The sequence below is a fragment of the Schistocerca gregaria genome, chromosome 7 (assembly GCF_023897955.1).
Source record: "Schistocerca gregaria isolate iqSchGreg1 chromosome 7, iqSchGreg1.2, whole genome shotgun sequence".
In the NCBI taxonomy this organism is placed as follows: Eukaryota; Metazoa; Arthropoda; class Insecta; order Orthoptera; family Acrididae; genus Schistocerca; species Schistocerca gregaria.
In genome coordinates this window covers 36403495-36547673 of record NC_064926.1, presented here as the reverse complement: position 1 = coordinate 36547673, position 144179 = coordinate 36403495, and the positions used below count along the sequence as shown (strand labels likewise).

The 144179-nt window shown below is 41.8% G+C and overlaps 1 protein-coding gene across 1 annotated transcript; it reads left to right on the top strand.

Moving 5' to 3' along the window:
- The first annotated feature begins 70904 nt into the window (after nucleotides 1-70904).
- LOC126281783 (myogenesis-regulating glycosidase-like) lies at nucleotides 70905-113494 on the top strand. Its single transcript, XM_049980989.1, has 6 exons — nucleotides 70905-70995; nucleotides 95626-95757; nucleotides 101235-102205; nucleotides 105684-106118; nucleotides 110421-110577; nucleotides 113170-113494. Exons 1-6 carry the CDS (start codon nucleotides 70905-70907, stop codon nucleotides 113364-113366), a joined length of 1983 nt encoding a protein of 660 aa, XP_049836946.1. The 3' UTR covers nucleotides 113367-113494.
- Nucleotides 113495-144179: the final 30685 nt, after the last annotated feature.

Genomic DNA, 144179 nt, shown 5'->3' with positions numbered 1-144179 from the left:
TGCTGTGATATGCAAATGATTAGCCTTTCAGAGCATTCACACAAGATTGGCGCCGGTGGCGACACCTACAACGTGCTGACATGAGGAAAGTTTCCAACCGATTTCTCATACACAAACAGCAGTTGACCGGCGTTGCCTGGTGAAACGGTGTTGTGATGCCCTGTGTAAGAAGCAGAAATACGTACCCATCACGTTTATGACTTTGATAAAGATTGAATTGTAACCTATCGCGATTGCGGTTTATCGTATCGCGACATTGCTGCTCGCATTGCTCGAGATCCAATTACTGCTAGCAGAATATGGAATCGGTGGGTTCAGGAGGGTCATACGGAACGTCGTGCTGGATCCCAACGGCCTCGTATCATTAGCAGTCGAGACGACAGGCATCTTATCCGCATGGCTGTAACGGATCGTGGAGCCACGTCTCGATCTCTGAGTCAACGGATGGAGACGTTTGCAAGACAACAAACGACGACGTTGGCAGCAGCACGCACTATCAGCTCGGAGACCATGGATGCGGTTACCCTTGACAGACAGGAGCACATGCGATGGTGTACTCAACGACGAACCTGGGTGCACGACTGCAAAACCTCATTTTTTCGGATGAATCCAGGTTCTGTTTACAGCATCATGATGGTCGCATCCGTGTTTGACAACATCACAGTGAACGCACATTGGAAGCATGTATTCGTCATTGCCATACTGGCGTATCATCCGGCGTATTGGGATGGGGTGCAATCAGTTACACGTCTCGGTCACCTTTTCTTCGCATTGATGGCACTTTGAACAGTGGACGCTACATTTCAAATGTGTTACGACCCGTGGCTCCACCCTTCATTCGATCCGTGCGAAACCCTACATTTCAGCAGGATAATGAACGACCACATGTTGCAGGTCCTGTACGGGCCTTTCTGGATACAGAATAAGTTCGACTGCTCGCCTGGCCAGCAGTCTCCACATCTCTCACCAAGTGAAAACGTCTGGTCAATGGTGGCCGAACAACTGGCTCGTCACAATACGCCAGTCACTACTCTTGATGAACTTTGGTATCGTGTTGAAGCTGTATGGGGAGCTGTACCTGTGCATGCCATCCAAGCTCTGTTTGACTCAATGCCCAGGCGTGTCAAGGCCGTTATTACGGCCAGAGGTAGTTGTACTGGGAACTGATTTCTCAGGATCTATGCACCCAAATTGCGTGAAAACCTAATCACATGTCAGTTCTAGAATAATATATTTGTCCAATGAATACCCGTTTATCATCTGCATTTCTTCTTGGTGTAGCAATTTTAAAGGCCAGTAGTGTACTATCTTAAATATTACTCATCATTTTGAAAACGAATCACCGTTAACTCTAATTAGTGCTGCTGAGACGGCTGTGGTGAAGCCGTCGACTGCAACAATATGTTTCCGACTTGTCGTAGCGGCTGCTCGTCTGACGGATTGCTTACGGCTGCTCTACACTGACGGATGAATGTTGAGTAGCTGCCGTCTCGTCCGCGTCTGCTGTCCGCAACTGCTGCCGCAGGCTGGTGGCGCAGACTAGGAGCTGCCCACAGGTACAGCAGATGTACTCGAAGTTGACTGCGACCCAGCACCAACAGCGCACGCTGACTTGCTGGACTGCACCTGGACTAACTGAAACTAATGCCGAACAAGCGCGTAGTATCTCGCCTTCACAGACTTTTTGTAGACTCGATTTTCTCACGGCGGCTTGTAACTCGAATATCTTCTCCACTTGTCTTCTACCGAAGTCCAGGACACGTCGGTCTTCTCGCTGAGGAACCTCGTCCCGTTCATTTGTACCCTAAATCGATGACAAGTGCCGCTTCCTTGTTCTGCGATAGTGAACTAGCTCTGCCTTCTTTGATTCGCCGTTTGATGACAGTCAGCTCAGTCGAATAAAATTTTTGTTGGGAAACGCTCGAAATTGTAGCACGCATGTTATTTATGATGCCAGTTTCTCTGAAGAAACTGTCATGTTCGTGGATATGGGCAAAAATTAATTCAAATTTGCTAGCTATTTGAAGCCACATTTCTAAAGGTAGATGCAAACCCTTACCAGAAATCATGCCCAACAATCCACTTGGGGTATCACCAGGCACTGTCAATGATGTGTGTGTGTCCAGTGATCTGCCATACTGTCTGCACTGGTAAGCAGCGTATAAAGCAAGATATTAGAATCCTTCAACGCTTCAATTAGAAGCAAAGATCTAGGTCTTCGATCTCTCTCTCTCCTTCTATCATTGCCAACGCCTTAGACATATCTGTCAGGATGCTGCCAAATATCTCTGCAGCCACAAATCTTCCTTCTTCACCTTGATCAACTGACGATGCATTCGAAAGAGGGATATCGTGGGCATTTGCTCCCAACAGCAGTGTTATCGGACTCAATACCTCCACAGGCGATGTATGATGCTAAAAATGTCCTAGTTCTCTTATAAGGGAAAGCAAGTTCTCGGCAGTCTTGATGTCCAAAGACTTCCAGAGTAAGAAGTGACCCTCATTCTGCCAAAGGCCTTGTTAAAGACGGCGGAGGAGCGAACAGAGCTTCAGGGCACTCTCTTGTACTAACGGTGGGGAACTGCCCCCAGAGGTGGGAGAATCAGCAACGATGAACTGCGTGAGTATGCAGAACGCAATGGAAACCACTGCATTAAAGACACGTAACGTTTATCCACAGGACATGTGTCCCATAATTAAGAAAGTGTTATGATGATCTTTGCAATGGCAAAACATTCCGGAATAGTGGACTGCCAAGGGGGAGGTGACCGTGTAAAAATGATTCATTAATCAACCAAAACATAACGTTCTACAAGTCGGAGAAACTAGAAAATATGAAAAGGGAAATGCAAAGGCTCCTTGTAAATACAGTAGGGATCAGTGAAGTGAAAGGGAAAGAAGGCAAGGATTTCCGGTCAGATGAGTGTAGGGTAATATCAACAGCAGCAGAAAATGGTATTATGGGAGTAGGATTCTTTATGAATAGGAACGTAGTGTAAAGAGTGAGTTACTGCTACGGTCGCAGGATCGAATCCTGCCTCTGGCATGGATGTGTATGATGTCCTTAGGTTAGTTAGGTTTACCTAGTTCTAAGTTCTAGGGGACTGATGACCACAACAGTTGAGTCCCATAGTGCTCAGAGACATCTGAACCATTAAAGAGTGAGTTACTATGAAAACTTCAGTGTTATCGTTGTTCTTATCAGAATCGACAGCAAACCAACGCCGACAACAATAGTTCAGGTATACATGCCGACGTAACAAGCTGGAGATGAAGAGATAGAGAAAGTACACGAGCACATTGAAAGGGTAATACGGTACGTAAAGGCAGATGAGTATGTAACAGTCGTGAGGGACTGGAATGCAGCTGCAGGGGAAGAAGTCGAAGTAACGGTTAGAGGATAATATGGGCTTGGAACGAGGAATGAGAGAGGAGAATGACTAATTGAGTTGTGTAATAAATTTAAACTAGTAATATCGAACACGCTGTTCAAGAACCAAGAGAGGATGAGGTATACTTGAAAAAGGCTGGGTGATACGGGAAGGCTCCACTTATATTATATCATGGGCACACAGGGATTCCGAAATCAGGTCCTGGATTGTAAGGCGTACCTAGGTATAGACTCAGATCACAATGTAATAGTGATGAAGAGTAGGATGAAGTTTAAGACGCTAGTCAGAAAGAATCAAAACGCAAAGAAGTGGGATACGGAAGAACTAAGGAATGACGAGAAACGCTTGAAGTTCTCTAAGGCTACAGATACAACAACAACGAGTAGCGCAATAGGCAGTACACTTGAAGATGAACGAACACCTCAAAGAAGTTGGAAAGAAAAACATAGGTAAAAAAAGGTAACTGCAAAGAAACCATGGGTAGCAGAAGAAATACTTCAGTTGATCGATAAAAGGAGGAAGTACCAAAAAGTTCCGGCAAACTCAGGAATACAGAAATACAAGTCGCTGAGGAATGGAACAAATAGCAGGTACAGGAAAGCTAAACGAAATGAATGCATGAAAAATGTGAAGAAATCGAAAACGAAATGATTGTCGGAAGGACAGACTCAGCATACAGTTAAGTCAAAACAACCTTCGGTGACATTAAAAGGAAGTGTGGTAACTGTTACGATTCTCGTCGTCAGTTGTTTGATGACAGGTGGCCAATGCCAAATAGAAACATCTACTGCAGGTTTGGCAGTGAAATCGATAAGGAGCTGTCTCCATAGTCTGTATCTGCAATGACTGAAATAATTCGTAGTCGTTGGTAAAAAATAATATATATTGTACTTATCTTGTGTTAAGGCTTCTTCATATGCTGCATACATATAATTACAATATCTAGAGGCGCATTGCTTATGCCATACTTGACTAACGCCTTGTTAGAGGTTGCTCCCTATCAGCTGAAGGCTGATTCCTAGTTGACGTCCAGAGCAACAGTGGACGAGAGCTAGCTAGATACTCGTCACAAGCCGCGGAGCGGCGTTAGCGAAGCTAGTTGCGGTTCGAGGGTCCAGCGATATTGTAACACCTGCTTATCTGGTTTTGGCGTGTGTTTGCCCCAGCTAATTGACTGACAGATTTACTGAGAGTGCAAAACTGCCGCAATATCGGATAACGCACAGAAAGTAACAAGGCCCCGTGACTCCTGATTGAACAGTGGTGGCAGTGTTGACATTAATGGATTCAGAATTGATCACTTTTAATTAAAAAGGGGTAAACATTGATGTTATATTCAGCTATTGAACACCAGATGCAAATGTTGAACATAAAATTAATCAATAAAGTGACTTGGGATTTCAACTACTTGATTGAAAACAGTTGCAGTCGATTAGCACAAATTTATTTTAACTCAGACCTTCAATCATCACATTACATGACTCTCCTAAGAGGCAGTGGTAATAAACTGCGTTTGCGTGGAGTAAAGTGCGATAACTCAAAAGTAATTCCTATTGACTGACCCAGGCGTAATACGAAGAGCGAGAAGAATTCTACAATACACAGCCCATGAAACCCCCGTTGAAACTTTGGCTACGTGATCCAACAAATTAATCAGTGGCCAGAGCGGGCGCAATATCAACGAATACAGCGTGGCGGGGCGGCATCGTTGTGCAGACATCGGCCGACCTTCTGGTGCTGCAAGGCTGTGCTCGCCTATTCATTCCTAGCTATCTTGCTCAGTACATAGCTGAACCAAAAATTCCTATCTCCAAGCTCAATCGTTCCATTTGCTAAGTCCTAAACTGCAGAGATGATCACTCTTTCTGAGGCAAGCTGAGTAAAGAATACCATGTCTGCACTCTAGGCAAGCTGGGAACGGATGACCACTACGGGGACTTCTCCCAGTCTGCTTTTCGCCTCGGTTTCCCCTCCAGCAAAATCACTTACGCCAATTACAGCGAAAGTCGCGTTAATTATGCGTCGGTTCCCAGCGCCGACCAATGTGTGCTCTGGGAAGTGAACAAATTCCCACAAAATTTCCCTTCCTCTCAACATCTGCTATTTAGCTCCTCCCAAGCCACCTATCGAGGTTAGCTTCTGCACTTAACACCAGTTTTTCCGGAATTCTGACTCCCAGGAGAGTACGTCAAATTCCTAGGTCCTACGTTCCCATCAGACGCCGGTGTATATCATTCTGTCGCTCTTCACCTGATTTACTTCAGACTCTATGGACCATGAATTGAGCGTGAAGTTGCTATAGTCACAAACCCGCATATTTTGGCCTCTGTTGATCGCTCCACCGTAGGTTTGCGCAGCTTACTCGCATGTTTCACTGAAAACGGGATGACAGACATTTATCAACAGGCACCAGCATGGAGTCAACCACCCACTCACTGTCACTCATCTTAAGGCAGCTGGAGGCAACGCCCCATTACCGCTTTCTCAGAGCTTGAGCCACCCTATTCTGCCTATTGTCGCTTCCCTTCGCCGCTCCCCGGCCGAACACGGTCAACTCTGTATACTTCCCTGGGATAAACTAGCCTCCAGTAAATGGACGCGTTTCCGCAAGGTTTTCATGTCAGTCATTTTTGTTCAGCCCTACTGTTCGCTCAACGTGAGTTAGGTAATGTTTAATGACTTCATGTAAGGGGCCACGGTCGATATCTGCAACCACTAACAAGTATGGTATCGAACGTTGATGCCACAGTAACATGAAGAGTGCATCGGGAATTCCACTGTTAAATGCTGAGGAGAAAATGGATAGACGGAAAAAATATATTGAAAGCCTGTATGGGGGGAAATATTTGTCTGATGTGATAAAATAAGAAACAAGAGTCGATTTACAAGAGAAAGGTATTCCAGTGTCAGAATAAGATTTTTAAAGAGCTTTGGAGAACTTGAGAGCATATAAGGCAGAAGGGATAGATAACATTCCATCAGAATTTCTAAGATCATTGAGGCAAGTGGCAACAGAACGACTATTCATGTTGGTGTATAGAACGCATGAGTCTGGCGACATACCATCTGAATTTCAAAAAAAAATCATCTACACAATTCCGAAGACGCGACTAGTGCGAGAATTAACGGACAATCAGCTTAACAGCTCATGCATCCAAGTTGCTGACAGGAATAATATACAGAAAATTGTGAAATAAAGTTGGGGATGTGCTAGATGACGATGAGTTTGGCTTTACAAAAGGTAAAGGAACCAGAGAGGCTATTTTGACGCTGCGATTGATAATGGAAGCAAGACTAAAGAAAAACCAAGACACGTTAACAGGATTTGTCGACTTGCAAAAAGCGTTCGACAATGAAAAATAGTGCAAGCTGTTCGCAATTCTGAGTAAAATAGGGATAAGCGATAGGGAAAGACAGATAATGTACAATATGTACAAGAGCCAAAAGGGAACAATAAAAGAGGACGCCCAAGAACGAAGTGCTCGGATTCAAAAGGGTGTAAGACATAGATCAAGTGTTTCGCCCCTACTGTTCAATCTGTACATCGAAGGAGCAACGATGGAAAAAAAGAAACATTCAGGAGTGGAATTAAAATTCAAGGTGAAGAAATGTCAATGATATTATTCGCTGACGACACTGAAGAATTACTTTATCTGCTGACTAGAATGAACAGTCCAATGAGTACAGAATATGGATTCAGAGTAAATCGAAGAAAGACGAAAGTAATGACAAGCAGCAGAAATGAAAACGGCGAGAAACTTAACATCAGGATTAATGATCACAAAGTAGATGAAAACAAGGGATTTTGCTACATAGGCATAAAAATAACTAGTGACGGATGGAGCAAGGCAGCCATCAAAAACAGGCTAGCACTGATAAAAAGGGCATTCCTGGTCAAGGGAAGTCTACTACTATCAGTCATCGGCCTTAATTAGAGGAAGAAATTTTTGAGAATATATGTCTGAAGCACAGCATTGTATGTAGTGAAACACGGGCTGTGGGAAAACCAGAACAGAAGAGACTAGAAGCATTTGAGATGTGAAACTATAGATGAATGTTGAAAATTAGGTCAACCGATAAGGTAAGGAATGAGGAGATTCTGCAGAAAGTTGGAGAGAAAAGGAATATGTGGAAACACTGACAAGGAGATTGGGTAGAATGGTAGGACATTTGTGACGACATCGGGGAACGACTTCAGTGGCACTAGAGGGAACTGTAGACGGCAAAAACTGTAGAGGAGGACAAAGACTGGAGTACATCCAGCAAATAATTGAGGACGTAGGTTGCAAGTGCTACTCTGAGATTGGCACAGGAGAAAGTTTCGTGGCGGGTCGCATCAAACCAGTCATAAGGCTGATGACTCAAAAAAACACAGAGCAACCCGCATTCTGCACTTGTCCTGATTTTGCAGGAAAATCGACCCCTGCCCCGAAAGACGGGGCACACCCTGCGGGCTCTTACTTGTTATCAACACTGTGCAGCACCTCATGCCTGTTGCTAAGATGTAAGCAGGCAGCCGTGTAGTCGGTTCACACTTTCGCCTCCCCCCCCCCCCCCCCCCTAGATATACGAGTCCACCACTATCCACCACTACCAGAATGAAGAGAAACAGTTCAGATACTGGGCAACGCGAAATGCAGTTACAGTAAGATTTCCGAGGAATTCCGAAGTCGCCTAAGTCGTCGCTTCTTAGACTCAGCTTTCAGCTATTTGTAGACAGTAGCCGACTCTCATTGTGTCTCCACGCAGTAAGTACGGTCCCTCTCCATTTCTTGCAGTGTACATACTGCATAATATCATAAAAAGGTACAGTCAAAGCAACTAGGACTAACTGAAAAAATGGCTCTGAGCACTATGGGACTTAATATTTGAGGTCATCAGTCCAATAGAACTTAGAACTACTTAAACCTAACTAACCGAAGTGCTGTTTTCTTCTCCACCAGACATCACGGCGGCTAGAGTATCACCAACCAAACTGACAGCCTGCAGCCGCGGGTTGCTCGCTTCGCAGGCACACTGAAGCACTACACAACCGACAGGCAATGCTGATGAACGGCCACAACAAATCAACAACAATAACAACACAGCAAAGACACCAGCGGCCACCAGGAGCCACTACGGGCCCACATAAACATAAGGAAGAGGTCGCTGCAGATCCCGGAACTATTTTCACACGTGAAACCACCTGATGGAAAATAGTTCCGAGGCACTCACCCGCCGATGCGCTATAAAGGCCGGCGCTCGGCTGCACATCGGTTCTGGAACGCCAATGGCCTCCCCAAACAACAGGGCGAGTTCCGACAATTCCTCCTAGATGAGGGGGTTGATATTTGCCTTGTTGCTGAGACGCACCTCAAACCTGGTGGTTTTGTCCATGTAGCGAACTACTGCTGCTACAGGACAGACAGGCCCACCGCCTATGGCGGCACGGCGGTATACGTACGTAACTCCCTCAATCACCACCCCATTCCCCTCCCCCAACTTAACACTGTGGAAGCCACTGGCGTTGTTGTCCACACGGTGAGGGTTCCCATCACGTTCGTGGCTCTTTATAGACCACCTCGAGGCCTTCTTGAAACGCCAGACTACGAGGCATTGCTGTCGCTCGGCAATGACATCTTCGTTGGCGCTAACTTCACTGCCAAATATGATGCCTGGAACAGTAGACTAACAAACACTTCTGGTCGTCGACTTCTCCGGGTCGCTGAGCGGCACCATGCCCGCACCATCGGCCCGCATGACCCCACCATATACCCCACTGTAGGACGTCCCCCAGATGTCTTCGACATCGCAGTGGTGAAAGGTCTACCCCACCCCATCACTGCAGCCACCCGCAACGCTCTAGCCTCTGACCACCGGCCGGTCATCTATTCCATCGATCTCGTTGGAATCACGACCGCGCCGAGTGAAGGCCTGAACATCCGTGGTATTGACTGGCAGTCCTACCAGCGACGGGTCGAAGCAGCCCTACCCACAATCCCTGCTGCCGATCAAACTGACGCAGATCGCACCCTCATACAGCTCACCACCATAGCCCTAGATGCTGCAGCAGCAGCGACCCCTCACCGTCCACTCCCCCCCCCCCCTTACATCCTTGCTCCCATCACATAGAAAAACCGGACCATCCAAGAATGGCAGCTCACTCGGAAACCGGCAACCAAGCGCCTCATCAATGGATTACATTGCCAAATCAAGGCTGCGGTGCAAGACCGCCGCAATCAGGCATGGGAGAACAAAATCTCTGCCAGTGACCTGAGTGACCTGTCTCCTTGGCGGCTCACAGAAATCGTTCTGAGACGAGAGCAAAGGATTCCCCCCTCCAGGTCGGCAATGATTTTGTGTCCGAACCAGACGCCAAGGCTAATGCCTTGGCTGATGTCTTCACACACAACTTCACCCCGGTCAATGACCTCGTTGACGCCGACCACATCCGCCTGGTAACGGCACACCTCCCACAACTCCTTGCCGTTCAGGACCCTGAGGATGAAATCACCCCCATCAATGAAGAAGAGGTCGAACTGCAATTGCGGTACCTCAAATCCAAGAAAGCTGGCGGCCTCGATAAGCTGACGAATGCCCTCCTCAAGCAGCTACCTCCAGCTTCTATTCCCATCCTGACGGCCACCTTCAACAACATCCTCACAACCAGGCAATATCCCAGTGCCCGGAAACATCCTGAAGTGGTCGCCATCCCAAAGGCTGGGAAGGATCTTCGCTCCCCTGCCAGCTACCGCCCCATCAGCCTTTTGCCCACCATTTCCAAGGTGCTCGAGAGGCTGTACCTTAAACGACTGCTCATCCATATTGCCCGAGAACGAGTCCTCCCTGATGAGCAGTTTGGCTTCAGGCAGGGACATGCAACCACTCACCAACTCCTGTGCCTTTTAGAAGAGGCACTGGACGCCATAGAACGTAGGGAGTACTTCGGGGCCATACTCCTCGACGTGTCCAGAGCGTTTGACTCGGTCTGGCATGAAGGGCTGCTCTACAAATTATTTTCCCTCGGCCTTCCAGTGTCCCATGTACGGCTAATAGCCACATACCTGGAAGGTCACACATTCCACGTTAGGATCTCTGACAGGAAATCTACACGACGATGCATTAGGGTAGGAGTACCACAAGGTAGCGTACTTGGACCGCTACTCTACTCCCTCTTCACAGCCGATCTGTCCTCTGCGCCGAGGGTACATTTAGCTCTCTACACAGATGATACTGCACTCTTCCTCGTTCTCAGAGTGCAGCAGGTCTACAACAGCAGCTCCAGGTGGCTACAGATTCCCTAACCGATTGGGCTAGGACCTGGTGTCTGGCATTTAATCCCTCCAAGACCCAAGCCCTTATCATCTGCCGACGCCATATTCCCAATAGGCTCTCTCAGGTGACGGTCCTTGGTAACCCAGTCCCCTGGACTCGTACTGCGAAGTACTTGGGTGTTACCCTGGACCAATGCCTCACCTGGCGCCCCCACATCGATGACGTGCGTCGTAAGGCAATAGGGCGGCTATGCCTCCTCTACCCTCTCATCAATCCAACCTCTTCACTCCCTACACACCTTGCTGTTCGATTTCACACCTCCCTTGTTCGTCCCATCCTTGAATACTGCCCCCACCCACCTCCGCCGACTCCAAACAGTCCAGAATCGGGCTCTCCGGCGTGCCCTTCACCTCCCCTTTGACTTCCCAACCCAAGTGCTTCACAACCTGGCCGAGGTGCCGCTCCTTCGCACCTGCATCCTCTCCGCAGACAATTCATTCTACCAACAAACCTGTCACTCTGCTAATCCCTTAATCCTCTCTCTGGGTACCCGAGTTCACTGTCTAACCACCACTCGATGGCCTGACCTTCTATTCCGCCCCCCATGAATTCTCATGCTCAAGCCACCTCATCTCATGTCAACTACTCCTCCTCACATCATCGATCATCCCCAAACATGTCATGTCATTCACCCCCCCCCCCCCAAGCAGTCCACCCCCCCTCTCCCACTCTGCCCCAATGTTGGCCTAATCACGAAAAGCCCTTCCTCTTTCCACTTCTTCAGCTGTCACCCTCTGACTTCTTTCTCTCCCCCCCCCCCCCCCCCCAACCCACCACTTCAAGATTGTCTGCCACCATCACCAAGACGCCGCTATGAAGAAGAAGAGGCCAGAATAATGGCCTTTCGATTTCACTCACTCTAAATATTCCTCCTTCTCTCCTTTATTCTATAATTTAATTGTAATCGCCGGCTAGTCAAGGGGTCGTTCTTTTTCCCCCACTTTTCTACTGTCCCTTCCACTGTCCTGTCTTCTTTACAAAAAATGGCCAGTCAATGGGGCCGTTCGTTTTCCCATTTCTTCCACTATCTCTCTGACTATTCTTTCACCTAAAAAAACAGCACAAAAGTCAAGCAGACCATTATGACATCCCACATCAATCTTCATGCTGCCGCCCTGGCAGTCAGTCTCGGATCTTCTCGCTGATCTCTGGATTAGGATTGGTATATAGGAGAAGACTAGTAGGAAATTATTTTAATTGTTTTCTATATTATTCTTGTATGTAGTTGTGATTCGAAGACGGATCACAGTTTTGTGTTGGTGTTATACTTGAAGCATCTTTTTTTTTTATTAATTGAACAGTCCAATAAATTGTTTTCGGACTTTGATCGTTAGTTTCTGCTGCTTACGCCGACATATCACTAAGGACATCACCCACAACCATGCGGGAGGCAGGACCCGTACCTGCGACCGTCACAGTCGCGCGGTTCTAGGCTGAAGCGCCTAGAACCGCTTGGCCACAACGGCCGGCTGGAGTGACTGAGAAAGAAGAAACAGATCACATCAAGATACAGAATTATCCAACTGTCACTGCCAGAGATCTGATGCACACAAAACATAAAAAGAAGACAAAGAAAAATTAGCACTAAGATTTCCTCTACAGCGTCCTCACTATAGATTAAATGTTACAATTGCATAAAGAGTTTCATAATGCTTGTGTTTTTCGTTTAGATACACAACCACAAAGGGCCACATATCGGGGCAAAACTGTCTTTGTAAAGCTGTAAACTGTCGCTGTTGTGACCCAAAAACCTAAAAGCCAATTCACACTAACTATGAAACAAATATTATTGTGAAACATCAATGACATGTATTTCAGTTTTCATTATTTAGTTTTTTCGTTGGAGAGTTGTTTAAATACTGCTTCAAAGTTGGATATATGGTGAACTCTAAATCATTAAAGACGTTTGATCATTCTATTACCCTTCACAGCTGTTGCGAACGAGATAGAGTGCAAGTGTAGTATATCTTTCTCAAATGAAGTCTTTATGATCCTCTGTTAGATTAATATGAGTTATCTATACGTAGACAATAAAAACGCTTACAATTGGAGAGATGGGTCTTCATTTAAGAAAAAATCGTATACGTAATGGCATCGATATCTTTTAATCGACGCATAAGAAAGTGTTTAATAGTGCCGCTTCTGGACACTAGACTATAAAGATCACTTATCTCTAGATAAAATATCATTACATCTCACAGCGTGATTATCTGATACGAGTGCAACTGAAGAGATGAGTGGAAAAACGGGGTATCCCTCAAACGTAAAAGCTTAGAGATAAATGTTGCCACCTGTTGCTGGGTACGGGAACTTTCAAAATTGACACTGGCCTCACCCCTAAGTGATATATGGGGGTGATAACAATGTCAGTTTTCACAGTTCCCCTGCCCAGCAACAGACGGCAACACTTACCTTTAAGGTTTTACATTTGAGGGTTGTCTCGTTTTTCCGAGCATGTCTTCAATTGCTTCTTCTTTTAAAATTAAGTTTCGCAGGGAACTTTTTTAAAAATTTTTGCCACGATCACCCACAGATGACCAGTAAACTAAGATTAGTAGCGGTAGCTGTACATGGATGGCAAATTGGCGAGGAAAATGCGCAGAAAAACTGAATCTGTCTCTCTTTCCGAAGTGTTGTCAGAGTGTGTTTCAAAATGTTTTTATTGGCCATGTCTCCTGTTGAGTATAAGGCAAGTTCGAGCGATACAAAATACGGGTGGAGCTGTTGGAAGACGTGCTTATAAGACAAAAGATCTATAAGTTCCAAGAATTTTCTACAAGTGATCTACAACCAGGAACTGTAGATGTTCTATGCTACAAATATCGATGGCAAAGCTCGTTGTGGATGTATCAGTATTATTTCAGCAATGAATAAGAACGAATCATTTGTCGCTAAGACAGCAAAACGTAAGAGCCTGATTATACAGGCTCAAGCAAAGTCACAAAGAGGTAAGACAGCGCAGAGAAATGTAGCAGAAGATGAAAAAGACGACATATGGAATTAAAATACTCTTACTTTGCATCAGATAATCAGAGGAACAACTACAATTGCACAGGAAGAATGAACACACGTCGCATAATCGACGAGTAAAAGCAAGCAAGCGACGGTCTCGTGAATTAATACAGACAACATCCAGAAATTCTAACTGAAAATATTGGCAGGACATGACAATAGTTTGAGGGGAATACATTCAGGTGCGAGATTCCTTGATGGTGCTGTACTAGTGGCAAAGTCATATGGTCAGCATTACAAATCACTGGAACAGCGAACGCAGTACATAAGCAAGAGCTCTAGCGAAAATTTAAAACAGTAAATGTGACAGAATAAAAACAAATTTATAATAAACAAATTTTATACATGGGGTAACCGTAATATGTTATCAGAGCAGGATGTTGGCTATTTTTTCTCTGTGACGAACAGTCTCCCCGTAAACAGCTCACATAATTTGATGTTTTCTGCATGGTCATAAAGGCATGACTGACATCCCTATCATTTCACACTAACCATTTTGCGTCCAAGGGTCCACATTGCAACATCAGACGTGCAATCCTGGGGGGAGTAAACATTAGTAGTTTGTTCTTGCCATATGTACTTGGACGTACTATCCAACTTAATAACATACGAATTATAATAGCTATAATTATTTGTCTGCAAATGACAGAAATACTGATACAATGTTGTTGAGTATACCGTCTTCAGTCACCAATAGAAATATCGATACTTATACCTGTTATCCCTTATCATGTAAAAACATAGGAAGCCACTACCTTCACAAACAGGTCCCTCAAACTCGCGGCAAGGTCAGCCAGAAAGCTGCCAATGCATTCACTGCTAAGACCGTGAAAGACATTGAGCTGATATCATGAAAGCCTGCTTTCAGGTAATGAAATGAGCCAGTGACCACACACCCAGCGTTGCTGTTTCTACTGCTGTCAGGGCTGCAACATTGTCGGCACAGTGTGATAAGAGGGCGGTGGTGACCATTACAGCATGTCCAGGATTGGCCCAGAGCCGCTTCTGTTGGTCTATGGGATCAAAAGTAACGTCCTGTCAGAGCAGGACCAGGCTGAGATGCCATAAATAACGCCTACTTCAGCCATGCAGTAGGTGTCGTCGACGGCAGCCTATTCTGATAAGTACTAAAGCTACTTGTCATCCTGATGAGAGTCAGCTGGCCTCGACTGCTACTAAATGCTGCCTACACCAGCCACGGGTATGTAGACTGTGCCTAGTCATTATACTGCCAGGCGCTGACCTGGTGCTTTCCAGTTGGTGGCCGACTGGTTGCTGACTTCAGACGCCAGTCAAGGGGCTTCATTTCTCTAACCGCACCTGAGGGCACCTTGTTCCTGATCTACTATCATTTGCTATTGATGTTCGACGTTTCCTTCACTTTGTCTCTTGGCGAATCACTGGGGCTGTTGAGCCATGAGGCCACTGACGCAAGCAGCTTCGCCCACTGTACCCTCGTAAAGCTGGCACACCACCAATACTGAAATGACTGCAAATGACGGCTCTGCCAATGTACTGCCCTTGTGTACGCGATACTGCCGCCATCTTTATGTGTATATCGCTATCCCATGGCCTCTGTATATGTCCCTCATGAAAATGTCGTCTTGATCGACATGTATCGAACGCTGTCCCCATCACTGTCAGATACAAGGCTTGCTGAAAAGTAATGCCTCCGAATTATTATGTGGAAACTGTTACAACATTTTAAGTAAAACATTGTTAGAATTGTAGTGCGACACGGTGATGTGTACAGTAACTATCTCGGTGAGTGAGAAACAGCGTGCTTGTAACGTAGAAAATTGTTACGAGTTGTCATCTTGCATTGATAGCGTAGCTTGCAGTGGAGCCGAGAGGAGAGTAGATTTTGGTTCTCACGCTGGCATAGCTGACGCTGGCAACTGGGCCGAGCGAGCCGTTTACTTGCTTAACGCTGCGTGCAATACTTTACACATACTCTCTATCAGTCTCAAGGAGTATATAAAATAATCGGTCTTTTTCATACTTAGTGTACCTAATTCTATGGATAACACAATCATACTGTTAAAATTTCAAATCAATAACTGCAATATTTTCGGAGATGTAAATTTTTACCGAAAACACATAAAACCGTGCTGGCATTGTGAAACTGAAAGTACAATCAGCAAGATGGGTTCATATAATTTAATTTTCTGGAATTTTCTTTAGTTTCATTACCACAGATTTCTGATGTAATTAAAAGGACATTGGAAGATTTCACTCTGTTTTGGTGAGACTAAGAATTTGTGACTTGTTCCACAGTGAGTCTGATTTAGTAAAAGGCGGCCGGAAGGAGAGTTGAGTATTAAATTTATTAGTAGTTTATTTTGTGGAAAGCATCGTATTTTGGTTTCATTAAAATTTGTGTAGTTTCAGAATTACTAGATTTCCAGTCTAGTTTACGTGTTACAATCTGATTGGGTGACATCAGAAATACCGCGAGTGTAGAAGTGCTCGAGATGACCTGATTGGCTGCTCTAACATACTAGCTAATAGGAATTTAGCATTTGTCGCGCTTTTCAGTAAGCTTTGTGCCTCAGATCTACGAGTCAAGATAGTCGCTTTTAGAGCCGTCTTTTGGTAAACACCTATGTTAAACCGTGCTCAGCACATTTGTACGAAAATGAAGAAATTAGCGCACTTTTATCGGTTCTCGTGTAACGGATGAGAAGCGAGTACAGTGTTGAGTATGTTGTGAAAGTTTGAGCTTTGTGAGTGATATACTTTAGGTGATTTCGGGAGTGAACATTTCAAGTCCTACAGGAACTCCGCATGGCGTGTTTCGTGCAAATTACGAGATATTATGGGGAGCGCTTATGTGTAAAAAGACTACTGAACGACTGACTGTCTCAACTCACAAGTATTTGTGAGTCAGTTACAGTTTAGGACATTTAAAATATCGGGTCAGAGTAAATATCTTCTGGCTGTTTCTTGTGTGAACCTGTTACTGAGAGAGTGAGTAACATTGCATAATTGATGGCGGGATATTAAATATGAAGTTGATAGCAATTTGCCTTGTTTTAGAGACAATAACCCAGCTAAAAGGGAGTTTCAGACGTTTTTTCAAACGAGTCATGCAATAATCCCGAACACTCGATGGTTTAACTAACTTTCAGTAACTGCCCATGGACTTCAACTATGATGCCTGTTTTTACTCGAATTTTTCTCAACGCTGCTTTTGTCGGCTAAACCAGTATCTACCATCGCAGAGTGAAGGGGCTACATGAAGCCTATCTAGGCAGTTGCACACATTGTTTAAACGATAGTAGAGGGCAACCCGCACCGCCGCATGCTGTAATCGAGTTTCGAATTCGAAGAGTTCTTCCACACATGGTATTCGCTCTCTTTAATCATGACACTGCTAAGCAATCCACGAGCACTGCAACATGTCTTGGATTAACTGTAATCGAACACCCTCCATGGAGAACCGACTTGAACTCATCCAATTTTCATCTGTTTCAAAAACGAAAAGGACACCGTCGACGACTTCACTTTGGTAGTGATGAAGCGTTGCAAACAGAGGTGAGGTTGTGGCTCCGTCAATAAAGTCAAACACTCTACAGTAACGACATAACAAATTGGTCTCTCGACGGGAGGAATGCAATTGTTACCAGGGTAACTACGTTGCGAAATAAATATGTAGGCATGAAGAATAAATATATAAAATGTCAACAGCGTTTCTTTGGATTCAAAAAGTTTAAGAGGTTTCACATGTGAAAATTACGAGGCGTTACTTTTCAACACGGTCTCTACATGATATCCAACGCAACAAGATAGTCAATGAATCACAAGCTTATTTACAAAAAGCACCAATATACAAAATGCACGATACCAAATATACATGTAACAGGAATCTCATTGTAAGCACGTCATTCAAGTTTGGAGCTCCTCACCTCATTTAATATTGATCACGGGACGACACACTGGTAATCAAGATTTCAGTTTAAGGCAATATATCACAACAAGGAAATGAAGCAGTAACAGTAGAACAATGGTTAAAAAAATTGTGTGTGTTCGTCAATTCATCTGCATAACTGCTATGATGTTGTGAAGCATATGTGATGAACCTTGCCAAAGTGATATGTATACAGGGTTGACAAAAATAAGGAATCACTAAAAACACAACATATTACTATGCACGGCATTGAAACCAGTTCGTGGTCGTCTCACAGTGGATAAACACAGGTCCTACATGGTAATCACGGGAATGAGATACTAGTATACCTGCACGATAGTGGCAAATTCAATTAATGATGATGGAAGTGGATGCCGATCACACACACTTCTCTCCAAGATAGACAACAAAGCCTCAACAATATTGAGACCTGGTGACTGTGGTGGCCTGGAGAGACGCAATTCATACTAGTGCCTGAGCGAGTGTGTGAGTAGGGGCCTTCTTGTCTTATCATTGGGGAACAAATATTGTGCCATAAGATGGAGATGATCAGCCAAAGTGATCACGTAATCCTTGGCAATAATGCCACATTGTACAGTAACCACGGCGCCCATGGACTACTACCATCTGGCTGCCCAAATCGTCGCCGACCCCACCTCTAGTTTCATTCTTGGGATGTAAATTCAGTCAGAAGTTCGAAATAGGGCGAAACAAAATTTATCCGACCAAATGACTTTATGCCACTACTCCGTAGTCTATGTTTTATGGCTTCAGCATCACGTTTTCTTGTCATGAGCATTTGAATCAATGATTGGTTTAGGAATCCCAGATCGTCCTGCAGTGGATCTCTCTCCGGCTGAAACTTCCTGGCAGATTAAAACTGTGTGCCGGACCGAAACTCGAACTCGGGACCTTTCGCAGGCAAGTGCTCTACCACCTGAGCTACCCAAGCACGACTCACGACCCGTCCTCACAGTTTCAATTCTGCCAATACCTCGTCTCCTACCTTCCATCTTCACAGAAGCTCTTCTGCGAACCTTACAGAACTAGCACTCCTAGAAGAAAGGATATTGCAGAGATATGGCTTAGCCACAGTCTGGGGGATGTTTCCAGAATGAGATTGTCTCTCTCCAGCGGAGTGTGCGCTGATATGAAACTTCCTGGCACACAGTTTTAATCTGCGCACACTCTTCTGCTCTCTTCTTGCTGTTTTTGTACTGACAGGGTTCGCGAGAAGACATTCAGTTCTGCAGTGACTTTCAAAGCTTAGGTCATCTTATTTTTCGTCCTCTTCTATTAGCGTCATTCAAAATCGCTCAAGATGCGCATTCGTCCATTTTTTTTTTTGTTTACAACACGCTCCCCTACAATGTTTGTTATAGTACATGTATGTATTTTGTGTGTGTGTGTGTGTGTGTGTGTGTGTGTGTGTGTGTGTGTGTGTGAGTGTGTGTATGTGTGTGAGGAGAGTAGCGCAGTGTTTGTGTTTTATGATGATGGTAATGGATAATGGTGATGGTAATGATGAGGACAGAAGGGAGACAGTGAAACTTTGTGTCAGCACATAGTCTATTCCTCGCAAACAGCACCAAGGGAACCGTCAAGCTTACCGTCCGCATCCCACGGTCGGATCATCTTCAATAGTGTCACATGCTCTCGCTTCATAAGACACTATGGAGAGGTTTGGTATTTAAACTAGGGCACTGACGCAAAGCGTGATAATTAGGAACATTACGCCACTTCTTCACGTGTCCTTGCCGGCCGAATACCGACAGCGAAAATTTTATCTGCCACTGGGATTCTAACAGGCTTACACCTGCATCGAGCGCTTAGAAACAAGCGTCCGTTAGCGACTTCGGATATGGAGCTTGGTTTTTATGCACCTTGTGATTTACCTGATGACGTGACAGGCTTTCCCTGTATGCGGCATAAATTTACGATATAGAGCCTCACGAAACACCAAACACTTCAGCTATATTGGTTACGTAAGCACCCACCATACGAGTGCCAATAGTTTACCGACATTCAAATGCACTTAGTTTCAGCAAAATGCACTCGTAACCTCACAGAATACAGTTCTGATCAAGCCTGACATTTGCAACGTATTCAGGGCATTGCACAGGTGCCGCCCGTGGTCAAATACAACAGGTCACCCTACAGGCGTGGCTAGCATCAGCATTTATGTTCTCGTGGTGTTTCCATGTTTTCGCCCAACCCCTGTTGATGACGCAGCGTAAACGAAACGCCTAATGGTCGCTATAGGGGAATAAATTATTTATATCGCACAATGACTGCAAATGCAGAACACGTATGAATCAATCGAGTATTACACTTCCAACATCATCACAAATTACTCCAGCCAATACTGTAGCTCACACATCGTTGAGCGAAGATCTAGATATTCCATGAGAAACGAATGCCATTCACTACAGAAAGAGATCTATGTCACAGTTGAGAGCTACACATTTTCCAAATGGATTACGGGTTGCAAAGCAAATGTTGTTACTCCATAAGGTGAACGGAATGCTGATAGGCCTCTTTTTTCTTCAGCCCAGTTTTGACTCTGAGTTGGTCATGGGATTTTAAGATATTTCAGAGACATGAGGAGTATCTACAAGTAATCAGTACGGTAAAGAGATCCACTTTCCCTGAAGACCAAAACGAGCAGTCAATTGCAGCCAAATCAGTTCATACAAAATAGAAAGTAACACAGACGAAAAATGCTACTGTAGTATGAAAAAACCTTGGCCACAAACATTAAGAAGGACAAAGCAACCTCAACACACTTTGGTGTTACACCAACATTCCTACACTGAAGAGCCAAAGAAACCTGACTAATATCGTGTAGGGTCTCCGTGAGCGTGCACAAGTTTAGCTTCATGATGTGGCATGTAGTCGACTAATGTCTAAAGTAGTGCTGGAGGGAACTGACACCATGAATCGTGCAGGGCTGTCCGCAAATCTCTAAGAGTACGAGGGGGTGAAGATCTCTTCTGAACAGCCAATTTGCAAGGCTCCCAGTAATGTTCATGTCTGGAGAGTTTGGTGGCCAGCGGAAATGTTTAAACTCAAAGAGTGTTCCTGGAGCCCCTCTATAGCAATTCTGGGTGTGTGGCGTGTCGCAATGTCCTGCTGGAATTTCCCAAGTCGGTCGGAATGAACAACGGACATGAATGGATGCAGATGATCAGACGCTTACGTACGTGTCACCTTTCAGAATCGTATCTAGGCGTATCAGGGATCCCATAGCACTCCAGCTGCACACACCGCACATCATTACAGAGCCTCCATCAGCTTGAACAGTCCCCCGCTGCCAAGCAGGATCCATGGATTCATGAGGATGTCTCCATAACTGTACACTTCTGTCCGCTAGATACAATGTGAAACGAGATTCGTCCGGCTAGGCAACACGTTTCCAGTCATCAAAAGTCCAGTTTTGGTGTTGACGGGCCTAGGCGAGGCATAAAGCTATGTGATGTGCAGTCATCAAGGGTACATGGGCCGGCCTTCGGCTCCGGAAGCCCATACCAATGATATTTCTTGAATGGTTCGCACGCTGACACTTGTTGATGGCAAAGCATTGAAATCTGCAGCAATTAGAGGAAGGGCTGCTCTTCTATCATGTTGAACGATTCTTATCGCTGGTCTCACTCTTGCAGGATCTTTTATCGGCCACAGCACCGTCGGAGATTTAAAGTTTTACCAGATTTCTGATATTTACGGTACACTCGTGAAATGGTCGTATGCGAAAATCCCAACTTCATGGTTACCTTGGAGATGATGTGTCCCGTTGTTCGCCGGCCGGAGTGGCCGAGCGGTTCTAGGCGCTACAGTCTGGAACCGCGCCACCGCTACGGTCGCAGCTTCGAATCCTGCCTCGGGCATGGATGTGTGTATTGTCCTTAGGTTAGTTAGGTTTAAGTAGTTCTAAGTTATAGCGGACTGATAACCTCCGAAGTAAAGTCCCATAGCGCTCAGAGCCATCTGAACCACCTATTGTGCCGTCATTCGTGCGCCTACTTTAACAGACCGTTCAAACTCACTTAAATCTCGATAACCTGCCATCGTAGCAGCGGTAACCGATCTAACAAGTGCGCCAGACACTTGCTGTCTTATATGGGCGTTACCGACCGCAGCGGCGTATTCTGACTGTTTACATGTCTGTATTTGAATACGCATACCTATATCAGTTTCTTTAGCGCTTCAGGCTATAAAGAAACATCCTTGTACCATTGCTTGAAACGTAATATTATGAAACGATATGAAATGTGACACACAGGTACAATCGTCAACACAGAAGCCGTGCATTTGTATTCTGGTAAGGTGCTCTTCATCTCACCGAAAAGCACACGCAGGAAGCTGACGAGACGATTTCCTATTAAGCATCAGTCATTGAAATATACAGTATTGTTTCGAACTGATGATTTTCATATGAAAATAAAACAGATGTGCTCAGGTAACTTAAATGGAAATCTCTGGATCCAAAGAAACGTGGGTTTTGCATAAGCGTTGTGGATCAATTTATGAAATCAGTTTCATTGCGTCAATTGTGTGATTACTATTTTATTCCTCGAGCAGTTATCATGTAAATAAGAAATATCCCGAGGATTGTGCACAAAGCCTGTAAAGTATTTTTTGTATACCAGAATGATACATTTGGAATGATTTCCTTCGTAACATGGGGATAGAAATTTAAAATTGCGGGAAATTTTTAAAAGAAATGTAAGACAGCAGACAGAGCTCAGTTACTCTCAGCAAGCCCCCTGACACTACAATTCAAGGTGACGTCGTTCAATTATTGTACCACTCTTGGTGAAGGTACAGTGTACCCTCAAATTAAATATTTATATATCTAAACTCTCCATATTATTTATCAAAAATACATTAATACATTAATAAACACAGTACTTTACAAAATGCATTTTGCCTAAAATACTGTGCTGTGCAGACAGGGAGGTATAACTGACACAAACAAATACGTAGACTGTACTAATGTTCTACAGCTCTCAGCTACTGCAAGAGAGCAGTTACTGTGTAACTCATATTCCAAACCTAAGGTATGATTGTGCACTCTCAAGTTCAGTGTCCTACTGTCATTACCACGTCAAAATTATCTGTTCTCTTGTTACACAATAGTAAGAAGCCCATGTGGTGAAATTAACTTGCTGCAGTAACGAATGACAGTACATTTAGGACTAAATGAGACTATAGTACTTGCAGTAAAAGAAAGAACTTCGTAACCTCTGCCTACGTAATGGGCCTACTAGATAGTGATATAATTGACCCTGATCGTATATGCCTAATGAAATTTTACAGTGAATATGGCTCTGAATAAATGACCGACTAACTGAAAGTTGGTTTCATAGAAAATGACCGCAAGTAACCTCAGAATAATGTAATACAAAATTTGGAAAAAGACAAATAATTTACTTTTGATTGAATTGAATTTGCTTTAAGCAATTGAGTAACAGATTTTACTTTTAATATAACAACAATAAAATACATACCAAGCCATCAGAAGTTACTTGGTAAGCTAAATACAGAACAAATGAAATTGTGCGCTCTTAATTTGTGCTGTGTCTTTAATTATTAGTTTTGTCAGTGAAATTTTACGTTACTTAAGTGAATGAAGTTGACACCCAAATTACAAACTAGTTAAATCCCTGTTATTCAATACAAGAATACAAATTTAGACTGAAACTAGTCATTAGAAAACAAACAAAAATGGCAGAAAATTTTTATATTTTTACGACACTCGATGATTGCATGGAAAGGAATGGTGCCCGAAATCGTGTCTTTTGCGTTGCTTCTCTAGTGTTCTGTTAGCTATTATGTCCATCATAATTCCCATGCTTTTCGTATCTTGGTCAATTTCAGTGAACCATGTGGAATTGCATTTGTAGCTGTCTGGTATCATGCAGATTTGCGAAATATGTTATTATAGATTCAGAAAATACGTACATAAGGCTGTAGACAACTTTTCTTCATTCCATCAGTCAGGTTTTCCAGTTTCAAAGAGATATCTCTGTTTGATCTTAGTTTTTATTCTGCATTACTCTTACTTTTAAGTCAAGTCTGTTCCTTAGAATTCTTCTTTCAATTTTTTAGAGCGTTTCAAGATTGTCAGTTTCTGTTGCTTCAAGTGTTTCTGCTGCACGCAGTATTTCAGGCCCTGCAATTGTTTAGTAGTCTCTTAGTTTTCTGTTCCAGTTTTGTCGTATGAAATGTCCTTTTCATTTTAAGAATTCTATTTTCTATTTTTGTCTTTTCTTTTGTATTGCTTTATTATCGATTTTCCTAGGCATTTAAAACAGTTTGTTTTTGACATTATGCTGTTACGAATTATAAGATTTTGGAAACGTCACTGATTTTTGGTATGAACTGCATTTTATCAAATGACATTTTTGATCCTATTTCGTCTGTTTGTTTCTGTAGTTCTCTGATATTTGTTCTTTGACACTACCCACAGTATCAGCAATTAATGCCATATCGTATGCTAAAGCTCTACAATCTCTGGTGATTTTATTTGAGGTGCTTCTTGGTTGAACACCATTAGTATTGATGGATTTCTTCCAATCTCGCTTCACGCTCCCTAATGCTCAGTTGAAACTTAGAGATAGCAAACCATCTTCTTGTCTTACTGCTGGCTTTAATTCAAAAGGTTTTGACAATTCAGCCACAAATTGTACCTACAATGTTGTGTCTATTGAAGTTCCTTCATTTAATTCTGATTTTTTATTATAGAGTCCAAATTCCTTTATAATGATAACTGCTGCATTTCTATCGATGGAGTCACAGATCCTTTTAAAATCTGCGAAAGTCATTATATATTTCAAGTTTTTATTTCCCTCATTTCTATTATTTACTTAAGATTTAGTATGTGCTCTGAACAAGAAATTCCCTTCCTAAATTGTGCTTGATATTCTCCTAGTTGTCGATGGAGTATTCCTTCGGTCCTCTTCAAAGGTGCCATAATAAAATCTTATACATCACTGACAAGAGGGAGATTTCTCTAGAAATCGTTCAGATGTTATCTTTCCTTTTTAGGTAGTGTGTGTATTAATCCCAATGTCCCTTATAATACTAATGTGTTTGTTGACAGAATTTCATTAAAGATTTCTCCTAGACAAAGAATAATGATGTCACTAGAATGTCTCCATAATTTAGAATTATATTGTCTTCTGATGCTTTTTTTTATTTTTCAGCCGTTTTATGATTGCTCGTTTTCCTTTATTGTTGGTCGCGTTGAGTATGGTTATATTTTGATTGTTGTTATGTGTTTCAGTTGGAAGAATCGTTTGCTGGAGCTCTCCATGCTGCTCTGTCCTGTGGCGATCCCCTCCATTAGTAAAATTGTGCCACAAATTTGTCTCCTCAATTCTATTCAGTACCTCCTCTTTAGTTACGCAACTTACCACTCTAATCTTCAGCTTTCTTCCGTAGCAGCACATGTAAAAAGCCTCTATTCTCTCCTTGTCTAAACTGTTAATCTTCCATGTTCCATTTCCATACGTGGTTACACTACAGACAGATGCCTTCAGAGAATACATCTGACACTTAAATCTCTATTCGATGGTAACATTTTTTTCTTCTTCAGAAACGATTTTCATACACTTTATGTTTTATATCCTTTTTACTTTGGCCATCACCTTTTATCTTGCTGTACAAATAGAAAAACGTGTCTACTACTTTTAGAGTCTCATTTCGTATTCTAATTCTCCAACATCATCTGATTTAATTCGGCTGCATGCAATTAGCCTTGTTTTCCTCACATCGTCGTTCCAAGACGCTGTCCATTCCGTTCAGCTACACTTCTTATTTCTTTCTTGTCTCTTACAAAATTATACTGCCATCGGCAAACTCTAAATGTCTTATTTCTTGTCTCTGAACTTTAATTCTTACTCCAAGTTCTTCTTTGGTTCCCTTTATTGCTTACTCAATGTACAAACTGAATAACAATGGTGACAGACTACAAGCCCATCTCTTTCGCTTGTCAACTCCTGCTTTCCTTTCATGTCCCTCAGCTCTAATAACTGCCGTCTTGTTTCCGTTGTTGTAAATACCCTTTCGCTCAATGTATTTTACCCCTGCCACCTCCAGAATGTCAAAAGCTTTCTCTATGTCTACAATTTCTGTAAACGCAGTTTTGCCTTTCTTAACTTATCTTCGAAGGAAAGTCACTGGGTCAGTATTGCCTCACATCTTCTTACGTTTCTCCATAATTCAAACGGATCATTTCCGAGGCCGGTTTCTTTAGTAAAAAAAGTCTTGTGAGTATTTTGCAATCATGACTTCATAAACTGATAGTCCGGTAATATCCACACCTGTCAGCACTTTCTCTCTTTGTAACTGAAATTATTTCATTCATCTTGAAGTCTGAGCGTATTTCGTCGGTCTCGTCCAATTTGCACAGGGGTGAAATAGTTTTGTCATGGCAGGCTTTCCCAAGGCTACCATTAGTTCTGATAGAATATCATCTACTCCAAGGGCCTTGTTTAGACTTAGATCTTTCAGATCCCTGTCAAATTTTTCTTCCAGTGTCATATCTCCCTTCGCATCTATCCTACATTACATAAAATTCATTGGCATATGCACCTTCCTGTACATCTGACCCAGACTCTACAACCTCTAAACAATTATAAGCACCCAGTGGACTTCATATTGCTCTAATTCTATCACCGATGTTGTCATCCAAACATTCATTCACTTCAGTTCAGCATATATTTATTTCATCTGGTACTGCAGACAATTCAGATTCCACATTTTCACAAAAAATGGTTCAAATGGCTCTGAGCACTATGCGACTCAACTTCTGAGATCATAAGTCGCCTGGAACTTAGAACTAATTAAACCTAATTAACCCAAGGACATCACACACATCCATGCCCGATGCAGGATTCGATTCTGCGATCGTAGAGGTCGCTCGGTTCCAGACCACATTTTCACAAGATATTGGAACTGATATTTCTACAGTAATCTCCTTAAAATCTATGGGAACAACAATACTTCTTTCCATATCCTCACATCTATAACCCTGCTTGCTTCTTTAAGGCTTTTCTAATATTCTCGTATTCCTTACTGAAACACTCACTCATCAAATTCCTTCTGCCTCTTCTCTGCTTACTCCGGAGCAACTCTCCTATACAAAGCTCTATCTCTTTCTTCAGCCTTTATTGTCCCAAACATACACATATTGTCAGCCTGCACCCGAGCTGCTTCAGCTGCTAAAATTCGTAGAGTTTCTTCCAGGGTAGCCCCTTGCGCTGTTTACAACGATATGATTCACACTTTACCAACGAGCAAACAACAAATGCAATGAGAATAAAGAACTACAATGAGAACACCTAAACATCGTACTGGTCCAATACTGTAACTTAACTTATGCAGCTGAGTGGCTACGAGTGTAGCCACTGATTTATCTACAACAAGACACATTCCTTGCTCAAAACTGTTACCTGTTCTAAATCGCACAAACTACCAAACATTTCTTACAACTCTCAGACTAAAGTGTTGTGGAAACTCTGTTTGATGAGTACAACAAAATAGCAACAACAGGAAAACTAAATCAATATCACTAGAAGAACAAATGGTTCAAATGGCTCTAAGCACTATGGGACTTAACGTCTTAGGTGATCAGTCCCCTAGACTTAGAACTACTTCATCCTAATTAACCTAATGACATCACACTCATCCATTCACGAGGCAGGATTCGAACCTGCGACCGTAGCAGCAGCGCAGTTCCGGACTGAAGCTCCTAGAACCGCTCGGCCACATAGACCGGCACTAGAAGAACATCTGGATAATACTATCATGACATTTCTCAACAAACTCTACTTCATCTCCTGATTCGCTACAGGTAGTTAATACCATATACATTTGCGGAGAATGATCCACAACCGTTTCTCATGATACGACATACTACGCATGTTAACCACGTGAAAATTAAAATTTATATTTGTAATGTCATCTGTCCATCCTTGAGGGATGATGCTTGGTTCAGAGTCTGCAGCGTCTGCTGTGGCTAAAAAGTCCCACTCTAGAGTGGCAGTCCCTACTGCAGTTTGGACATGTGGAATCTGAGGGACTTCCAACAGAAGCCGCTCTGTCTCTTCGCTTTGTCCTCTTCCTGATTTGTCCCTGTGTGCTTTCGTCCTCTGAGAGCTTGACGCCGTTGCGCACAGTTACTTGCCACTTGACACGGTCATCTGCAATGTTTTCCCAGCGACTAGGATTGATTCTGGTCTTGGTCAGTTCTCTCTTGCAGACATCCTTCAAACGGAGATGCGGTCGTCCCACTGGCCTCACACCTTCCTGAAGTACAGGAGCTGTTTCGGTATCCGTTCAGGATCCATGCGCCTGACATGTCCCTACCATCTTAGACGTCGATGACTCAGGAGTGCAAAGATGCTGGTTGTGCTTGCACGATGGAAGACTTTGGTGTTGGGTACTCTATCTCTCCAAGAGATCTGAGGGATCTTCCGGAGACAGCGGAGATGGAAGCTGTTGAGTCCAGACTCATGCCTAGAAAGAGTTGCCCATGTCTCACAGCTATAGAGAAGGGTTCTTATAACACAAGCGTTGTAGACTTTATATTTAGTTTTGTGGTAAGCAGTCCGTTGTTCCATACTCTGTTTTTCAATCTAGCCATGACAGAGGATGCCTTTGCGATTCTGTTAGTAATTTCAGTGTTCATGGACAAGTTGCTACATATTGTGGATCTCAAGTAGATAAAGTCATCAACTACCTCGAGAGGATTGCCATCAATGCTGATGGATGGAAGGTTGGTAGTGCTCTGCGCCATGATATTAGTCTTTTGAAGGCTGATGATAGACAGGCATTTGATAATTTGTTGATTATATACTGCAGCTCATCATCTGTGTTCGCTACTAGAGCTGCATTGTCCGCATATAACAACTCATGGATAACAACTGTATTTTCTTTGGTCTTGGCCTTGAGGCGAGCAATGTTGAAAATATTTACATCAGACCTCGTATGTAGATACATTCCCTCCTCACAGTTTTCAAGGGCAAATCTGAGCAGAAGGGCAAAGAAAATCCCAAATAATGTAGGAGCTAACACACCCCTGTTTCACACTGCTATTAACAGAGAATGCTTCTGATGTTTTACCGTTGAAGCAGATTGTTGCTTGTGTTTTCTCATGAAAAGAGACAATTATCTGTAGTAGTTTATGTGGGCATCCAATCTTCTGCAACAGTTTAAAGAGCCCATTTCTGCTCACCAAATCAAACGCTTTAACAAGATCAATGAAAACAATATAAATTAGCCTCTGCTGCTCACGATATTTCTCTTGTAGCTGTCTTAAGGAGAAGATCATACCTACGGTTGCTCGGCCAGGCCTGAAGCCACACTGACATTCTGGGTAGATTCGGGAAGCTAAGATTTGTAATCACATTAGGACGACTCTTGCATAAGCTTTCCCGGCTACACTTAGTAATGAAATGCCTCGGTAATTGTTACAGTCATTTCTGTTCCCTATCTGTTTATATAGAGTAACTATCCTCTAATTCCGTATACTCAACGTGACGTAACCTTCTTCCCAGCTGGTTGTGATAAGTGAATATAAATGTTTGAGAGGGACAGACTCTGCAGGGATCCCGTCTTCACCTGGGGGCCTTTCCGTTCGCAAGAGAATCTGTGTCTCTACTAAGTTCTTCCATAGTAGGCATTGCATCTAGTTCTTCCATAACTGGCATTTGTTTGATGGCGTCACATGCATCCTTGCTAACTTCATTCTCGGCGGCATACAACTCGAGGTAGAGTTCAACCCTGCGTTCCATTTGTTTACCTTCATCAGTAATGAATTCACCCGTCTTGGACTTCAGAGGAGCTGTTTTTCTGACAGTTGGTCCAATTGCTTTCTTAATACCGTAGTAAATTGCCTTAGCATCCCCAGAGTCTGCCGCTTTCTGTATACCTGCACATAAATTCAGCCAGTAGTTATTTGCGCATCTCCTGGATGTTTGCTGAGCTGTTTATATTTACACATTCACATAACACTGTCTGAGCTTACAAGATGGCGATAGGGGCCACGAAAATGTATATTGTGCTTACGGGACACATCTACATGCTGCAAAGTTGGCTTATGCCATAACTGGAGACCAATAGTGTGGACTTCACCTGCCAACAAGATGGTGCTCCAACCTACTACTATCACGATGTTCACGAATTCTTAACCAGAACACTAAAAACGGATGGATTGCTTGTTATGGGGTTTAAGATAAGGAATTCATGTCATGGACTCCATGCTCTCTCGACCATCACCATGCATCTTTCTTGTGTGGAGTGAGATGAAAGATTCAGTTTTTACGGGTCCTCTACCAACGAACCTACGGGAAATGCGAACTTGCTTCAACAGTGCTTTTGAACAGAGGGATATGGAGCTGCTGAGCCGAATGTGGGAAGAACTTCATAATCGATTTGATATCTGCAGAATCAGTAGGGAGCACATATCGAGCACTTGTAATAGGTAACAAATAAAAGAAAAAACTTTTTGAGTTTTTGTATGTGTGAGTGAAGCCCTATGATTATGTGTCAAATAGTATCACTCCAGCAAATCTGTGAAATCACTTCAGTCATTTATAATAACCTTGTATACATTTTAACCTCTAGGAAAAGAACCAGTGACTTGCAAAGACATGTGCAATCGAACATAAACACAAAAAATACTGCAGTCACACACACTGTGAGTTGTCATTGAAGACGAGATTCCTGGTTCAGCTAGAGACATTGATCCCATATCTGAAACAAAAATGCAGAGATGCAGGGTAGATGGCCTCTATTGCACAGGGTTGTATCAGGACGGTGGCCACGACGCTCATAGTAATATCGTTATTAATCAGATATTCTGGTACTCCTCGGGTTGTATAACAGTGACAATGCTCAGGCGCGCACACACCAACAGGAGCAGGTTGTTTAGGGCGTGTGGTGTAGCACCACAGGGGACCACGGGTCATAAACGGAGCGAGAAATTAATTCATGCAGTGTACGCAGTTGGAAATGTGTTGCATTAGCACAGGAGTGATATCTTGAATAAATTTCACACCGTAGTCCACGATTAAGACGAAAAATATACAAATATCGTCCAGTGAAATCGAAGTGGTTGTTTTCTTTTTTAATCCGCTTCCAGCATGAGGAAACGTATGTGCTGTTTCAAAAGGAAACTGGGCAACGACAAGAAAGTGCAGTATTTGTATACATATTTGGTCGTCTCTGCTTGCGTTTTTGGGCTAAAAGCGAGTTCTGTATTATATAATTCACTTCCGTAGTTTATTTTAGTAATTCATCAGCATTTATAGATTACATTAGTTCTTAGATATTCTTGGAATAGCTATTAAGATAAATTAACAGTAGTCGTCGAAATAGTTCTGTACACAGGGTGGTCCAAATATCTTGCGAAATGAGCATCAAACGAAAAAACTACAAAGAACGAAACTCGTCTAGCTTGAAGGGGGAAACCAGATGGCGTTATGCTTGGCCCCCTAGATGGCGCTGCCATAGGTCAAACGGATATCAACTGCGTTTTTTTAAAAATATGAATCCCTATTTTACATTACATATTCGTGTAGTACGTAAAGAACTATGAATGTTTTACTTGGACCACTTTTTTCGCTTTCTGATAGATGGCGCTGTAATAGTCACAAACGTATAAGTACGTTGTATCACGTAACATTCCGCCAGTGCGGACGGTATTTGCTTCGTGATACATTACCCGTGTTAAAATGGACCGTTTACGAATTGCGGAAAATGTCGATATCGTGTTGACCTATGGCTATTGTGAACAAAATGCCCAACGGGCGTGTGCTATGTATGCTGCTCGGTATCCTGGACGACATCATCCAAGTGTCCGGACCGTTCGCTGTATAGTTATGTTATTTAAGGAAACAGGAAGTGTTCAGCCACATGTGAAACGTCGACCACGACCTGTAACAAGTGATGATGCCCAAGTAGGTGTTTTAGCTGCTGTCGCGGCTAATCATCACATCAGCAGCAGACAAATTGCGTGAGAATCGAGAATCTAGAAAACGTCGGTATTGAGAATGCTGCATCAGTATCGATTGCACCCGTACCATATTACTATGCACCAGGAATTGCGTGGAATTTGAACGTCGTGTACAGTTCTGCCACTGGGCACAAGAGAAATTAAGGGACGATGACAGATTTTTGCACGCGTTTTATTTAGCGACGAAGCGTCATTCACCAACAGCGGTAACGGAAACCGGCCTAATATGCACTATTGGGCAACGGAAAATCCACGATGGCGGCGACAAGTGGAACATCAGCGACCTTGGCGGGTTAATGTATGGTGCGGCATTATTGGAGGAAGGACAATTTGCCTCCATTTTATCGATGGCAATCTAAATGGAACAATGTATGCTGATTTCCTACGTAATGTTCTACAAGATGTTCCACTACATGACAGAATGGCAATGTACTTCCAACATGGTGGATGTCCGGCACATAGCTCGTGTGCGGTTGAAACGGTATTGAGTAGCATATTTCATGACAGGTGGATTGGTCGTCGAAGCACCTTACCATGGCCCGGACCTACACCGGATCTGACTCCCTGGATTTCTTTCTGCGGGGAAAGATGAAGGATATTTGCTATCGTTATCCACGAACAACGCCTGACAACATGCGTCAGCCCATTGTCAATGCATGTGCGAACATTACGGAAGGCGAACTACTCGAGAGGTATGTCGTTACACGTATTTCCAAATGCATTGAGGCTGACGAAATCATTTTGAGCATTTATTGCATTAATGTGGTATTTACAGGTAAACACCCTGTAACAGCATGCGTTGTCAGAAATGACAAGTTCGGAAAGGTACATGTATCAAATTGGAACAACCGAAATAAAATGTTCAAACGTACCTAGGTTCTGAAGTTTTGCTTAAAAATCCTACCTGTTACGAATATGTAATAAAAATTTGGGTTCCTACTTAAAAAAACGCAATTGACATCCGTTTGATCTATGGCAGCGCCATCCAGCGGGCCAACCATAGCGCCATCTGGATCCCCTTTCAAGCTACACAATTTTCGTTCTTTGTAGTTTTTTCGTTTGACGCTTGTTTCGTTATATATTTGGCCCTGTGACGATCAATGGACCATCCTGTATATACACTACTGGCCATTAAAATTGCTACACCATGAAGAAATGCTGATGATAAACGGGCATTCATTGGACAAATATATCACACTAGAACTGACATGTTATCAATTTTTTACGCAGTATGAGTGCATAGATCCTGCAAAATCAGTACCCAGAATAACCACATCTATCCATAATAACGGTCTTGATACGAATGGACATTGAGTCAAACAGAGCTCGGATGGTGTGTACAGGTACAGCTGCTCATGCAGCTTCAACACGAGATCATCAAGAGTAGTGACTGGTGTATTGCGACGAGCCAGTTGCTCGGCCACCTTTGACCAGACGTTTTCAATTGGTGAGAGATCTGGATGTGCTGGCCAGGGCATCAGTCGCACATTTTCTATATCCAGAAAGACCCGTACAGGACCCGCAACACGCGGTCGTGCATTATTCTGCAGTAATGTAGGGTTTCGCAGGGATCGAATGAAGGGTAGAGCCACGGGTCGTAACACACCTCAAATGTAACGTCCACTGTTCAAAGTGCCGTCAGCTCGGACAAGAGGTGACCGAAACGTGTAACAAACGGCACCCCATACCATCACGCCGGGTGATACGCCTTTATGGCTATGACGAATGCACGCTTCCAATGTGCGTTCACCGCGATGTCGCCAATCACGGATGCGACCATCATGATGCTGTAAACAAAACCTGGATTCATCCGAAAAAATGACGTTTTGCCATTCGTGCACCCATGTTCGTCGTTGAGTACACCATCGCAGGCACTCCTGTTTGTGATGCAGAGTCAAGGGTGACCGCAGCCATGGTCTCCGACCTGATAGTCCATGCTGCTGCAGACGTCGTCGAACTGTTCGTGCAGATGGTTATTTTCTTGCAAACGTCCCCATCTGTTGACTCGGGGATCGAAACGTGGGTGCGCAATCCGTTACAGCCATGCGGATAAGATGCCTGTCATCTCGACTGCTAGTGATACGAGGCCGTTGGGATCCAGCACAGCGTTCCGTATTACCCTCCTGAACGCACCTATTCCATATTCTTCAAACAGTCATTGGATATCGACGAACGCGAGCAGTAATGTCGCGTTACGATAAACCGCAATCATGATCGGCTACAATCCGACCTTTAGCAAAGTCGTAAACGTGATGGTATGCATTTCTCCCCCTTACACGAGGCATCACAAAATCGTTTCACCAGGCAACGCCGGTCAACTGCTGTTTGTGTATGAGAAATCGTTTGGAAACTTTCCTCACGTCAGCACGTTGTAGGTGTCGCCACCGGCGCCAACCTTTTGTGGATGCTCTGAAAAGCTAATCATTTGTACATCTCAATATCTTCTTCCTGTCGGTTAAATTTCGCGTCAGTAGCAATTCATCTTCGTGGTGTAGCACTTTTAATGGCCATTAGTGTAGATGTATGTCTAAACTGAACAATAATCTCTGCTATCCGGTGAGTCATTATATTGGTATATAACTTGCTTTTGTCATTTAGGTAAGTCGGACATTTTGCTATGTTTCAACTCCCACTTTAGTGTGGCTATAAAGCCGAGTACGCCATTGTGTGGAAGAATAGTAAATTACAGCTTAATGGCGGAAATTACTTTCAGAACGGTTGCTTATGTAGTCGCAATGCCGTGAGTCCGTGGTTATACGTTAGATCTCGTGTTTTCTTCTCCTCTCTGAGCAAGTCGAGTCCACTTTTGTAGCCAACTACAGACTCAGGTGACGAGCGAGCTGCGGCGTAGACTCGTGAGTCTACGGGCACACGGAGGCGACGGGTTCGGAGATGACGTTACAGGAGTCGCTGGCGGGTTTGGAGCAAGTATACGGAGCTCATTTCTGATCTCTAATGGTCACGCGCCGCCTGTCCGGGCAAGCAGTCTCGGCAGTGGTTCTGCCAAGGCACTGACCTAGCACCGGCGGCGAGGACGGAAGACAGCCTGGCACGTAGTACACAGAACTGCGTCTTCTTTTTTTTGGTCATGAGTCTTCTGACTGGTTTGAACGGACAGCCACGAATTTCTCTCCTGTGCCAACCTCTTCATCTCAGAGTGGTACCTACAACCTACGTCCTAAATTATTGGTGGATGTATTCCAATCGCTGTCTTACTCTACAGTTTTTGCCATCTACAGCTCCCTCTAGTACCATAGAGATCATTCCCTCATGTCTTAACAGATGTCCTATCATCCTGTCTCTTTTCCTTATCAGTGTATTCCACATATTCCTTTCCTCTCTCATTCTGCGCAAAACCTCCTCATTCCTTACCTAGTTTTCAACTTTCGTCTGTAGCACCACATCTCAAATCCTTCGATTCTCTTCTGTTCCACTTTTCCGACAGTCCATGTTTCACTGCCATACAATGCTGTACTCCAGACGTACGTTCTCAGAAATTTCTTTCTCAAATTAGCGTCGATATTTGATATAGCGGACTTCCCTTGGCCAGGAATACCCTTTTTACTATTGCTAGTCTGTTTTGATGCCCTCCTTGCTCCGTCCGTCATTGGTTATTTTACTGCCTAGGTAGCAAAATTCCTTAACTTCATCTACTTCGTGTCCATCAATCCTGATGTTAAATTTCTCACTGTTCTCATTTCTACAGTTTCTCATTACCATAGTGTTTCTTCGATTTACTCTCAATCCATACTCTGTACTCATTAGACTGTTCATTTCGTTCAGTAGTACATTTAATTCTTCTTGATTCAGGATAGCAATGTCATCAGCGAATTGTATTATTGATATCCTTTCACCTTGAATTTTAATTCCATACCTGATTATTTTATTTCCATCGTGCTTCCTCGATGTACAGATTGAACAGTAGGGGCGAAAGGCTGCATCCTCATCTTACAGCCTTTTTAATACGACCACTTCGTACTTGGTCGTCCACTCTCATTATTCCCTCTTGGCTGTTGCACATATTGCATCGTACATGAACACGTCTATCCCTACAACTTACCCCTACTTTCGAACATCTTGCACCATTTTATACTGTCGAACGTTTTTCTCCAGGTCGACAAATTTTATGAACGTGTATTGATTTTTCTTCAGTCTTACTTCCATTATTAACTGCAACGTCAGAATTGCCTCCTTCGAGCCTTTACCTTTCCTAAAGCCAAACTGATCCTCATCTAGTGCATCCTAGTCGTTCTTTTCCGTTCTTCTGTATGTTATTATTGTAAGCAACTTGGATGTGTGAGCTGGTAACCTGATTGTGCGATAATTCTCTCACTCGTCAGCTCTTGCCATCTTCGGAATTGTGTGGCTGATGCTTTTCCGAAAGTCAGATGATATGTCGCCAGACTCTACATTTTACACGTCAACGAGAATAGTCGTTTTGTAACCACTTTCTACACACCAAGGTGAATAGTCGTTTTGTTGCCACTTCCCCTAATGATTTTAGAAATTTTGATGGAATGTTATCTATCCCTTCTGCCTTATTTGGTCTTAAGTCCTCCAAAGCTCTTTTAAATTCTAATTCTGGATCCCCTGTCTCTCCTGAATCGACTCCTGTTTCTTCTTCTATCACATCAGACAAATATTCCCCCCTCATGAAGGCTTTCAATGTATTCTTTCCACCCATCCGTTCTGTCCTCTGCGTTTAACAGTGGAATTCCCGTTGCACTCTTAATGTTACCAACCTTGCTTTTAATGTCACCGAAAGTTGTTTTGACTTTCCTGTATGCTGAGTCTGTCCTTCCGACAATCATTTCTTTTTCAATGTCTTGCTATTTATTTCATTCCTCAGCGACTTGTATTTCCTTATTCCTGAGTTTCCCAGAACATTTTTGTATTTCATTGACCAACTGAAGTATTTCTTCTGTTACCCATAGTTTCTTTGCAGTTACCTTCTTTGTACCTATGTTTTCCTTCCCAACTTCTCTGATGGCCCTTTTTTTAGAGAGCCCCATTCCTCTTCAGCTGTACTGCCTGCTGACCTAGTCCTCACTGCTGTATCTATAGCGTTACAGAACTTCAACCGTATCTTGTGATTCCTTAGTACTTCCGTATCCCACTTCTTTGCGTACTGATTCTTCCTGACTAAAGTCTCAAATTTCAGCCTCCTCTTCATCACAACTACATTGTGATATGAGTCTATATCTGCTCCTGGGTACGCCTTACAATCCAGTATCTGATGTCGGAATCTCTGTCTGACCATGATATAATCAAACTGAGATCTTCCAGTACCACCCAACATTTTCCTAGTATACCTCCTCCTCCTGTGAGTATTCGCTATTACTATGTGGAACTTGGAACAGAACTCAATTAGTCTTTCTCCTCTCTTATTTCTTTTCCCAAGCCCATATTCTCCTGTAACCTTCTCTTCTACTCTTACCCCTACAACTGCATTCCAGCCTCCCATGACTATTAGATTATCGTCTCCCTTAAAACTGTATTAGCTTTTCAATATCCTCTTATACTTTCTCTATCTCATCATCTTCAGCTTGCGACGTCGACATGTATACTTTAACTATCGTAGTCGGTGTTAGTGTGCTGTCGATTCTGATAAAAACAATCCTATCACTGAACTGTTCGCACACTCTGTGCCCTACCTTCCTATTCATAACTAATCCTACTCCTGTTCTACCATTTTCTACTGCTCTTGATATTACCCTACACTCGTCTCACCAGAAATCCTGGCCTTCTTTCCACTTCACTGACCCCTACTACATCTAGATTCAGCCTTGGCATTTCCCTTTTCAGATTTTCTAGTTTCCCTACCTCATTCAAGCTTCTGACATTCGACCGTAGTATATAGTTACAATGCACATTTTCTCTCCACGCTATTGATTTCTTTGGCGCTTGCTGTAGTTTCATTTCCTGTTTAGTCCTTTCAAATTGCTGACTCTGTTGTTGTTGTTGTGGTCTTCAGTCCTGAGACTGGTTTGATGCAGCTCTTCATGCTACTCTATCCTGTGTAAGCTTCTTCATCTCCCACTGCCTATTGCAGCTTACATCCTTCTGAATCTGCTTAGTGTATTCATCTCTTGGTCTCCCTCTACGATTTTTACCCTCCACACGGCCCTCCAGGACTAAATTGATGATCCCATTTTTTTGCTGTTTGTATGAAGATGTTAATTTCTTTCAATGCGTCAGTGTCAGGTAATGGCAACTTTAACGTCCTAGTAAAAATCAAAAGAAGGTAAGCATTTTCACTCTTTTGTGGGGGGCATTATTTTACGTTAATAGTGGCATTGGTGGTCGTGGATTTTTTAAAAAAATCGGTAATTCATGTTTTCTGTTACATTCACAATATCGAAGAAGTTGATTCATGAGGATATTCTTGAAGCGTCGTTGCAACTACAAAAATGCGTGAGACGCGCTTCGCTCTATTGAGGTAAAGCATTGTCAGTGATCTGTAATTAATCTATTTACATTTTCGAACTTGAAGTACATAAACAAACAGAATACAGTGGTGTGCATAAAAGTGTGTTGTGAGAATTGCATAGTGCTGCAGAGTATCTAAAAATTAGACCAAAATTGTGTCTAACACAGAAAAACAACGTTGTGCTTGTAGACGGCATTTCCCGATGTAAGCGAGAAATCAGCCGAAAAATCTCAGTAAGCAGAAAGCAACCTATTCCGAACGAACTCTTTTTCGATCTAAAAAGTAAATAAAAATGTAAGTAACTTAATTACAGACCACTGATGATGCTTTACCTCAATAAAGCGAAATTCGTCTGGTGAAAAAGTCACACATTTTTGTAGTTGCAACGACGGATCAAAAATACCCTCATGAATTATAAAGCAACTATGGAGACTATGGCCAGACAAATGAAGAATATAAGAAGATGAAACTGGCATTTGTTTCCATTTCCACAGTGAAAGATTTCTTTGACTGCACGGTACTGAATATCTAAGCGAAATAGTTAAGTTCGGCTTCATTACCGTTCCGTAATACGATAGAAATATCAACATAACGTTTCAAATACATACTTTTTCATTAGTTGTTGGGATTTGTTCTAGAGTCTGTCTTCTAAATCATTTATAAATGTATCTGCCAGTGTGTCTAGAGGCTTTTCCTGCGAACTACTTGTAAATATGGTTCTCGGGCGAGGCGTCGGATGTCGTTGGAAAATTTCCACAATATTTCATTTTCGCTACTGACTGACTTCTTCCTGCAAAGCGAAAGCACTGCTGAGGCTGTGACCAAAATCTCCAGTTTATACAAGCCTGAAAACAAAGCGCGTAATCGAGAGGGTGTCAAATTCGGTGACCAATAGCGTTGGCATCCTGATCGGTAGCGAGAGTGACAGCTACATCTGTCGGACGATAAACGAACAGCTTGGATGGTTCTCATCCGTATATCTGGCGGCAGGGATGGGCGTTCGCCAGCCGCGTACACATGTATTCGCAGGCGGCTCCCGACAGATGGCTCTGTAGAGGCCGACGGCAGCATACACTATGACAGAAAGACTGCGCGTCCGTCGAAGCTGTTGGTTCATCATCCGACAGATGGCGTAGTAACTCTCTCTCTCTCTCTCTCGCTACCGATCAGGATATCCGCGCTCATGCCCACCTGCGCGATTTCTTCTTGTGTTGGCATCGGTCACAGTCTCAGCTTGCTCCTCCGATATATCCATATTCTACCTTCTAAGCAAGTATATGCCTTATCTGTCGTCTCCCTGTGCAATTTTAACCAACTCCCACTCCCCAACAATGAAATCTGTCCTAAAGTATTTACCTCTTTCTAACGCCAGTCACAAAATCCACTTGACACCATCCTTACATTTCTTCTCCCCCCTTCACCCACCTTGCCGACTTCTAGTCGCTACCTACGGTTCTACAGGGTACCTTAGTCATATTCATCATCGTACCTTCATCATGACAATTTTTTCATGTAGCACCTATCATCACTGTTTCACTTTCATAAGTGATATAAAATCAGTAATATAAAATCGTCAAACGAGTTTTAAAAATCAACATTATTTTCTACCTATGTGTATTTTACAAAATCCTCGTTTATTGTCACTTATTTTTATGTAAAAATCCTAAATATCGTAGAAATTTGTTTTACAAAATCATCTGTTGTTTTGTAATATATTTTAATAATCTTTTAAGCACAGTTTATGTAACCTTTGTCTAAAGAGCGGTTTTTATCCGCTGCTAACTTTCTACTCTTGTGGGTCGTTGAAATAATAATGAAAAAAAAAAACACCCTCTGCAGCGTGTTCGCTTGACATGGAGATGACGGTCAGTTGCACCCATGAAATGTTATAGAAATTCCACAACGACATGCGACGTCTCGCCCGAAACCTACATCTGATAGTGCTCCAGATAGCTAAGACATCAGGTTGTTAACGTGTTTTATCTTGAAATTTGAAATAAAATCTATTACCTCAAATATTTCACTAGCACTTAATTACTCATGTCTAACGAGGTTCTTCTTAATGATCTCAATGATTTCATTAATCGGAATATTTATAGACAGTTTTTTGATGAGTAATGAGGGTAAAGTAGCTTCTTGTCTTATTGAACATCTCTGACCATGGTAAGTAACTCGATGCTATTTGCAGTCTTGTAACCTCCCGCCGGAGGTCCGAGTACTCCCTCGGGCGTGTGTGTGTTTGTTGTTCTTAGCATACGTCAATTTAAGTTAGTTTAAGTAGTGTGTAAGTGTAGGAACCGCTGACTACAGCAGTTTGGTCCCTTAGGTATTCACGCATATTTGACATTTTGCAGTATTGTAAAATTGCTGAATGGTGTAAGGTCTCTTGAGTTTGTTATTTAGTATATTATCGAGGTCACAGTTTCGGCATCTGACGTAACTTGCAATTGACAGCATTGGTTTGTATGTTTTATGAATTGTAATTTGAGATCCAAGTTCCAGAATTCGTGGATTCATGGTCTTGTATTTGAATTTTCCTGCATTTGTGAAAAGGAACATACAATTATCTGTTTTTTCCTAATATCTTGCTCAAATTTATGAAGAGTATTTTTTCTCTTCTTTTCGGTAATTCCAAAGCCTTCGAAGAATTTTTGTATTTTATTAACCCTTAGTGCCGAAAGTTACATTAATGACGCATGACAAGAGTGGGCTTTTCCTGACGTTTTAGAAAGCAAGGAATGTCTACAACCTTGTTATGCTTGTTATGCTTGCAACCACTGATGTTATCATACTCTGTTCGCCGCCGCATACATGTGTGGGCATTACAGCTGAATGCCATAGATCCTCATATACCATATATTTAATGTTCAATAATTGTCAGCTTCCTCTCTACAGGTATCCGTATTTAGGTAATGACATGTTCGATGTGGCTCCCATTATTGGCTATGATGTGGCGCAGACGAATAGCGAAGTTCTGCATGACACGCTGAAGTGTACGAACATCGATGCTGTCGATGACCTCCTGAATAGCTTTTTTGAGCTTAGCAATGGTTTTGGCTTTATTGCTGTAAACCGTATCTTTAATATAGCTAAAAAAAAAAATAAGCCACATGTGTTCAGATCCGGAGAATATGGCGACCAATGGAGGCCCACGCAAGCGGCCTCTGGACAGCCCACAGCTGGAATGCGGTCCCCAGAGTGCTCCTCCAGGACATCAGACACTCTCCTGACACGACTGAGTGGAGATCCGTCTTGCATGAACCTCATCTCGTCGAAATCAGAGTTACTTTGGATAATGAAATCGCCTTCCAAAACCTTCACGTTCTATTCGGTAGCCACCGTGTCATCAAGAAATATCGCGCCGATTATTCTGCAACTAGACATTGCACACCACACAGTCAGCCTTTGAGGATAAGAGATTTCTCAATCGCGAAATGCTTGTTCTCTGTCCCCCAAATGTGCTACTTTTGCTTATTGCCAAACCACGCAAATGAAATTGGGCTTCGTCACTAAACCAAATAACAATGCTCCTACTATTTCCCATCATGCTCCGCCGCCAATCTTGTAGTTTGAACGTCCTAACGCAAACCGTTCTGCAGTTATGACGATTTTCTTTCACTCAGTTCAATGACTCCTCCTAAGCCACTGGACCGATTTCAACTAACCTTGGTACACACATCATTTACTATATGGAAACAAACGCTGTGGTGCTAAGAACCACCCACATATCAAAGGGGAGGGAGTGGTGATGGAAGAGCCATGTGGCACACGATACAAGAATACCCATATTTAGTCGTTCAGTATTTCGATTCTGAGAGCACTTATAGATTTGCAACAAAGTTTACATACTTGAAGCCTTTACGAAACTTTTTATCGCTGACGACCCCCAGAAAATGACGAAAGAAGAAAAGCATATCACTTACTACGACATCGTTGTTCATGCAGTAAAACTGCCACCTCACATATGACGTCTTATTTAACTACTTCTTTACTACTAACTGTATTCGTGATACATTTTGCACACAGTATACACGCATATGAATGAATATACCAGAAAACTACATAATTATACAGCAGATATGAAGCCATAAACACTGAAAGGGCGAAAAAGTACCGCATCATGAAGGATGTTTAAATTTATTAGTTAATTGCCAATAATTCTATTCGCAACACTTTTGGCAAAGATATAACAACAAATAAACAAAGCGCGTGCATCAGCATAAAACGACAGTACTACAAAAATAAACAAAAATATAACTAGAATGAGATTTTCACTCTGCAGCGGAGTGTGCGCTGATATGAAACTTCCTGGCAGACTAAAACTGTGTGCCCGACCGAGACTCGAACTCGGGACCTTTGCCGTCCGCGGGCAAGTGCTCTACCATCTGAACTACCGAAGCACGACTCATACCCGGTACTCACAGCTTTACTCCTGCCAGTACCTCGTCTCCTACCTTCCAAACTTTACAGAAGCTCTTCTGCGAAACTTGCAGAACTAGCACTCCTGAAAGAAAGGATACTGCGGAGACATGGCTTAGCCACAGCCTGGGGGATGTTTCCAGAATGAGATTTTCACTCTGCAGCGGAGTGTGCGCTGATATGAAACTTCTTGGCAGATTAAAACTGTGTGCCCGACCGAGACTCGAACTCGGGACCTTTGCCCGAGATTTCCTTTATTTTCTTATATTACGCAACGGCAGCCTAGAACTCATATATACTATGTTCATTCTATTCTCATTACAAATCGGAGCACATGTTTATTTTCCCTTCCAATAAAAAAAAGTGGTCTAGGGGTAAAAAAAAATAAATTGTAGAGCACTTGCCCGCGAAAGGCGAATACAGGATTATAAATACAAATGCAAGTCGGGGTAATGCACGAGTAGGTTTAATAATGAATAAAAAAATGGGAGTGCGGGTAAGCTACTACAAACAGCACAGCGAACGCATTGTTGTGGCCAAGATAGACACGAAGCCCACGCCTACGACAGTAGTACAAGTCTATATGCCAACCAGCTCTGCAGACGACGAAGAAATTGAAGAAATGTATGATGAAATAAAAGAAATTATTCAGATAGTGAAGAGAGACGAAAATTTAATAGTCATGGGTGACTGAAATGCGAGGGTAGGAAAAGGGAGAGAAGGAAACACAATGGGTGAATATGGATTGGGGGAGAGAAATGAAAGAGGAAGCCGTCTGGTAGAATTTTGCACAAGCTAATACTTGGTTCAAGAATCATGAAAGGCGGTTGTATACATGGAAGAATCCTGGCGATACTAAAAGGTGTCAGACAGATTATATAATGGTAAGACAGAGATTTAAGAAGCAGGTTTTAAATTGTAAGACATTTCTAGGGGCAGATGTGGACTCTGACCACAATCTGTTGGTAAGATAGATACTGCCTACAGGAAAATTAAAGAGGTCATTGGTGAAAAGAGAGCCACTTGTATGAATATCCAGAGCTCAGATGGAAACCAAGTTCTAAGCAAAGAATGGAAAGCAGAAAGGTGGAAGGGGTACATAGAGGGTCTATACAAGGGCAATGTACTTCAGGATAATATCATGGAAATGGAAGAGGATGTACACTCCTGGAAATTGAAATAAGAACACCGTGAATTCATTGTCCCAGGAAGGGGAAACTTTATTGACACATTCCTGGGGTCAGATACATCACATGATCACACTAACAGAACCACAGGCACATAGACACAGGCAACAGAGCATGCACAATGTCGGCACTAGTACAGTGTATATCCACCTTTCGCAGCAATGCAGGCTGCTATTCTCCCACGGAGACGATCGTAGAGATGCTGGATGTAGTCCTGTGGAACGGCTTGCCATGCCATTTCCACCTGGCGCCTCAGTTGGACCAGCGTTCGTGCTGGACATGCAGACCGCGTGAGACGACGCTTCATCCAGTCTCAAACATGCTCAATGGGGGACAGATCCGGAGATCTTGCTGGCCAGGGTAGTTGACTTACACCTTCTAGAGCACGTTGGGTGGCACGGGATACATGCGGACGTGCATTGTCCTGTTGGAACAGCAAGTTCCCTTGCCGGTCTAGGAATGGTAGAACGATGAGTTCGATGACGGTTTGGATGTACCGTGCACTATTCAGTGTCCCCTCGACGGTCACCAGAGGTGTACGGCCAGTGTAGGAAATCGCTCCCCACACCATGATGCCGGGTGTTGGCCCTGTGTGCCTCGGTCGTATGCAGTCCTGATTGTGGCGCTCACCTGCACGGCGCCAAACACGCATTCGACCATCATTGGCACCAAGGCAGAAGCGACTCTCATCGCTGAAGACGACACGTCTCCATTCGTCCCTCCATTCACGCCTGTCGCGACACCACTGGAGGCGGGCTGCACGATGTTGGGGCGTGAGCGGAAGACGGCCTAACGGTGTGCGGGACCGTAGCCCAGCTTCATGGAGACTGTTGCGAATGGTCCTCGCCGATACCCCAGGAGCAACAGTGTCCCTAATTTGCTGGGAAGTGGCGGTGCGGTCCCCTACGGCACTGCGTAGGATCCTACGGTCTTGGCGTGCATCTGTGCGTCGCTGCGGTCCGGTCCCAGGTCGACGGGCACGTACACCTTCCGCCGATCACTGGCGACAACATCGATGTACTGTGGAGACCTCACGCCCCACGTGTTGAGCAATTCGGCGGTAAGTCCACCCGGCCTCCCGCATGCCCACTATACGCTCTCGCTCAAAGTCCGTCAACTGCACATACGGTTCACGTCCACGCTGTCGCGGCATGCTACCAGTGATAAAGACTGCTATGGAGCTCCGTATGCCACGGCAAACTGGCTGACACTGACGGCAGCGGTGCACAAATGCTGCGCAGCTAGCGCCATTCGACGGCCAACACCGCGGTTCCTGGTGTGTCCGCTGTGCCGTGCGTGTGATCATTGCTTGTACAGCCCTCTCGCAGTGTCCGGAGCGAGTATGGTGGGTCTGACACACCGGTGTCAATGTGTTCTTTTTTCCATTTCCAGGAGTGTATTAGAACAGGGCAAACAATTATCTCCACAATACTATCAAATTAGGACTGGTACTCACAAGCAATGTTAGTCCAGTGATATTGCCTTTAATGTGTACGTGATTTAGTATTTAACCATTTCAACAACTTCTAAGAAGTTGGAGCTTGAGGATTTATATGTCAGCTCGCAATCACCGACTAGGCACAAATTTGTGTGTATGTGTGTGTGTGTGTGGGTGTTTCTCAACACATACCGATACTAGCAAAAATGCTTATTTCAGGCATGCTGTTGCCTATATGATAACTACTCTACATTCTCAAAACATGCACCTCTACCATATAAATGCTTGTGATAGCTTGTTTATCGTGATTGCTAATGCATATTCGAGCCACCTGGATATTTAAAGAAGATAAATGAGTGGAGGCGGTGCGAGGCATATTTTCTCAAAGAAATGGTTTATCTTTCATAATTAGAGTGGGTATTTGTGTAAAAAAATAAGCTACAATTACAGAAAAATGTTACGTACTTTGTTGCTAATTGTGAGAGAAACCACTGTTTTGAAAAATCATGCCTCGCACTAATGTAATTAATTACTGCCTTCACGTTTCTTATCTTTCGTAATTATAGTGGGTATTTGTGCCATAAAACCAGGTAAAATTACAGAAAGATGTTCAGTACCTTGCTGCTAATTGTGAGATAAGAAACTTGAAGGCAATCATTAATTACAGTACTACTGGCTAGCATCTTTAGTGGGATGGTACTCTGTCACATACAAACGCTTACAGGACTAACTTTCTTTTTAATTATTTGCCGAATTTGCTATTATATTGTACACATGCTATAATGCGAAAATATCTTACTTTAACATTTGCCAGAGTTTACAGAATATATGAACACACTGCAATGTTACGTTAATGTTTACAACTTTTTTGAAGTCTGCTGCTAACGGCCTTCTCACTGTAGCGTACGGAATTCTACGCGTAACTGCAATATTCTTAAAATAAATTTGTTAACAAATAGCTAGACCCTCACCCTGTCACTACATAGCACAGGCCGAGAACTGTTGAACAGTGCAGCTATGATGGAATAAAAGGAGAGAGAGGAGAAGTATTTCTTTTTTTCTTTTATAAATTTCGGACACTTTTGGACACAGCGCAGATTATGTCATATGCACAGCCTAATTTAAAATTGTTGTACTTCAATATTTGGAGAGCAGTGGCGTCCAAAATGTGAGATCAAGAGCATTGGGGGGACTCATGTAACTGAAAAAGTAATGTAACTAAATTGTTATTTATAACAAGTAGCCAGACAAAGCTGGTCCTCTCACTGCAGAGCACAGAGAACATTATCCGAAAGAAGTGGAGTCACCCCACTCCCACCACCCGTCCCATCTCGACACAGTGACTGGACAAGATCATGATGACATGATGATTCCCTCAAATTCTAACTGTAGCAGTTACAATTTAGCCTCACATTGGTCCACAGGCCGTTTGGATACTTAACGAGCACAGTGGAGAATAAGTCATATACAAGCTGTGATGTCAAAGTGTGTTACGTTAATAATCTGGGGCCGGACTGGTTACCCGTGCAGTCTATGGTACCTTGTCGTGGATCCCGCGGTTTCCTCCGTGGAAGGTTCGAGTCCTCCCTCGGGCGCACGCGCACGCGCGCTCGTGTGTGTGTGTGTGTGTATGTTTTGTCCTTTGCGTAAGTTAAAGTTAGATTAAGCAGTATGTAAGCCTAGGGACCGACGACCTCAGCAGTTTGGTCCAATAGAAAATTACCACAAATTTACAAAATAACTTGGGGAGCAACATTACAGGTTGTTCACATGCTTTCGAGCATACTGCTCTCAAATGATAAGCATGAAATTAATGATGGGTGGTGAAACGACATTACGTCTGCGTGTCACACATATGATGCGAACGTAATCGAATGTGATACACGTAGCCGCAAATGTGTCATCACCAGATCATTTGGGTACTTCTGAGAAAATTTATGTTCATCGCAAATAGATTGTTCACAAGGGTGAGTTAAAGGACGCCAAATGCAAACTAATTCTGCAACGAGTGGTGACACCGGGGTGTGACGGGGGGGGGGGGGAGGGGGAAGGGGGGTCAGGGTATGGGTTTCAGAGGGTTGGTGTTCTCAGAACAATTACATGGCCTTGGGGACGTGATGAAGTCAAAATTCCGGTAGTGTTGATGTCATTTTCCACCCGTGATTATGCCAGAATTCCCGGAATTCTGATGGTATGTTAGCACGTACCTGCCCTGTATGCCCCCCGATGTTCTGCAGTTGTATTCATGCGTGGATCACACAGCAGATGTGTCGTAATATCATAGTTCAAGAAATATGAAAAAAATGTTATTCAAATATTCAAGCATTTATATACATAAAAGTCTAACTTGTCCTTGATGGGACAGGCCTTATAGTAGGAACCATCCTCGACGTTTGCGTGAAGTAATGTAAGGAAACCACGGAAATCCTAAATCAGTATGGCCGGACGAAGGTAGGTACCTCCGTCCTCTACAATACTCTATTTACAACGCTGCAGTCTTATATGGTGTATTGCCAGCGTACAATGCTGTTTGCAAATAAGTTATTTACCAGCGTTAAAAACTAGTGCTTCACTGCTCATTCACTCCTCGCCACTAATCACTACACACAGTTCTGGTACACATTTTAGACGCACGTTATTTGATAACATTCTCAGTAGACACTAGGACCATAGGAACTATGTTTGCTTTCCATTTTGGGTACCGCAACCTTTCATCTCGTAGCGTTAGAAACTGAATCATCATCAATCTATAATGAGTGACATGTTGAGCGCAAGAAGAGGATAAAATGTCAGTATTACAAATTGCATACGTTTGGGAGTGCTCTTCAGAAAATAAGAACAGAGAAAACGTAGTGTGCAAGTGTTATATCAAATGATAGATATTTTAATATTCCTATCATTATTATAGTTATATATGTGTGTCTGTCACAGGTTCTATCACACCTCTAACTAGGTAATCCTTCACTGTATAGAATGCATTGTTTTTTAAAAGTGATTTCATTTTACTATTCTCTTTAATTTCATTAGGGAATTTATACCATGGTAGAAAATTATTTTTCGAGTTGAATGTTTTTCTGTTTTGGTTATTGTGGGCTTACTGTAGATCTTGCTCCGTGGTCATAAGGAGAGCTGTTTATGCAGTAATTATCGATGTTAATTTATACTTATAGCATAAGTCATCGATAAATGTACTCAAATGGTGTAGTTAATATCTCCAGCGCTCTGAACCTATTTTTACAAGGGGCATAATATTTTTCTCGGTCATTTCGGATTCAAAAATACGTAATTAGTTGAGGGACGTCTTGGAATATTCCCGCTTCATTCCCTGTAGTTCCATAAAGTTTAGACAGGTGGTCGCGCTATATGTAGCCTTCAAAATGGCGTCTGTAATGAAGATGCGTTTCAAGCAGAGAGCTGTCATTGACTTTCTTTTGGTGGAAAACCAGACCATAGCAGTTATTCATAGCCGCTTGCAGACTATACACGCAGACTTGGAAGGGAACAAAACCACGGTGAGTAGCTATGCGAGGCGTCTGCCATCATCGCAGCTAGGTCGCGTAAGCCTGTCCTATCTCCAGCGTATCCGCTGGGCGCACACACCTGTGACTCCTGTTGTGCGGGCACTTTCATTCAAAGTGATCGACACCTCTCTGCCTTACAGCCTCTCTGCAGTCTCTTTTGGTAGCGCTGATACACCCGTCCACTAGATGGGGTACTAAAAGATATGTGCCAATTGGGTTCCTTGCCGCCTAACAGAAGACCATAAATAACAAAGGAGGTCCATCTTTGTGGAGTTGCTTGCTCGTTACGAGGCTAATTGTGACAATTTGCTGTCGCACTGTGCACCAGACGATGAAACATGAGTTCATCACTTCGAACCGGAAACAAAACGGCAATCCATGTAGTGTCGCCACACTACCGGATCCTCACAAGCGCCTTCTAACGAAACTGCGTGTCTACAGAGTATCGCCTCAGTTGTGCGACTGGATTCATGATTTCCTCTCAGAAAGGTCACAGTTCGTAGTAATAGACGGAAAGTCATCGAGTAAAACAGAAGTAGTATCCGGCGTTCCCCAAGGAAGTGTTATAGGCTCTCTACTGCTCCTAATCTATATTAATGACAAAGGAGACAATCTGAGTAGCCGTCTTAGATTGTTTGCAGATGATAGTCTTATTGTCATTTACCGTCTTGTAAAGTCATCAGATGATCAAAACGACTTGCGAAATGATTTAGGTAAGATATCTGTATATATCTGTATGGTGGTGGTTCATAGGGTGGGTTCCTGTAGTCATGTCCTAGTTCATGAACCACGGGCAACGTATGAGTGGCAAGTAAGTGGTCCCAACAGTCGGGATACCAGTTACTTTGGAATAAGGTTGGGCATCTCGGACATATTCTGAGTCGTGGTCACCTTTGTGCTCATATGGCAAAGACTGCCAAATCCACCGGTTAGTCCCTCAACCGTTAGTGGTAAAACCCAATGGAACTCGGGGAAAATAAGGCTAGCAACCTGCTTCCCTGGTACTTTAAATATGGTGCTGCAACCATCAGAGCAAAATGCCTCGGACCTTTGGAGGTGACGGAGTCCCACCTCTAACTGACAAACCAGGGACTCCTAAGATACGACTTGGCAAACAAATGGTAATGAGATGGGGAGGTATTAATATCAATGGGGGCTACTCTGGGAAGAAGGTAGAGCTGGCAGAGGCTGCAAGTAAGATCGGGCTGGGCAGTGTTCTGCTCATGGGTGATTTTAATGCCAGGATTGGAAATCGAACAGAAGGGTATGAAAAGGTTATGGGTAAATTTGGAGAGGATATGGAGGCAAACGGGAACGGGAAACAACTCTTGGATTTCTGTGCCAGTATGGGATTAGTAATCACAAAATTCCCATTTTAAACATAAGAACATTCACCGGTATACTTGGGAAAGCAGGGGAACCAGATCTGTCATTGACTATATAATACCAGATCAGGAATTCAGGAAGGCTGTGAGGGACACACGTGTATTCAGGGGATTCTTTGATGACACTGATCATTATTTAATCTGCAGTTTTTGGGATTGTGAGGCCGAAAGTGCAGAAGATCAGGTCCATATGTAGGAGGATAAGAGTGGAGAAACTTCAGGATAAGGAAATCAGGCACAAGTACATAACAGCGATCTCAGAAAGGTACCAGTTAGTTGAATGTAGCCAATTACAGTCATTGGAAAAGGAATGGACAAGGTACGGGGACACAGTACTAGAAGTGGCTAAAGAATGTCTTGGAACAGTAGTGTGTAAAAGTAGGCTGAAGCAAACAGCTTGGTGGAATGACAAAGTCAAGGCAGCCCGTAAAAGGAAAAAGAAGGCGTACCAAAAAGGGCTACATACTAGAACTCAGGTAGACAGAGAAAGTTATGTTGAAGAAAGAAACAAAGCCAAACAGATAATTGCAGCATCCAAGAAGAAATCTTGGGAAGACCTTGGAAACAGGTTGGAGACTATGGGTCAAGCTGCTGGAGAACCATTCTGGAGTGTAATTAGCAGTCTTCGAAAGGGAGGTAAGAAGGAAACGACAAGTATTTGGGAAGGGTCAGGAAACTGCTGGTGAATCCTGTGGATGCCTTGGGCAGATGGAGGGAATATTTTGAAGAGTTGCTTCATGTAGGTGAAAATACAATCAGTAATGTTTCAGATCTCTAGGTAGAATGGGATAGGAATGCTGATGGAAGTAGGATCACATTTGAGGAAGTGGAGAAAATGGTTAATAGATTGCAGTGCAATAAAGCAGCTGGGGTGGATGAAATTAAGTCTGAACTCATCAAATACAGTGGAACGTCAGGTCTTAAATGGCTACACAGGATAATTGAAATGGCCTGGGTGTCGGGACAGGTTCCATCAGACTGGACAAAAGCAGTAATCACAACAATCTTTAAACATGGAAACAGAAAAGAATGTAAAAACTGCAGAGGTATCTCTTTAATCAGCGTTGTGGGTAAAATCTTCTCAGGTATTGTTGAAAGGACCAACTGGATGAAAATCAGTGTGGGTTTAGTCCTCTTAGAGGTTGCCAGGACCAGATCTTTAGCTTACGGCAAATAATGGAGAAGTGTTATGAGTGGAACAGTGAACTGTATCTACGCTTTATAGATCTAGAAATGGCATGTGACCGGGTTCCTAGGAGTAAGTTATTGTCTGTTCTACGAGATTATGGAAAAGGAGGCAAACTTTTGCAAGCAATTAAAGGTCTTAACATAGATAGTCAGGCAGCAGTTGGAGTTGACGGTAAATTGAGTTCATGGTTCAGAGTAGTTTCAGGAATAAGACAAGGCTGCAACCTGTCTCCACTGTTGTTCATATTATTTATGGATCATATGTTGAAAACAATAGACTGGCTCGGTGAGATTAAGATATGTGAACATAAAATAAGCAGTCTTGCATATGCGGATGACTTAGTTGTGATGAAAGATTCGATTGAAAGTTTGCAAAGTAACATTTCAGAGCTAGATCAGAAATGTAAGCACTATGGTATGAAGATCAGCATCTCGAAAACGAAAGTAATGTCAGTGGGAAAGACATATAAACGGGCTGAGTGCCCAATAGGAAGAACAAAGTTAGAACAGGTGGACGGTTTCAAGTACTTAGGATGCATATTCTTACAGGATGGCAACATAGTGAAAGAACTGGAAGCGAGGTGTAGCAAAGCTAATGCAGTGAGAGCTCAGCTACGATCTACTCTCTTCTGCAAGAAGGAAGTCAGTACCAAGACGAAGTTATCTGTGCGCCGTTCAATCTTTCGACCAACTTTGTTGTATGGGAGCGAAAGCTGGGTGGATTCAGGTTACCTTATCAACAAGGTTGAGGTTACGGATCTGAAAGTAGCTTGGATGATTGCAGGTACTAGTAGATGGGAACAATGGCAGGAAGGTGTCCACAATGAGGAAATCAAAGAAAAACTCGGAATGAACTCTACAGATGTAGCAGTCAGGGCGAACAGGCTTAGATGGTGGCGTCATGTTACACGCATGGGAGAAGCAAGGTTACCCAGAGCCTCATGGGTTCAGCAGCAGAGGGTAGGAGGAGTCGGGGCAGGCCAAGGAGAAGGTACCTGGATTCGGTTAAGAATGATTTTGAAGTAATAGGTTTAACATCAGATGAGGCACCAATGTTAGCACTGAATAGGGGATCATGGAGGAATTTTAGAAGGGGGCTATGCTGAACGCTGAAAGGCATACTCAGTCTTCAAAGATGATGATGATGATGATGATGATCTGTATGGTGCGAAAAGTGGGAGTTGGCCCTGAACAAAGGAAAGTGTGAAGTTATTCACATGAGTACTAAAAGAAACCAGCTAAATTTCGATTACGCGATAAGTCACACAAATCTGACGGCTGTAAATTCAACTACATACTTAGGGATTACAATTACAAATAACCTAAATTGTAACGATAACATAGATAATATTATGTGTAGAGCAAACCACAGACTGCGTCATTGGCAGAACACTTACGTGCAACAGGTCTACCGAAGAGACGGCTTACACTACGCTTGTCCGCGTTATTCTGCAGTATTGCTGTGCGATGTGGGATCCGGGATGAGCATCAGGTGGGACTGACGGGTAACATCGAAAAAGAACAAAGAAGGGCAGCTCGTTTTGTATTAACGCGAAATAGGGGAGATAGTGCCACAGACATTATATGTGAACTGGAGTGGCACTCATTAAAACAAAAGCGTTTTTCGTTGTGACGAGATCTTCTCATGAAATTTCAATCATCAGTTTTCTCGTCCGATTGCGGAAACATTCTGTTGGCACACACCTACATAGGGAGAAATGATCATCACGATAAAGTAAGAGAAATCAGAATGGAACGGTAAAGAGAAAGCATGAAGGTGGTTCATTGAAACCTCTGCCCGGCACTTTATTGTGAATAGCAGAGTAATCACGTAGATGTAGATGTACCTCTCCTCCGACGAATATGGTCAAAGCTGCACCCTCGGCCGGTAAAGTCATGGCGACAGACTCATGAGACTTGGAAGGAGTTATTCTGTTTCATATACAAACTCATAGTGTAACGATCAACTCTTAACGCATATTGTGCTACCCTCAGGATTGAAGAAATGATTTCAGAGTGTTCGTCACCACAAAAATACATATTAACTTCTTCTTCTTCTCCGCGACAAGGCAAGGCATTACGCAAGTCCGCACTGCCGAGCGGAGGACTGAAAACTTCGTTGGCCTCTCCTTCCTCATCCACCCTACAGCCCGGAGTTCACACCTTCCCACTTCCGTCTGTTTGGCCAAATGAAGGATGCACTCCAGGAGAAGGAGTACATGGATGGTGGGGAGGTCATTGATGCAGCAAGACGTTGGCTCCGACGACAACCAGTAGAATGGTGCCATGAGGGTGTACAAGCCCTCCCTGTAAGGTGGCCTAAGGCCGTCGCATTGAAAGGAGATAACGTTCATAAATTGGGGTTTGTAGTCAACAGAGTGGTAAATAATATGGTATAGTGCAGTCGCTTATTTAACAAACCTGTTTTCAGAAAAATAATGTGTTGCGTTGCTTACTGAACGCCCCTCGAACAATGAGCTCGATTACTACTCCTGGTTATTATTCTTTGAGGCATTTTCTATAATTTGAAAGCTGTATTCATGTGTTGTGTTGCTCCACAGAAATGAATTCCATAGATAAGAAATGATTGTGCATGAGAATAGAATGTGAGTATAAAACACTGGTTGTTACACACTAACGTCAGAAACTAAAATTTCAAATTATACTTTCAGAACATAGTGCTAGGTATGTACGCAAAAACAGCCAAGTTATCAACCGACATTCACACAAGCTCCGCATGACAACACCTTGTTCTTCCCACTACCTGCGGCCGATTTACACGAATGTTAAATGATGTTTGCTAACCTGATCCTGGTACGCATATTATATTAAATAGTAAAATTAAGGACAAAACAATGAAAAATTAAGGTAACGAGCATCAAATTCTGAAGTACCTGATAAACGTGACACATAATACTGTTTCTCACGCTTTAACTCATCACCGTACAAATTCTACCACTTGAAAAACGCATTACATTTGTATCTTATTATCTTAGAAATGATGAGAACCTATTCCTAACAACGTAATCAGAGCTCTCTTACTGCATAATTTTTCTTATCGCACGCTGCTTACAGAAAAGTGTATGTATCAATCGCTTGCGATCTAAACTAACGCATTTGGAACACTGATAATCGATGTTATCACGGCAATTAAATTACATGTGACATTCAGTTATGGAATTCCTTATCTGTTGGTAATCTAGGGATTCCTATTTTCCATGTTATCAAAGGGTTAACGACTTCATTATGAGTCTAGAAATTACCTTGTCCTATATAGTCATTTCAGTAATTATGGAATACAATAGTTCATGTGTTTCTAGAAAGGCTACCAATGGCTCCACTCGCAGTAGAGTAGGAATTGTGCGTCTGCAGAAATAATTTCCAATTCTTCAGCCTCTTGCTGTAGTTGACTTCACTTCATTTACAGTTCCCATTACATCCATATTGTGACCGCCATATGGTGTTATTCTGGGACCATATTAATTTTTTGCATTGGCACACCCATATTTACTATTTCCTGAATCTGATTGCTTAAAATATTTACATTTTTTGTTGAACTTTTGCTTGATCCATTTTAATTTGAACATATAACAGTGAATCGTAGTTACTCTTTCTATGTTGGAAATTTTTTACCGCAGCTTTTGCGTATAAGAAAATGGCTGCTACGTTTTAAGAGAATGTTGCATGTAGCACAAGACTGCTAGCACAAGGTAATACTTTCTACTGAAAGCTATTTCTATAAAAGCTATATAGGAAAAGCTTTTTATTCTTGTTGAATATAATCGCACATCGTCTGACTGACTACAGGCGAATAATCACCAATCCTACATCTTATCTTGAGTGAAGGTGTCTTATTCATATTCCACTGTTATCTATTCTTTCTATTACACTTTTGTAGAAACCTTGCCTTGCATCTCTTCTCTTGTTTCAAGTATTTGTTTTTGTTTCTTTGTTTTGCTCTCTACTTTGCTTTGTCATGTAACCAGAAATAAAATTTACATCCATTGTCACATGAATACTACGTCTTATACAGACAAATATAGTTATGTGACTAATGTTACAACCATAGTCCTGTTGCCAATGTATAACATATAAATAAAAACATGTCTAATATTATATGATATGATGAACATGCGAAGGAGAAAATATATATACATATATACAACTGAATAAAATATTGTGATGAATGTTCTTAGGCTGCATATTGCTAAGCTCAGCACAACAAATCTTGATCCACTCACTTAGTGCATTGCTCATAGATACTGTACAGTTTCACCTTTTACCTTTCGTCCTCTTGTTTTTTTCCCTGTGAGGTCGCCTAAGTCATGAATATTATTTTTGGCAGTTTTTCTCCATGTAACCGTAAAGGGAGCAAATTGGATATTCTAATTTTACACTATCTTGGTGTACCATTGACTTGCTGTATAATCATTTGAGAAATATATACAAGACACACAAAAAAATATTATATATTTCCATCAAATATTTCTTCATTGACTCATCAGATAAACAGTTTGGTTTCTGTTATGTTAGCGAGAACCCAAAATACTGGAACACCATCTCAAACATGTGAAATAAACATAAAATGAAAGTGACAAAAAAACATCATACAGCTTCACTTTTCTCTTACATCAGCGTTTCTCTTTCACCTGTAATGATTCCAGTATGTTTGTTACACAAGATGTCTTACACAAAGTTGAATAAAGTTGTTTTCCTTTATAAAATTTCACGGTCTACTGGTAACAGAAGAACATTTCTCATGTCGTTATTTGATTTTTGAAAAGTAACATTCATATTCAAATATCGTATGAATATTACGGTTGGTACACTTATAGAAATATTTACTATTGTGCTTTTACTTTCTGCAAACCACATCTATCACTCCATTTACTTTTAACAGGTTCTCAACGAACATTTAAAGTCGTTAGAAAACACCGATACCTTTAGCATAATTAAAAAACATCGATACTTCTAAGAACCGATTATTACAGTTACAGTTTAACTATAAAGTTTTAATACATTTTTGGTCGATTTAAAGCTGTTACATTCCATATGCCCCACATTTCACTAAATTTTCTTGGAAGGATCTCTTAAAATAAATGTTTCTTAAGGCAATGTAACTCTCATTGAGTTATTACCTACTTTCAATTACATTACATTTTCCAACAGGGTAACAAGCATGGATGAAGTTCACAAAGCACTTACATGGATAAAAAAGTATTAATTAATAGCTTCCTCAGTAGTATATACGTTTACCATTACACAGTGTGGCATTTAGTATATTAAAATCATTTATGGTTCAATTAATGATATATCCTTTATAATTATAAATTTAAAAACCTGTAAGCTTAATTACTGTTTGTTTCTTCTTGTTACTTATTTCTAAACACAAATTATTCACATTAGACAAATAATTCCTTGTACAAATCTTCTAAAATAAAAGAGAGTAATTTGCCTTATACCTTCCCTTGCTCTCACTTAATCTGTTTCATGATTTCACTTATAATGGGTTCAGTGAGTCTCTTCTCACTCTCTTTGACACCCACATTCTCACTGTTTTGTGAGTCCATCATAACTCACTATCCTGTAATTTTTTTATTTTCGAAGCTGTTCTTCAAATGCACAGCCATTTTATAACGTTTCAAATAAACTTTTTTCTGAAAGTTGACAAAACCATATTTAATCATTGTATTTTATCATTAACATATACATACAAAGTTATTAGATTCACAAAATGCTAACTGATTAGCTTATTATTATTTGGCACATCAAAACTGCATGTTTATTTCCAGACGATCTTTTATGTTTCTCAATCTTTATTTTAATCTCTAGGAGATTATTTTTTAGATGTGCTATATTTTTTATACCAAGTTTATTTATTGACTCTAGTTTCTTTAAAAAATAGCCATTAGCATAAGGGAAATTTAAAATTTTGTGAAATACATTGTAAATAAAACTGAATTTGTTAATTTTGTGGTTAATTTCACTCATTTTCTCTCGAGTCTTCATGATACTCAAACCTTCTCTTTTGAACTTTTAAAGTTTCAGATTTTCTTCATGCAAATGAATATAACCTTAAGTTTGTTTTGCCATTCTTTTTCAAAGTAGTTGATCATCTCGTCTACAGTATTTTCCCTATGAGGCCGAAAATCTAGTAAGTTTTCCACTAAACTCTTTGATTTTCCCTTTTTAATATCTCTTCAGAAGGAAAACTACTAGTTCAGTGATTTAACATGTTCATAATGTGCTCAAATGTGTCACATACATGTCCTAAGAACCATGTTTTTCATGACAGTAAGTCCAACATAATTGCCAAGTCTCTCATATATATATATATATATATATATATATATATATATATATATATATATATATATATATATATATCTTCTGAATTACTTGATTGGTAGTAGGCTGATACATTTACAACCTGTCCTTGGCCGTCTGTCATACTATTTTCCCATAATTTTGAACAGGACTTAGACATAATGTAATACTCTCATTGGTTTACCTTTCTTAGCGAAATAGTCCAGTGCCATTTTATTATACACTGTTCCAGCTGTCACTTTCGTCAATGGGAACAACTTTATGAATTTAAAAAAAAGCACCACAACTACTAAAATGTATGTGTGGTAATGACAGTGTGCCCCATTGAATCACCATTTGTCAAGGAGCAGTAGCGTACTGATTGAAGAGAGGCAGACTTAACAAGGTATTTGAAATTATAGGAGAGGACATCACAGAAATGTGTCGGCTAAACTTCTGGTGAAATGATACCTAGCAGAGAGAACAGGATTAACCAGAAAAGGGGCGTTGCGTCTACACCTTTTTCCCAAACATCAAGGAACGAATGAGGCTAAAACATATAGGTCCCACTCGTGGCATGGTCCATTGCCTCACAGGCCAGAACGCATTCATCGGTTTGGTCTCAGTCGAACTCTGATGTGTACTTGTGGAGAACTAGGAGCTCCTGAACATGTCAATTTACACTGTAACAGACTCACACACATACAACCGCAAACTAAGTGTGATAACACATGAGAAGATCTACAAGAACCAGATGATTGGAGTACACTAAATGAAATAACCGATAATGTGCCACGCATGTCACGTGAATTATACAAATAAGGAGCAACACATACACAAAGAATAGCGAACACACGAACTCTGGAACAGCATACTTCCAGTGAAACACACACACACACACATACAAACACACACATAGAAACAGATGCAGATGCTGAAATGGACGCAATCAACTGTCATACTAATATATATATATATATATATATATATATATATATATATATATATATATAAGTCTTGAGTAATACATGTAATTAAATGGTGTAATTGTTATTACGCTCAGATAAAATAATAATTGTAATGGAAAAGAAGCAATTGTCTATTAAACATAGATAAGGTTTTACCTCACAACACAAACACCATGCACACAACAAGCAGAAACAAGAAAGTCAAAGCTGCATGAATAATGTATCGATTATGATTTTGTGTTAGGAACATATGACCTGCAACAAATGTAGTATAAGAGATATATAACACACGTTGTACATATAAATTTATCGAAATAAATAGATGAAATGTTCTGAAGTGAACTTCTCTTTCGGCAAACGCATGTATCTCGTGTGTGCACCTCTAATAACTCATTTCTATGTATTTTTTCACGTAATTCGCCAAATGTGTACGTCATCATAACCTCCTGGAATCCTGTCTTGAGCGGCCTCAAGATGTCGTGTCTACTGATTCCGAAAACATCACTGAATACTTGTGGCTTCCAGTTGTGGGTCCAGGGCCATCATGCAACCGTGTGTGCAGTCCCCCGTGATCTCCCTGTCATCAGAAACGCAATTGTCACCTTTCCATTCCAGTTGTAACTTCCACTAAGACTGACATAAACTCTATTAAGCAAAAATGTATCATAAAGGCCAGATAATTTTTACTTTTTGCTATGAAGGGGTGACCATAAAAACTTCTGGCGGAAGTTCGAAACTAAATATGGTATTTTTGTCTATATAAATGCGTATGTACAGTCTGTGGGTTAGCGGAGGACACCATAAAAGACTTAGTTTCGGCCAACAATTCAACACTTGTATGCATCCATTAAGGTCTGTAGGTCTTACCGGAGTCTTTATTGTAAGGGATTTATATTGGCTTTACCCTGATAAGGGGCAATACTCAGATATGCCCTTGAATGTAATGTGTTGTTCAAGACCTTTAGATGGAAGAATTCAAAAGAATTTAACATCGGTAATGAAGAAAATTTTGCAATCCATCTATCCTACTAAATATTTGTGATCCACCGACATTTTAATTTAGTGAAGATATCTAAATTTGTTTTTCAACACTTAAAATGTAACCATTTTCGTGCCTCAATCAACGCAGCAGTGAAAAGACACAATAATTTTTAGTGAGTTATTTTCATGGACAGTGGTAATTGTTTGCTCAAACATCACATTTTCTTTTATGGTAAGGGGGAGACACTATAAGACATGAACCTCAAACACTGATGACTTTGAGTTGAAAGCCAAGCAAAGGAAATGCCTCTGTAATTATGTATGTTTTTTTTATTCTGTCTTTCTTACTTCCTTACTTGTTCTATTCCTTGCGTGTATCTCTATAGATGTGAGCTTATTTATGATAATAATAATTACCATTAACTAGCCATGTCGCACTATATTTTTAATATCCATGACACTAATGCAGTATATGTAATTTAACTCCTTATCTCTACGCTAGGGTCAGTCAGACCCAGGAGTTTTTTGTTTGTTACTTGGCATGCACCACCACATTTACACAACCGTCTGACATGAATGTAAATTCACCATTAAATGAGATCTAGAAAAGGATGGACTTTCGAAGTTGTGAGACACTGTTGTTTATTTAATTTGACAGAAATAATTTCTGATGGGTTACTGTTACCCAGGAGCACACAACATGCAACTGCTCTGTTGCTGAGTGTTCAGTACATTTATGTAAGAATGCGACGTAGAAATGACATTTTACTAACGGAAGATGATATATGGGAAGCATTTTTAGATGAACTCAATGGTGATAGTGACTTTCCTGATGAAAGTGATTCTGAAACAAATGCTCCCTAAGCAGTTACGGACAATGGCAAAACCGATGACTCTACCGGATCTTCAGACAGTAATGAAGTCGACCACTGTGAGAATGGCTATTGTTGGAAAATAGCTGTTCCTGACAGAAGACGCCGACTAGTCGCCAATAACACTGTACTCTACATTCCAAGAGTATGGAAATAATGAATGGATTGCTTCGTGAATAATCCAGAATACTTCAAAATATTTGAGTCATATTTGAATTTCATTAAAGGAATATTTTAGCCATATAATCCAACTGCAAATGATGACTGAAGATCGAGATCATTTTCAAGATTCATTAGTGGAAACATTCATGAAAGTTTTTACATAGTCTTGAATTTTGGATTAATTGATAATAATACTGGTTGAAAAAGTACAGGACAGACATGAATAAAATGCGTTTAGTGTGCTAGGCTCAAGGGTCATCTTAACGATACTGTGCGCCAAGGTGCGAAAAATCAGCCTGCGCCCCCATTCCCCTTTGCCAACCAAATGGAAAAAACCAACAATATTTTAAGTTTTATGTTCCGCTTATTTACTTAATACTTACTCTAAAATAAAGTTAAATACATTTTGAAACATGGAATTCAATTTTTATGTTTTCTAACTCAGCATCTGTTTTGAAATCTACTTCCGATTCGATACTAATGATGCACAAATTTGTCACTCCATCTTCGGTAATAACCATCATAAATAGTTTTTTATTATTTTCAGTTTTGAAAATGACCTTTCGCCTTCTGCAACTGTCACAGAAAGTGTTAAACATATGCGTAATGATGTTGAAACATTTGGAAACATAGGCATTAAATTGCTGGAACAAATAGAATTTAATACCTAGAGTAGAGTTGTGATTTTATTTACAGAAATTCAAGGAACCAAATCCAACTTAGTAAATAGCTCTTCCCCATTAATATCCGATCGGTCTTCATCTGTTAACCTTCGTCCTGTGTTGAGCCATTGTGTTTCTCTTTGGTCTCTGTTCAATTCCCTGAGGCTTTCAACGTTTTGTGAAAACCTGTCTTTGTCTTCTGTTAATAAATCTAATTTTTCATTTTATTGTAAATTTCTAACATTCTGTGTGGTGTCTGTTTGTTCTGTATCGTGTCTCCCTACCACTTTCGCGCAACGACGCTCTGAGCGTGTTTTTTAGGGAATTGACTAATTTGAACCTGGGACCTGTTGCTGGTAAGGAGAGGCCAGACCACACATGAGATGTAGAGTTCAAAAGAGTTCAGTGAGACTAGTGATGATATAACCAAATACTTAATGGTTTCAGCGTCAACTCCACTAGACTCCCTGTAAAAGAATCTTAATACTAACTAAATTTAGTGGAAGGGGTTCAAGGCTTTCCTATTTTTAGTTAAGTTTACCATTGGAAATTTTATTCTACTCACAAAACATTGTTTATAAATTCCACTATTGATAAAAGGAAATGTTTTAAAACAGGATGGTAAAAACCAACTGTGTGAATGAATATTCTCTGAATGGGTTTCTAAGTTCTACAATGGATCGAAGGATGATCTATGCCATATCACATCTATAATCTATGTTTAAATCAGCGTCTCGGTGTTAACCTTAAGCTCCACCTACAAAAACTCTGTCTATCCAATGAGAAACGTTTAATAGCAGTAGTGTGACTTTTACACTTTTTTTTGCCAGTGGTGGCGTGCCCAAGCGATCTTCCCGTTGGACTGTTTTTTGCCCGCTCCGCTGAGTCAGGGCGTCCCGAGGATTACGAGCGGTGAAAGTCCGGTGTTTGTTTGTCAGTCCCTGCACCGATCCCTTTCGTGTTCCGCCACTCTGTGGTTCCGTGTTCTGTCCCAGCAGGGTTCCGCCTAGCACGCGGATTTATTTCCTACTTTTGATACAAGGGCCCTCTGTTGGTCTCGCTGTTCTTTCCCTTCTCTCGACGCTTCTGCATTGTAGGTATCGTGTCTTGCTAATAACGTCCTTTTTTTTCTTGATACTTCTCTCGTTGCAACTTGTGAGTCGTTGCATCTCGTTCTTGCTGGAGTTTTTATAATGGTTCTTACAAAAAGTTTTACTTATAATCATCTTACATATGTCTAGTATCTACATTGTTTTACGCTTTCTTAAAAGCTTTACAAATTTCAACGCCCTTTCCATGTTACAATTCTAAGATATTTTTAGTCTTAACTTCTACAAAAATCCTAAAATGGTTCTTTTATTTTTATGTAGTGCCGTGGTGTATGGCATTTTAGTATTTCATGCTGTTAGACTATCTGTGTTTTATCCCTTCACCTTAATCTATGGTACTATTGGTGTTATTTTTGTTTTCGTTTTTATTGAAACTACTTTCTTTCCCACCTTCCTCTCTCTTCATTCTTCTTTCTCCTCACGATCTTATCTGCAACATAATCTTGAAATATTGGGCTGATTATTTACCAGTAATAAAATTAATCTTCAAACTTGTACTGAAAGTGTTTAATACTGCCAGTCTTAGGTAAACGTACCTCTGCTTTATCTCGTAAAATACCCTCTAATTCTCTTTTACTGTGTTCAAAAGTACCTTTAACTTCTTGCAATTTTTCGTCGATTTCTTTATGGACTTCTAACATGAGTTGAGGCGATTCCCCCTTTCGTGCATACCATTCTAATTCTTCATCCTCTTTATCTCATGTCATTCTTAATTGTTTGATTTAACTGGTAGTTGTTCTAATTTTAGCTTTTGCTCAAAGAGAAATGTGACATTCCCGAATGTTACGCTACCTTTCCCCATATCTACTATTGATCGTCTCTCATTTAAAAAATCTGCACCCATAATCAAATCTACAGTTAGTTTAGGTATAATCACAAAGTTGGCTTCGATCTTTTGACCTTGGCACGAAATAGTTAACCTTGTTTGTCTCGTAACTTCCGCAGCATTGTTTCTAATAGGACCTCTTACTTCAATCTTACGTGTTTTCAGAACTGGCAATTCGTCATTGGTATTACACTGCATGAATAAATTTTCTGAAATCGCAGTCAGTTCACTTCCGCTATCAATTACAATATTGATTGGGATATGCTTTACCATGGTCTTCACAATTGGTTGAATTTGAAAGGGTTGTTTCTGTTCTTCTTCTTGCATCAACGAATCCTCCACTGAATCATACATGAGTCTTTTCAGGAATTTCCCTTGTGAAATCGAACTTTCTGTATGATAAGCTTCGACTGCTACTTCTCTCTCTTTTATTTCCACTTCTCTATTTCTTCCTTCATTTATGCTTTCTTCAACATCCTCTACTTTTTCCTCATCCTCGTCTATCTTCTCCTTCTTCGTCGCTACTTCCACATAATTGCATCTAAATGCTCTAACTAACTTCCTTCATTATATACGTTGGGTTGTGTGCCCACTCATAACTTATTTTCAACTTCTGTCGACTGCACATTATCCTCATTGAATTCGCTTTCCGTGGTTTCCATCTCAAATAGCTCTGCAATACTCATTACTTCGTCCTTTCCTCCTACATTCGTTGTGCGTGCCTCTGCTAATTCATCTTCCTCGTCAGTATTCTCCCAATTAATTTCGTCCCAGCACGATATTGTTATTTTCTTGGCTTGGTTTTCATCTGGTCCCTGCGGATTGGTTTCTTCCTTCTTCCCTTCTCGTGATACGATTTTTACTTCTCTGTTCAAGGTGCTGCAATTGTCCTGGGTCGATGCGTCATTCTCTTTGGCATGTGCGCTTAGCTGTTAATTCGAACGTTTATCGGGGTTTAATGGTCTTACCTCCACCTCTTCTATCTGTACTCTCTTTTCTTGTTCAGCTTGTTGATAGTGGTTTCTTTGTTGATAATTTGTCGGTCTACTGGTTCTCCAGTACCCGTTACAGTGGTCGTTATTCCCTCTATAATAATTGTTGCCATTCCTGGGTGAATTATAGTTATTGCCATATTCTCTTCTAAATCCATAACCGGTTATTGTTGAAATCTATTGCCGTTTATTGGTGCGAAGTTATCACATGGTTCGTAATTATTGTTTCTTCGTACTGTGTCTTGTGGATTCCATTGATTTTTGCTTTCGTTTTCACGTGCGCTTCGTCTTTTTCTTGCGTCATCTTCCAAAAATATTAACTCTATTTCCGTTGGAATACCTTTAAATGCTTTGACGTTATTGCCTCCGCGACCTACTAATGATTGCTGGTATTTCAATGGTAGCTTCATGGCGCATAATTTAATCAACTATCCGTCACTTTATGGTACATCTAAGCATTGATTTTTCTTTGCCATTAATTCGAAAAATTTCACGCGACTCTTCTCTCCTGAATTTTCAAAATATGGGTCCTATAATAATTCGTACTCTATTCTGTGCTTCGCTGGACCAATACCGTGAGAGAAACTTCTCTCTGAAATCTTCGTACGATCGGCATGTCGCTGCAACATTCTGAATGGTTTCTGCGACTGTTCCTGACATGTGTGCACATATAAAGTCTAATTTGTGTGCTAGCGTCCAATTTTCTGGTAATCCTACTCGGAATTGATCAACAAAAGCTCGTGGATGTAAGGAGTTTCCTTCTCGAAAGTGTTGAAATTTTTTGACTGTGAGGAAATGATTGTGGTCGTATTTCATCATACTTCCATATGAAATTCACGATTCTTCGCCACTTTTGTTTCTGATCATTTCTCCCGTCGTTCTTTTCGGTTGTGGTAGATCCATTGGATATTGTCCACTGTAACTTTCGCTTGTCCTTGCGTAGTATCGTTGGAGTGGTACGCAATAATTTTCTTCCATCGGTTGTGAACGTGTAGCTGAATGCATTGCACTGTACTCTTCGCGACCTGGCTTTCCATTGTCAGGTATTGGTTCGGTATTTTGTCTGGCTGACCTCGCTGCTTCATTGCACGATCTAAACTGTCTTGAAACATACATTTGTGGTTCCGCATGTGTTTGTGATAACGTTTGTTCATCAAGAATTTCGAAATGTGTTTGTTGCTGTGCAGGCTATCCGATTTCACGTATGTTACTTTCCGCCTGTGATTGGAATCGCAAATGCGTAATGTCTTTGTTAATTGCTTGTTTTTCCGGTGCTGTTACAGATACGGATGTGGTTGCAGACTCAGTGTTTGTTCGATATTGTTCACTACGCTCTTCAATGGTTTACAACAACTCTGCTCGCAATTTCTGAAATTGTTGCTTCGTTTGCGCCTCTATTTTGGCTATGCGGTTATCACACCTTTTCAGCCCTGCTTTTGTGATACGTTTGTGTAATACGCTGTTTTCAACAATTTCACGCGCTGTACCTGCTGCTTGTCTAGTAATTTCGTTTATTTGTTTCTCTAGTTTCTTGACTTCTCCCTGGGTGTTGTTACGTAATGTTTTGATCTAGTCCTGAATGTCATTTCGCAGTGTTTGTACGTCTGCTTGTACCTTGTCAATGTCTGTTCTCAATTGATTGTTACCTGTTATTAAGTTTCCTATCACTTCTCGAGATTCTCTTGCCTCTTATTCAATAAGACTTACGTGTAACTGAAATTTTGTTATGTTCTTTAATCTCGCGCATTTGTCTCGTGGCTTCTGCATTCTTAATTTTAATTTGGTTCGCAATTTCTATATTTTGTCTTGTCATGGTTTCCGTAATTTGTTGTAATAATTCTGCCAGATTGGTGGATCCTATTGCGTTTTCTTCCGACGTCCTACGCTCTGTGTTTTCACTCAAGTGTTGGTTCGCAACCGATTGCATTGACCTGTGCTGTGACACGTTTATGCTCGCATTCCTTGTGCTCTGTGGTGAGGGAGCTCTTATTACTTGTACTATGGGTTCTACGTATTCAAGACGCAAGTTAGAATCATCATCGACTGTCGCTCTACTTTCCTGCTCCTCTGCCGTATGCTGACTTATGTTTTCTATGCCTTGACGTACATTATCCTCGTTATGGTGCGTTATATGCCCTATTTCTCGCGATAGTGCATCGTCTGTTGTACTGTCCTCTATTCTCTGTCCATTTTCATGCTGGGTCTCTACCTCAATTCGGTCAAGGTCTCGATCTGCCATTGCTAATCCCTTATTTTCTGCTTTAAAAGCAATTCACGCGCCCTACTTCGCGTCAACATGCGCTCATACAATGTCACGCGTTTCGTTAACTGTTTGCACACACGACTTGACAATCAATTCACTTACTTGTTGGGTCAGAACCAACTTGTCAACGATGTATCCGCCACCTGTGCCCTTGCATTGAGGAGAAAACTTAATTCTAACAATTTTTAAAATTCATAACTTAACTATGCTGTAGCCTCTGCTAGAATGTCTCACTATTTATTGAATACATTCTTACTGTCTATCGCTGCAGTACTGTTTTCGACTATATATGCGTCTCAAAAAAAAAAAAAAAAATTACGAAAATTTTTCAACAGGATATTTTTTTGATCTAGTTAGGCACGTGGTCGACCTTTAATCATGATGTTTTACTATCCTGGCAGGGTGGCCATTCTCTAACATTGTGCATGGTGTCTGTCTGTTCTATACCGTGTCTCCCTACCACTTTCGTGCAACGACGCTCTGAACATGTTTTGTAGGGAATTGACTAGTTTGAACCTGGGACCTGTTGCTGGTAAGGAGACGCCAGACTACACATGACATATAGAGTTCAGAGGAGTTCAGTGAGACTAGCGATGATATAACCAAATACTTAATGATTTCAGCGTCAGCTCCACTGCACTCCTTGTAAAAGAATCTTAATACTAACTAAATTTAGTGGAAGGGGTTCAAGGCTTTCCTATTTTTAGTTAACTGGTAAAATAACGTCGAAAAAGCAGTTAAGTTTACCATTGGAAATTTTATTCTACTCACAAAACATTGTTTATAAATTGCACTGTTGATAAAAGGAAATGTTTTAATACAGGACGGTAAAAACCAACTGCGTTCAACAAAAATGTGAACGAATATTCTCTGAATGGGTTTCGAAGTTCTACAATGGATCGAAGGATGACCTTTGCCATATCACATCTATAATCTAGGTTTAAATTTAGTTTCACAAAAGAGAAAACTATCAAAATGGCCTACAGTGACCCTCAATTATCTTTAATTACTTATCTAACTTGTCGTAAATTACAGTGACTGATGTGGCTTCTCAATAACTATATAACAGAAAAATCATCACGTTTCAGATTTTTACTTCAAGAGGCAAATGTGAACACCATGAGCTTCAATTGACGATCAACACTTGTATTACGCAAAAAGGGGGTGTAACAGATGAGACTTCTGCATTTCTGAGTGAAGCTTTATGTGCTATTATGCGGCATCACGTGCGTTCATTACCTTGTCGGTGTTCGTCAGGGGGCGGTGGGCAGCACAGCTCCGCTCACCTCGCCGTCTCGGAAGCGAATCTCTCCTAACTTCTCCTTACTACAGTTTACCGAAGTTGGTTTAAAAAAACTATCTGCCTGTGTTTTCATCTGACCAATCAGGATCCCAATGTTAACCTTAGGCTCCGCCTACAAAAATTCTGTATATCTAATGAGAAACGTTATACTTTTCGTGGTGGGGCAATGTTTTTAAAGTTTGCAACGTTACAGAGACGCGAAAAAGTCTCACGCTAAAACTTGCAGCTGGTGTGGTCCTTTTAGTGTGATCGTAAGATCTATACTGTTCTTGTGGAGGGCTGTATCGTTTAACATGGGCTGGGGGCTGGTCCTGACGTAACAGAGACGCGAAAAAGTCTCTTGCTAAAACTTGCTGCTAGTGTGGCACTTTTTGTTTTATCGTAAGATCTATACTGTTCTTCTGGAGGGCTCTAGCTTTGAATATGGGCTAGGGGGTGGTCCTAGCGGCTAGCTGGCCACGTGGGTGTCCATCCCTTATCGTAGGGCCTTCCAGAGTAACACGGTTCTGCTCTCAGCTTCTGTTCTCGTTTCCCCCCTCGGAGCTTTGTCTGTCTCATGGTGGGAAGGTATGACATACATTTAGGCATTCTTGTGTTAGTCTGTAGTATTCCATTTTCTCACTCGTTACTCGTATTACTTTGGATAATTTAATGTCACTATTTATTCGGAGCTATGTGCCATACTACTAGATTTGCTTATCATGTCAGGTTTTTCATGGAAGGTGTTGGATTTGCCTGACACCTTCCAAATTTACTTTCAATTCCGTTTTTGGTTCGAATATGGGTTCATCTGCAGCTTTCTAATTAAAATGTCGTTTTCGATTAAGTGAACGCGCAGTTTCAGTGAATTCATGTTAACATTCTAAGTCTTCAGCAGTTAATTTTGAATCAACTAGCAACTGTTCAAATGTACTGTCTGTGCATTATACGCCAAAATCGTTTTACCCAGATCGATCATTTCGACTGGCTTTGCAACAATAAAAATCTGACTTTGGCAAAGCTTTGCTGACAGTATTAATTCTTGATAATATGTTGTGCCATATTACAACTGAATATATAAAAGTTCAAAGTAGATCAAAGTAGAGAATGAGACTACAATTTGCGATCAGCAAAACTCTGAACAAAATCGAACAATGGGAGTAGTGTAGCAACCTTATAGCTCCGAAATTATTCACAAACATTGCCATGGACACGATTATAGTGAACTGTAATATAGGAGTGCTACTCACAAATATTATGTCTCATACCCATGCTGAAGTCTAGAAGTCTGAAACTCAAATTCAAATGATATCCAAATTTGGAACCAGAAAATGGAGATACAGATTAAAACAGAAAATTCAAGACCAACAACTGGAAACCAGATTAGAACCAAACGAATAATAAAAACGCGAATTTGTTTATACTGAATATACAGAGCCAAAGGATTACTTAACTTATTTCTTTCATTTCTTCAGTAAAAGGTGGCATAACAAAAGTACAGTATGAAGTAACTGGTGTCAATGCAAGACTACTATTGAATTACGAAGAATAGAAGAAAGTGTAGAACGATCTTAGGCAATAAATTCCACAAACTCGTTTAATAAAGACCGAAATAAAAAGGAGGTATGAAATCTGAATTCGTGGCCGACAGAGGAAATCTGAATTCGTGGCCGACAGAGGTGGTGTCACGAAAATAGAATCTGGTCTTAAGAAATTACTAAGTAGTGTAGGTGATGTGACTAGACAAATTTGTAATGAAGCAGAATCATTACGCATAGAATTGCAAAACAAAGCAAACAGTACTACTTTGGACTTGAAAAACTCAAAGCTATTGAGCAAAGAGGAGAAATACAGTCCAGTGACTGAACAGGAAGGTTGGAATCCGGGGGATTTCATTAAGAACAGCGAACGTGCTGTGTTAAAGTACATGAAAGATGAGGAGAAGATTAATTTATCAATTGATACTGTGATTGGTAGTGGAAAAGCATGGGGTTTGAACTTAGATGGGTCAAATATGAAGTTCTCGGAGTTGAAAGAGAAGTTTTTAGAGGAGTTTTGGTCTGTGCAAAAACAGAATAATTTGTGGCGAGAATTCTTCATCGCAAAAATGACAGAGAAACATGGAGGTAGTACCGTGAAGGACTACTGTGAGTCGTGGTTTAAGATATTAGAGTATTTGAGTGATAGGCGTACAGAATCTGAGGTACTGTGGGAGCAATGGAAAAAAACTGCCTGATGATAAGAAACGTCACGTCGGCAACAATTATAAAATGGTCGACGATCTCTTAGAGACAGTTGGAGATGAAGGTCGGTGGCATGAAACATGATACCAAAGAACTTTCAGGAGCCACAATGTACCTGAATGAGGAGGCCGCAATGGGCACCAAATGAATAGTATGAGAAGATTTGGTAGAAAATGTTTTGGTTCTGGTCATACAGGTAACTTCAAAAACTGAAGGGGTACAGAGAAGAGGATCACTAACTACTAAGAACATACTGGGGCTGTCGGGCGCGAAAAAAAGAAATTGGCCCAAGAAAGGGCGACAGCAAAAGTATCAAAAGTGTGAAGATAGGGCTAGAAATGTAGAACACAAAGGAGACAATAAAATTGTTCAATATCGGAATATGGATAAATGGAGTTAGAGAAAAAACTATCGCTAGGGAGGTAGATGAAATGGAAATGATGAAACTGAACAGGATGTAGTGAGCAAAAGGAATAGAGATCGTGGGTTATTAAGAAGATAGTTCGGGGACACTAAGAGAGAGGCATCTTGTTTAAGAAGCTAATAATGAGTGCAATTTACAAGATGGATTAGATGACGTTTCGTGTTTTGTAGAACTTTGTCAGATATGTGACGGTTTGAAAGACGGAAAAATTGAGTAAGATACAAGGTTTAGTGACCTGGAAGAAGCTCTTGTTTCAGTAGTAGAAGGGGAGGTAAGGAAAATGCCTTGCACGTCGATATATGTGCAACAGATTCTGATAAGATAATTTAATTCTTCGTATATGAACAATCACTAGGGACTTTTGTAAAAAATAATGTGACTTTCGACGAAGAAAAATGAAGAGGATGATCCAAGAATCAAATTAATACAGACGGATTTTGATTATGATTTATATTCAGTAGAGATGAAAATTCGTCACAATGCAAGTGACTGTCAAGTTAATAGTGATGTCTTGATGTTTCTCCCTGATGACATAAAAGTTCTTGAGGCTGATATTATCTTTGTTTAAGTCATACAAAATCAGAGAGAAACAACGAAGATGCAGGGCCAAGAGAAAGAGTACACATGGGATTACAACAGGAATTTGTTGGATGAGGATGAAAATGACAAAGAGATTTATGATGAACCTCGTAATTTCTAGCAGAATGTCAAGCAAAAAAATATATATCGGAAAATCGGAGTTACATCCAGAGAATGATGCAGCTGAAAGCAATAGGTACGCAGAGTTTATTTTTCCCCTATAAGTAATAAATCTATAAGCTGGAATGCCCTGTATGAAAGAGACCATAGCGTATGAACAGTTATGGATGCTGGAACACTAAACAAGAAAATAAAACGAGAGACAGATCATGAAATTTCACTGCGTTTCTGTTCAAAGGAAAATGGTGTTAGAATAAAGCTGCAACCTTTGACTTAAACAGTACCGTTTCGGTGTTTGTTAGGGATCTACACCGAATATTGGGTAATGAATTAAATTCACAGATATCAGTATATTCTGATGATCCAATGATTGGCACAAAAGCTAGCAGGATCATCAGTACATCTGGATAAGGTGTTCAAAGCTTTAATCAAAGCAGGGAATGGAGATGAAAATGAATAAATGTGATTTTCTAAAGAAGAGAATACATTTACTGGACGTATTACCAGGGCAAACAGTATTGAAAATCATCCAGAGAATGTGAAAGCTATAAGAGACTGTGAAAGACGAAAGTCAAGAAAGCAGTTAAAGATACTTCTAAGTATGTGTTCATTCTACTGTACATATGAAACCAACGAAGCATTTAATGAACCTACTTTAAGTCAGCTGCTTGAAAAGGACAAACGAGTGTGAGTTTGGCCAGAGAAATTAAAGTATGTCACCCAAATATAAGTAACCTATTTCATGTGGCGACAAGTAGTTCGGATTATGGGTTGAGAGTGTCGGCATTTCAAGAGAAAGAAATGAATTGCAAAATGTTACTATGATCAGTTGCTTTTTCCAGATGCATCCAGAGTAAATTTGAAAGAAATTGCTGATAATCCGAGAAGGAGGAATTAGCCATTACAGATCCCCAGGTGTTGACTTTTCGAAACTACTGCTGGCTGTTACGTAATAGGCTCACTAGACAGGCACTGTTCCTTCAACACTACGATGTAGAAATTAGAAACATTAAAGGTACAGAACACTATGTTCCTGACCCATGGTCTCGATTACCTGAAAATGCTTACATCCCAAATAGAAGTGAGGAAAAGAATGGTACTTTCACGTGTAGTTATTTTAAAGCTGTAGAAGGAAAGGAAATAATAAATGATATTTGCAACAATCTGTGACAATATCAGAATGGAGACGAGGATTTAAAGTCTGTGAAGAACAAATTTGATGACGCTGATGTTATGAACTTTAGAGCTATAAATATGCATAGGGGTGTTTTATTTACAAAATGTAGCTAACCCAGGATTTGGAAGGCTGCATTGACGGATACAATTCATGAATGAAGTGATAGATAATTTTAATTTGGCGTATGACAATTTTGGAGCCTGTTTGTCTTATGGCACTTTTGGAGCCAAAGGTGCGCAAAGAAATTATAAGGATGTATCAGTTTTAACCCTTTAACTGCTCTGGACGTGTTAACGCGTGCGCCTCTGTAGCTGTCCCTGTGTGCTCTGGACGTGTTTGCGCGCGCCACCGGTCCTTCCACCTCGTACGCTGAACGTGTCAATGGGCCACACTGTCGTTACCGCACATGGAGCCTCCGCCGACGTTGTGCCGCTCCCCCAACTTCCTGAGCAGAACACTTCTTTGGGCACCTCTCAGAATGATTTTATTAGATGCCACCTCTAGTCAATGTCAGGCGCTCGCTGTAAAGCATACTATGGTTTCGAATAGTGTGATATCATATGTGTGTATTTTCTTTATGGATAGTGTGTATTTTGTTATATTTAGTCTTGCTAATTTATGCATTATTTTCATTGCTTTGTTGGTTGTAAGTTTTGTACGTTCAATGAACGTCAGGCTGTCTTCAATGTGTAAACCTAGCTATTTTGTTACCCTTTTGCTTGACGCTGGGGTTTCTTTTAAGTTCACCTTTCACTGGTAAGTACACCGTTTTCTTAACTGTAACTGTTTGTTTATTATTGTTACAGCATTATCTTTTGTTCTATGTGTCTTCTAGAGTTTCGCGATAACACTACGAGCAAGTCATGTGTACACTACTATTCCCTTCGTTCTATCATTTATGTCTCGGTCGTCTATCAGCGGCTCAATAACACTTATGAGACCCTCTGGGAATCCTTTGGTGATTTTCGTCTCTTCGGAGGCCTGCTCGCCATTGAATAACTCTGTCTCTGCAGTAGCTGAGGAAGCTGTTAAATAGAGCTCCTGTAATTTGCACTTGTCTTAACTTTGCTAATATCGCAGGCCACCAAAAGTTGTCAAAAACGCCAAGTACACCACCACATATTTATCCTGTGTGCTCTCAGTTCTGGTAAAGCGCTATTTACTGCATTGTCGATAGACATGTATGGCCGGAACCTATACTGATGTGGATTGAGGCCCAGAAGATGTCTGTGAGTCTGTAGTCTGTCACACAGTATCCTCTTCTGGACCTTGCCTACTAAATTCAATAGACAGATTGTTGTATATGATTTAGGTACTGTTGAGTCCTTCTTCGCTGATTTTTTGACAATCACTGCATTGGTCATCTTCCAGCATACGGGTATCCTCCCTTGCATTGACGAATCATTGAGATTGTCCGTCAGGTAGGGGACAATCTGTAGTTCAACAGTTTCGATGGTTTCTGTGTCAACTTCACCTGGACGAGGAACTTTTCTGTCTTTATGTTTCGTTATTGCCAGTTCCATCTCGTCACGAGTGAAGGAAGTAGTGATTCCACCACTTACGTAGTTAATGGCCACTAGTCTGTGTAGCTCTATGTGGTGGTGTTGGCTGTTGTAGGGTCATCGTCTGATAGTAGTTTGCTTAGCAGTTACTCTGCTGAGCACCTCCACTCCTGCGTCATTGTATCGTTTCATCACTTTAATGTTGATAATACTGTTTGAAACGCCCGCTAAACCCGCTAGGTAGAACAGGCAAAAGGATTGTGGAAAGAGTCAAGGGTTGAAGCCAGTTTCTGCTTCTAATTGTCATTTATTGTCTAATTTAGTAACTCTTTCACGGCTGAAGGCCTCCAACAAGAAATCTTAACAAGATAAAAATCCAATTAAGATAATAATAAAATAATTAAAAAACAACATACACAAAGTGTAATACAAATGGCTGAGGGCCTTAATTTCCAAAATTTTAGAATATATGACCATAGACCTTTAAAGGCAGAAGGCCAACAAGAAATAAAAAAAAAATCAAAATTTCAATTAAGATAACAATAAAATAATTTAAAATCCAAGAGGCAACATATGCAAGGTGCAATACCAATGGCTGAGGGGCTCAATTACTTCAAAATTTCAAACGATATTACCATAATCTTTAAAGGCAGAAGGCTGCATTGTTTCAAGCTTGAAAGATAAATTTAAAATTAATTTTGAAAAATTTTAAGAAACAAACAAATAACCATAAGCCTAAAGTTTAAAATAGCTGACAACAGATAATTAAACGCCGGTGGCTCTCAGAAGGTCTCCAGGGAGGTCGGGCTGCCCTCGTTCACTTAGGTGAGACAGGCGGTGAGCAGAACTATACATGATCCGTCGGAATACAACTACGGGGCAGCCACGGACCGACCGACACAACAACTTGCTTCCCGTCAATCAATACATGTAAACCCCAATCGGAAATGTTACAAACGTGATAATCCACAATGGAGTACATTTTAGCTGTTAAAGTAACACACCATGTTGGACAGCGACAACAGGTAAGAAAAGGAGGCTGCCTGAAATTACGTTAGTGACCAGGGCAGGTAACAGGAACACTAACGGTCACTAGGCAGAAAATTCCGCTGGTACTCTCAGATTGAAACACGGTAATAGTTATCTCGCTCAAAAGAACGCTGCCTGAATGTACGTCAGTGCCCAGGGCAGGTAACCAGAACACGAGACAGAAAATTACACTGGAGTACTCAAATCGTAGTCGACCAAAATAGTTAACTGCACCGCATGGCGGCTAAATCTCAGCAGTAGAAGCACTCGGTGTTGCTCACCGGAAAACCTCCCCGAACAGCAAACCACCGAAACGAACCACCACAACATGAATGGACGTGGCTTGGGTAGTTCAAACCACTACTACTCCACTTTGACGTCCTGGGTCGGTGAACCACGAAGCTCGTAGCGATAGGACAGCTCCACACAAGCTCCGACACTGCCCAGGGACGGCCAGCGTCCCCGGCTCAGAATGCTGACATCTAAAATAGTTGTCAGTGGAAATAACACCAACTGACAGACTTGACGATACCCAAGGGTAACAAATCACGCTCGAAGACAAATCGGGAGTCGATGCACACACACAAGCCGACACATGAACGATCGGCGAGCCAAAACGCGTCGTCCAGGAGGACGGCCGACCGTCGATCCACCAAGACCGTGGCCCGGCTCAAGTGATGCGTGGGACAATCATCGGGCGAGCCATGTCGACGCAGAACTCACTGCTGCCCCAACCCGACTGCGTAAGTGCCGAATTGCAACTCCCCGACTTGCGACCAACTAACTGACAACAGACAACGAGCGTGAAGCAGCAGCAATCAAGCAAGGATACTACGAGAGGGGATACATCGAGATGCGCTGCTAATGCCGCTCACGGTCAGGCAAAGCAGCAACTCAGTGACAGTAGTAATTTAAATTAAGTTAATGAGGTGGAAGTACGTTAAAAACAGGGTGTAAAATACACGATAGCGGGAACACGAGCCACATAAGGCTCAACGTTAATGTTTTTAGTCTCTCAGCTTGTACTTTGAAGGGCTCTCGCCATATATTATTCTTATAGTTGGCTCTGACAGATTCGTCTTTGTACTTACTCGGGTGCTGTGCAAGGAGAAATCTATGACACTATCTTTTATCGTCTGCCAATTTGCCCTCTTCAGTAGCAGTCGCAGCCGTTATTGAGTGAATGTCCTTGTGCTTATGTGTATGTGTATGTATGTATTGAATTGTGATCGCTGTGTGTTGTTCTGTCACGTTCTTGCCAGTCAGACATGTGTGTTGCTGATGCCGTTTGCTAATGAAATCTCGGAGCTACTATACCTCCGGTATTTTTACCGTATGTCAGGGCTTGCCTTTTCTTCTTAAGCACAAAAAGGCTGCACTTACTTACGAGATCATTTATTATTTGTCTTTTTCCATATGTTTTATCAGCATGCCAGAGCGCTGAGCGTACGTTAATGCCCACGAGGATGAGTAATCTCTTGCCCCTGCAGAAACCTGCTATTTTCCTAACTGAGTTAGCAAAAGTTGCAGTGTCATTTGGGTGCTGTGAGTATAATAACGTGACTATTCTTGCTTTCCTTCCTAGATTATTCCTTCTGTTACAAAGTCTTCAGTACATAGTTGTGTTATTTTTGTCACTGTACGTCATGTGTTTATCACCACTATTGCTCCTTTGGTGACATTTACCTCCGTTATTGTCAAATACTAACTTGGGAGAACAGGTATTTTACCGTCACGCATATAGGATTCCTGTAAACAAGCGGTATCTGCTTGTACTTCGTGCATCAACTTGCTTATATCTCTACTCCTCACAGAATTCAGTTGTACAATCTTCTGTATGCATAGCTCTTGTGTCCACATTCTTCAAATTCAAGGTAAACTCGCTCGTGTGCTATCACTAAGTCCTTGTAGATGCCAATTAGGTCTAAAACCCCTCCCCTCCATGTGCCTCACCAACACGAACGTATAGAACTCTCTTTTGTCACTTGGGAAGTTCGTAGAACTATGCGATCAATCTGTTCCGTGGTTGGCTAAACGATTTGGTTCCCTTCTAGATGATAGGACAGTTTCAAGTACATCTCTGTTTCCCATCCTGCTTAACCGTAGACTCTCCTCAAGGCCTCCGTAGTCAATTGCTGTTCCTTCAGGGTACAGTTAATTTTCTTCTCTAATTAATACTAATCAGCATCATTTTACATCGAACTTCATTAGGACTTCTGGTGTTTTTAATGTAAGGCCAATACATCATTTCATGATTACAACAGCTGTATCTTTAGCATAGCCTGTTTACAGGAAACCCTCAGACAGTTTTAAATCGTCTTTGTTGGGTAATGAACAGTCTAGGGATAACTAATCACAGGAATACAATAGAGCGTCCCTGTGTCACTTTTTGAACTGCTTTCATTTGTTCGGTGAACTTTAAAAATGAAAACGTTTGCACCAGGATGCTGACAACAACTGATTTTAAACATCCACAATGGGCTGCTTAAACTCTATGTTGCACAGCGCAGCCATACCAGTCAGTACGTGCCTATGTAGTGTTGTTCTTTTTAACGTTCCAGACGAGTACACGTGTTATGAGCGATATCAGAGCATATGTTGTCCTTACACTAAATTATAATTATTTACACATTTCGAAATTTTGTTTTCTTCTGCGATGAGAAGTAATATTTCGTAGTCTTCGTGTTGTCTTGCCACTGAGCGACTGTTTTAGTCTCGTGTGTATTTGTCCTAACTCGTTCTTAATCGCCTGTACTGAAGCGACTCCGTTCGGTACATAGTTCAGTAAAATGCACAGTTTGATTTTTAGCCTGATCAGTAATGTGTGCAACATGACTAATCAAACAATATGTTTTTGAATTATGGTATCCGTCATAGCGTTCTAACTAACCTGTTTATGAGCCATATTACCCAACATTTGAGCGTTTGAATAATCGGATTTGTTGTGATAGCAATAGACTCGGCAAGACACTCGCTCGTAGCATTCTCACTGGCGAATTTGCCTTCTTGTACTGGATCTAAAGCATTTTGTGTGTTTATCAAATCCATCATAGTAATCTGGCTTCTAACTTTTACCTTGTATTGTATTGTTGTATGTTAACCGGGGACCTAGAAACAACGGAGAGGCTCCATCCCCGCCGCAGCCGCAGTGGTCCACAACCCCACGACGACTACCGCAGTCCACTTCACCCCTCCGCCGCCCCACACCGAACCCAGGGTTACTGTGCGGTTCGGTCTCCGGTGGACCCCCCAGGCAACGTCTCACACCAGACGAGTGTAACCCGTATGTTTGCGTGGGAGAGTAATGGTGGTGTACGCGTACGTGGAGAACATGTTTGCACAACAATTGCCGACATAGTGTAGCTGAGGTGGAATAAGGAGAACCAGCCCGCATTAGCCGAGGGAGATGGAAAACCGCCTGAAAACCATCCACAGACTGGCCGGCTCGCAGGACCTCTACACAAGTTCGCTGGGCGGATTCGTGCCGGGGACGAGGCGCTCCTTACCGCCCGGAAATCCCTGCATTAGACCGCACGGCCAAGAGGGCGGGCACAATTTTTACCTAACATCCAAGGAATATTGGCTGAAGTAAGAGCCGATTTCATTGTAGCTTACATATAAAAAAGTCAAACATGATGTGCAAATGCAGCACAACGCAACACATGAATAAAAGTTCAAAATGGTTCAAATGGCTCTGAGCACTATGGGACTTAACTGCTGTGGTCATCAGTCCCCTAGAACTTAGAACTACTTAAACCTAACTAACCTAAGGACATCACTCACATCCATGCCCGAGGCAGGACTCGAACCTGCGACCTTAGCGGTCGCGCGGCTCCAGACTGCAGCGCCCAGAACCGCTCGGCCACTCTGGCCGCCGAAAAATATTTCTTTGATAATAAAGGCAATTCCCTACTACAAACTGAGCGCTCCTTATCACGGACAGTCGTCATTTTGTGATCAAATAATAAAAAGAAGAATAAGTACAAATATAATTACAGTCATGCAAAATAAATAATCCTTTACACAATATTGGACTGGCATAGATAGAGTTTATTAATACAGGAGAGGAACTACAATTTGCTAATGAATGAGTGTAAGAATGCCGTATCTAGTGTTATATATGAGAATACCATGATTTTAACAATTTCCTTTCTTACATTCTTTACCCAAATTATTGTTAAATGTTAGTGTACTATTTTATTTATTCACTTAATATTTATCTTGAGAATGTTGTATGATTACATCAAAAGGAAGCAACCAGCCATGAAATATACATTATTTTAATGAAATCACTTATTCAGAATAATAATATTATTCCAATTATAGTCCTTTTTAGGGTCGCCACCGTAACGCGTTTTTTGATAGACACGTATTTTAAGACATGCTTTGCGCTATCGGTTCAGACCAAATATTCGGAACAGTATTACGATTTTGAAGCAGCTGGCTTGCTTACCTACTCTGTGACCGTGAGTGTTAAATATCACCAGTGAGTCCAATCTTGCTCGCACTGGTGAGTCGGACTTCGTACGTAATATAGAAAACACGCTCTGTATAATTACTACAATTAGTAGTTATCTCAATGAGATAGCCGTAATGGCGGGTAAACAGATCGCGTCCAAGCCGGCTGATTCCGATGATGAAACCAAATTCACTGACACCTGGGCTATTAACAATACGTATATGGCATAATGTCAGATAAAATGAAAAGTACAGTGTGATATGTCTGTCTGATGGTAATTGTTACTGTTATATAATTTGCACGGTTACGTACGTTCGTACAGATAGAAGCTACGAGAAGAACAGATAGCAAGTAGCAAGAGAAGGGAGCAAGACAAAAGAAAAATAATGATTGGAATATTTCCTTTGAACAGCTTTCGGCTCAGAGCCATCAGTATTTCTAGTTCATATATTATCATAGTGTCCCCCTTTACACAAAATAAAATAAAATGTTTGAGCAAACTATTACATGTGCCCAGGTAAAATAACTATAAGTTTTATATGTATTTCCTCTTCACCTGTTAGTTCAGTTCTATGAAAACTTTGTAGAAGTCCCTTGTTCTTTCTTTTCGTTGTTCCGTCTAAACGGATCGGACTGCAAGTCACCAGGTCTGTGCAAAGGCCGGTGAAGGCAGGTTCTGACGGCAGACGTCGAGTGACGTCGTACACAATGTGGGGAATTTCTAGCGATAGCCGCCGGATAAGCGGATGGATCTCTGGCTGGTATTTTTTTTTTTTTTTTGACTTAAGGACATCTGGGCCAGTAACACCTGAAAATTAGAGAAAGTGAACTAAAACATCTTATGTGTGAATTTTAAACACATGTATTCTGTAGCTAGAAGACTGTAGTCAAATGCCTGTGGTCTACCAGCTCGAATTCAGTGCTAAGAAAGAGCGACCTGTCAGCCACCAATCCTGTATCGTCACCTGGAATTGTGTCGTCGTATAGAATGTCCTAGTTTGGTCAGGTTCCCATCTACAAACAGGATATTGAATTTTTAAATTCCTCACCAATCCATCTTGAAGTTTTTTATTTCCTGCAAGTTTACATTTAGGTCAACTACTCTACCTCCGCTGTGACATTAGAGGGATGAAGGAATAATCTGTAGCACAATTTCTCACCATTTTAAATCTCCCGCCAATTTACACACAGGGCAGCTGGCCGATGTCAAAGGGTGTGTGTGTGTGTGTGTGTGTGTGTGTGTGTGTGTGTGTGTGTGAGGGGGGGGTGGGAGAAATGTCTAGCAACAGTGTATGACATCATCGATGACTGTATAGGGCAAATATGCAGAATGTTCCAGGAGCAGCCGAACTGTATTACTCGCGGTTCGATGATGCCATCTCCGAAAGCTTGAGATATGTTTTAAAAGTACCACCACTCGTTGGCCACATCCAGCAGTGTGCATCGCAAAGACATAAACATTGTTCATAAAATTCTGCAGGGAGTCCACCTGATCCTGGTGACTTCCTTTTTGTGACATTTTTAACAGATTCTCTGATACCGTCTTCAGTGAAGATTCGCTGTTTCCTCCTGCATCATTTGGAAGACAATTTTTCAGTCACGCTGATACATAGAAGATCGTTAACGTCATGTTTGCACTAGAGGTTCCTATTATATTCCTGTGCGTGAATTACGATTTCGCGCTCTTTTATTGGTTTGTTTACCGCTTCGTCGATAAGATAGTTCAAAAAAATCGCATGCGGTGTTCGACCATTCGCAAAGAGGTAGAAAAAAGCAGTTTCCTCGTAGCCTACATCTTTGTCTGAAATATAACTAAGTTGGCCTCCATTTTCGCAGCGTTGGAGCTGGTTTTTCGGCTTTGTACATCCCATCAATTGTTGTAAAATGTAAACAATGAATAAAGTGTTCTTAGCTGTTATGCCGTGGTCGGTGGATTTTAACTCAAAACCAACGTTCCACGCCATTTGCGGAGGACATTTTCATGGGACATCATAGCCTCATTACGTGTCCGATTTAGATGCTGGCTCGCCCCTGACGGCACAAAAATTCCTTTTGCGCGTGCTTCAGAGCAGTGGCGTGACGTTACATGTCTTCAATACTGGAGCGCAATTGATCGTTTTCAATTGCCGTCGTCCGCTGTGCACATGTTCTTCAGCACCCGGATCCAAATGTCATTCGCTTTTACGCCTTCCTGGTTCTTAATGAAGCTCCTCGGGTGCTTTACAATCGCTATGGCCTTTCTGTATGGCCTTTCATGGCATGTGCTTGTGGCTGCTAGTACTTGAGTCCTGTCAAAATTTAATGTGATGGTCTCCCGGTTGCAAAGGATGTTCCGAAACAGCTGATCTGTCAGTCTCCAGCCTTCTGCAATTGCCTCTGTGCTCTTCTTGTCATTTCTTGACAGTTCTTTTTGCAATATCCACATATACCTCCCCACATATTTACTATAAACTCCCGATTTTTCCAACTATTTGAGAGCATCCTTCGGCAATTTTAGGTTTTCCTATATCTTCCGGGTGGGGTCATAGATTTCCATGATGTTTCGTTTTCTCAAAATGTTTCCTATGCAGCCAGTGACGTCCTTAATGAAAGGAGGAAAACTTTCGGTTTCACAGGCGCTTGTGCATAGATATGGTATCTGCGCAGTGGTATTAACGCTATTTTTTTTACCTCAGTGGACTAATAACCAATCGTGAGCAATGCATTGGTGAGTTGGTTAATTCGACATCAATTACTGGCAGCCACATTCGGATATTGTGAAAGGTTTCACAGATGGGCCATAGAGACTGTAAAACGTCCCATAAACTTCTGTAGGAGGAAGTAGGGCGCCAAACTCAATGGGATTTAGATCCTGGCACTGAAGATGATGTTTTACACCATGAAGTGATAGCAACAGCAGACGACGGAGGTCGACAATAGTCAGTTGTGCTCGAGTATTCAAAACATGTGACGTCACGCCACTGCGCAGAAGTATGTGGAAAGGGAATTCTGCTGCAGTCAGCAGGAGTCGTGGTGTAAACTGGACACTCGAAGAAGTTACGAACCTCCACTAAAATGTCCTCCGCAGATAAAAACCAAGCGTTGGGTTTGAATCTGGAATCCATTGTACCACCGTATAACAGACCAAAATATTTCATAAATTGTGATTATTTCTCATTGTATGCACCCAGAGGCCTTGTGAGATATAAATTCTGTTTATTGTAGTGAGAATAGTGAGAGTTGAGTTTTATATAATTGATGTTTTCTGGTTGCATACTGTTTGACATGGTGGAGGTCATTCTGTTCCAGATACCTCACTATGCCTGAGATCAGAATACGTTCGAAAATTCTGCAACAAATAAATGTCAAATATATATGTGGACGACTTTTTTTACTCTTCACGTCTCTTCTCTAATCTTCACGATGCTTCCAACTAAGTGGCATACTTTTTTGAATGAGTGAGCTACAGACTCCAGCGAAGCCAGTCTCACATTAAGTTTCTGTTTCTATCTTCACGGATTTGAGTTTCATGTGTCTTGCGGAAAATACACGATACCCATTCATCATTAGCCTATCCGTTCGATTTTCCCCAAAAATCTCACTGCTATGAATTTAGATTTTTAAACAGCACACTGCAGCTTTACTGTTCGAGAGGGGCACTTCAGACTATGGCATTTTGCTGCGAATGTTTCATCAGTTAACCACTAAGATTTCAGTACTTTCAGCTGTCGAGCACATTTCTTTGGGCGGTATACCAAGACCCCTGGGCCATATACATCTATCGTTACCTGGACTAGATGGTAAGTTGACAGATTTGTTGAAACTCATTGAGCCAGGTTGATCTTTTCGACCTTCTTCACCAACAGCTGGAATGATCCAAGTATGAAACCGGAGCCCAGACAGCAAGCACCATTTGTTCCAAGGTATGCAATAATCAGCAGCTGACCACAGTCTGTTCCCTCAATGGCTGCCAGAATAGCCCCTTCAGCATTTTCAATGAGGCTCCCAGACATGCACCTGGTGTTTCGTCCGAGCTCTTGACGGTATTTCCATAAAAGGTGTCAGTATTCGCCATATTTGGACTGCAGACTTTTAATAGACCCTACCTCGTGTTGGCCTCTTCTTGAAACAAGACAAGCAAGTTTCTCAACTGGTGAAATAGATCTGTGGCTCGGTTTGGCTTCAGAAGAAGACGGTACGTCACATCTGCTGATTGTGGGGATGAGTAAAATACTTTGTCTCTGGTAGCTGTCTCCCCCAAATAAGATGCCTGGCCCAACCACTGGCACACCACACCGAGTCAAGTGGAGGTGAGGTGGTTCATTGCGTACTTACCTCGAAGAGAAAGGATTAGCACGATTATATGAGGTACCTTTGATATCTCTCATGTATGTCTGTTGGAAACCCTACAAATACACCAATTTACATCGGATTTGAATATTTCTACAGTAGTCAAAACAACTTACAGTGCATGACATTGACTAACTCGTCTTATGTTCCATAACACCACTCACTGTAGGGCTGCAATGTGGCATAACACATATTACAAGAGGCTGTAGCTCACTTATAGACCATAAAAAAAATCAGTATACTGCATTTCGTCGCCCGTTAATTTGAATCAGCAAATCACGATATAATCCCAGAGCTGCCATTTTAGCTGTGAAAAGTGCCCAAACAATCTGAATTACATGTGCCATTATTAATTATATTTACCCAAAAAGTTACATAAATTGTATGACTTGTAGTATTTCCACATTTAAAAAATGTCATCACTCGCACGCATGCTCACAACAAGCAATTAAAGCAGTACTAGTGATCATCCATAGTTTGATCCCTATGCCATACTTGGTGTAAGGAAAAACGGCTGGTCAGATTATAGCATCTTCCACATCAAATTGTTCTATGAATCTTATCAAGTGTTAAACTTTTCTTTCCATGTCTAAATTTCTTCAGAATCCAAACTGATCGGTTTCTACCAGTTTTTCCGTTCTTTTGTAAGGAATTCATGTGGGTGTTTTTCAACCATCACTTATCAAACTGATAGTTCGGTACTATTCACACCTATCATCACCTGCTTTCTTTGGACTTGGAATTATTACATTATTCTTGACGTCTGAGGATATTTCGCTTGTCTCATTAAACTTGAGCATTAGATGCAGGAGTTTTGTCATGGCTCTCTGCCCCAAGGCTTTGATTTGTTCCGACAGAATATCGTCTATATCCAGTGTCTTGTTTCGAGGTGGTGTTTTCAGTGCTCCATCTCAGTTTTCTTGCAGATCTCTCCTATCTCATCTACATTCTATTCCCTTTCTGCAATATTGCCTTCTAGTTCATCTCCCTTGTTTAAAACCTCTATATACTTCTTCTGCCTTTAAGCTTTCCCTTCTATGCTTAGAACTGGTTTGACCTCAGAGCTCTGGATATTCATATGTGTGCTTCTCTTTTCTCCAAAGACGTCTTTCATTTTCCAGTAGGTGGTATCTGTTGTATCCTAGTAAAATATGCTTAATTTTTAAATTTGTCCTCTAGGCACTGCAGTTAGACATTTTTCAGTTCCTGTCAATATATTTTTAGACGTTTGTATTCCCTTTCACCTGCTTCATTTTTTCCTTTTCGTCAATTAAATTAAATAACTCCTATCTTGCCGAAGGATTTCTATTAGGCCTTACCTTTTCATCTACGTGATCCCTGTTACCTTCGCTATTTCCTCGCTCAAAGCTACCCATTTTTCTTCTATTGTATTCCTTTTTCCTGTTCTAGTCAATAGTTGTCTAATGCTCTATCTTAAACTCTCAGAAACCTCTCGTTCTTTCAACCTGCATCTGTCCTACCTCCTTGAGTTCCTATCTTTTTGCAGTATTTAGTTTTAATCTACAGTTCATAACCAATAATTTGTCGTCAGAGTCCAAATCAGACGCTGGAAAAAGTCTTACAGTTTAAAATCTGGTTCCGAAATCTCTGTCTTACCATTATATAAACAGTATGAAACTGTCCAGTTTCTTCATGTCTCTTCCACGTATACAACATTCTTCCATGATTCTTAAATCAAGTGTTAGCTATGATTAAATTACGCTCTGTGCTAAGGCTGCCAGACTTCCTCTTTCATTCCTATCCCCAAGTACACCATTAGATGTAAATTTTTCTTTTCCTCCATTTCATGCTATCGAATTCGAGTCCCCCATTATGATTGAATTTTCGTCTCCATAAACCATCTGAATAATTTCTGTTATCCCATCAAACATTTCTTCAATACTTTCATCATCTGCGGAGGTAGTTGACATATCAACATATACACCTGTGGTAGCTTTGTATCTGCCTTGGCTGCAATTATGTGTTCACAGCCTTCGTAGTAGCCTGTCCGCATTTCTATTTTTTATGAATTATGAAACCTACTCCGGCACTACACCTATTTGATTTTTCATTTATACCCCTGTATTCAGCTGACCAGAAGTCCTGTTCCTCTTGCCACCAGACTTCACTAATTGCTACTGTGTCTAGCTGCAACTTCCCATTTCCTTTTCTAATTTTCTATCCTGCCTGCACGATTAAGGGACCTGACATTCCACGCTCCGATCCATAGAACGCCAGTTTTATTTCTCCTGATTACATCCTCCTGAACAGTTCCCACCCAGAGATCCGAATGAAGGACTATTTTAGCTCCAGAATATTTTACTCAAGAGGTCGCCAATGTAATCTAATTGTATAGAGCAACACGCCTTCGTGTACGGTCATAGTTTCCTGTTGGTATCAGCCGTTTGTAGTATCTGCACGACAAAGCCAATTTGGTCGATATTAAAAAATCATATCAGTCGTTCTTCCAAATTGTTGCCCCTGTAACTACTGAAAAGGCTTCTTCTGGCCTCTCGACAGATACCCCTCCATTGTGCTTGCCCCTATGGTACGGGCAATTATTATATTTCTGAAATGCTTTGAATCAACTATATTGAATACTACATAAAATACTTGTCTTGCCACATTTTGTAAATGGCGTTTGTTGAATTTTGTTAATTAGTACAGAAAACGAGATTTCTGTTATGGCAGTAAGAAACTTGGGATTATATTTAGTAATTTGCTGTGACTTTTGGAGATTCCAGTTGCTACCAAACTCGAAAACTTTGTTAATTTACAATAAGTGAACATAGAACATATGTACCACTTTTGAAAGAACAACTAAATGTCACACAATATTTTAGTTATAATATGTGCTAAAGCAACTAAATTACAAACGCCGATTTACTATGAATTAAGTAATGTAAAACACTCGAAATTTCGGAAAATGCTGATAAATGTGGTTTATTTACATAGATATACACTAAACGTTGGGGCGAACGTTCTTTGAATGTGATTACTATCATGCAGTTATAATTTTGTATATCACAAATTTTGATTGGAACTGCTGTTATCGTACAAAATACATTCACACATGTTGCGATACAATCAACACAAAATGCCCGTTTCTGTGAAGTTCGTGGATCTAAGTTATCGAGAAGAAGTTATATGACACACTTGATGATAATAAGGGACAGACATTGCAAACAGTTTCTATTAATTATGTCGTGTCTTTATCACATCCATAACTTTTTGACTTGGTGTTTTTGAATCTTTTTTGTCATCGAAATATGTGATATGTTTGTTTGTTTTAAGAGTTTGTTGATATTTTGTATGGAATTGTCTTCAGCACCATGTATTAATTTGCAATTTCGTAGTGGAGGAGTAGTGTAGAGATCACAGTGATACAAAACAGAACAAAATATTTAATTTTTTTGAAGGTGGATAGAACGAGAAAATCATTAAAAGATGTTTGGGAAGAAAGCAAGTAACATCGATAATTGTGTAAATTCGAAAATGCTAATAAATACCGTTTAGCAACATCTTTTGATTTCTAGTAAATATACCATGTTACGGCATTTCTGGCACAAAGAAAACACCATAAATACGCTTATACACGTAAACGTAAGTAAAGCGTCTTAAGAACTGCACAAATTGAACACTCAGCTTGTTTCCTTACATCTCTTACACTATCGTGTCAAAAATGAACACTGCAGCATCATCAATAAATCTTACAAAACAACGTAAAATATGAAGCACAACAGCGCGTGTCTTCATTTGGAGCGACTAACAATACCATCGGTTGATAAGACTCTAACTACAAATGACACCGGCAGATCATAATACATTTCCATCAAATAGTGCAGTGATAAATTCATTCTCGGCTAAGCAATGATAAGTTCATACCTGACAGGTCCATAAAAATTCACTCTAAATGGTCAAACGATATCATGTTCTTCTATTTGTTCTTACCATTTTTGTCCCCATGTTTAACATCGTTGTGTACTCTGTTCATCTTTATTTTTTCTTTAAGCACTCACCCAACAAAACACTTCTACACTATTGGTATTCCCAGCGTTTGCTCACGCTACTAGTAAGTCTGTGGCAAGGCGTCTTTTAGAAAGTGTGAAATTTTATTTCTGACGCTTCGAAAGTATGAAAAGGCAGCAGTCATTCTGATATGCAGCTTTGACATTCAGCCCACTTTGGAACCTTTGGCCAAATAAATTTTAAGAATTTCAGAACCGAGTCTGGGGTAAAAAATATTTATTACATTCGCTTCGACCGCACAGTCTGAGAAACACTTCAGTGCACAGCCTTAGGCCCTTTGCTATCTTTGCCAATCTGTCGGATCACGATGTGAAACTGTCTTTGACTTACCTGGAATATCCCTCCTTGGACATGGACACTTCTGATAGTAATTGTTGCAGGGTGTTTGCTACCAGACCTTTCACGCCGTACACAAATACGGCCGTCTCTCTGATGTAGTATAAAACGCGATTCAACCGCAAAAATCTTCTGTCACAAATCAGTGGATGTCCTTTTGTGGTGCTGGAGGAGTGCAAATTCCAACCTTCGTCGCCGACAAACAGCAGTCACCGTGGATGCATGAACCAGGAGCCTGTTACGGGGGCTCATTCGCAGCAAAGTTTGCTCATCTTTGAGGAGACATTGTTTGTTGCGACCAGGCGAAGCTAGTGTCTTCCAGGTACAATGGTGGGTTCTTTGATTGCTCCACGAAAGGGCTCATCACGCTATAACACCTGAAATATCACTTATTACATTCTTGAATAAAAGACTTACTTTGGCCGACTTATTTGGAGCAGGACTACGAATAACTTAGAGCTATCATGGAATAGCAAAGCATCGCTTGCTGCACTAATTATCAAACTGTCCTCTTGAGGTACAACGTAACATTTATAAAGTATATTTCATCATAAACTTTAACGATCACTGTCCTACTGGATGATGTTGTCTGCTGTTGGCGAGTCTCGAACTGCAGGAGAGATATTACTACACATGCTCATAAACGATGGATAATGCTGATACATGGTGAAACAACGCTCTCGTGGGCGGTTTGCGAGTTTAAATCATCTCGGAGTATGACAATGCGGTCGTCGCACGGTGGCGCTGGCAGCAGTCCACATACGCAGAGGTGTGATGGTGCATGTCAGAGTACGGTGCAGCGAATAAGTGTGCAGACGTTTTAATACGTGCTAATGGTGACTGTATATTGAAAATGGCTTGATGACGTTATGAGGGGTAGAATACTAGGGCGACTGGAGGCTGGTCATAGCAGGTCGTAGCTCGGACGTTCCGTGAGCCACAAAATGTGATCTCAAGATTATGGCAACGATTCCAGCAGACAGGAAACGCGTCCAGGCTACACAGAAAGGGGCGTCCACAGTGTACAACACCACAACAAGACCGATATCTCACCATCAGTGCCAGCAGAAGGCCACGGAGTACTGCAGGTAGCCTTGCTAGGGACCTTACCGCAGCCACTGCAACAATTGTCTCCCGACGCACATTCTACAGACGACTAAACAGACATGGTCTATTCCCTCGGAGACCTACAAGGTGCATTACACTGACCCCTTATCACAGGAGAGCCTGTAAAGCCTGGTGTCAAGAACCCAGTACATGGTCATTGGATCGGTGGTCCCAGGTTGTGTTCATGGACGAGTCCATGTATAGTCTGAACAGTTATTCTCTCCGGGTTTCCATCTGGCGTGAATCAGGAACTAGATACCAACCCCTTAATGTCCTTGAAAGGGACCTGTATGGAGGTCGTGGTTTGATGGTGTGGGGTGGGATTATGATTGGTGCACGTACACCTCTGCGTATCTTTGATAGAGGAACTGTAACAGGTCAGGTGTATCGGGACGTCATTTTGCACCAGCATGTACGCCTTTTCAGGGGTGCAGTGGGTCCCACCTTCCTCCTTATGGATGATTACGCACGGCCCCACCGAGCTGCCATCGTGGAGGAGTACCTTGAAACAGAAGATATGAGGTGAATGGAGTGGCCCTCCTGTCCTGCAGACCTAAACCCCAACGAGCACCTCTGGAATGCTCCCTGTCTACGTATCGCTGCACCTCTTCAAACCCCTACGACATTTCAGGAGCTCCGACAGGCACTGGTGAAAGAATGCAAGGCCATACCCCAGCAGCTGCTCAACCACCTGGTCCATAGTATGCCAGCCCATTGTGTGGCCTCTGTAGGTGTGCATGGGGATCATATCCCATATTAATTTGGGGGTACACGTGCAGGAAACAGTGGCGTTTTGTAGCACATGTGTTTCGGGACGGTTTCCTCAACTTTCACCAATACCGTGGACTTACAGATCTGTGTCGTGTGTGTTCCCTATGTACCTCTGCTATTAGCGCCAGTTTTGTGTAGTGTCACGGTGTGTGGCACCACATTCTGCAATTATCCTTAATTTATGAGCATGAGTGCAGATCAACATTACAGTGAGCTCAGCGTTAGGACTCAAAGGAGGGGGGCGGGGGCTGTGGCTTTCCGGACTGCCTCCCATGCATTATTGTGGATTGCAGTGAGCCCTCGCTGTGTTGTATCGATTCGCGTTTCCAACTTTGGCATGGCAACGCAATCTCTGGACGATACCTCCCTGTTGGTAGCATCTTGGTACATCTTGACGGCCAGCTGCTCAACAGTTGCACGTCTACTCGCCCTTACTCTTCTCTGCAGCCGTCGTTCAGCCCTGCCCCAGAGGTTCATCAGAGTTGTGTCGGCACCGGTTTTGGATAGGGCCGTTTTGCAGGCACGGTATACTTTAACCACTGCGGCACGACGTCAGTTTACGAACTTAGACGTTTCGGAAATGCTGCCACCCATGGCCCGAAATGTGTGATCACGAACTACTGGCCGTCAGGTAAATCACTGCATTTCCGCATTGCGACAGTGACTGCACTGTTGTCCGCGTCACCCAGACGTTTTTTATACAATGTGTTCCGAAACAGTCTGAAAAGTAGGACAGGCTGTGCCAAGAAAAATTTTGAAGAAAAAATTTAAATGCGTTGCGCCCTTTTCGAGTTTATTAGTCATGAACTTAGTTAATCAGGCCAATGAGTGCGCAAATTCAAACTGCTCGACAAACACGTTGTCGCCTAACGTGTTCGTTTCTGTATGTCCATCTTTTCACAGATGGTTGCGGGACCTCGGCTGCTCAGTATTTTACACTATCAAATCAGACACCTTTCAGCCGTCTAAATTTCCGAATTGTTATTTTATTGGGCTGCCATTTTCGGTGAAATACTACGCCGTCTTCAGGCGTGCTGACCGACGTGTAGGAAGATTCCCACCTTTGTCCAGTCAAAATAGGGGTCAGCATTCAAAGACTGGTACCCGTAGATTTTTGAGACAGTAATCACTGCAGACGTCACCTGCAGAGTCGGAGACACTCGCGCACCCACCCTATAGACTTGACCTCTCCCCATGCGACTATCATGCATTAAATCCCTTAAAAAAGGTTTTGAAGGGTCAACGATAATGTGCAATAGGCAATTAAACACTCCTTCACGCAGCAGGAAAAAGTGTATTAGCAAATGGGTATCTTCATTCTGGTGCATCGGTTAGAAGATAGCCTCAGTGCTCACGGCGATTTTGTCTGGGTGGCATACAGATTCTGGACTGTTTGGCCTTCGAACGGAAACTTTGCGATCTCCCCTCATATTTCTCCTCTCTTTGTTTTCTTTCCATCTAGTTCTAGCCCCCATCTGATTAATCGTTTGTCTTCCTTAAACATTCTCCAATATATCCTTTATCTCATCACAAATTATTTCAGTCGCTTCTTTATTTGCGGAGGCAGCTGGCTTGTAATCATATACTAGTGTGTTGGGTGCTGGCTTCGTGTCTATCGTGGCTACGATAATGCGTTCACTACGCTGCCCGTAGCAGCAAAAGTTATCCACATTCCTAATTTCTTATTAATTACTAGACCTGCACTTGCATTGACTGCACTTCGCTAACACCCACTGCAGTTTTGAGGGACCCATTTATCTTTTAAGATCTCTAGCCTGCCGACCCAGTTAACGGATGTAAGATTACACACCCCGACCTGTAGACTACCAGTCTTGTTTCTTCTGATCACAAAGATTTTGCTTAATCGTCCCCGTGCCGTTTTCCGCACGGGGGACTATTTTCGCTCCGCATTGTTTTACCCATGAGGTTGCAATCATCATTTAATTTTGCAGCAGAGCTGCATGTCCTTTACCTTACAGCAAGGCCATGTTGGCTAATGTTACAAGGCTACATTAGTCTATCATCCACACAGCTGGCCCTGTAACAGGTGGCTGTGCCTGTTGAACAACCATGAGTTCGTCAGGCCCCTCCACACATACCACATAAATGCTGCCTGCATACACTGTACGGTAATCTGTATCGCTGAGGCACGCAAGCGACCCCACGTCGGCAAGGTACATGGTCCACAAATCTAGATAAAGCTATCTGATCTCCGTGATACTACGCATCAACTACTCTGGCTAATATGTTATGTCAACTGTGACAATTATGATGAACCTCGATTACTTTGATATTAATAACTGTCTCATCATACTACTAACAGATGATAATTACCTTGTTGTCGTACTAAATGTATATGGCAATAGTAATTAAAGAACTCAACTGATTACCTTTATTTGTATATATATATACATACCTGTCTACTAAGGCACCAGCACCGGCAGAGGAACTTCTGCAGCTTCTTTGTGTTTCACAGCGACTTTCGCCGTTTTTTTAGGTGAGCTATCACTTTTGCACGTGCGACATACGTAAATTAATGTCATAACTGTTTAACGTAGTTTGTTAAGTCATAGCGAGATTCTGTTGTGACCAGTAACTCTGAAACCTACGAGACTAGTAAAGTACTTTTCTATAGTCTTTTAACAACAGCCATGCTGGAAGGGAGGACAATTACAATTATAATAAGCACTGGGGATGTCAGTACCACAGCGAGCCATTAATCACGCAATAGAGAGGCGTTGATACTGCCAGACGTGTGCTCTGTTCTTCTCTCGCAATTTAAATTACTATAACGCCCTTACGTGAATACGACAGTATATAAATAGCGAATGCGGCCAGTGAGCGTTGGGAAGTTTCACCCAAACCTCTTCGTAGTTGTCTTGCTAGTGTGAAATGTGCTCACGCATCAGGAAGGTAGGAAATATCCATGAATAAACGAAGATTACAATTTTTTACTGATATACGACAAGCGGAAACGCTTCTGAGACTACCAATGGCGTTCCACCACTATTTGACTGCTGAACATCAATAAAAAGAACTCGAAATGGCATTCTAGTTGAGGTAAATATTTGAGGGTGAAGATCAATCATTCTTGCATTACACTGTAGTGAATAGTCACACATATGTGAGATATTTTAAGTCGAATGGGAAGTCGCACTGCAACAAGTAGAAGGGCGTGGCTTCCCCACGAAGGAAAACACTTCGACGAGCTCAACCTGAGGATTCATGAGTGATAATATTTGGGCAATATCACCAGGGATACGTCACCACAGACAGTGGTGCAGGTGGAAAAGTTATATCGCAGTTTATCGAGAGAGCGTCTTTCAATACCTGCGTAGAAATTCTAAGCAAACTGCGACCTCGTCTGTTGTAGGATTTCCCACTCACTCTCAGATGACGCTCACCTTTGTATTTGAAGCCTCGTAGCACAAACGCTCACTCTGGTACACTGAAGGCGTAGATCTCTGTCATAGATTTTTTCACAAAAGTAGAAAAGTGCCTGACTGCCGACATCTTCTTTCGTTAGTGAAATCATTCTGTCCCCATTGCCCTAACCATTAAACATAACACGGGTGCGTTATAACGAGAAGAATAAAAGTTCCCAGCCGTTGGATGTTGGTCACCGACAAGCAGGGATGATAGTTTGAAAGGGTGAAGAAACATATTATGAAATGGATAACTTTATACCTGAAAAGAAAGTGTATAATGCTCAGCAAATGACCACATACATGTGGAGATACGACATTAAAACTTCTTGGCAAGGTTAGAGCCAACAACTCGGAGAAGAGGTGTCATCGAAACTATCTTTTCGGGATAGCTCCGAATTGCAAAAGAAAACATAGGAAATAATTATTATTTGATTTATGTACTTCCATTATTGCTTAAACTTTTGTTTCATATTTTTCAGAGAAGTAGTCAGTCAAGTTTTTGAATTATGAATGTTAGATTATTAGTCTATTGTTTCATAACAAACTGTTAAATTCTTACAAGTACTCTGCAAAAGTAACCAACCAATTTCAGATTGTGACTCTCAAAAGACAAGTTACAGGTAGTGCCATCAAAGTAGGTAATTTTAAAATCTGGTAGGTCATGAACTTGAGAGCTGTTGAATACCTACAACAAATTATTGTTTCCTGTTGTGTACTATTTCGTACACTGCGGTAAAGAGAAGTAGCCTACAGAGTGATGCAGAAGCTAAGATCATAACGTCACAAGGAAGCTTGACAGGAGGAGAAATGATCAGTAGACACGTAAATACAGTAAACAGAAGTTATACTTAATTTGTAGCTTTCTCTGTGAGTTACAAAAACCGTGAGTTCAGCTATTACACGAAGCAATCTCTGGAGCGTCCCGCAGTGTGAGGTTCCCGCTGGTAATACACGAGCGAACTATGAAAGCCTGGCCAAGACTGAAGCCTGCAGAAGAGCGCGACTGAGACTGGGGTGTGTAGCCGGCGGCGGCCATTGTGTATCGCGGCAGCAGAGGGCGCTCGTAGCCGCTGAAGGGGAAGGCGTGGCTCACTGGGCGAGAATCACTGGATACTCCAGGTCCACGCACGACCGCTGCCGACGTCTGCCGGAAACGAGCGTTTCCATTGCCAACTGTGTGACGCCTGTGAGGGTGCTATCCGTCTACCATACCACACCTGCAGTGTGTAATTTTACAGGTACCAAATCCTGCAGATGTTAGACAAGACGCTTTAATAATCGTTTGTTAACGCTGAACATCGGTCGAAAGCTAGATAAGACTTCTGAATAAGTGTTTCTCGATGCTGAACAACTTCCAAATGTTTTTTCTGCTCCCGGGTTCGATTACCGGCGGGGTCAGGGAGTTTCTTTGCTTCGTGATGACTGGGTGTTGTGTGCTGTCTTTAGATTAGTTAGGTTTAAGTAGTTCTAAGTTCTAGGGGACTGACGACCATGGATGTTAAGTTCCATAGTGCTCAGAGCCATTTGAAGCATTTGTTTTCTCTGCAATTGTAGAGTTCATTTAATATCTATCACATTATGGCATGTAAAAAAACTATAATATTCAACGATAAGTATTGATAATATTCGAGTAATAAATTTCATAGAGAAGTCAAGTGACTACTGATAAATTCAATGATCAAGACCTTTTTTCCGGCTGTCTGCTCTTTTTGAAAATTTCTGGCAGTTTCACAAAATTTTTTGGCGCATTATGGGTTCTCACTAGAGTATTCTGCACTGCAAAATTTAAGACAGACTACTGCACTTAATTTGATAATTTCCTAGTAGTGCCAATTTGTTCTGTGGATGTACATAATGAACAGAAACAAATCCAAATGCTGAAAGTATCCCATTCAAAACTTTCACGTTTGGCATTTTTGGAAGATGACTGCCAACAGGAGTTAAGTACTGTATAAACTACATATTTGAACCGCCAGCTGATGTTTTAAATATGCATTTGATACATTATCTTTAGAGGCAGCACACTCTCTTGTTATCAGAGGTAATCTTGATTCTTTGGAGTCAGTAAAGGCAATAAGTTCCTACCAGAATACCTGTTTACGATAGCATGTGTTATCGACACGCTCCACAGATAAATAAGATTTTCGTGTGACTTAAAAATACTGCTGATAGGTTATCAAGCTATTCCAGGTGGAAGTCAAGCTCATAGGACAAAAATATGAGGTATTTACGAGGTCTCGATAAATGGTAGAATCTGAAAATAGCCGAGAATTTGTTTTTCAAACGAATGAAACACTTAGTGCATGTGAATATTGTTTATGATAAACGTAGTACTATGTCATTCGTGACTTGGTGTCGTGTGTTGGGTGCCTACAGCGCCATCTGTTTTGTGGTCGTCACTTGGGGTGGTGCGTGACTACCAGTTAATTAGCCTGTATGCTTGTCTGCTGCAGCAATGTGGACGACCCCGACGCTTCTGCTGCTGCTGCTGGGTGTTTTGCTGGTGGCGACTGCCGCAACCGCGGCCGGCCTCGACACCCTCTACGACGAGGCCACCGGGCGCATCCTTATATTGACCGACAGGGGTGAGTGCGTGGAGCGCCAACAGCTAGCTGTCTGGCCACCTGCTCGGAGCAGCCACCCTGCTCGCTCTTAGCTACCGACGTCTGACCATTTCTAGACAATACATTCACAGTACACGATCAGTGCTGTAATCCACCACTAGAAGAAGAACCAAAAGTAGCAGGGTGCTTTTATGCATCAATGCAAATTCCTTCATGTAGCTAAACCTGTTCTTCTAATTAATGTGTATAATAACCAGCGTGAATAGATGTGAAATTTATGCTGTCTATTCTCAGTTGAACAACTTTCTACTGGAATGCAGTAACCGATGTCGCGACTTAAATGGCCAAAACTAAAAATACAAAAGTCATCGGTAAAAGGACTCACAAACTGCTTCGTCAGATCTTATGAGGGTACATGAGTCTTAAGTAATATTACACCGTTAAGTAGCTTTCAGTTTATCACGTATTCCACTGATAATACATCGTTCTGCAGAATGGTAAAGTAATAAAAAAAATTATGCAACAACCAACTTGACCAGTCGTAGATATATTTGCAGTCAGCCGTTATTTTTGAAAACATCATTTAGGCTACTTGTATCAGCGCCTCAGTAGCGTTTTCTGCAGGACCCAACATAAAAAAAATGTATTACAGCAGTCGACCGACCGCTGTTCCACACTTCATATTTTTAGGTTGGGTTGAAAAACATTATAATTATGTCTTTGTGGCATCGGCTCATATTTGGCAGTAAATTTTGAGATGAATCCGTCAAAGGTTGTGGTGTTTTGGGAGGTTCTAACCGCACATCCACGTACATCACCAGCCAATACCTGTTTCGCTGCATACCTATTGGGATCATTTCCAGGCACTCATGCACAGAAATTAACCGATACGTTCAGCTTACAGAATCAATTTTTTTTGTCCGCCAAAAATCGTCAAGTAGGACATGAATTTACGTTAATTGCGGTTGCTTCAAAGTTAACGTTCTGTGTAAGTAGGCTGTTTAGGTTTTTATGTTGGTAACGTCACGTAGCGCTCTGTACGAAAATCACTGGCTGTGCTGTGTGCAGTCTGGGACTGGAATATGCACTATTGTAGTGTTCGGCACCTGGATATGAAAGCGCGTAGCGTTGTGCAGTTGGAGGTGAGCCGCCAGCAGTGGTGGATGTGGGGAGACAGATGGGAGAATTTTGAGAGCGGACGATCTGGACGTGTGTCCATCAGAAAGAGTAAATTTGTAATATTGGATATCATGAACGGACAAGGACTTGGAAGAGTAGTTGAACGGAATGGACAGTGTCTTGAAAGGAGGATATAAGATGTACATCAACAAAAGCAAAACGAGGGTAATGGAATGTAGTCGAATTAAGTCGGGTGATGCTGAGGGAATTAGATTGGGAAATGAGGCACTTAAAGTAGTAAAGGAGTTTTGCTATTTGGGGAGCAAAATAACTGATGATGGTCGAAGTAGAGAGAATGTAAAATGCAGACTGGCAAGGACCAGGAAAGCGTTTCTGAAGATGAGAAATTTGTTAACATCGAGCATAGATTTAAGTGTCAGGAAGTCGTTTCTGAAAGTATTTGTATGGAGTGTAGCCATGTATGAAAGTGAAACATGGACGATAACTAGTTTGGACAAGAAGAGAATAGAAGCTTTTGAAATGTGGTGCTACAGAAGAATGCTGAAGACTAGATGGGTAGATCACATAACTAATGAGGGGTTATTGAATAGAATTGGGGAGAAGAAGTGTTTGTGGCACAACTTGACAATAAGGGACCGGTTCGTAGGACATGTTCTGAGGCATCAAGGGATCACAAATTTAGCATTGGAGGGCAGTGTGGAGGGTAAAAATCGTAGAGGGAGACCAAGAGATAAATACACTAAGCAGATGCAGAAGGATGCAGTTTGCAGTAAGTACTGGGAGATGAAGAAGCTTGCACAGGATAGGGTAGCATGGAGAGCTGCATCAAACTAGTCTCAGTACTGAAGACAACAACAACAACAACAACATGAACTGACATATACATGATGACTTTTGAACATTATTAAGGTAATTACATTGTTTGTTCTCTACCAAAATCTTTCATTTGCTGCCTATTTTCATCAGTAGTTAGTACCTTCAGTAGTTACAATCTTTTATTTAGCTGGCAGTATTAGCGCACGCTGTTTGCAGTAGTTTGAGTAATGAAGATTTTTGTGAGCTAAGTGATTCATGAATGGTATAGGTTATTGTTAGTCAGAGCCATTCTTTTGTAGGGATTATTGAAAGTCAGATTGCGTTGCGCTAAAAACGTATTCTGTCTCAGTTTAGTGATGATCAGAATAAGTAAAGAGAGAAAGGTCTGAGTACGTTCAGTTTTGCTCAGCTGTTTGAAAGTCAAATAGCATAAGAGGTTTATCAGCTCAGTCGTTCATAAATTTTTCTAAGGGGACGTTTCATCTGTTCTAAATTATTCATTTTTTTCCCGAATTTCTTCCGTTGCAACGCTCTAGTTTCTGGGCGTCATCAACTATTCGCAAATTTATTTCCACTCTTTCAGTGTTGGACGCCTTTCATATTTAATGTATCTGTTTTATTATTCAGTTCGCTAAAGATGAGTTCATTTAGCGCCTAATTTCGTCGATTCTGTGTTCACAATCAGATTTTACTCCTTTCCGAAACTATCTTTAGGTTCCACTATTAGCAAATTTAGAACTTCAGCTTTCCCGCCCGCATCTCGTCGTGGTGTGGTAGCGTTCTCGCTTCCCACGCAAGGGGTTCCCGAGTTCGATTCCCGGCAGGGTCAGGGATTTTTCTCTGCCTCGTGATGGCTGGGTGTTGTGTGATGTCCTTACGCTAGTTAGGTTTAAGTAGTTCTAAGTTCTAGGGGACTGATGACCATAGATGTTAAGTCCCATAGTGCTCAGAACCATTTTTTCAGCTTTCCCTGTCAAGCTTGTAAGCAAGTACTATCACTTCTCATTAAACGAATTGATTTTTTATTCGGTTTCTGATCTTCCTTTGAAACCGAAATATCAGTAACCTACTTATTGCCTGCACCATCTCCATTAACTGACTTTTGGTTTGAATTCCTCTCCGGTGTCAACCTTTTCATTTCAGAGGAGCACGTGCAACATCGCTTTGCTGAGTTTACTCCGCTTTGCGTCTTGTGATAGCTGTCATAGTTCCGCCTCTTAGCGTTGGCATAGCGTGTCTCACATGTGCCGTGTTAGTTGTCGTACACGTCACGTTGCTGTTCTTCGCCTAGTGTCCGGAGTTTGTGCAGTCCTTCCTTACACTACGTTATCTCGTATCGTGATGTCCAACATGTTTCCAAAGTCCATTCCACGTACAGGTACTGTCAGATTCAGTTTTGATAAATTCACCAGGAATGTCCAGCTCGGCTCTTTAGAGGCACGCGACTGGCTGGTGGACAGTGTCAATGTTAGTGCAGATTAACTGCATACTGCATACTTTGATTAGGAATTATATCTTTCTCTCATTAATTTTCTTGACCTGCTTTAGGTTGACAGTATGGTATTACGTCACGGTAATCAGATCCTCTTTACTCATCGTGCTGTTCCCACCATCATGGTTCTTTTGGCAAATGCAGAAGTGGTCCACACGAATATTCGGGTTCTTCTTCTGCTCGAAGGAGCCGACAGTTTTCTTAGGTCCACACTGCTTCCTTATGGGGATATATGACATATTCGAAGGGAACGCTTGTCTGCTCAGATTCGCTGACATGTACGTATAAGTGTTCGGTCGGTGTACATGCTGATTAAAAAAATACTCGCTCTCACTTACAGGTATGTGGCTATCAGGTATATGTTTATTGTGCCGGCCAGGAAGAAACCGGCTTTATTTGTAATGAGATGAGGCACCTACCTGCCAATTGTGCCCGACGTGTGGTGACATTAAAATCCCACCTACTAAACAGTGTAAAAATTTACTTCAGCGGCTCTTCTCCAACAAGACTCTGCAACTGAGCCAATCCCGATTATTGAGGATCAAAGTGGATCTTTGAGAGATAATGATTGTGATTTTGACCTCGCTGCTCACTCGTAAGGCTACTAACGCCGTCACTGCCGCGGTTTTCAAAACAAGGGTCGAAGAGCACAGGAGGATGACGCAGTTGAGGAGTGTTTTCCTTTGGCTCACACTTCGGATAGCCCTCTTTCAGAGAACTCTACTCTCCGTCCTGTTTGTGGTCGAGGAAGCAATGGGTGCTTCTGCACCACTTCAGGTGCTTACTGATAAGTCGTCTGGCCATTCTCCCTTCATACGGCCCTCCTGGTCAGCGCCACCTGTTAAGGAACCTGTCAAGTCACATGGGAACAGCACGAAAGTGGTTCTACGAACTCCCTCCCCGCCACTGAAACGTGAAATACAGAGCAATCAAGTAGAAGTAGATGTAGACGTAGAAAATGTCGCAGAATTAGGAGCGCGCACCTGTAACGTTTCGCAGATCAAACAGCGTTGTTTGACGCCTGTGGTAATATTTTCCCTGAGAGTATGGCAAAATTACAAGTGCAAGGAGAATACATGCGAGTTAAATGAAATATTTACTACACAGAACTTACGTGACAAATGAGAAGGTGTTGTATGTGAGGGTATAATTGTTATTAACGCCTTTACTGAAACATTCCGAGACGAATATTGTTAAAGTATATAATGATACGACGGAATAATATTGCTGCCCTATTGCTTGCATAAAACGTGGAATTTTCTAACTAAAGTAGAATGTGCTCCAGTACGGCTGTCATACATGGTGACATTCTTGATAGTGGCCAAGGAGCAGCCAACTTCGTGTCCTCTCTCAGATATATCAATGTGTTAGATTGTGGCATGATTTCAAATAACGCAAAACGATAGTTTCAATATATGGTGTGGGGTTCCTTTCTAGTACTGTTTTCTTGTAAGAAAACTGTCTACATAACACGTATGTTAAAGTGAATGCGCTTTTCGTGTTAATGTTACATTCTTTGCAACTGTATAGAGTGAAACATTCAATCGCCACACACTCTAGAATAATATTCTGCATGACTTGCCTACATGAGAAGTAGTAGTGCCTCTTATGATCTAATGTTATCCCAGGCGTGTGGCTGAATGTGTATAATTAAAAAAGATACGGAAATGATATTGGCAAGTACATATCAGGGGTTACTGTCGAAATAATAGATACTTTGTGCATGCTAGAGAATAAGTGTAGATTGTCGAACGTTTGAACAACAATGGTATAGTGGACTGACAGCAGAGGTTACTGTAGTCGTGGCGTTACTTGTACATAAAACGCTGACGTAGACCTCTAATCCATAAGAAGAATTAAAATTCAGCCATTTGTGGGATATGGCGCGCTACATGTTTCTGGTGTTCCATTACTGAAGGTTATCAATTCTCTTTATGGCAATCGTATATTTATATTATAGTCTACTTGAGTGATTCATAATAGCTCTCTTTTATTATATTTATGACTACAGCAAATTCACTCACAGGAGATAATTACTTGCGTGTTTTAGGCGGCCAGGAGGTGGAACTGGGATACATCGAGGTTCTCGGAGACGAGCTGCCTGCAGCTCCGCGCCACGAGAGACGTCTGGATGAGGAGTCCTTCGACTTTGGAAGCTCCAGGTTCGTCTTACGGCGCCAAGACAGGGCGGGCCGTTGTTTTGAAGGCCTGCTGACGATTGACGTTCCGACTGCGCCCATCAGACTGTGTCAGCGCCACCTTTCGAGCCACATCTACGGAGGTATCGAATCGACCTACCAGAAGTGGCCAACGGAGCAGAACGTGTACGACCACTACGCATACGTCACCAACAAGAGGGACCACGCCGCCATCGCCTCGCGCTACTGGCTCTTCTCCGACGGCAGAGCCGCCCGCGTACATGCAAACAGTCCTCTCTTCATCGACCAGAACACCGACGCGACCCTCAACAAACTGTGCTTCACTGCCGAGAACGAGTCTCCTTACCCAGAGGACCGAACCGACAACGTGCTGCAGTTCGAGCTGTGTTCGTACGAGGACCCGAGACAGGCGCACGAGCACGTCCTCCAGACGTACATGGGCAAGCCCGACGAGATCCCAGACGAACGCATGGCAACATATCCCATCTGGACAGTGGCGCCTCCAGAAGACAACGTGAGGGACAGGGTCGCCAATATAATTGAGCACGGGTTCGACTACAGCGTTATCGAGATATCTGACAAATGGGAAACGTGCTACGGCAGTATGACCGTCGACACGACCAAGTTCACCGACATGCGTGCGCTCACGGATGACCTCCACGCTCTAGGGTTCTCCGTCGCGTTGTGGATGCACCCATTTGTAAACGAAAACTGCGAGCCGTATTTCTCTGAGGCGCTGGCCAACGGGTACCTCGTGCAGAACAGTAACGGCAGCACGGCCACTCGCTGGTGGAGGGGATATGGCGGCGTTGTCGACTTCACCAACCCAGACGCAGCAGCTTGGTGGACGGACAAACTTTCTGTGAGTAGCTTCGCTGGCGAATCTCGTATCTATATGATAGAAATCAGCAACAAAGTATGCCTCTACTTAAATACAGTCAATCGCTTGCAGAGCTTCTTGCGGTTCCTGTAATCCATATAAACAAATTATATTCATCTTTGACTGTTCAGGAGTTAGAAGTACATTGTGTAAAACGCTTAGAGATATTCTGTCCTGCAAACGAACATCTCCTGAGAATATATGTTTTTGAAATGACTAGGTAGCCCATTTGGATATATCGTATCATGAGTAATTAGAATATCTTGCATTTAATGTACGCCGCAGGCATGCAGCAATTTTGTCTCTAACTCACAGGGTGGTAACTTCATTCAAGAGCATAATATAAAAGCAGAACACTTGGAGCATCCGTCAGTCAACAGTATGTCGGTAGGCTTTTCATTCACTTTCTTAGATAAATTTTCATCAATTCATTAAACGTAAAATCAATCCGACTATAAATTTAATTATATACAGCACTTGGTCCAGAATAAATTAGCTAGGAACATCAAATTTCATTTTCCCTTTGAATCAGTTTCTGCTGTTTCTTTAAATTATATATATATTAGCTTAACTTGTGATTGTACTTTTCGTCATTTCAAATACACACTGTCGGATGACATTACCAGTAAGACTTCGGTGTCTTTTTCAAAGCGACGAGCGAATGAGGTACCTGGTGTATCTCACAGAAATGAGAACTTAGAAACTGTTTGAATGCATTCTGATAAAAAAAATGAAGCTGATTTACAGAAAGGAATATGTGTTAGACAACAATGTGCTGCCGTACCTGGGTCGTCTAAAACCTGAAGCTGGTTGCGAATAAACTAAATCATCCATTTAAGGAAATCTGTGGCACGTTGTTTTCGATTCTTCTCGTTTGTACAAGCATCTAGGCGTAACAATATGACTCCCTTGCGTAGTCCGTTAGTAGAAAATTCTTTATTATTATTTTTGAGTCATCAATCTTATGACTGGTTTGATGCGACTCCTCCGCCAATCCTTCACCTGTGAGAACTTTTTCATCCAAAAGGAAATGTCTATAACCTACGTTCTAAATTATTTATTGCATGCCGACCGCGGTGGTCTCGCGGTTCTAAGCGCGCAGTCCGGAACCGTGCGACTGCTACGGTCGCAGGTTCGAATCCTGCCTCGGGCATGGATGTGTGTGATGTCTTTAGGTTAGTTAGGTTTAAGTAGTTCTAAGTTCTAGGGGACTGATGACCACAGCAGTTGAGTCCCATAGTGCTCAGAGCCATTTGAACCATTTGTTCCATGAATTCCAATCTCTGCCTTCCCCTACAGTTTTTTGCCCTACAGCCCCCCCCCCCCCCCCCCCCCTGGGGAAATGAATTATTCCCTGATATCATAACACATGCCCTACCATCCGTTCCCTTTTTCATATTATTATTTACCTTTCTTCGCTAATTCCGCATACATTATCTTACAGTTCGCCTAATTTTGAGCACCTTCCTACTGCAAAACATCTCACTCGTCGATTCTCTTTTTCTTCTATCTTTGTACAGTCCACGATTCACTATCATACTGTGCTGTGCTTCGTACGTACATTCTCCATATTTGGTCCTCAAGTTGAGGCCTACCTTTGATACTAATAAACTTCTGTTAACAAAGAATGACCTCTTTGCTCGTGATAATTGGCTTTTTACGACTTCCTTACCTCTTCTGTCATATTTTACTTTGTCTCCATCGTTGCAGAATGATTTATCTTTTCTACTTCGTGGTCACAAATTTCTGTGCTAAGGTTTCCGTTAATCTGAATTCCGCCATTGCTCTTTACTTCTGTCTTTCATCTGTTTACACTCAATCCATAGTGTGTAACCATTAGACTGTAAATTATAGTCAACATGTTACGTAATACTTCGCAACATTCACAGAGGATAGCAGTGTCATCAGCGAATCATTTCATTGATATCTTTTCACCCTAAATTCTAATCCACTCTTGAAGCTTTGTTTTATTTCTGTCATTACATCCTCGATGTACTGATTGAACGATCGCATTCCTGTCTTAAACCCTTATAATTCGAGCACCTCCTCCAGCCCTCCCTTTCGTATTGTTTCCTCCTGGTTTTGTTACATACTTAATAGCACCCCTCTTTCCAACAGCTTACTTTTACTGTTTTCATTATTTCGAACACCATGCACAATTTTATACTGTGGATGCCTTTTTCTAGTTCCAAAAATCCTACGAAAGCTTCTTCAGTTTTCGTAAGCCTTAATCCACTACCTAGCGAAGCGTCAGAAGTTACTCCCACGCGTCCCGTTTCAGAAAGACAAACTGATTATTATCTAAACGTTCCTCAAATTCCTTTACCTTTCTTATGTGTATTATTAGTATCAGGAAGTTGGTTGCATGAGATTCCAAGACGTTTTATCTGATCGCCAATCTTGTAAAGGTCTGTTAAACTCTGACTCTAATAGTGGAATGCGAGAGCCTTAAATATCGACTCCTGTTTTTTCTTCTGTCGCGTCTTCGGACATTTACTCCCACCTGTAACATACTGTTTCTACATATCCGTTATTACCTCGGGGTTTAACAGTAGGATTCCGTTTCCAGTCTAAAAATTGACGCCTTTGCTTTTCATTGGAAAAAAAAGAAGATTGTTTTGGCCTTTCTATATCTTGTATCACTCGCTCTGATGACCATTCCTTTTTCGATTTCTTTACATTTTTCTACAAACCATATCGCCTTGGCATGACTACACTTCCTAGTTTTTTCTTTCTTAATTGCCACATTTCTGTCTAACACTGAGGTTTTATCAACTTCCTTCTTCCGTTGATCAACTGAAATTTCTCGTGTGTTACCTACAGTTGCTTCGTAGTTACCATACTGCCCTTTTCAGAGATTTCCATACCTCATCAAGCGAACTGCCCGCTGTTGAGTTCAGCATTGCACTAACTGAATACGAGAGCATAGACGCTTGTGCTCATTCTTCAGTGCCCAACTTCATTTCGCATTGATTTTTCTAGAGAATCCTTTAAACTTTAGCCTGCTCTCCCATCAGTATAGGATTGTGGTCCGAGTGTGTATCAGGTTGTGGCTAAGCCTCATAATCCAACATCTGATATCGGAATCTCTCTCTCACGATAATATGATCCATCCCAAATATCGACGCGTCTCCCATCATTGCAACTTATAGGTCCTTCACCTTCCAATTTTGAACACTGGTTCGTAATTAGTAATTAACCTTTGTTGCACAACTTAGTTTGCTTTTCTGCCATCCTATTTCAACTACCAATCCTATACTCTTCAGGAACTCTTTTATTTCTTCCCCTACTACCGCACTACAATATCCAATGATGATTACATCATCACATTTCTTTACATAATTTATCAACCGTGGGGTATCCTCCCATACTTTCTCCCTGTCCCCTGTTCAGAGGTCTGCTTGTATGCAGAGGACATCACCTCTCACGGTACGCCACTGCGTTCTCAATCTCTTTCCAGGCACTCCGCAATGAGACAGGGGTGGACACGTTCAGGTTCGACTACGGTGAGTCCAGCTACCTGCCGCAGCCGGCGGACATCACGCCACTGGAGAAGAGCCCCGTGGTCTTCTCGGACGAGTACTCGAGGGCGGGCGGCCAGTTCGGGCCCATGGTGACGCTGCGCTCCGGCGTCGAGAGCCAGCAGCTGCCGCACTTCTTCCTCATGGACGTCGTCGACACCGCGTGGAGCGGCCAGAACGGCCTCAAGACGCTGGTGCCCAAGCTGCTGCAGCTCAGCATGGTCGGCCACCCCTTCGTGATGCCGGAGCAGGTGGGCGGCGCCGAGAACCACGGCGGCTACCCCACCTACGACCTGTACATCCGCTGGCTGCAGGCCACCACCTTCATGCCGGCTATCAGGTTCCACGTCCAGCCCTGGGAGTTCGACAACGAGGTGAGTTGAGCGGTTATTTGGTGGCATGTGTCGCTCTTTATTTATACAAGCCACGTGTAAGTTAAATGTCGCATAACAGATTTGATATGGTACGTGACGCACAAAAAATTTCACATTAGGAAGAAAAAATATCACAAAGAAAGCAGGTGTTGACAGATGTGAAAATTACCGAACAATCAGTTTAATAAGCCTCAGCTACAAAATACTAACACGAATTCTTTACAGACGAATGGAAAAACTAATAGAATCTGACCTAGGGGAAGATCAGTTTGGTTTCCGTAGAAATACTGGAACACGTGAGGCAATACTGACCTTACGACTTATCTTAGAAGAAAGATTAAGGAAAGGCAAACCTACGTTTCTAGCATTTGTAGACTTAGAGAAAGCTTTTGACAATGTTGATTGGAATACTTTCTTTCAAATTCTAAAGGTGGCAGGGGTAAAATAAAGGGAGCGAAAGGCTATTTGCAATTTGTACAGAAACCAGGTGGCAGTTATAAGAGTCGAGGGACATGAAAGGGAAGCAGTGATTGGGAAGGGAGTGAGACAGGGCTGTAGCCTCTCCCTGATGTTATTCAATCTGTATATTGAGCTAGCAGTGAAGGAAACAAAAGAAAAATTCGGAGTATGTATTAAAATCCATGGAGATAAAATAAAAACTTTGAGGTTTGCCGATGGAATTGTAATTCTGTCAGAGACAGCAAAGGACTTGGAAGAGTAGTTGAATGGAATGGACAGTGTCTTGAGAGGAGTATATAAGATTAACATCAACAAAAGCAAATCGAGGATAATGGAATGTAGTCGAATTAAGTCGGGTGATGCTGAGGGAATTAGATTAGAAAATGAGAAACTTAAAGTAGTAAAGAAGTTTTCCTATTTGGGGAGCAAAATAATTGATGATGTTAGAAGTAGAGTCGATATAAAATGTATACTGGAAATGGCAAGGAAGGCGTTTCTGAAGAAGAGAAATTTGTTAACATCGAGTATAGATTTAAGTGTCAGGAAGTCATTTTTGAAAGTATTTGTATGGAGTGTAGCCATGTATGGAAGTTAAACATGGACGATAAATAGTTTGGACAAGAAGAGAATAGACGCTTTAGAAATGTGGTGCTACAGAAGAATGCTGAAGATTAGATGGGTAGATCGCATAACTAATAAGGAGTTATTGAATAGGATTGGTGAGAAGAGAAGTTTGTGGCAAAACTTGGCCAGAAGAAGGGATCGGTTGGTAGGACATGTTCTGAGGCATCAAGGGATCACCAATTTAGTATTGGAGGACAGCGTGGAGGGTAAAAATCGTAGAGGGAGACCAAGAGATGAATATACCAAGCAGATTCAGAAGGATGTAGGTTGCAGTAGATACTGGGAGATGAAGAAGCTTGCACAGGATAGAGTAGTATGGAGAGCTGCATCAAACCAGTCTCAGGACTGAAGACAACAACAACAACAACAAGAAAAAAAAGACTCGTATTTCGAAAAGAAGTCTGTACGGTCAGATGTTTTTGATTGGATGGAGAAAAATTAAAAACCTCCACCCGAGCAGGCCATGAAGTCCCCACGGTAGCGACCTGCCGCCGTGTCATCCTCAGCCCAAACGCGTCACTGGATGCTGATATGGAGGGGCATGTCGACAGCACGCCGCTTCACGGTCGTATGTCAGTTTACGAGACCGGAGCCGCTACTTCTCAATCAAGTAGCTTCTGATTTTGCCTCACAAGGATCGAGTGCACCCCTCTTGGCAACAGCGCTCGGCAATTCGTATGATCACCCATGCAGGTGCTAGCGTGGTACGACAGCGCTTAACTTCGGTGATCTGACGGGAAGCGGTGTTACCACTGCTTTTCCCGCTACCAATGGGGTAAAATAAGAAAGAGGTCCTTCAACACTTGTTCTTAAATATCGTTTGCTCGATCTCTTAATGTTGTCGTATATGTAGTTATTTTCAAACAAAAACGGTTTCTGTGATTCACGCCACAGTGTTTTCTTGTTTACACCGGTATGCACCCACGAAATAATTAACAGAATAGTTTACTATCCCATGAATGAAGACAGAACGAGCGATGCGTTTGCAATGAAACAACACCTGTCGAACAGGCATGCGTTAGGCGGCACGGTATTCTGTTATGGTGGTATCAGGGTTGTCAGAGTCTGCAACTTGGCAACGATTGTGGTATTAGTAACAATAGTCGTTCTTGTTGATTCATTGGCCTGTTTATTCTTTGATTCGTGCAGGTTGCCATAATATTTACTTTTTTTCCCCGGGAGCAAGTGCATTAAAAGTTCATCAAATAATTACTACCTACGGTGAGAATGTTGAAGTACAACCAACATTACAGTCGTGTGGACAAAAAGAGCGTTTATTATTAATAGTTATATTATAAACCTAATTCAGGGCTGAGAATTTTGTCTTCAACCATTTCATCCACTTGGCTTAGACGTATCGAAATCCTAATATAAGGCATTTTCTTTTGAACCACTGCAACCAATATAGCGCGTTTGTGTCTTGTATGTTGCGAAAAGACAACAAAAAGAATCAACATTAAATTATGAGCAGAAAACGAAGTTTCACTCTGCACGTGGTATTATATTGTATCGCGAACAACTGCTAACAAGATGGCTGTCTCCCCGTTGGTGAAGAAAATTCGTCGCTGAAAAGTGAGTGAGAGAGATTCACGGAAATGATAAGGAACCTATGCTGAGATACGCGTCGAAACATATGTTTCGTGTCGCAAGAGACCTACGCTAAAATTTCGAGAACCAAAATTCTAATATGATGCAATATAAGTACTACAACACTGATACTTCCTGCTTTTTCTCCAGTATATATACACTACTGGCCATTAAAATTGCTACACCAAGAAGAAATGCAGATCATAAACGGGTATTCATTGGATAATATATTATACTAGAACTGACATGTGACTACACTTTCACGCAATTTGGGTGCATAGATCCTCAGAAATCAGTACCCAGAACAACCATCTCTGGCTGCAATAACGGCCTTGATACGCCTGGGCATTCAGTCAAACAGAGCTTGGATGGCGTGTGCAGGTACAGCTGCCCATGCAGCTTCAACACAATACCACAATTCATCAAGAGTAGTGACTGGCGTATTGTGATGAGCCAGTTGCTCGGCCGCCATTGACCAGACGTTTTCAATTGGTGAGAGATCTGGAGAATGTGCTGGCCAGGGGAGCAGTCGAACATTTTCTGTATCCTTAATGGCCCCTAAAGGACCTGCAACATGCGGTCGTGCATTATCCTGCTTCAATGTAGGGTTTCGCAGTGATCGAATGAAGGGTAGAGCCACGGGTCGTAACACATCTGTTCAAAGTGCAATCAATGCGAACAAGAGGTGACCGAGACATCGAACCAATGGCACCCCATACCATCACGCCGGGTGATACGCCAGTAAAGTGATGACTAATATACACTTCCAATGTTCGTTCACTGCGATGTCGTCAAACACGGATGCGACCATCATGATGCTGTAATCAGAACCTGGATTCATCCTGAAAAATGACGTTTTGCCATTCGTGCACCCAGGTTCGTCGTTGAGTACACCATCGCAGGCGCTCCTGTCTGTGGTGCAGCGTCAAGGCTAACTGCAGCCATTTTCTCCGAGCTGATAGTCCATGCTGCTGCAAACGTCGTCGAACTGTTCGTGTTGATGGCTGTTGTCTTGCAAACATCCCCATCGGTTGACTCAGGGAACGAGACGTGGATGCACGATCCGTTACAGCCATGCGAATAAAATGCCTGTCATCTGGACTGCTAGTGATACGAGGCCGTTGGGATCGAGCACGGCGTTCCGTATTATCCTCCTGAACCCACCGATTGCTTATTCTGCTAACAGTCATTGGACCTCAACAACGCGAGCAGCAATGTCGCGATACGATAAACCGCAACCGCAATAGGCTACAATCCGACCTTTATCAAAGTCGGGAACGTGATGTTACGCATTTCTCCTCCTTACACGAGGCATCACAACAACGTTTCACCAGGCAAGGCCACGCCGGTCAACTGCTGTTTGTGTATGAGAAAGCGGTTGGAAACTTTCCTCATGTAGGTGTCGCCACCGGCGCCAACCTTGTGTGAATGCTCTGAAAAGTAAATCATTTGCGTATCACAGCATCTTCTTCCTGTCGGTTAAATTTGGCGTCTGTAGCACGTCATCTTCGTGGTGTCGCAATTTTAATAGCGAGTTGTGTATATCCTGAGAAAAGAGCTATTTACTCATCCCTAAACACTACAAAGGGTTTCACTTCAGCTATAACACTGTAACTGCTGACCGCGTTGCAGACCCTGGACATCTGCCGCAACCTGACGCAGCTGCACGCTCAGTACGGACCGCTGATCGTCGAGTTGATGAAGAAGGCTGCAGAGGACGGCACTCCCGTCAACAGGCCCGTCTGGTGGGTCGACCCAACGGACGCCACCGCTCTCACCATCGACTCAGGTATGACCGGGAGCTTCCTATCACGTTCCTGTGTATACACCTATTTGGCACACTATTTCGTATTTTGTCATTTTCTGTCTATATTCCAGTTTCGATTATCTTAGTCACGATTTGTCTTACCACTGGGCATCAATCTAAGCTCCTTGCAAGAACCAATACGTTCATGAAACAACATAAAATTTGAAGAGATGTGGACATGATAGCTCCAGGCGTCCTCGGTAAACACGGCAGACGTCGCTCGTCACAGTGGTCCAAAGCGAACACAGGTGATAAGTTTCCGGAGACGCCACGTAACTATTGACGGCTTTCTTTGAGGAGACATTTGAAGACAATTTAAAAGTTTCACCACTACTCAAGATACAGTACAACTCCAGGCACCATCACTCAGGTTCGCGCGAGGGAACCCGGTGCTCGGGCTAACGTAACATTTCGTGGCCCAGTGCGGTATTAGCCTGTCAAGTCAATTTCTTCGAGATAAACTATGCTTTAAAAGCAACATACCATGGAAGAGCAGCTATTTTTAATATTTACATTCACTATGTCCTTAAGAACTGGAAATACCGTAATTAAGCAGGAATTAAATTAGGTAAATGCAGTAATCTAACTGAATCACTATTTGCAGATGTTACAAGCGAGTGTACTTCCAGTTAGCAACACATATGTTAAACCGAAAATATAAGGAATACATCCATAAAATTTTATTACATTAAAAGAAAGTTATGACCTTTGAAGCTACATACTCAGCACAGTGAAAATCGTAGTTAACGACAAAATAATTATACAGGGTTACATTTGAAATATCTGACATGCGGCTCATATTATAATTATGATAAAGATGTAGACGAAAAGGTGCACAACTTTCACGTCATTTGTGGAATAATAAATAAAGTGCTTAACTAAAAACCCGGAAAGCTACAAAAATCCACATTTTATAATAGTGTTGCGATCGTATTACTCTATGAATTTTGTCCATAATGGATGCAGTTGCACTCTACGTCTGTTCCACTATAGGGTGTAGAATAATAACGGCTACCAGTCAAACCAGAAAATTATTTTATTCAATACACCACCAGTTTCGGGTGTGAGGCTATCATCAGGTGGTTAACTTTCAATTACATGATTCAACGCTGAATAATCGAGACCACTGTTCAAATAAAAGACAAATAATATGATAGTGAAGATATAGACGTAAATCAATCAACTGGAAGTTCATAAATGGCATGAGTTTTAAAATATCGAAGGACTTACATGCAAATGGACTATCCCTGTCGTTTTCACATTACATTCGTAGCATTTTTTACAAAAATATTTCAATTTCTTACAAATTAGCTGGATATTACTCACCATAGTTATTACTGGACTTGCGTGTAATGATTTTGATATAACAGATGTCGATGCCTTCGGAAGCACATGCAGTTCAACATCTAACGTGTTCACATACGAAAGTAGTGGTTATGGTCAAAGAGCTTAGAGCTAAGAAGTTCTGAGGTGTTACATATACACATTATGGACAAATAGCCAATGACGCAACAAATCAGATGTTTACAAACTTCCATATGAGAACTGCTGACATGTCTACAGAGTCTAGACAAGAATATGTTTCAATTTAAGGTACTGGGAACACGTGTACGCCACCTAGCTAAATAATTGTGATAAATCCAGTTTTGCAGCACATCTGAAGCAACACAGACGCTTAGTCTCAATCATTAAAGGCAGAGTCAAAATATTACACAATGTGGACAAAGGAAAGAAAATGAATCCCCTTGAAGAGCTCGATATTTACATAGATACCTCCAATTCACCCATCATTCTCAATGAACAAGTAGGCAAACAAGTCATTTCCACATGTCCTTAAAGAAACGAATGATAATAATGATAATAATAATAATTTGGTAATGTCTACAAAATTATATAGTTCGCCAGAAGCCTTTCCACATATTATAAATGGAAGTGCCATTCCATAATCACATGAATTGATTTTGTAAACTGAAGAATGTGTTATATTTTTGTGTATGTAACGTCTTGGAACTTCTTAAAAAATCATAACACAGAAGTACCAGCAATTGCCAAGGTAAATACTACACATATTACGTGTAAAAAATTGAGATAATTTTGCAAAAATGGTTTTAGCGGTGTGTGCAAAGGGAATGGATATTACAGCTATAGGTAAGTATTATAATATTTTGGAACACATGTCGCTTAGCATCTTCCAATTATTTCAGTGGGGTCTACTTACTCATCATCTCATAATTTGTTCTTAAACTGCGATCCTCAGCATTAAGTGTGGAATATGTAACTGGATGTAAATAACCTGAAGGTAAGCACAAGCCTGAAACTGAGTGTACAGTAAATAAAATCACCCTCTATTGTGTCTGGGAGCGGCTGTTACTCTACGCCCGATGCCATTGTTGTCATACAGAAACTTGTTATGAATAAATAAACAGAAACAAGACAGGGAAAATACACGCAGCATAGATAAGATTCTTGAGTAGAGTAAAGGTCTGCACGGCAAAAGGTTCTATACAGGATGTTTACATCAGATAACCGGGATGCCCTGTGTGGTGACGGTGTGTTTTCCCTGTGTACATACAGAGTACATGCTGGGCGACGACGTGCTGGTGGCGCCGGTGGTGTCACACAAGGCGGTCAGCCGCGACATCTACCTGCCGCAGGGCAGGTGGCGGGACGAGGTGGATCCCGAGCACCCCATCATACAAGGACCCACCTGGCTGCACGGCTACGCAGCCCCCCTCAACACGCTGCCCTACTTCACCAGGGTCAGCACCTAGCTCGCACTGGCTCAATGTGTGGGCAGTTCGTATGACTGCTGCTTCAACCTTATGTCACTACAGTGATGGACCTCTGCTAACATGAACATGTATGACGCCTGCTGCTAATAAACGTTTGGTTAACATAACGTGCTCAGTTTATTCATAAAATGTACCCTTGAAACCCTGTTTCAGGCTTCCACTTGGTCCAAGTTGGTGGTGTGTTGTATTCGTTACATAATGTGCTTGCATATAATTGTTCTGCAGACTACGAGAGCATCCTGGAAAATGAAATAAACGTTATTAACATTTTTCATCTTCATTCATCACATTTAAATATTTATTTATTTATTTATTTTTATTTTATTAACTGGTTTTGAGCATCATCCATACAAACAGCCTCAGACCAAACAAAAGCAAGCATTCGCTATGCTGTCACTGTAGTATATTTGACTTCTTGTCGGAGGCACAACCTCTATCTGATAGCATCGCTTCATCGCTATCAAAGTGAAGTCCTCGAAGGTGTCCTTTAAGCTTTGGAAACAGGTGAAATTCGGATGGGGCCAAGCTGGGGGTGCATGCAGGATGATCGATGACAGCGAACCCAAGGCGTCAGATTGTTGTTCTTGTCTGTGGCTTGCAATTGTCGTGCTAAAGGACAGGGTACTCCTCGTGTAGACCAGCAACTCTAATTCGATTCTCAATTGGAGCTTGCTGTTTCTCACGCACTGACATAGTGACTTTACTCACAACCATATTACACGCTACAGTTCGGAGTCCGCAGGCGGCAGAGGGCTCCAAATATGTAGACATGAAGAATTAGGTTGGGGAATGTTCAGAATATTTCATTTATTTAAAAATCTCGTGGAGTTTTCTTCTAAAAAATTCAGAGGCATTGCTTTTCAGCACGCCCTCGTAAAATTCCCACACAAATGTCGGCAGAAAGTTCATCCATCACATGGTAATATCCTTTAAAGTTTGTGTAGAATGAGAAAGGAATTACATATGGATTAACGTGTGCTAAACAGGGCTATTTGTATCCTGAGAGCTGAAAGAGGAACTGCTGTTACCTGAAGGGGCTGGAGTTTTCCATTTTATCATCTGAAGGTTTATCCATTGAATCAAAGACATGTGATTAGCAAACCGTCCTCAGAGAATAATTGACAGTGCAGATGGTGTTGGGAAGTGTGTTGGCTGACTAAGAGACTCCCTGACAACTAGGGTAGTACGTTAGTGCCTTCAGCTATACTGAGCTTGATAAGAAATAGCTTGTATGACTGTAAGGAAAATAGAATGACTTACTTATTCACTTTTGCACAAAGTAATCCCGACTCCAAGCCATTCACAACAACTGTTTTTATTGGTTTATGGAATTTGCGATGATTATTTCGAAATAGAATCTTATAACCTAGTCTACCACGAAAAACACACGCTAGTGACCTTTTATGTTCCTCTTTAAATTTGTTTTAATGCTCGCCAAGTGGAACAGTCTTTTTTCCATAGTAACAACCTCCTGTTGAAATTACTTTCCCTCATATCCGAATGAGTGTCATTTATGTAGTGACATATCTGTCATGACAGCAGGTATATTGTCTGCTAAGAAACGCAACTGGTAATCAACACTTAATGACAAGTAGCTGACAACAAATTAGATGAAAATATCTGTTATTACAGAACCACATACATCAAAACCAATGAATGCGGTATTAATTAGTAGTTTCCATGAGACATTTCAAAGTTGGTTGGCCTGGACCCCAAAGTTCATTGTTGTGGTCAAGAGACTGTTTTGATGCAGCCCTCCATGCTACTCTATCCTGGCAACCTTCTTCATTTCCAAGTAACTACTGCACTCTACAATCTTCTGAATGTGATCACTGCATACATCTCTTGATCTCCCTCTATGGTATTTACCCTCCATGCTGACCTACAATACTAAACTTGTGGTCCCTTGATGCCTCAGAGAACATGTCGTCCAACCGACCCCTTCTTCTAGTCAAGCTGTGCCACAAATTCCTCTTCTCCCCAGTTTTGTTCAGTACCTCCTCATTAGTTACACGACCTACCAATATAATCTTCAGTATTCTTCTGTAGCACCACATTCCAAAAGCTTCTTTTCTCTTCTTGTCTAAACCAGTTATAGTCCATGTTTCACTTCCTTACACTGCATACGAATACTTTCAGAAAAGACTTCCTAACGCTTAAATCTATACTCGATGTTAGAAAATTTCTCTTCTTCAGAAACGCTTTCCTTGCCATTCCTAGTCTACATTTAATATGCTCTCCACTTCGACCACCATCAGTTACTTTGTTCCCAAGTAGCAAAACTCATCTACTACTTTAAGTGTCTGATTTCCAAATCTAATTCCCTTAGTGTCACCTGATGTAATTCGACTACATTCCATTATCCTCATTTTGCTTTTATTGATGTTCATCTCATATCCTCCTTTCAAGACATTGTCCATTCCGTTCAATGCTCTTCCAGGTCCTTTGCTGTCTCTGACAAAATTGCAATGTCATCAGCAAACAGCAAAGTTTGTTATTTCTTCTCCATGCATTTTAATTCCTTCTCCAAGTTTTTGTTATACCCCTCGACTCTTATAACTGCCATCTGGCTCCTGTACAAATTGTAAATAGCCTTTCGCTTCCTGTATTTGACCTCTGCCACCTTCAGAATTTGAAAGAGAGTATTCCAGTCAACATTGTCAAAACCCTTCTCTAAGTTTACCTACACTAGAAATGTAGGTTTGCCTTTCCTTGATCTATCTTCATAGATAAATCGTAGGGTCAGTATTGCCTCACGTGTTCCAACATTTCTACAGATCCAAACTCATCCTCCCCGAGGTCGGCTTCTACCAGTTTTTCCGTTAGTTTGTAAACAATATTTTGCAGCAGTGACTTGTTAAACTGATAGTTCGGTAATTTTCACATCTGTCAAAACCTGCTTTCTTTGGGATTGCAATTATTATATTCTTCATGGAGTCTGAAGCTATTTCGCCTGTCTCATACATCTTGCTCACCAGATGGTAGAGCTTTGTTAAGGTAGGCTCTCCCAAGGCTGTCAGTAGTTCTAATGGAATGTTGTCTACTCCTGGGGCCTTGTTTCGACTCAGATCTTTCAGTGCTCTCTCAAGTACTCCCATTTTATCTACATCTACGTCCTCTTCCAATTCCGTAATATCGCGCCCAAATACATCGCCCTCTATATACTCCTTCCACGTTCCTGCTTTGCCTTCTTTGCTGGGAACTGGTTTTCTATCTGAGTTCTTGGTACTCATAGGAGTGGTCTCCATTCTCCTGTGGGCAGTATCTATCTTACCCCTAATGATATACGCTTCTACATCCTTACATTTGTCCTGCAGCCATCCCCGCTTAGGCCTTTTGAACTTCCTGTCGATCTAATTTTTGAGACATTATTATTTCTTTTTGCCTACATCATTTACATCATTTTTATATTTTGTCGTTTCATGAATTAAGTTCAATATCTCTTCTGTTACCAAAAGATTTCTACTAGTCCTCGTCTTCTTAGCTACTTGATCCTCTGCTGCCTTTACTATTTCGTCTCTCAAAGTTACCCATTCTTCTTCTACTGTATATCTTTCCTCCTTTCTTGCCAATCGTTCTCCAATGCTCTCTCTGAAACTCTCTAGAACCTCTGGTACTTTCAGTTTATCCAGATCTCATCTCCTTAAATTCCCACCTTATCGCAGTTTCTTTATTTTTAATCTACAGTTCATAACGAATTGATTGTGGTCAGAGCCCACATCTGCTCGTGGAGATATCTTACAACTTAAAAAGTGCTCCTAAATCTCTGTCTTACCATTACATAAACTATCTGAAACCCTTCAATGTCTCCGGGCCTCTTCCACATATGCCACCTTCTGATTTGTAGACCAAGTGTTAGCTATGATAAGTTATGCTCTGAGCAAAATTCTACCAGACGTTTCCTCTTTTATCCCTTACCCCCATTCCATATTCACCAACTACGTTTCCTTCTCTCCCTTTTCCTACTATCGAATTCCAGTCACACATGACTATTAAATTTTCGTCTCCCTTCACCATCTAAATAATTTCTTTCATCGCATCATACCTTCAATCTCTTTGTCGTCTGCGGAGCTAGTTGGTTTATAAACTTGTACTACTGTGGTAGTCGTGGCATTCGTGTCATTCTTGACTACAATAATGCGCTCACCATGTTGTTCGTAGTAACTTACCCACACTTCTAACTTTTTGTTCGTTACTAAACCTACTCTTGCATTTCCCCTATTTGGATTTTTATTTATAACCCTGTATTCACCTGACCAGGAGTTTTGTTCCTTCTGACACCGAACCTCACTAATTCCCACCATACCTAACTTTAACCTATCCATTCCTCTGTATAAATTTTCTAACCTATCTTCCTGATTAAGAGATCTGACATTCGACCTCCAATCCCTAGAACGCCAGTTTTCTTTCTCCTGACGACGACGTCATCGTTATACCATATAATTGTTGGCACTGTAAGTAGGCTGTTTAGGTTTTTTTATTGGTAACGCCGCCGCCGCCACGTAGCGCTCTGTATGAAAATCACTGGCTGTGACGTGTGCAGTCTGTGGCTGGTTTGCATTGTTGTCTGCAATTGTAGTGTTGGGCAGCGGCAGCTGGATGCTAACAGCACATAGCGTTGCGCAGTTGGAGGTGAGCCGCCAGCAGTGGTGGACGTGGGGAGATAGATGGCAGAGTTTTGAAATTTGTAAGACTGGATGTCATGAACTGCTATATATATATTGACTATTAAGGTAAATACACTGTTTGTTCTGTATTAAAATCTTTCATTTGCTAACAATGCCTATCAGTAGTTAGTGCCTTCAGTAGTTTGAATCTTTTATTTAGCTGGCAGTAGTGGCGCTCGCTGTATTGCAGTAGCTTGAGTAACGAAGATTTTTGTGAGGTAAGTGATTTGTGAAACGTATAGGTTAATGTTAGTCAGGCCCATTCTTTCGTAGGGATTATTGAAAGTCAGATTGTGTTGCGCTAAAAATATTGTGTGTCAGTTTAAGCACAGTTTTGTATAAATTTTTCGCGCCATGAAAATGCATTACAGAATCACGAAGCAGCCATAAAAGAACTGCAAACTATTGTTCATGAAAATCATGAGACCTTGCAAGCTAAAATTGACTCAGTTGCATCTACCAATTCGGTTGCGCAACTTGCAAAAACTCAAGAGAACTTAAAGGACACAGTAGATACTCTGAAAATTGGTTCAGAAAGACACATGGAGGAAATTAGTTCACTATCTGGTAAAGTAGCCGAACTTTCAGATCAGTTCACTAACTTATCTACAAAGGTACGAGATGATGAACTGAATGACACAAAACCTGTAGCCTTCACTGACACTGAAGAGTACGAACAAATTAGAAAATTCAAACAGAATCAAAATCAAATCAACACACAGTACAAAAGAGAAATGCGGGAAGTACAAGAGCAGTTGGCTCAAGTAATACAAGAATTACAAATTTCAGAGGACACTCGCGCCCCACTACGGGAAGAGGGACATAGAAATACAGAACAACCACAAAATAATGACACAGGACATTTCGGAAATCATGAAAGAAATTGGCAAGGTACACCGAATTTTGAAATGGAACCGCCGAAACGAAGTAACAATGACCGACATGCGACTCGCCGACATGATGATTTTGACTATAAGCTGTTCAAAACATTTAAGAATTCTGGCAACGACATTCATCCACAAGCGTGGCTTCATCAATTCTCTCATTGTTTTCCTCCCAACTGGTCATTAGAACACAGATTAGAATTTATGTGTGGCTACTTGGAGGATGAACCAGCTGTAAGAATGCGATCGGTTATTCGCGATTGCCACAGTGAAGGAGAATTTTATCATGCCTTCCTCTCAGCATATTGGTCTCAAGCCACATAAGACCGAGTAAAACATAGCATCATTATGATGAAACATTTCGAACAATCTGAATTTTCCAGTCTTGTGAAATATTTTGAAGACATGTTACATAAGAATCAGTATCTTTCAAACCCATACAGCGCCTCAGAACTCATCCGCATTTGCTCAACTAAATTACCTGAACATTTACGGCATATTATTTTGGTAGGACGTTGCGGAGACGACACTGGAACTTTTCAGCGACTCTTACAAGAACTGGAAATTGACAATGACAATCGCGCAACGCGACAACAGAAGCACAATTACAGGTCACATCCGTCGCAATTCCGCGATGAGAGAAATAATAACTGGACACGAGAAGTCTATTCTTACAACGCAAATCGTGACCAAAACAGACACCACCCATATGACAACCGTTGGCAGAATAATGGTTACAGAGAAACACCGCATTTCCGTAGTAATGAATATTACAGAGACAATCACAGAAACAGACAATATGGGAACCAGAACTATTATTATCACGGGAGACAGAATAATGTCAGACGCAAGGGTCCACCGCGCAATGATAATTCAGGGAGAAATTCTCCACCACGTGGCCGACAAGAAATTAATTACAGAAATTACCGACATGAAGACAGACGATATGATCGTAACGACAGACCTGAATTGCAGCAGAACTGGCGGGATACAAGCAGAGCAGGGCCCTCTCGGCAAGATGAATTTGTCGAAGTTAGGTCTCCTAATCCCAATAACGGCGCGCGGCAACAAAGAGACAGACAATGACTGTCAGGCAGCCGCGTGCGCCGGCTGGCTCAGAGAAAAATAACATAGACGCTAACCTTGGGAAAAAATCCAGCATTCTTTACCGACGTATACCGCATGATAATTGCGTTCAAGTTAACTCTGAGCACTAGGAAGAGTAAAGGATTGTACTACATTTCACATGTAAAACCGTTTATTGAAAGATAATCTGCTTTTTAACTTTGTCTTTGCCATAAAACATTTCACTTCACATTTCTAGTAGGCTTTGTCACACTGAGGAACTGTTAAAATGCAACAATGTTTTGAAGTTAACTATCCAGTATAGAACCTAGGGAACATTTTTAAACAGAAATTACGAATGCATTGTTATAGTGAACAGACGACACAGTGTTATTATTTGTACATTCTTTCATGTTAGTTGCACGATTACGTAACGACTATAAGGCTTACATACTTAGAACATAAACTGTTAATGAGCTTTTAATGCACCATTTTGGTTTAGTTGAAAAGACATTCTTTATTTGAAGTACTTTCTGTGAGATTAAAGATGACTTAGCATTTGGTTTCTTTGATAGCTACACGATTATATCACGACGCTACTAATGAGTGACACAATTTACATTGTGCTTTTGCGGTGTATCTGTTTTATATCTGCACAGTTTTTCTGAATTCTTCTGGAAAGGAAAACATGTTTAAGTAGTAACTTTGTGGTATAGCTACAATGAGACAGCCTTTTCTGTAGCACAACAATACGTTACAGTACAGTACTTACTTCATCACAGCAATAAGTGTAGTAACTATGATATCTATACGCAAAGCATTTCACTTTTGTTTAATTCGGAGGACGATAACTACGATACTTCCACAGAGATTATCTTACAACACAACACACAGTTTAACGCTACAATACATGTAGTTGAGTGATTAATTTTGTACTGAAAACATTTACTTTTAAAGATATTTGAAGTACAATGATACAAAGGTTTTCCATGATACATTTCATTCCATTGCTGTAATCTGCAACACCTGAGGATATAATTACATTAATCCTCAGGGGGGTACACGCTTACTTTGTGTACCATGTGTATGGCAAGCAGAAGGAGCCCTAGCTAATATGGTGTTTGCTTATACAACTTTACACATCGGTACCATATTTCTCTAACACGTAAATTACACAGCTATCTGATCATTTAACTGAGAGAGACAAATATTTATTTTACTACATCACTGACAGATGTTTACATAATTAGATGGTTGGATAACTTCACACTTATGAAATTGTATTTTGCCTGTACTTTGTGAAATGTTCATATTTTTTCAGAACCATTGTGATACTACGACAGCTTTGAATGATGTATTTGGTATGGGATCATGATGTTTAAAGTACGCTTGAGACAGATGACACTTTTAACATGAGCAGATAATTTTTTTTTATTTTTGAAATTATTGGAGGAAGTTACGACGATTTTGAGAGTTGACTGAGGTGTTATGATGTTATTATTACGATGACTATGTGTGTTATGCTGTTGCGGTATATTTATGATCAATAAGCTGATGCTATATGAGGGATTTGATTATGCTACGTATTTATTATGATGAAATATTAAAGAAGTGTCTACCAATATGTATATGTATAATAAGGTAAGGAATAATGAGTAGTGGTTAGGGACTCTGGTTTGTGAAACAGGATGTTGGAAACCGAGAATCGTACTTTAAGATTCATGAAATGTATGTAAATGCGTGAATGTATTACAATACCGACGAAAATTTTTTGGACACTATTACATTTATAGGATTTTATTTTCTACACATTTGTAACGCTAATTCTTGACCTGTGAAATTTTTTATATGAGATTGCCACTGTAGCGTTAACTGCTGTCATAAATATTTCAGTAAGAAAGGTAAGTGACCTTGACGTAATGCGTTTTGGGCGCCCAGCTGAGAGGTAGTCAGCTGACAAAAGAAAGCCATTAGGAAAAAAAGGGAGGCCATTATCCTCGCTATTGACATTCCTTTGTAGAAAGCATCGTAATACGACACCCTCAAACTTGAAAACATGGTTACACTGTAGAGTTCTTAATTTATGATATTTACTGAAATGTGTAATGAAATGACGAGAAATATTTTATGTCTACACACCTGATTATGACTACTGTCTTTCTAGATGAGAAATTTTTTTACTACTTATGAAATGCCACATGACTATTGAATGATATTGTTATGCTTTGCTTTACATAGCTGGTTATTTCATTTGATATCTGTTTTCCAGCTGTGTTGCAGCATTGGTTTAATAAAATAAAATTATATGCATTTGCTAATGTGAAAACTTTCTGTCAACAGATTTATTAAATAATGATTTTATGATCCACATTCTTCAAAAAAAGGAGCACTTGGAAAGGAAAGAACAATAAGAAGGGACTAGTAACAGTAACTGCATATATAATTGACTTTTCCAGTACTTGGTAATTTTTTTTATAATTAGTTTCTGTAGTGCACCACTTTAATCATATAGACATTAAGATGTGAATATACTTTTCCCTTATCTGCATTGTTGTCTTTAGTGTAATATTTTTTTTGCTTCAGCTTTGTCATGTTTAGATATAAGTTATTGCATTTGCTGCTGCTGTTTGTGAGGCATAGTGCTGCTGAATTTGACTTTGTATTACTCTGTTAAGCCAGTTTTACTACGGATTTATTTTTCTTGTTTGCTGTGCATTGCCTTATATTAGTTGTAACATTACTGCTTGCTTTTTTCATTGCTGTTTGTATTAATTGTTTTGTGCTGCTGCATTGCCTCATTCCTTAGTTTAGCATCTGAGCTCAGTAGGTTTAAGCTAGCTTAAGAGGGGGTAGACTATATAAGAAACTAACTATGATGAATTGGAAGAAAAGCATTGAGAAGCTATAAGAAAATGGTTTGGCCAAAAAAAAGTAGTGTACAGTGGAGAAAAACTATTTTTGAAAGAAGATGTGAACATATAAATACAAAAAGCATGCTTGGATAGAATTTTTTGGCTGGAGCAAATGTTGAAATAAGAGGGACGATCTATGGTATGAAGTTTTGGGTTGGACTGCAGTACCAAATGTTACCCTGAAAACAAACCATGTCCTTTCCTTTTGTGTTATCCCACTATGTGTTTGTGTACCCTTGTGTATTTATTTTCTTCCTGTCTCTGTGTACTGTTTCATAGAATTTTTTCTCTTCTAATATTAAACTACTCACTATGATGAGGAATACTGTTACCCTCAAATATAATTTGCATTAATAATATGTTATTTACTTTGTAAAGACGTTTAGACATTATTTATCTGTTTCAATGCTCATGTGCGAATTTGATGTTTCAAAAGTTATTCTGATCTTTTATGTATGTACTTATGTCATAATTTTTGTAACACTGATGTATTTGTTATTTCGATTCTTTTATAAAGCCTGTATTACTACAAATGTTATCTGTATTATTATGTTTTTAATGATGTATTTTGTACCTTTGTTATTGTATTCTTATGTTATAAAATTGTAACTGACACCAGTTCATCAAATTAAGTAACTTGTAAATTACATTTCACTGCACACGTTTCTGTTGGTCATAGTATATGGACAATATGTGAGAAGTAGGGACTGATAGTGTTTGCACATGTGTTAATAATTCAGCAAGGAACTGGTTAACAGCATTGCTAGTTCTAAGGAAAAAAAAAAACTTTGTGAGTGCACAAGTGGTGGTTTATGGACTTGCTATATTGTCCACAAGACTCTTCGATGCTGATTGTGCACCTGCAAAGTTGCAACAGATGGCTGCTGGACGTCTCTACAAGGACTACAGTGGGTCTGATGACCCACCAATACCATTACTTCTACAAGGACTGCAGTGGATCAGCACCTTTGATGACCCACTAATACCATTATTTCTACAAAGACTGCAGTGGGTCTGCACCTCTGGTGACCCACCAATAACATAATCTCTATCAGGACTACAGTGGGTCTGCTCTGTGATGACCTACCTACCAATATTCTTCAACTTCGACTGACTCTGCTGTGGGTTTGCTCTGTTGTGGCCCATTACCTGTCTGCATGTCAAGAGTCAGCACTGTCTTTCCGTTGAAAGGAAAACACTACTTCTTCTAGACTGCATGGAAATCCACGACTTCCCTGTGCATTTTCTTTTACTGCTCAGACTTTGAGGAAAAAGAACACTGCAATTTTACTGCGATGAATGATCAGGACTATCTTTATGGACTGTGAGAAAATTTTAGTTTCTGACCAACATTGTATCAATAAGTGTGTGCATTTGATATCTTTGTTATTGTAATTATGAAAAATTTTATCAAATCATTATTGGCCAGTGCCCAAAACAATTTGTAAAAATGTTTGTGGGGAGCATGGGGACTATGTAAGTAGGCTGTTTAGGTTTTTTTTATTGGTAACGCCGCCGCCACGTAGCGCTCTGTATGAAAATCACTGGCTGTGCCATGTGCAGTCTGTGGCTGGTTTGCATTGTTATCTGCCATTGTAGTGTTGGGCAGCGGCAGCTGGATGCTAACAGCGCGTAGCGTTGCGCAGTTGGAGGTGAGCCGCCAGCAGTGGTGGACGTGGGGAGAGAGATGGCAGAGTTTTGAAATTTGTAAGACTGGATGTCATGAACTGCTATATATATATATTATGACTATTAAGGTAAATACACTGTTTGTTCTGTATTAAAATCTTTCATTTGCTAACTATGCCTATCAGTAGTTAGTGCCTTCAGTAGTTTGAATCTTTTATTTAGCTGGCAGTAGTGGCGCTCGCTGTATTGTAGTAGCTTGAGTTTTTTGTGAGGTAAGTGATTTGTGAAACGTATAGATTAATGTTAGTCAGGCCAATTCCTTCGTAGGAATTATTGAAAGTCAGATTGCGTTGCGCTAAAAATATTGTGTGTCAGTTTAAGCACAGTTTTGTATAGTTTTTTTAAGGGGACGTTTCTGCACGGCAGCTGAGGACGATCTAGCGCCTGGTGGACAGCGAGATTTTCTCTCAGGTTGTGGTGTTAGTGAGTGATCTTCATTGTCCGTCTCATGTGATCACCCACCGTAAAAGTATACGCAGTGAGTCGCCAGCCACGTAGCATGTTTGTGTAGTGGGAGTAATCATACGACCATAATGGAAGCAGAAATCTGGGCTGATTAACCACGAATCAAAGATGAGGCTAAACAGATAAACCCCAACACTGAGTCTTGAATGCGCCACCGATCTTGTCTGATTAATGTCTCCTCTACTGTACCTTCTAGGACCTAAGTGTCATATGATGACAACATGTGATGACAACTGTTACTGTTTGTTCTATATTCTTGCTACTGCCACGTGTGTTGGCAGTTCTTCCCTGTGTCCAGAATACGATAGGACCTAAGTGTCATATGATGACAACTGATACTGTTTGTTCTATATTCTTGCTACTGCCATGTGTGTTGGCAGTTCTTCCCTGTGTCCAGAATACGGTAGATTCAAAGAAAGTAAAAATGATATCAGTTCCTAGTATATTCGTTTTGCTTTATTTTATTTTTGTGCATGTGTTTGATATCATTGAAGACCCTAAGTGTTCGTGATCGTTCATGTTTGGAAGTTTGGTGTGATTTATCGTCAACACTACCACTGCAGCTTAATTAGGGGTGACAGGGCCACATTTAAATCTAGCGTTATCCATTTCTGCGTACAGTTCCACTCCAAATTTCTCTATAAGTTGTTTGTAAGGGTCGTATAGACGCAAAAATCGGACACGCAACGGGTGGGGTGTTACATATGGCTGATCCATGCCTAGGATTAGTAATTTTGCGATCTGCTTGAGATGCAGTTATGAGAAACCTCAGTTCCGTTTTTCATTGTGACCCAACTTGTCTGATCATTTTGATAGTAGAATCACGGATGAAAATAAGTAGCATAAGGTGTGTATTTGTTGTTGTTGTTGTGTTTTTTGGTTCTATGCTGCAAGCGCGTTGTTCTTTTGTTATTTTGTTGTGTGTGCTAATGCTACATGTTGTCCGCAAATGCTGAAAAGTAAGTGCACAACCGTTTGTGTGTCAATCCTATTAGCAAATATAAGTTGATGGCATTTCTGTACACTGCGCACACCCAGTTTAGCGTTTCGTTTTGTGATTGGTATTTTGTTCCTTTTTATTGTTAAGACTCAAATATCTACATCTACATGACTGCTCTGCAATTCACATTTAAGTGCTTGGCAGAGGGTTCATCGAACCACAATCATACTATCTCTCTACTATTCCACTCCCGAACAGCGAGCGGGAAAAACGAACACCTAAACCTTTCTGTTCGAGCTCTGATTTCTCTTATTTTATTTTGATGATCATTCCTACCTATGTAGGTTGGACTCAACAAAATATTTTCGCATTCGGAAGAGAAAGTTGGTGACTGAAATTTCGTAAAAAGGTCTCGCCGCGACGAAAAACGTCTATGCTGTAATGACTTCCATCCCAACTCGTGTATCATATCTGCCACACTCTCTCCCCTATAACGCGATAATACAAAACGAGCTGCCCTTTTTTGCACCCTTTCGATGTCCTCCGTCAATCCCACCTGGTAAGGATCCCACACCGCGCAGCAATATTCTAACAGAGGACGAACGAGTGTAGTGTCAGCTGTCTCTTTAGTGGACTTGTTGCATCTTCTAAGTGTCCTGCCAATGAAACGCAACCTTTGGCTCGCCTTCCCGATAATATTATCTATGTGGTCCTTCCAATATATGTTGTTGTCGAGTGTACGATTCACATTAAAGTACACATGTTGACGAGAGCGAAAGCCCAGGCCACAGCAGAGCGGAATCTCGTCTCTAATAGTGATAAAATGGGTGACAGTCGCGAGGGTACTGCAAGCGAAAGTGACGAATGTGAAATGCAGATTCCGGTAGGTGATGATAAGAATAGATTCACACCAGAGGGTAGGAGAATCTACGAGTCCGACAGCGACGCTGAGGAACCGAAGCACGCGGAGGGTGATGTCGTAATCCATAATTATGGAGAATACAGCCCATGGAGCCATAGGGCCGCTGAAACGAATAATCCGACACCAGTCGAGTCGTTCAGTCCGGAGCGACGCGACTGGTAGCCGGAAACATTACGTTTCTAGACACAGAAGGGTTAACAGGAACACGGGGAACGATGCTCATTGTACGACACAGGAGACAGAAATTGAAAATGGGCAACGTCTAGAGAACATTATAAAAAGTTTGAAAGGAATGCAGGCAGAAATAAAAAAGACAACACCGCGCTTCACGCCGATCTCAGTACAAAAATATCCAACGTCGAAAAATATAGCTCCGATCCTCATACAAAATTATCGAACGTTGATAAATCTAACTCAGATCTCAGTTCAAAATTATCGAATGCCGAGGAGGCGAGCGGAAAAATGATGGCTGAAATGAAAGAGGAGGTAAAGAACCTAGGTGTAAAATTAGAAAAGGAGGTAGCTATAATTAAAAGAGCAGCCAATGAAGCGAAACTAACAGCAAAGGGGGCAAAGAAAATTGCGAAGGAAACTCGCGACTCGACACAGAGTACCACGAAAGTAGGGAAGGCTGTCTTATCCAAACTGCAGAGTCGCAGTAAGCGAATTGAGAATAATCAACAGCAACAACTGGACGTGGCGCCTAGGGACGCGCTAAGAGACGAAGTCTACAAACTAAAGCGAAACCTAGAGAATGAAGTTATACGCATTATCGGGAAAACCACATTACCATCTCAGGGTAGCCATGCTGGTGAAGTAGTTGGCAATGGTAGCAATAGGGAGGTAGCGAGTACTGAACAAATAGTTCTATAAGCGCGTAAACCGACTTCTCTGTTCGGTAATTTGGACGGCTCGAGTAAAGGGCGGAAGCCGGTAGCGGCGGAGCATGCCGCAACGGCGCGCCGACGCCCGCAGAAAACTCGGTGGGCAGGCACACGTCTCCGGGGCACAACTGCTGCCGCCTAGTACGTAGCACGCAACGTTTATCGAGTACTTGACAGAGAGGAAGGCAGAGTTTCTGAACAAGCAAGTTTGGACCCGGAGATACCGATTCAACAAAATGCAGGAAGAAATCAAAACTATCATGGCGAAGATAGATTTGATTTTAAGCACTTCATCTCGGCGAGGAAGTTTCAACATTACAGAGATGAAGGCAATAGTCTTCATCCCAAAAATTGTATTGGCCAATTTGACCTGTCTCTGCCTCGCCACTGGCCACTCATGTATAAGCTCGATTTCGTGTGCTCACATATGGAGGGAGCTACAGCGGAATATATGAGGAACTTTGACAGGACTTGCAACTCGTATGATGCGTTCCGGAAAGCCTTCTTGGGCAAATTCTGGTCAAAAGAAACACAGCAAGGCATTAAGCAAGAATTAATGATGTCTAGAGATACGGAAGGCGCAGGTTACCGAAGTCCTGTAAAATTCTTCGAGAATATAACAAAGAGGAGCCAGTATCTCGACAATCCTTGTTGCACATCTGAAATTATATGCCTGTGTTATATGAAGTTACCGATTGCCTACCAGCAAACACTTGCCGGAAGGTGTGGGACCGAAGCAGAAGTCTTCAAAGGCATATCGAGGGAACTCGAGTTCGCATTTAACGAGGAACAAGCCCGTGAGAAAGCCGGCTGGAGTGACCGAGAGGATCTAAGCGCTACAGTCTAGTACCGTGCGACAGCTACGGTCGCAGGTTCGAATCCTGCCTCGGGCATGGATGTGTGTGATGTCGTTAGGTTAGTTAGGTTTACGTAGTTCTAAGTTCTAGGGGACTTATGACCTCAGATGTTAAGTCCCATAGTGCTCAGAGCCATTTGAACCAAGCCCGTGAGAAACGCTGACAGCGGGAATGGCAAACCGGTCGACGAAATAACGGCTCACAGTGGGAAAACAAACAGGTGCATAAGCACAACGGATTTGGTCAGGATGAGAGTAACAGTAAACCTGGGAATAATTACACATCAAACGAATGAGGTTGGCAAGGTGGTTTTCGAAACAATGCAACACAAGATGTAGAAGTTCGACCACCAAAACCGGGGCCATCTCACACTATTGAACAGGAAGATGATTGACTAGCACGTGGAATGGCAACATGTAAACAATTGCAAATAGTAAACTTGGAATTAGAAGAAGTTATTTAGATTAAAATAAATTAAGTCTGATGTGTCGTGTTTTAGACGTAAGTAATCTACAAGTATTCCTGACAAACACTGTTTAGATGAGAGGTAGATCTACGTTCTGAGGAGGCTGAACCAGTGGGTGGCTCTCTGTTGAAAGGAGAAAAAGAGATCACAGAATTCATATTTTCGTCACAGGACAGAGCTAAGACTTGAAATGGTCTGTCCCGCATGCCGTTGTGAGGACGCACCGTTGCATTTACTCATGACAAAGTGTACAAGTGGTTCTGAGGTGGCCAGCTATGTGCAGTGGCGTACGTAGCGAACCTTAGTACACACAGTTCTGTGAGAATAGCTTGCTGAAGTCGCGGAAAGAGCGAGCATTAATAACGGTTTTAAGAATACTTGTCGAGAAATTGACGTTTTCTGAACAACTGCGTGTGTGAGCAGTGGGTTGTGTTTGTTTCCTTTTGTGGTTGCATTACAATAATAAAATTCCTGTCAAAATGAGACATCACCTCTACTCCAACATTGTCTTAAAGGAGGGTGCTATGTAAGGTAGCAGAGGCCTTTCACCTTACGTGAGTCCATTTAACGTGACACTTTAGGTTTTGCTTGAGTAATACGGTGTAGGAAATCTATGTGGAGACGCATCGGCACGCGAGAATTACTCGATTTTTTAATTATAATATCTTGGAGAAAGGCAGTACGTGAGACAGAGCTCGGCTACGTCCCAGCCTAGCCGCCGACGCACACAGCCTGACGGTATGAATGGTGAACTGGGGGATTTCTGTACTCTGTTTAGAGAGGCCATAGCGGCCGCCATCCTCTGACGGACGCGCGGTTGTAGGTGTTCAAGTGTTTACCAAAACAGAGCAGTGGATAGCTGGACGGGCATTCCTGTGCGTGCTCTCGCCTATGTTCCACTAATTTTACGCCTTCGAGTAACTCAATTCGGGCAGGCCAGGAGTTCCGAATAACAAATTTTCAATAAAAAAATCTGTGTTCGCTACGACGGGGATTATCGAGTGGTCTCTTGGGAGAAAACTTCCAGTAAACGTGTTATTGCCCACATATGTGGTCCTTCCCAGCGGGCGAGGGCGGAGTTTACTTGTGAAATTTTGTAGAAATAAAAGTATTGTGGAAAAGAGTTCTATTCGAAGGCTGTACATTGGTCGGCACTGGTAAACTAGGTATTTTGAGAGCATATAGTGACGTGATTCGCTCGGTAGAAGTTGATGTGAGAAAACAAAGGTCTAGAGCAATCTTGCTGTATTGTCTCGGTAGAGGTCTTCCGTTCAGGGCTGTCGTACTGCAAGGACGTTAGCCAAGTCGTCTCCTCTCTGGGTCTCTCGTTCTGAGAGGACGTTAGCCGCGCCAGCACATTGCTGACAGAAACACTGTCGCATTTAGAGAAGCTTACAGACAGCAGTCTGGTGTTCGAGCAATGTAGGATTGTGGTTTCCGAGACGCCACACGCCGACCTCTCGGCTGCGCCGTCCCCATCGGAGACCGCCGCTACATCAGGAATATTATGGCAAGATTGCTCCCGCTTCGGCCTGTGTTAGGGTAAATAGTATGAGAAATTGCAATTACTGTTTACACAGAGGTTTCACGGTACTTTGGAGTGTAGTGGTTTTTCGTATATATGTTATAAGAGATCGCGTTTTGGACCGATTTTAACACAGTTACTGGCAATGCCAGTTAGGAGGATAATTTGTAAATTGTTCACTGTGTTTTATTCAGCATTGATCTGAAGGTTATAATAAAATTATTGTGATTCAGTAGAGCCTTTACTTTCAGTATGTACAGGATGGCGCGTTTGGGCAGGCGGTGGGCGTCATGGATTAATTGGGTAATTTTTAGAGAAAGGCCATTTATTGGCTAAAGCATGACGAACGGCGCTACATAGGCCTAGGGAGGTGAGGGTGAGCCAGAGCTTACAATCCGGCGAACATTGTTCGCGAAGCTACCGATAGTTGTTGTCTGCCAAAACTAAGTTGACAGTGCCGCAGCACCGGGAGAAGCGGGAGCTCGCGGGTGAGCAAGAATACGGGAGAGCGGGCCCGGCGACGGGCGGCCGGGTGTGTTCGACGCAGCGCGCGCCTTCCTCCGCCCTGATTGGTCAGGACCGAGCAAACCGTGCGGGCGGCATGGAACTCTCCAGAGCGTTGCCTGCTAAGCGACACCTGGGGCGGCGTTACCTCGTAAGCACGTGAGAGAGGCGCGTGATCGAGGCGCCCTTCCTCGGTGCTGACTTCCTGTCACTAGACCGCGGGAGGAAAGAATTTACAGGCAGCTAACACTGCCGCCCGTGGCTTGGCCGCAATAGAAAAATGAAGTTACCGTTTAGAGGCTCATATAATAAAGTAAAATCTCTTATTGTCTGGCTCGTCCTTAACACTCCTCCCCCATCAGTGGGAGCGGGAAACGCACGTGAATTCGCTCAATGTAATTATTATTTGAATGTAAACAAATTTAGCTTGCAAAAGAAAGTAGATATCACTTGAGTAAGAGTGATAAGAATGGCCCTCACGGAAGACGGCAGGGGTCTTAACCTATGGGAGGGCGTAGAGACTCTAAAGATCTTCTAGGGGTCGCAAAGGGACTTACATCAACGTCTGATGGTGTCTGATCAGCTGTCGTCAGAGAGCACAGAACACTGTTCTCGTGAACTCTTCTTCGACATCAAAGATTAAACTCTCAGCTGAATAATTCTGTGTCTGTTGAGAGAGGAAAGATGAAAGTGTTTAGGATGGACTATGCCGCGAAATTGAAACGGCATAGACAGCTAAGGGTCTGCGCGATCGCCATTCGCGTCACGTCATGTACGTGCCCTTGCGGGTGGTGCCTGACTCTTCATGTGTTGTTCTGTTGATAACTGAAAGGTGGAAGCGGTTAGAAGGACCAGATCGCGAAACGGAAAAGTGAAGAAATGACACAGGCAGCTAAGGGACCGCGCGGGTGCCAGCCACGGCACGCAAGGTACGTGCCCTAGCGGGTGTGGTTCTCTTGTTCATCCGACAGACTAGGTATATGGCCAAAGCTTGTTCGTTCTGTGGGCGTGATTCACTCTGTTTATGATACCTATCACAGGGGTAGGCATGTGGTATTCCTCCAGATAAACATGAAAATACAAATGAAAATAAAGCATGGTTACATCCTAAATTACCCTTCCTAAACAATTTATTACCTAAGACATCATTATTACTAAACAAATAATTGGCAGTACTCGGGAACTTATTCTGGCATACTTGAAATCCTACAAAATGATTATCCTCATCAATCTAGTAACACAGTGACACATGCAAACAATAGGTTGATACAAATACTAAATTACTGGTTCTGACAAAACTTTAGCAAAATTATCTTAACATTTGATAATAGCATAAATAAGACATGGCCAAAATGAACAATAGTAAAAATAATACATCGACATAATTAATTGGACATAAGCAATTAGACATAAGTAATTGGGCATAAGTAACTGGCAACTCGTCATAGGAATATAAGCAGTGGGAAAACAGCAACAAAAGCAAAAGTTTAAATTATTATTTACTTCAAACAAAAAGGAATACCGAGGGATACTTACATTCATTTTGCTACGAAATGTAACTCGAGGATAAAGGGTTCGTTGTACAATGGTTAAGTATTTCTGTGTTGAGATTCAGTGCAGCTTGAGGTGCTAAGATGCGACACGCGTCGTGCTCGTGAGATTGTAAGTTGCTGACAGCACAGCAGACAGTACGGCTGCGTCCTGTTTCACTGGCTCGGCGGCATAACTGGGGTTCATGCTGGGTCCGTCCTCTTGCTACGCGTGGAGTTAATCCCTAGGTACAGTCACACAATTTCCTTCCAGAGTTATCTTATGTTGTTCACGGCAGTTATGCTTGGAGGATGTTCTTTTCCAAGGGACTCTAATAACTTCAATCGCTAGAGGTCACAAAACTATCGGGTTCCAATTATTTTACTTAAACACTCTGTTTTCTTCTAAAATTTAGGTAACTGCAGGTGTTAGGCTTCTAGATAAACTGTATTTTGCGATGGCATTCCAAACCCAACTCCTTGGCTAACGCGTTTCCCACACAGCAGTCGTTTACAGGACAGATCTAGCGACAAGTGCCGGCTTCCTTGACGCCTTATAGATCCGTTTATTTACCGTGGTGGTAATTCAACATAGCCTGAGATCGATCTGAAATTCCAATGTTTTCTAATCCTGATGGTTTAGACAGTGAGTACCAGGAAAAATTTCTTTCTCACGATTTAGTTGCTTACTGATAAACAACACAAATAGATCCCCATTTTTTGATCAGACTAATAAAATCTGTAGGGCGTATTAAGCTGGTGAATTTATTTCTACATCTATCCCTTTAGGTTTGCTGTTTGCAACGTACGAATGTACGAAGGTGTAGCGTGGCTGACGCACGTGGCGTGCTGGGCGAAGGGATGGCGGAGAGGAGGGGCGAGGGGAAAGGTGCAGATGCTGCACGCGCCAAAGACAGAGGCGGTGGGTAGGGAAGGGGGAACTGCAATGGCCGCTCTCTCTTTCTGCAGGCTGTTTGGACGGGAGGGAAGGAAAGGGAAGAGAAGGGGACCGCGTCGCAAGCTGACAGAGAGGGATGGGACTCGGCGCATGTGAACAGCTGTAGACAACAGCGGCGGTATTTACGCGACTGCTTCCGTGGCATTTGATATACACAAATACGTGGTACCTAAAAACGTACCTTGTTGTCTGTTCGCCGGCCGCGGTGGTCTCGCGGTTCTAGGCTCGCAGTCCGGAACCGTGCGACTGCTACGGTCGCAGGTTCGAATCCTGCCTCGGGCATGGATGTGTGTGATGTCCTTAGGTTAGTTAGGTTTAAGTAGTTCTAAGTTCTAGGGGACTGATAACCACAGCAGTTGAGTCCCATAGTGCTCAGAGCCATTTGAACCATTTTTGTTGTCTGTTCAACATAGCATCATGAAAATAGTACTTGAGGAAGACTCCTTTTACTTTAGAGTAACCTATTTGTTGTTTAACTTGGACGTACCTATTTTTGTTATTATCGTTGTGTGATCATTTAGCAAAACGTACATGTATTTCAAAGGACAGGTAGACGGTAGTATGTAGTCACTGATCTACTGGCAGTTACGAAGGCGCGTTACTATCATGTTTTTATGGTAAAGCTTTAATAGCTGTGTTCGTGCACTATTCACTAAATTAACAGGTGAAATGTGAATCCATTTCGCCCGGGTTCGATTCCCGGCGGGGTCAGGGATTTTCTCTGCCTCGTGATGGCTGGGTGTTGTGTGATGTCCTTAGGTTTGTTAGGTTTAAGTAGTTCTAAGTTCTAGGGGACTGATGACCATAGATGTTAAGTCCCATAGTGCTCAGAGCCATTTGAACCATTTGTGAATCCATTTAAAATATACAAGAGTAACTGATTCATAATTCAGCGTATTCTTATGGCATGGACAACTTTCCCCTTAATTCCATGATTAAGAATATTTGTGTTTTTAATTCTCGACTGCTACGATAACATTACTGGAGACGTTAAATAACAAGACAAAATGATTACATAACTTCAATGACTTCCATTAACACGTGACGTCATAAATTCTGTTACCAGTTACCAATGGTTGCCAATTCTTATGTCTACTTGTAACTGACATCCACAACTTAATTAAAGGTGTAGTAACTGCGGTGTTTTCCGTCAATTAATTCTCTTTCTGCATACAGGACTTTTCCAACTGTTTATATACCATATCAGATCTACCTCCTGGAACACAAATCGTAGGGGTTTGACCTTAGAGCATATCTACGTTGCTGTCTAGGCGGTTGTATTACCTTCTTTCTTGCTTTTTTGGGTTGAACTACTGGCATAATATGCCGAGCTTCTCCGGTCGGAATTCCGTGCTGAAGCAAATACCTAGCCGGTAGAAACTGCCTCTCTTCAAACAACCACGAAAATTCCTCTAATACTGGCTGCAACATCCTTTTCTCCTCACTGTTTAAGTGACCTAACTTCTCTGCTAACTGAATCCTCATCGTCGACGCGACATATCGCACTTCTGTAACTGAATATTTGTTTCCTCTCCTTTCTTTCTCATCTTTATCTCGCTGCTTCTCAGCTCCTCTTACTTTCTCAATAATTTCCTCACCACTGGCAGCAATAGTACCCTTCGGTATCACAACATCTCTTACACCAAAATTATCTATACTTACTGGTATCGCAAAACCCTTCTGTCTCCTCTCCGGTCGGCAGATACTTCTCTTTATATGTACTGACTGACGATCTAAAAAATCATTGTGGTGAGCGGGTCAACCAGAATGTCTGACTTAGGCTGTTCTTGATTTTTGACATCTATCCAGAGAATCTTTCCACTCCCGCCTTTTATCTTCACAGGGTCAGTGGTTTTTATCGCCCACATCTGCGGTTTTATGGGAGACTATGAACGGCGCCTTTCGCAGCTCCCTCGTGTCTGACGGGGGTACGCACTGCCAAATCGGTGAACTGCTTCGCCGAACTGCACAGTTCGCGTCCGATAATCCACTATCCCCTGATAACGGTGCAGGAAGTCATTCCCTGGTATGATATCAAATTCACCCTTCTTTAGCCTTACTCCTCTGACTGTATTTACCCTCGTCTATTTGCAGATTCACTACACACGAACCTGCAAGGTCAATTACTTCCTCTCCAAGGCCACTGATATGGTACCGGGGTTGCTGTAACACCCTTGGATCATTTTTCTCCACAAACAATACACTAACTTGAGCACCAGTATCAACTAAAATTCTAACTATTTTGTTTCCGAGTACGCCAACTAGACTAACGTGTTCCACCTCTCTACATTTTTCAGTCCTAACCGGGTGTATTATTTTTGTCGGGGGCGCGGGTGTGTGGCGGAACCTGCCCCCCACGCGTTTCCCTGATTCGACCCCACGTTGCGGTGGTGGCCGCGCATCTGATGAGAAAATGGTGACTTTGTGAGGCAAACATTATTAGCATGAAAATTCAAAATTAACAGCCTCAGTTGCGGAGTTACCTAGATTTACCTAGGTTTCAATTGGGATAACCCAACCTTCTTCAGAATTACACTTGCATTAGTAAGTGTAACTTACATTAATAAGTGTAATTCTGAAGAAGGTTGGGTTATCCCAATTGAAACCTAGGTAAATCTAGGTAACTCCGCAACTGAGGCTGTTAATTTTGAATTTAATATTTATACAGTTGCTGACAGGGCCGCGAAATGCTGAAATTATTAGCATGGCCTACTGTCTGGCAAATAGTGCAATACGGAGCGCGACAGCGCATTGCCGTATGATTGGGCCTCCCACAACGCTGACAGAATACTTCTTTTGCTGGGACCGGTACTGGGTCGGATGGGCGCGGTGGGGCAGCGCAAAAACGCAACACCTCTTGGCGTAACATTGCCAAACGAACAGCTTCAAACAGAGAAGTAGGGGAGGCAGCTTTGACTTCTCCGATGCGGGGGTCAATATCGCGAACAAATGCAGCAATTGCACGCGCCTCGGCTTCTGAGCGCAAAATTCTGTTTTCACTGGCATTTTCACCTAGCTTATAGGTACGACAAGATACGGCTCGTATGCGATCTGCAAAGGCATCAAAATCCTCATTAGGCTTCTACCTAAGGGTTGATAATTGATCTCTGTAATATGCGGTACCTCTGGTATCGGAATAACGCGTAGTCAATCCGCGGGCCAATACTTCAAAATCGTGCGTGTCACGCAATTCGTCCATCGTTTCTGTAAACATTCGGGCTTCCCCTGTCCAGTCTGGCTACATTGACCAATAGATCGTCCGGCCAGGCACACGTGCGACCCACATCACGAATATTTTGTAAGAACATAACCACATTTTCGTGGGACTACCCAGAAAACGTGGGGATGAAATCAGCCGCAGAAAAATTGCTTACAGTCGCCATGTTAGCAAAAATTGTAGATTTTGTATTAGAGACGGAATTAGTTTTAGTTGCGTCTGTTTGAGCACTTGTTACAGGGGCGGAGCTAGCAACAGGTGTGGAAGTTCGCGAACTAGCTTCCAGCGTATGTTTCGAGACGCGGATTTGTTCATGTAGATCCTGATTTTGTGCGAATTACTGGCGCATTTGCGTATTTATGGCCTCGAGCGGGTCTTGCGAGACAGGTGCCTCTGCGGGGGTATCCCGTTCCGTCGCTCGTGTTCCTATCGGCATGTTTACAAAAGTATGGGACGCTACTGACCAAAAAAAGTAATCATTTTTACAAAAAAAGGGACGGCCACAAAGATTCCCAATCCAGCGGCGGAAGATCGTCGAAGCTATTGCTGAAAACATCGCGGCGACTTACATGGCGGTGGAGGCGTTCCGACACATTGTTGGCGGCGACGGCGTGGTGCAGTGGCAGCGAGAGGTGGCCGTCGGGCAACAGCGGGCGGCGGCGGCGTCCGGCTCTCGTGGCTGACTAGCGGGGGCTGTCTCGCTGCATCGCGCGCCCTGTGCGTGTCTAGTGGAGCAGCCACGGCCCACGTGGAGCAAACGTGGCGGCCGGTTGGCGCATTCCGTGCGCGAAGTGTACGGCGTCTTGCCGGAAAGAATTTTGTGTAGCGACAAAGTCACTACGGGAACGTATCCACACTTCTGACACCAGTTGTACAGGATGGCGCGTTTGGGCAGGCGGTGGGCGTCATGGATTAATAGGGTAATTTTTAGAGAAAGGCCATTTATTGGCTAAAGCATGTTGAACGGGGCTACATAGGCCTAGGGAGGTGAGCTACGGAAAGTTGTTGTGTGCCAAAACTAAGTCCACAGAAGCGGGAGATGTTCATTGCTACAGGGCGCGCGTCCGACTCGCGGGTGAGCAAGAATACGGGAGAGCGGGCCCGGCGACGGGCGGCCGGGTGTGTTCGACGCTCTGCGCGCCTTCCTCCGCCCTGATTGCTCAGGACCGAGCAAACCGTGCGGGCGGCATGGAACTCTCCAGAGCGTTGCCTGCTAAGCGACACCTGGGGTGGCGTTACCTCGTAAGCACGTGAGAGAGGCGCGTGATCAATGTGCCCTTCCTCGGTGCTGACTTCCTGTCACTAGACCGCCGGACGAAAGAATTTACAGGCAGCTAACACTGCCGCCCGTGGCTTGGCCGCAATAGAAAAATGAAGTTACCGTTTGGAGGCTCATATAATAAAGTAAAATCTCTTATTGTCTGGCTCATCCTTTACAAGTAGTTGATCATGAATTCACCCTTTGCTTTATTTTATTTTTGTTCATGTGTTCGATGTCACTGAACACCCTAAGTGTTCGTGAACGTTCATGTTTGGAAGTATAAATATTTGTGATTTATCGTCAACACTACCACCGCAGATTAATTAGGGGTGACAGGGCCACATTTAAATCAAGCGTTATCCATTTTTGCGTACAGTTCCACTTCCAATTTCTCTGTAAGTTGTTTGTCAGGGGTGAACGCCGCAAAAATCGGACAAGCAACGGGTGGGGTGTTACACTGGTAATACTAAACGGCGGAGCAGAGGTTTAATGAAGACATCTGAACGTCGGTGGCTTCAATGGACGTGATTTTACGATTATCTTCTAGAAGCACAAATGTACGGAATAGAGAGGAAGTTAACACAGTTACTACTTTGTGTACTTCAAAAGATAGATAACGTCGAAAGACTGGGTAAGATATCGACTACAGAATTGTATTAAAATATTCAGATCAAATTAAAAAGGTATTGCGTAAAACGCTTTAGACAAGTAAGTGCCTATCATAGTCGGTTACCGAAGACCCGTTGTTCTTGAACAGCCGTTGTTTCGATAGCAAAGAGAATATCACCGCAAGTGTAGAAGCCAGAAATGAGCTTAAGAAGAGACATGTGCTAATCATTCAACGGTTTTGAAAGTAAAATTCTATTTGGCGTTGTCGTTGTTGTTGTGGTCTTCAGTCCTGAGACTGGTTTGATGCAGCTCTCCATGCTACTCTATCCTGTGCAATCTTCTCCATCTCCCAGTACTTACTACAACCTACATCTTTCTGAATCTGCTTAGTGTATTCATCTCTTGGTCTCCCTCTACGATTTTTACCCTCCACGCTCCCCTCCAATGCTAAATTTGTGATCCCTTGATGCCTCAGAACATGTCCTACCAACCGGTCCCTTCTTTTTGTCAAGTTGTGCCTCAAACTTCTCTACTCCCCAATTTTATTCAATACCACCTCATTACTTATGTGATCTACCCATCTAATCTTCAGCATTCTTTTGTAGCACCACATTTCAAAAGCTTCTATTCTCTTCTTGTCCAAACTATTTATCGTCCATGTTTCACTTCCATACATGGCTACACTCCATACAAATACTTTCAGAAATGACTTCTTGACACTTAAATCTACACTCGATGTTAACAAATTGCTCTTCTTCAGAAACGCTTTCCTTGCCATTCCCAGTCTATATTTTATATCGACTCTACTTCGACCATCATCAGTTATTTTACTCCCCAAATTGCAAAACTCCTTTACTACTTTAAGTGTCTCATTTCCTAATCTAATTCCCTCAGCATCACCCGACTTAATGCGACTACATTCCATTATCCTCGATTTGCTTTTGTTGATGTTCATCTTGTATCATCCTTTCAAGACACTGTTCATTCCGTTCAACTGCTCTTCCAAGTCCTTTGCTGTCTCTGACAGAATTAGAATGTCATCGGCGAACCTCAAAGTTTTTATTTCTTCTCCATGAATTTTAATACCTACTCCGAATTTTTCTTTTGTTTCCTTTACTGCTTGCTCAATATACAGATTGAATAACATCAGGGAGAGGCTACAACCCTGTCTCACTCCCTTCCCAACTACTGCTTCCCTTTCATGCCCCTCGACTCTTATAACTGCCATCTGGTTTCTGTACAAATTGTAAATAGCCTTTCGCTCCCTGTATTTCACCCCTGCCACCTTCAGAATTTGAAAGAGGGTATTCCAATCAATATTGTCAAAAGCTTTCTCTAAGTCTACAAATGCTACGAGTATAAACGCAGGTTTGCCTGTTCTTAATCTTTCTTATAAGATAAGTCGTAAGGTTAGTATTGCCTCACGTGTTCCAACATTTCTACGGAATCCAAACTGATCTTCCCCGAGGTCTGCTTCTACCAGTTTTTCCATTCGTCTATAAAGAATTCGTGTTAGTATTTTGCAGCTGTGACTTATTAGACTTATAGTTCGGTAATTTTCACATCTGTCAACACCTGCTTCCTTTGGGATTGGAATTATTACATTTTTCTGGAAGTCTGAGGGAATTTCGCCTGTCTCATACATCTTGCTCACCAGATGGTAGAGTTTTGTCATGACTGGCTCTCCCAAGGCTGTCAGTAGTTCTAAAGGAATGTTGTCTACTCCTGGGGCCTTGTTTCGACTCAGGCCTTTCAGTGCTCTGTCAAACTCTTCACGCAGCATCTTATCTCCCGTTTCATCTTCATCTACATCCTCTTCCATTTCTATAATATTGTCCTAAAGTACATCGCCCTTGTATAGACCCTCTATACACCCCTTCCACCTTTCTGCTTCCCTTCTTTACTTAGAACTGGGTTTCCATCTGAGCTCTTGATGTTCATACAAGTGGTTCTCTTCTCTCCAAAGGTCTCTTTAATTTTCCTGTAAGCACTATCTATCTTACCCCTCGTGAGATAAGCCTCTACATCCTTACATTTGTCTTCTAGCCATCCCTGCTTAGCGATTTTGCACTTCCAGTCGATCTCATTTTTGAGACGTTTGTATTCCTTTTTGCCTGCTTCATTTACTGCATTTTTATATTTTCTCCTTTCATCAATTAAATTCAATATTTCTTCTGTTACCCAAGGGTTTCTATTAGCTCTCTTCTTTTTACCTACTTTATCGTCTGCTGCCTTCACTACTTCATCCCTCAAAGCTACCCATTCTTCTTCTACTGCATTTCTTTCCCCAATTCCTGTCAATTGTTCCCTTATGTTCTCCCTCAAACTCTCTACAACCTCTGGTTTAGTCAGTTAATCCAGGTCCCATCCCCTGAAATTAGCACCTTTTTGTAGTTTCTTCAGTTTTAATCTACAGTTCATAACCAATAGATTGTGGTCAGAGTCAACATCTGCTCCTAGAAATGTCTTACAATTTAAGACTGGTTCCTAAATCTCTTTCTTACCATTATATAATTTATCTGATACCTTTTAGTATCTCCAGGATTCTAACATGTATACAACCTTCTTTTGTGATTCTTGAACCAAGTGTTAGCTATGATTAAGTTATGCTCTGTACAAAATTCTACCAGACGGCTTCCTCTTTCATTTCTTCCCCCCAATCCATATTCACCTACTATGTTTCCTTCTCTCCCTTTTCCTACTGACGAATTCCAGTCACCCATGACTGATAAATTTTCGTCTCCCTTCACTACCTGAATAATCTCTTTTATCTCATCACACATTTAATCTATTTCTTCATCATCGGCAGAGCTAGTTTGCATAAACTTGTAGTACTGTAGTAGGCGTGGGCTTCGTGTCTATCTTGGCCACAATAATGCATTCACTATGCTGTTTGTAGTAGCTTACTCGCACTCCTATTTTTTTTATTCATTATTAAACCTACTCCTACATTACCCCTATTTGATTTTGTATTTATAACCCTGTATTCACCTCACCAAAAGTCTCTTTCCTCCTGCCACCGAACTTCACTAATTACCACTATAGCTAACTTTAACCTATCCATTTCCCTTTTGAAATTTTCTAACCGACCTGCCCGATTAAGGGATCTGACATTCCACACTCCGATCCGTAAAACGCCAGTTTTCTTTCTCCTGATAATGACGTCCTCTCGAGTAGTCCCCGTCCGGAGATGCGAATGGGGGACTATTTTATCTCCGGAATATTTTACCCAAGAGGACGTCATCATCATTTAATCATACAGTAAAGCTGCATGCCCTCAGGAAAAATTACGGCTGTAGTTTCTCCTTGTTTCAGCCGTTCGCAGTACGAAAACAGCAAAAAACAAGGCCGTTTTGGTTAGTGTTACAGGGCCAGATCAGTCAATCATCCAGACTGTTGCCCCTGCAACTACTGAAAAGGCTGCTGCCCCTCTTCAGGAAGCACATGTTTGTCTGGCCTCTCTACATATACCCCTCCGTTGTGGTTGTACCTACGATACGGCCATCTGTATCGCTGAGGCACTCAAGCGTCCCCACCAACGGCAAGGTCCATGATTCATGACAAATATTTTCTTAAATGCATCACAGCCATACCGCAACCGAAACGGTGACTGATATGGAATCGAAATACTAAATAGTTTCTTCCTAAACTGCTATACTGAAGAAGATCCTATCATCTCCACTATTAAAATGCAATTATATTTGGGCAGCAGCTGTACATATAGCTTTAATACAAGAGGCGGTAACAGCACAAATATCTGACATACCAGTATATAAGGCTGCAGTAAACAGTATATGCGAGCCGGCATATTGTTTACTCGAGACAGCCCAAAAATCCTCAGAGCTTTGTTACGAAACTAAAGATACATGGCAGTACAGAAGTTCAATACGGAAATCATTAACATAGATGGACCTTCGGGCTCTAATAATAAATATTGCAAGGAGTTTTCTATATAGCAAAGAAATCAAGGTATTATCAGAAGCGCACCATTACTAGTCGTTTATGGTGGTTGCCATCAATTACATCTTCGAAAGAAGCAATCAAACACCTAATTTAACTTCTCAAGGGAGCTATGAATCTTATACCAGTATTATAATGCTACGAAATGTAGGGAAAATTCATCAGAATTCTATATCCCTGTGCTTTCGAGAGATGCATCCAGTTAAAGCTCGTTCCCCAAACGTATGTAACGTATTTAGAGGTAAGGGTTGTGGGAGGCTTGAGGAACAGTTGTTTAAATAGTTGGAAAAATGTAGATCATTGCTATTTTGAGGAAGGGTCGTGTAACAGATGCATATAACAGTGGGTCCAAGTCGCTAATGTCAGTCTGTTATAGAATTTCTGGAACTGTCTGATGCCGATAATTTCAGATACACAAAAAGTCCTCTCTAGGCATAAACAGTGATCTGGAAACGACAAAGTCTTGTGAACTCCAGCTAACAGTAGATAGCTATGCGCATGTTGATGCTATGTTCACTGAGATTAGGAACGTGTTCGATACAGCTGCGCAACGTTGCCTGGTGAAGAAAGAGGAATATCAGCAGATAAACTGCGTTATTGGATTGAAGACTTACAAGCAAAAAATTTTTAAAAAAATCTGTCACAAACTTTGTGAAATGATTTGTCTGAAAATATGAAATAACATACAAACGGTGCTGGTAATCAGGTACACCAGGTGAGATGTCCATACATCAGTGACGTAAGGAGTGCCCCGGAGACAAATATCCTCTAACACACTTTAAAATTAAGATTTCTTAAATTAAATATTGAACTATAAATTCTCACTCATTGTGCATAGTCTCGAACATTCAAAAGTCCGTCAGATGTTTCTGTATTGTGTTTTATTTTTACTGTTAGACAAATAGTTTCAGAAAATACTTGATTGACTGATATTTCATTCCAACATTTATTTCTGAATGTATGAAATATGTAACAATATACACAGAGTGTAAGTGGTTTAAGTGGAGATATTTTTTGTTAGTACGGTAATATGTACACATATCAGTGTGTTGGTTATTTTCACCCCACATTGAGCATCTTGCCACAAACACGTCATAAACCTTATGACCCAATGTTTTTTTTTTCGCTGTCACAACTACACCCCTAAGTGGAGTATGCCTGTACAGACAGACCAGTTTCCGTCCACTCCACCCTTCCATGTTTGGCCTGCTGTGCAGGGGAAAATAAACATTAATGACTGGCTCTTGCCACATGTACTTTGAGGAACTACCGAACCTACAAGCACACGACTTGTGATAGTAAAACTTATAACAGGAGTTATTCCTATTTGTGACTGAAAACAGTGTACCGAGCAACATAGCATCAATATTTATTGATGCTATGTTGTTCGGTACACTGTCTACAGTCACAGATAGGAATAACTTCTGTTATACCTGTTACACCCTGTATAGATGGAGATTTGTGTTACTATTAAGAGT

Coding starts and splice junctions, on each gene's coding strand:
- LOC126281783 (XM_049980989.1), top strand. CDS start 70,905: ATGCAGGGCCAAGAGAAAGAGTACACATGGGATTACAACAGGAATTTG. Junction 95,758..101,234: donor CCTTATATTGACCGACAGGG/GTGAGTGCGTGG, acceptor TGCGTGTTTTAG/GCGGCCAGGAGGTGGAACTG. Junction 102,206..105,683: donor GGTGGACGGACAAACTTTCT/GTGAGTAGCTTC, acceptor ATCTCTTTCCAG/GCACTCCGCAATGAGACAGG.